Source organism: Cydia fagiglandana, chromosome 4 (assembly GCF_963556715.1).
Source record: "Cydia fagiglandana chromosome 4, ilCydFagi1.1, whole genome shotgun sequence".
NCBI lineage: Eukaryota > Metazoa > Arthropoda > Insecta > Lepidoptera > Tortricidae > Cydia > Cydia fagiglandana.
In genome coordinates, this window is record NC_085935.1 from 11434483 (window position 1) to 11578661 (window position 144179).

At 37.0% G+C, this 144179-nt stretch overlaps 7 protein-coding genes across 10 annotated transcripts; 2 read left to right on the forward strand and 5 right to left on the reverse strand.

The window, feature by feature from the left end:
* Positions 1-7351: 7351 nt before the first annotated feature.
* LOC134663357 (uncharacterized) lies at positions 7352-9665 on the reverse strand. Its single transcript, XM_063519719.1, has 3 exons — positions 9291-9665; positions 8181-8352; positions 7352-7584 (listed from the first exon to the last, which is right to left on the reverse strand). Exons 1-3 carry the CDS (start codon positions 9534-9536, stop codon positions 7352-7354), a joined length of 651 nt encoding a protein of 216 aa, XP_063375789.1. The 5' UTR covers positions 9537-9665.
* A 7778-nt stretch (positions 9666-17443) lies between these two features.
* On the forward strand, positions 17444-52932 carry LOC134663737 (homocysteine S-methyltransferase-like). Its single transcript, XM_063520202.1, has 7 exons — positions 17444-17592; positions 34087-34285; positions 38826-38996; positions 39811-39911; positions 41709-41870; positions 50585-50799; positions 51920-52932. Exons 2-7 carry the CDS (start codon positions 34105-34107, stop codon positions 52116-52118), a joined length of 1029 nt encoding a protein of 342 aa, XP_063376272.1. The 5' UTR covers positions 17444-17592; positions 34087-34104; the 3' UTR covers positions 52119-52932.
* Positions 52933-58362: 5430 nt separating this feature from the next.
* Positions 58363-79546, reverse strand: LOC134663734 (rho guanine nucleotide exchange factor 7). Of its 4 annotated transcripts, XM_063520197.1 has the most exons (12): positions 79246-79546; positions 78850-79067; positions 78498-78660; positions 71264-71482; positions 70802-71000; positions 69861-70082; positions 69002-69214; positions 65391-65658; positions 65105-65305; positions 64652-64723; positions 63421-63898; positions 58678-58695 (listed from the first exon to the last, which is right to left on the reverse strand). In XM_063520197.1, the coding sequence occupies exons 2-11, from the start codon at positions 79031-79033 to the stop codon at positions 63426-63428; spliced, it is 2214 nt and encodes a 737-aa protein (XP_063376267.1). In that variant the 5' UTR covers positions 79034-79067; positions 79246-79546; the 3' UTR covers positions 58678-58695; positions 63421-63425. The 4 variants fall into 4 exon arrangements, with proteins under 4 accessions (XP_063376269.1, XP_063376267.1, XP_063376268.1 ...); XM_063520199.1 differs by lacking the exons at positions 63421-63898; positions 64652-64723 and having other exon boundaries at positions 58363-58695; positions 79246-79544; XM_063520198.1 differs by lacking the exons at positions 58678-58695; positions 64652-64723 and having other exon boundaries at positions 79246-79545.
* A 298-nt stretch (positions 79547-79844) lies between these two features.
* LOC134663722 (ankyrin-2) lies at positions 79845-88426 on the forward strand. The gene is made up of 9 exons (XM_063520181.1): positions 79845-80238; positions 80405-80876; positions 81112-81269; positions 82036-82211; positions 83121-83271; positions 83882-84006; positions 85919-86048; positions 86390-86573; positions 87486-88426. Exons 1-9 carry the CDS (start codon positions 80157-80159, stop codon positions 87844-87846), a joined length of 1839 nt encoding a protein of 612 aa, XP_063376251.1. The 5' UTR covers positions 79845-80156; the 3' UTR covers positions 87847-88426.
* LOC134663723 (ankyrin repeat domain-containing protein 39) lies at positions 88417-93858 on the reverse strand. Its single transcript, XM_063520182.1, has 3 exons — positions 93617-93858; positions 90947-91165; positions 88417-90458 (listed from the first exon to the last, which is right to left on the reverse strand). Exons 1-3 carry the CDS (start codon positions 93717-93719, stop codon positions 90259-90261), a joined length of 522 nt encoding a protein of 173 aa, XP_063376252.1. The 5' UTR covers positions 93720-93858; the 3' UTR covers positions 88417-90258.
* Positions 93637-94081, reverse strand: LOC134663725 (uncharacterized). The gene has a single exon (XM_063520184.1). It carries the CDS (start codon positions 94079-94081, stop codon positions 93773-93775), a length of 309 nt encoding a protein of 102 aa, XP_063376254.1. The 3' UTR covers positions 93637-93772.
* Positions 94082-94124: 43 nt separating this feature from the next.
* LOC134663724 (uncharacterized) lies at positions 94125-95450 on the reverse strand. The gene is made up of 3 exons (XM_063520183.1): positions 95261-95450; positions 94961-95064; positions 94125-94322 (listed from the first exon to the last, which is right to left on the reverse strand). The coding sequence occupies exons 1-3, from the start codon at positions 95340-95342 to the stop codon at positions 94125-94127; spliced, it is 384 nt and encodes a 127-aa protein (XP_063376253.1). The 5' UTR covers positions 95343-95450.
* Positions 95451-144179: the final 48729 nt, after the last annotated feature.

The window sequence follows — 144179 nt, forward strand, 5'->3', positions numbered from 1 at the left end:
TAAAAAGAAACAGGGCCCGACTTATTTTTCCACACCGTATATGTTCTATTAAATAATTTTACTATTTAGTCAATTCTGAGACTGTGAAAGTGTTTGTCATGTTTTCTCTTCGGAATTTCCAAAATAAAAGAATTACTCTCGGCACACTTTTTTCAGACGAGTCCCTAGTTATGTTAATAGGCACTTACATGACATTGATCCTTTTCACTCTTCCTTGTCTAGTCTCAAAATTGAACTTAAGCGTAAATTGTTTTAGTTTTAAGTATTAAAAATCGTTTTAAATGACAAAATGTATAAATGTAACTTTCAGATTGTCCTACCTACCAACTAGTAAAATAAATTGATGACAACTTATCCGATAATACTAAAATAGATATTGATCTTGAACTTATTTACCAATTTTCTACTTACCTACCCTACTATAATCTAAAACAATATTGATTTTGTTTGGAAGACTGGTAAATACAGTTTAAGTAGATATGGCTCATAATTACAATTTTATTTTTTCTTTCTGCGGTTATTATGTATGTTAACATTATATACCTACTCATAAATGAACCTCCAGGTCTGTTTCTTAAGTATGTTACGTACACTACATTGTACTAAAAATCCATTTGTATTATGTGACTGTTTGTGTTCTAAATAAATCAAAAAAAAAAAAAACGTAAATTGCATGTCCAATTACTGAGTAACGATGACGCAATGACGGGCTGTTGGTCGCATATGGCGGCATTTATTTTTGGGGTCCTGCAAAAGCGGAGTTTGAAAATCAAATTAGACTCTCAATTAATGTTTCAGTATAGAAATTGATTTATCCTTTTGACCGCTCAGCACATTTGTGTGGCGTGGCGAGACCGAGAAACGCTTATTAGATTATTTAAATATCACATTTTGTCAATATTTTGTGCCGTCATTGCCGCATTAAATACCTACATGTAAATGTAAAAATAAAATATCTTCCGAATTATAAAAATATTAGTCGAGCAAGCTCTATTGAACAGTTAACTTATGAAACACTACTTACTTATGTACACCCAGCTAAAAAAGTGCAAGGCCACTTTATGAATAAATTCTATTTCAAATGTGTCCATTCAATAATTGTTCTATACTTACCTATACTTATGTATTATCTTCTTATAAACTTTCAAGACGGACACAATGTTAAGCAATGGACAAACCCACTAGAACTAGTATATCGGGGCCGCACTGCTCAGCCTCCGTATTTCCTACTTGTATATGTATTGTTGGGTAAGATATCATCAAATATGGATTAGTCAATTTACCACTTTGTGTGGAGTAATGTAAGAAATCAGTCTAAAAATACATTACAACTTAAATACTAAAGATTTGGTGCAATACTGTAAATTATTGATAGATTATTCCCTTTCCACAATAATCTGTGCTATTGAGTCGAGAGTATAAGTCGGTCGCCCAGTTTAAAGCGGTGAGATATCATATCAGATAGTCTGAAAACTCCCTAACAGATTGAAGTTGTCTGAATGTTAGGTAGGTTATACGGAAAGTTTACCCGTTGCTACCCTATAGGTACGTAGCATTGGATATGTAGAGTAATGGTCGTAAAAGACAGGACATGCCCATGTCCCTTACGCATATATTTTATATGTATAGGGTCTGTTACAACGGGTTTCACGGGTACTGTCCGTTTAGGACCACAGAAACAAAAATTAAATGTTACAAACTGGATGTATTTTTTTTTAATGCAATTTTGACTAATTGGATTGTAAAAGAATTGGTTGGAACCACGGCTCGCGCTCCCGGTACAAACAGCAACACTCTTAACTGTCAATCGGTAGACATTATGCCGTTTATAATATGGTCCTCCGATGGATAGTTAACAGTGTGGGCGATGATACCTATTTTTTTTAAAATTATGAATGGCCTTACTCGTGGCCACAGACTAGCCGAGGCGTAGACGTGGCCTACTACGATGGAGCGAGCTTGCCCAGAAGGTGCCTGTTCACTCTTGATTTGACCTATGTAGTGCAATCGTGTGAATATACGCACATAATAAGATGAGTTGGTATTTAATTCCAAGTTTGTACAGTTCATACTAAGCCGAGTCGGTTTCTATTCTAACGCAATTACAATTTTTGAATTATTGTAGGTAAATAGACCTCGGGTTTAAATTCGCTCGTAGCAGGAAATTGTATCCTCCGTTTCTTTAATTCGAAAAGGATTTAGATTAGATTTATACACTGGTCGTCTTAATGTTAGCTAAGGATTACAGAGGACGAATTCAAAAACAAACGATTTAAATATTTTATAGTAGTTTTATTGATTCATTTAATCTTCATTGCACAAAAGAAAACTTAATGAACAAAAGGCGAACTTAATGCCAATTAAAAAAAAATGACTACCGCAAGTCTGATGGGAAAATATTTAAGGTTTTCTTGTAAATATACATAATTTATTTCATGATTAAAGTATCTGTATATACATATATTTTTAGATTTATTGGGGAGCAGCTATAATTTGACTGATTATGTAGGTACTCACGAGTTTAATGCAGTTGTGCAAGGGGTTGAAATTTCAGTACAACTCACATGAGACGAAAGCTACTAATCAAATTGTAAGTTAAGTCGTAGCACGACCCAGAAGTTAATTTTCTAACGAAAATTGATCTTATTGGTATGAGATTAGATCTATTTTCGCTAACTAACTATATGCGAGCGTGATGCCCTGATAATTGAATTGAGTTGAATTATTATTGGATTACATTTAGATTAAACAAAATTCGGAATTGGTATGTTTGCAAACAACAGTGTTAGTGCTGGAGTGGAGACCACGGACTAGCAAGCGGAGCGTAGGACGTCCACCCACAAGATGGACGGACGACCTTGTTAAGGTCGCCGGAAGACGCTGGATGCGGGTCGCTTCCAACAGTTCCAACCGGCACGTATGGAGATCCAAGGGGGAGGTCTATGTTCAGCAGTGGACGTCTTATGGCTGAGATGATGATGATGATGATGATGTTTGCAAACAAGCCAGCTTTGACTTTACAAGTTTTACGTAGAATCGCTGAGGTCATGATGTAGGTATACAATCATACATGCTTTGACAAGTTTTTTTTGTTCACTTCATTGCAAATTATTAGAAGTTATACATATCGTCCCAAGCCGACTCCATATTATTTTACACTAATTTATCAAAATAATTATTTAATCATTTTAATTTAAATGTACTTATTCAAGATAAATCTCTAAAAAATATTTTATTCAAGTAGGGAAACAACAAGAACTTTGGATCTTCATTTAATACAAATATCATCTTAAGCTAAACTTATCAGTGTATTGTTTTAATGGAATTATTAATAGGTACCTATTATTAAAAATATTGAATTGTTATAGAGATGTCAAACTTCATAAAAAGATTTTTACATTAAGATCACAAGCAATAAAATAAATGTATAAAAAAACTTACCTACATACATAGACAATCTCCTCAAAAAATCTGTATTCATTACTTATGTCAAAATGAAAACGTAACAAAAGTAATACATAAATTATACAATAGAGATAAGTAGCTAATTATATACATATTATGATTTTCTTCATTATTACAATATAATTAATAATTAATTAATTCAAGTCACATTAATCCAACGTAGTCATTAATGTATCTCTAGTCTTGTGTGTAAAATTGGAGAGTAAGCTGGTGTAGTCCTGCATAAGCAAAACGGCTTAATCAAATACATATAATTACAGCGTAAGCCTTAATCACTTCGGTAGCTTCAATGCAGGTTACATCGAACAGCAATAACAATAAAGTTAGCTACGTTAGCTTTTATAGCCTTCTCCGGAGTTTTGTTTTGGGCGACTGAGAAAACATTCATTTAACACAAACTTTTTATGGTTCCGTCAGACAGAAAACAACCTTCACTAATAGGAATTCCTTCGTAACACTGCAAATGGAGGGACGTGCTGCGAAGAGGGTGTTATCCGAATCATATTTTCATTTCGGACTCAATGGATTTAGTCGGAAACCTGTCCTATATCTATTTCAGAAAATGAGCTGGTATTATAAGGAAAATAAAACACATATTACTCGGAAATACTATATCAGTATTATATTTATCATTACATAGGTACCACATAAAGTAAAACATTGTCATTAATCTTTAAAATGGCCAGTGTGAAATTTTAAGCCTCGCACATGAATTGTATTGTAGTAGGTTTATAAAATACCTATTTAGATAGAAAATTTGATTCACTCTGTATATTCCATAAAACAAGGCTGCCACTATAAATCTCCCTCGGTACTTCGCATTCAGATCCCTGGGGGAAACAGACCTACAAAATAACTACATAATCGAAATCTACGGGCTATCGATCAAAATAAAACACTAAAAGGTCTCTTCTGAATCTCAACCTTTGCGCAATATGTAAAGAATGAGTAAAACCTCTTTATTAAATAAAAGTCCTTATTTGTTGACGTCTAGTATGCTTCCGAGGAAAATAAATTTGTTCTGGTGGATATGGGTAGACTCCGAGCACTCGCCAACAATATCATATTGAACCTATATAACTATCTATACTCACTCGCCTACGTAGTTATTGCTATAGCTATTGTTTGCTTGGTCTAACGTCTCGGCGTGCTTACTTCATACTTAACCATAAAACAAGTAAAGTTGTTATTAGGAAATGCCAACAGAAAATAGGATTCGCCAAAGGGGAATAAATTCGGATTGCAAATTAGCTAGGGGTTATTGATTGTAGAACTGAAAGAGGGTCCAATTTTATTAGTCAACTTTCTTATTACCTGCTGCCGGACTTAAAAGGGGTAAGTAGGGATTGAAGAATCCTGCAACGAAATCCCTGATGAGACTGTAACAGCCCGTTTTAGACCCCAGGCCAGGAACCAAACTCGTTAGACATAGGCTTTTCCCCCAGGCTCCCCTCGTATAGTGTTAATGGGAATTAATTAGGTACCTACACAAAAAGTTTATTATTATATTGATGTTCTGCTGCTATGATAGGTACAATAACTAGGTAATTATATAGACTAGAACGACAGAACTATAATAAAAACTACTTTAAAAATTCTGAAGTGACCACGTCAAAAAACGCATCGTAAGCGGGAAAGCGTACCTAATTTCCTTGAAACAATGTATAAAAATAAGTTTGAAGTATGTATTAGAGTCCAAAGTATGTAGTTATTACGCGTGAAATCGTATCAAGTGGATTATACTGTGCTTTAATTATTCTATAAATTTTAAAAAGATTTTTTTTATCTACATATTTAATAATAGTACATTACTATAGAGGCCGGGACGAAAGGGGTTGCCGGCCGAAGACATATAGACGGCCGAGCGAAGCGAGGCCGGATAGGTCTGAGCGCGGGCAACCCCATTTCCCGCCGAGGTATGTATAGTGCTTTTCTCAAACATGCAATGAAATAAATAAAATAAAAAATCCACGAAACCCAAGTTTTATTTATAGAAAAAACTAAAAGTAAACTACACCCAAAATATAACCAACACGTACCTATATCATTATCACGCGTATGTTTTACACGAGTCGTGTATTTTTACTACCCGTATATTTTCATGTATCTTTGATTTTTTCGCCTTGTATCCGTCTGACTGTCGTTTTCGTCACATAAGTTTACATAGTCTTTCATGTTGATATCATGTTTCACATACATCGTTGCTTTATGCATGGAGTAAATAAGTATAATTTCCACAGTGTTGACGAATTTGTAGTTACATTCATTTAAAATATGCCACAAAATTGTTTCTAATAAACTGTAAGCCATTTTTCTTAGTTTCTCAAATAATAAAATTGCCATAAGCAACCATATACATACTTCGTCGTCTTTGACTTGGTTCCAACACCTACGATTACAATTAATATTAATTTCATTATTTCGTCAAGATTTCGTCGGAACTCATATTAAAGTCAAAAAATTAACAACGCACCATAAATCCAATAAAACAGAATGAATATTTTTCAACTTTACCTCCATAGCAATTTAAAAAATATAACTACGCGTGTTTGAGTAGACCTTTTTACCGCGAACGTTTAGATGAAATATTTTAAATGTTTTTATTTGTGTAGTTAAAATTATAATTTAAAATTATAAAATTATAGAATGTATTATTTATTAAGTTCATGTTGATTTTATACAAATAAAACTGCAAATTATAGCAAACATTGTTTTTTGTTTTTTTTTTATAGGCGTAGTGGCAGAGTGTCATTACGAACCATAAAGCAAATACTGCCTCTAGTTTTTTTTAATGGATGAATGCCACGATGCTGTGTCACAAATATCTGTGAAATGAAAATTAAAAAAGAGGACTTTACCGGCCTAGCCCTGCAAGATGTGTATGAAATTCCATTAACGACCTTTTGTCCTAGCCGCACCTGAAACGTCATACTTCGCAGCCTATTATAAGGAACATAACATCAATATTTCATTGCATGTTTGAGAAAATACCTATTTACTACGTTCATTAGTAGCAGGTATATAGCTAGGTAAGTAGGTACAAATTAATACACCAGTTCTCTCAGATTGATTAAAATTTGGAGCTACTCTGCTTGTTCAAAGACCGAGAGGACAGAAATACTTTAAGTCGTCGGATTACTCCGCCGCGCCGACTCCAACGTGCGCATATTATTATAAATGTTTAATTGCACTGCAAGTCGTTCTTAAATAAATTTAACAAGTTGGTACTAAACATTTAACTATTACCTAACTTTGGTTGGAACCTGCAGATAATTTAACTGGCAGGTAATGTATTCAGGAGGGTGGATAAGTAATTTTGCCCCATTTAATGCTCGCAGCGAGAACTATTTTGTGATTCACAGAGACGCTACGATTCATGAGCACAATCATCTGTTAAAACATTTAAGCTGTTTAAACATTTACCTTCGCGCTGGGAATTAAATATAGAAATCCTCACGGAGAGAGTAGCATGCCTTGTTGATCATTGATTTATTGGCAGATCGGGGCTTTGAGATATCCCGACTCGCACATTATTCACTAAAAACATCATAAAGCCACTACGGGTGCCCGGGAAGGAAATGGGAGTATATGTATCACTGCAGAACATATCTGTTAGGTTTATGGATTTATCAATTACTTGGGAACACACCAATTTATTCCTTCACTATGTAGTTGTTGGCATTAATAGTATTGAGTAAGACTTTAACGCTTTTTCTTAGAATTGAAATCATATCAATTTTATTTTTCATTAGTTCGATCACACACTGTCCCAGCTTGAGCAGCATTATGTTTCCACCATCATGCACCACTAAAAGGGTAGGTACACTAGGTATCGGAATTTCTTCACGAATACCCAGTGTAGTAATCATTTACTAACTCTTTGTACCTAAAGTTCTCGTTTAATCATGCGATGTACTTGAAGGTACGAGTGTCCCCCGGGGCCCCGGTACCCGAGCGTGTTGGCCCGCACCACGCAGTCGGCCTCCGTGACCGGCATCTCGTGCTGCCGAGCCAGCGCATACGCGGTCAGCTCCTCGCAGGACATCATGCCCATGATACGGCCCACCAGTTTCATGCGCACATCCGCCATGTGTAGGATTGGTCTCGGGTTTGGGCGAGCTGGAAAATAATGGAAAGTTTAGTTAAAGTGGGGGTAGTTAGAAGGACTTTATTGGGAATTATCGAATGAAAAATATCCACCAGTCCTCCTTAATCCTCATTAATCGAACTTCGTACACCGTTTGCTGTGTTGTCTATTGTTATTAACGTAGAGCGGCTAAAACCGCACAGCGTAGAAATATTAAACCAGAGTTAAACGAAACCAAATTATTTGCTCCAGAAAATCTTATTGGCCTATTAATAAAAAATGTAAAACTAGTCCATAGCACCACTATTAAATTTACTTACATTTAATAACGGACGGATGGACGGTCTATCCGAAATATACATTAAAATCCTTTCGGGTATTTCTCCAATTTGATTTATTTTTATACATGATTTCTAATTATTATAAAATGTGTTATAAATACAAGTACCTATACAAAATCCTTTCAATTTGTAAACCTGTTACCGTCGTTAGCAAAATGAAGAGATGTTTTAACAAAATGTGGTCTATTTATTATCATTATGAGGCAAGACGGGCGAGGAAAGTTAAGAGCGGAAATGGCGCACGGTGGGCAAGTTTTGTGGTCGGGCCGGGAGCACTTTGTGGGTACCTTTATGGCGTTGCTCGGCGATGATGAGGGCGCGGTATGCACCCGGAGTCCCTTGGCGCAGCATCAGAATCTGTAAACCATCTCGAGGCTCCATTAGAAACTCGGCATCCAACCAGGGTATCCCCAAACCTGGATCTATCGAGTCTACTACAGCTTTTATTCTTTTTAAGCGCTGAAACCACAATACACATAAATTATTTTAGTTGAAAACAATGCGAGCTGACAAAAACAAAAGTTAGAAGTTTTCTACTGGACTGGAAAAATAGAGCCGAATTCGTCAGATTTTTTTGTATTAATAGTAGGTAGGTATGCAACAATTTTTAGGTTAAAAAAGTACAGCCGCAGAACATTAATGCCAATAAATAGAAATAGTTTATAAATCAGGGTTTAGTATTTAAATCTTTAGCTTATGATGTTCATAACACTGCAAAATTGACGATTGAACCGATCATGAAATATTCTGGTATTGTAGGTACCTAATAATTAATTTCAATACTTAAAAATCTGCATGCAATATTTTAATGTAGGGATATTACGTCGCAAAATATATTTGGAAAGCTTTTAATAACAACTCCACAGATTGATTACGTTTTGTTAGTCGTAAGTCGTAATAAAATCACCTTGTATAACTTTTAAACTATGTGGTAGTTAAACGCTTATAATTTTAGTCACAAATGAATGTTCATAAAAGTCTATTTTAGAGTGACATTCCATTTCCAACTGCAGCTGCAATACTGTTCATTTTACTATGGAAATTGACAGTGACAGCGACGCGTTTCCATAGTAAAATGAACAGTATTGCAGCTGCAGTTGGAAATGGAATGTCACTTTGTCTAACCATTTGAGAACGGTTTGTCCGGTTAGATTCACAAAATCAAAGAAATATACCTACTCTCGTGGACGGAATAGTCCCTAAGACGGAATTAGCCACATTAACCTTACACTAAAGTAAAGATTTGAACAATTAATTATTTATCGAAGTATTTTAAAATTGTAAAATTAGTACCGAGGATACTATGAAGATGAAAAGACGTTATGCATAAGTGAACATATTTAGTTCAACACAATAAAACTGAATAACATATTTTAGCGTTAATCATTCAATCTTACCTTAGCTGATAATAACGAGAACACAATGAGTGACAACTCAGTGGTGTCAGCCCATGAGTAAAATATTTTCCACATGGCATCGATTACTTCTGTCGGCTCGAAGTGCGCGTCTCGTTCGAATTCCTCGCAAGATGTAGCGTTCTTCCCCCACCTGGTTCCCGGGGGTTCCAAGACTTGTGGCAATACAGCTACACCGTGGAAAACAATTTCAAATATCCAGATCCACGTAAACATTCTTGTTGCCATTCGGTCGGCAATTTCGCTCCCTTGTTTACCAATGCGAGGTTATATAGCCCGTTGCAGCACAGATTCGATATCCGCGCAGATAATCCAAGGATTAAGTTACTCGTATAGAAATGACTAATGGTGGTGTTATATGTACAGGTTCTATATGTCATAGGTATTAAGCAGCGTTCAACAACGAAGGTGTGTGTCTACACACACCTTCGTTGTAAGTTTACGAGTGTAAGATTTGTCACAGGTACGGGTGTGGAATATAGCAGTGGCCTGGTAAAATAAGGAATTAATTATGATAAATAAAAATTAAAATAAATATCATAAAAAATTACTAACTAAGATCAAAGATAAAGTGCTTGTGTTGTACGAATAAATATGAAGGCAATAAAAAAAACATTAAATAAAGTGTGTGTGTCAGCTTCGATGCACAACTGGAGTTTACTCTTTACTTATTCAATGTCAACAACAACTGTACATTTTTCGCAGTTTGAATCTTATATTTTATTTTGAATTTTATAGTCGTTTGAAGGGTAAACTCCATAGTCGTGTGTCGGAGCTTTTTATTTACATAAACATGATCTCTTTTCTAGTATAAAATATGTCGGTTGGAGCCCCAACACTTGGTGGGTTGTCAGTCACCCTAAATTTCTTCTAATATTCACGATTTAATAAATATTAAATAGTTAGATACCTTCTCTTATATAAAATCATCACAGTTAATATATTTTTAATTGTGTAGTCTTTGACGCATATTGTTTTTGATTGTCATACTCGACAAATATTCTTTATTTTGACAACAAGCACCTCGAATTACATATTTGTACGATTTAATTAGTCAACATCTGAACCACTGAAGCTACGTACAGTTTAAGAATAAATTATAAAAAAAAAAACAGAATGAGCACTAACAAAAACATGGTGCTAGTGCAGTCTGCAGAGTGGAGGTAGACGGGTTAGGTAGGGCACCGTCATTGAGACCGAAGAAATGTTGGATGGGTTTGAATTTGTGCGGTGTCCCACGGGTACACATGCTGGTGGCTCGGATTATCGAAATTATAATTAAGAATACTTGATGCTCAATTAACTACATTCATTTTCTATGTCGTCATAATAATCATAAAGTCTACAAAATATTTTACTGGGCGTTACTTAAATGAATACTGCTTTTTTTAAATATAAATAAGTAGGTACCTAAATAAAAACAAAATGGTATATTTCGTTCGACACCCTCAAGATACTTAATCAAAATTTATAGAGTAGGTACTTCCTGTTGATCTAGAACTATGACAGGTAAGTAATATCGTCTTACACTACATACAATAAAAAAATGAAAACTATGAATTATTAAATGTAACTCTCGGTGGGCGACACGCTTATGTCCAGTTTTTAGGGTTCCGTATTCAACTAGAAACCCTTATTTATGTAGATTCGCCAAGTCCATTCAAATACATACAAATCGTATGTTACCTATTAAGTATAACTCTTTTCATTGTTATATTGTATACACACTTGAATCACAAGATTTGTAACGTTCCAAGAAATGGGGTTCCGTCCTAAACAAACAGGCCAATTCGAGTTTTAGATGTTCAATCTGTTTCCGATATGGTACTGATCTGTCATTGTCAAAAGTGGCATTTCTTTAACCAAATAAGTACGTTACGGGGATCTTTCTCTTTTACTCCAATGAAGGCGTAATTAGAGTGACAGAGAAAAATGCCCGCAATTTGCGAACTTCGATGTTCGCGGTTATAGGCCTGATCGAATAACTAAAACTCGAATTGACGTAAAAGTCTGGAGCGCCGTTCGAACTTTAATAATCTGTCATTGATTTGTTATTGATATGTTATTTGTTACCTCACTTATTACTTCAAGCGCATTTCGCTCGCATCAGTACCTTTCGCACCTTTATAAGTACGATCGAGGTGCACGGGCGATTGATGTCAAAATTAGTTCAAATTGAAAAGTCAAATCGGTCTTATCTACCTACTGATACAATGAGAAGTTGTTAACAGCTTGCAACAGAAAAAAATGTCGTTACCAGGGGTCGTACAAAAAGTGCGGATGACGTCAAACCACTTATAGGATGATTTCAAATAGTATTTTTGATTTTCATAAACAATTATCACTTATCATTTATCAACCTCTTTATTAAACGATATCGCCACTTGAAATGAGTAAGTACGTTTTTGACTGACACAATGTCAATCAGATGAACAATAAATTGACTTCGTTATTGTTTAGCTATTGTATCTTCACGATTATATTTAGCTAAAATTTATATTTACTAATGTATAAGAAAACGCTCTAAATGTCATCTTTACTCGAATACTGTGGCAATTTTCCGTTTTTGGAGGTACGTGACACGGAAGTTTAAATACAAACTCAAACATCATCCTGTGTGTAAGATTACGTCATTTTTACGTCATCCGCACTTTTTGTCCGACCCCTGGTCGTTACCATTTTTCTCACTGTGCATGTATTATTTATGATTTTATTTATTTATTTAATCTTTATTGCACAAAAGAAAACTCTTATAGTACAAAAGGCGGACTTAATGCCATAAGGCATTCTCTACCAGTCAACCTTAAGGCTAAGCAGAGAGATTGTGAGCGGTGTTATAATTACAACAGCAAAAACGATCAATAAATACATAATAATAATATATTGATTTTATAGGAAAGACATGTCTATCTCTTGATGGAATGCGCTCTCAGACACGCGATCTTTAAGCTCGCCATTCTTACAAGTTTTAATTCAATTTTGTTAAGGTAAGCAAAAGTTGCGCACCTATAAATTTTCATTATCATTATAAAAGTAGCACCGTCTGGCGTGTAAGGAGCCTCAAATAATGTTGGAAGATTTTATTCCTTTCCGAAAAATATTTATCACCACTGCAACTGGTGCAGTTCGCGCTGGATACGCTGAGCGAGCTCAGAGTCGTAAACCACGTCTCCCAGTAGGACTCTCCTAGTATCCTATATGTAAGTTCTTCAGAAAGATATACGTTTTCAGGTTTTATTTTATAATTAAATAACAAAGGTTAATAATAAATTGTATAAATAGGTACATTCTTAAGAATTGATCAATTACCTACTTATATTACTTAAGAATATTAATACTTGCTTATACATACTATAAATTAATTAGTTTAATTACCAAGTAATATGAAAATTCTACAGTGATAATAGATAAACAAAACAAAAGCAAGACTTTTGGCTCAAACCTGACGTCTATGTAAGTAGTTAGTAGTAAAAAATACTGATATAATATACAGTTAATGCAACATATTATATACCTGATGTACCTACCTTATAGTTTTAGTAATGTTTCAAATGGTGCCTGCAATGTGCGCAGCGGCGGGGGATTACATAACCACCAGTCATCATCTTAAATAATGTATGTATAAGCATAATTCAATATCTTCACGTAGCGTAGGGACTGGCGCAGCGCTGGCCTTACTCGGTTTCCATATTGTTCCACATTTTCAGAATGGATTTTTACAGCGCTTTCTCAATATTCAATTTCATTGTTTAAACAACGAAATTGGATTGTCGGAAGAAATTCTTATGGCCGTATAAAGTGTACTCAGCATTGCGGTGAATCAGCTTTTCAGGTCATCGCTTAAAAGTTTAAAGTGGATGTATGTATGTAGATAGGTATGTGCAGAATATCTGGGAACTTCGAGCGGTAGAGGAGAGGGGCGGAGGGGGATAATTACGCCTACGACATCTGAATTTCTATTAAGAGCAAACAAGATTGCTAACAAGCTTGTGGGGTATTTGGTTTCTGGGGAACAAATAATCTTATTTCTGTGGTAACCATACAACGGCTCGTGCTACTGATAAATGAGTTGATACCACATGTGATAATCTGATAACAGTCGCAGTTAGTAACTACACTATAGAACGATTTAATAAAGTACCTTTGATACTACCTATATCTATGTTATCTTATAATGGTTTAGTTTGATCTGATATGAGCGTCTGGCATTTCACGTTATATCCCGCTGCCTAAAAGTCTAGCTTAACTTCCAACTGTACAGGGAACGTAACAATTGGATTTTAATTCAATTTTAACTCACCATGAGATAATGATGTTAAACAGTCCAAACTGTTTCTCGCTCGAACTTAAATCATATTGTATCAGCAGATAACTAACCAGACAACGGATAGACGTAATTGACTTGCATGAGGCAGCTATTGTGATTTTAGTTCTGTTTCTAATCCCAGACAAAATTCATAACAAACTATAGCATGTAGCATATCATAGTAAAGAGAATTTAAAAAAATGCTTAAGATGAGAGGCTGGTAATAAATAATATACTAAGACAGTTTAAGACGTTTGAGGTCCGGGGTTTGAATCCCGGTACGGCATTATTATTTGTGCGATGTTCTTGTATCATGGATGTTTTCTATGTCAGCAAAGTAATTAGCTTAGCACCCCTGCGTACAAATATGTATGCAAGGGTGCTAAGCTAATAGTACCTATTTAAGAATTCTAATACTAAATACAAACGTTATAAAATCGTATTATCAGAGGGACGTTTTAAGTTTGAACGTAAAAAACACCGACGGAGAAAAAAAACTAGGATGAAATTAACAGTTACCTATTTACATAGTTGGTAAAAAAAATCACGTATCAAATAACGAACAGTAGTTATATTTTTATTTCATTTAGCTGTTAATTTTTGAGTAAAATGCGCTATTATAAGTACAGTAGATAAGTGGGGTAATAAAATATATAGGTACGTATTTCATACGAAAGTAAGCATTGAATACGTGCCAAGTTATATTATTACGAATTTACGTCCCACATGATTACTATACAAGTCGTGGCTACACACCAGTGAAACACGCGCGGTGAATGACCTCTCAACGACCGATAGCGATTTGACACTGGTTTTAAGAGTCCACGACAAGACTACTATGGGCTTGTGCACAAATCACGCGAGGTTCGATGGGGGGAGGGGCGTTCAAAAAATAGCCGAAATACCTCGCGAGATTTGTGCACAACCCCTATAGCGTGGCAGTTTAGCATTGTGATATTGATCTTTCCAATGAGTTTCGTGAAACTGTTGTTAAAAGAGAATTTTTGAATCCCCTTTTTAGGGTTCCGTTGTCAACCAGCAAACCTATTATGGATCGCTTTATCCACATTTATCCACGTGATAAAACAACTGTCACTTTTTAACTCTGCGGGATAGAAAGAAACGGACAACGTTTTATCACGCTGTCACGTAGACAAATACGACCATCATATCCGTACAGGAACCCTTATAGTTATCGCTTATCGCTATAGGTATGTCCGTCCGAGGCTTTGCTCCGTTATCCTAAGTGCTAACTAGAAAGCTGCAATTTGGTATGGGTATATATGTATGTACCGGGTCCATATTGGGTCGCATAATAACTGATTGTCCTAATGTAATGTTACGCTACGTCTTACGTAGGCGAACAACGCGCGAACGCGGCGCGGCGCGGCGCGGCGAAATCAATCCTTTGATGCCCATAGAAGTGTCCTACGTAAGCGATCTCGTTGCGAACGCGGTGCGGCGCGATTTGCACGCGAATGTCAGGCGGCGCGGCGCGGCGCGGCGCGGCGGCGGCCGCTTTCGCCGCGCCGCGTTCGCGCGTTGTTCGCCTACGTAAGACGTAGCGTTACGCATAAAACTCATTTCGCATAATTGTTATTGTGCTGGAAATATTAAAATTTCTGAAAAATTATAACACAAACCTAACCTAACCTACCCTATTCTACACAACCTATGCAAAATATTTTCGAAAATACTTTCTGTTTCAGCTGGAGAAAAATTATGGGTAAAGAGATTTATGCGTAACATTACATTATGACAATCAATTATTATGCGATGAGATAGGATCCCGTATGTACCTAAATCAATCATGCCGACAAAGTGGTAATGTATAGATAAAATTTTTAATGGCAACGGCATGAGCATCGGACCCTTAAACTGTCAGATACCAGTGATGGACACTTTGTTCTTTTACTGTGTAAAACAACATCGTGGCCCTTAGTTTATATAACATACTTAATGTTCATTACCCTTTACTATTAATCTGACGTCACCCTGCCAGTTTTAAAGTAAGTTTCAACACTAATTTATTTAGATTTATTCTACTATTTAAATCAGATCCTAGCAACACACTTCACCCTATCTGCCGATTTAATCGTGATCGAAAGTTACCCAAACGTTATTGCGCAAACACTGGGCTGAGTGTGTTTAGGGCATGATAAGATGTGTCTGACTAGGTACCTGATTAGATAGAGATCGTATTTTAAATTTAGCACGGTAATACTGACGAAATTGTTAAGTATTTTTAATTGTTGATGATACGAACTGTGTGTTGACGGCATGAGCTTGCATTTATTCCTGCTGTCAGCAGGGCAGAAAGTTATTTGTTTAAAGACAACATATAATTGTCTACCTTCGCTTTTTAGCGATAGACCGCCTGTTGTTTACCTCTGCTTGTATTTCTGTTTTCTTTTGTATTGTCTACTTTTATTGAGGGGTGCAATAAAGAGTATTTGTATTGTTTGTACCTATTGTATTGTATAATTGCATGACCTGAACGAAATAAATAAATAAATATTATAGGACATTTTTACACAAATTGACTAAGCCCCACGGTAAGCTCAAGAAGGCTTGTGTTGTGGGTGCTCAGACAATGATATATATATAATATATAAATACTTAAATACATAGAAAACAACTCAGGAACAAATATCTGTATCATTATACAAATTAATGCCCGTACCAGGATTCGAATCCGGGATCATCGTCTCCATCGGCAGTGTCACTACTCCCTAGGCCAGACCCGTCGTCACCATGGATAACGATGGCTTAATAATATACATGTCTCCAGGGTATCAAACTTTCCTTATCAAATATCTATACTTAAAATTAAGTTAGACGAACTTTTAGTACCTATCAGCATAATGAAAATTGAGTAATTTAACTAAAAATGATAATTCAACTGTTGTCGTCGGAAAGCCACAGAGTATTATTTTCATTTATCGTGTGGTAGGTATTTTGGCCACCCAACAGTGTGTTGCTCTGCTGATAACTCTATTAATACCTATCTATCTCCTCTCGCACGAACTTCCATCGCAGTGTATTGCGCCCAGTGGTAACAGTTACAGTTTTATTGGGAAAAAAATATAAGAGGGGAGAATATATAGAAGTTAGAAACGACGGTTTATTGAAGGTTAAAAAAAAAACTTTTTGAGTCAAAAAATAATTTATAAATATTTTTTTCTACCTAAAGTCATAATCTTTTTGTACGATTATAAATGGTTGTGAATTGTGAAAGTGCAGGTACTGTATTTACTGTAATAGCCCTTCGACTAACCTAAAAAGTCAGAGAACGGTTAAATTTAAGATGTTACGAAGATTTGATCACTGAATCTTATAATATAACACAGTAAAAAAATTGAGATTTTGTTTTAGTGAAAGCGGTGCCTAACCTAAATTATAGACAGGTAGAGTCAGACCAAAAAAAGTCTGCAACGGATTTGATAGCCCACACAGTGCAAATGTTATTTTAAACGTCAAACTTCTATGAAATTATGACGTAGAAATAACACTTGCACTGCGTGGGCTATCAAGTCCGCTGCAGACTTTTCTTGGTCCGACTCTATCATACAGAAAACTAAACAAGCGAAACGTTTTTCATGTCGTTAGGCTGGTTGGTATTATGAGCTGTCGTTAAGCTTGTTGACTTGACTCAGCCTTGTTAAATAATTATTTATTCATTATGTTAATATTGTTGTTGCTCCGTTAACGTTTCATTTTCAATCATTTACCGATCTTCGAACCGAGTGGTCTCAAGTAGCCTAAACTATTGTTATGTGTTTAAACTAATGTATTTTGTCCAGAAATAAACGCAGATTAACCTTGTGCGCGGAGTCGCCGGTACAAACGTGCGATACGCGTGTGTTTGCGATAGTGTTTGTCTGCGCCTCGCGTCGCCTTGTTGACTCTCTATTAAACATAGACTCATTTAAATATTCCATTCGAATATTCGCTTAGAAAAAAGGTTCTGATTTGTACGTGAGTAATCTATTTTTGATTTTTTAGATGTAGGTATTTGGATAATTTTTGTCAAGTATACCTCAAAATAAAACTGAGAAGTCGTTACAACGATTTAGTTATTAAATATTGTTGTAGCTCACATTGTTATTCGAAGTTTGATATCATTTTGAACAAGATTATAAATTATTGTTTTCTTAAAATTAATTTGGAAAATAATCTACCGATACCGGTTGCATATACATAGATAAGTATCCTATCAATACATTTTGATTTATTTTGTGGTTTTTCAATCATTATTATTTGTGTGCTTTTTTCTAGAATAACAAACTTTATTTATGTATTAACTAGGTATATTTTTAGTTGCCTGCGTGTTTTTCTGTGCGTATATACAGATATATGTATTGATTATTTATGAGCCGGCTTCACATACCTATTTAACTTAGTGATATAGATAGTTTACTCAGTGGTTGTGTAATTTATTCACGGGTTAACATATTTAGTTGCCAACCAAAACCAAGTATTTGCTTATTGGCGAGTATGTTCGTAGTTTGCACGTGTTAATAACATTTCTGAATTAATCTATAATTTATTGCTCGCTTTCACAAATGAGTTGGTAACCAAACGTGTGACAAGCAGATTATTTAAATTAAATTCATTTTGAATTTTAAACACCATATTTAATATACCTAACCAATTTTTACGGCCTCCTAGCCTAGTCAGTAGTTACCCTGCTACGAAGCACAAGGTCATGGGTTCGAATACTTGTAAGGACATATATTTGTGTGTTTATCACACATAGTTGTTCCTGAGTTATTGATGTTTCTATATACATATATACGTATTTATACAATATAACTTCGTACTAGTGGCTCTGTGAACTGTAGACCTCGTAAACCACCAAGGCCGCCATTTTGAAAAAATAAAAGCTATTTAATCATCAAACCTGCTCACAAAATTTAACGTGAATTGGTTGACGACCAGTTCCGGACTTAAGGTACGAATTCATTTTTGGAAAAGCTGAAATGGTTTACTGAGCTTACTGTGGGACTAGGTCGATCAGTGTAAAATTATTACGTATTAATTTACTTTTACATCGCGCGACACTCTTGTTTTAAGCGCGACCATCATACGCCGACAGTATTAACAAACTCTAGTGTAGAGACCGTCTAAATAATTTCATATTGTATTGAAAATATAATAATTGTTTCTAAAATTAAATAGCATGCCTTACAAATATAATATAATAAAAAGTAATCGTCCATTAATTCATTATTGATTTGGTACTTGGACCAGGATCGGGTTTTGTAACTAAAATCCCCCTAACTCCTTTTATAATAACAACATCTTAAGACAACTGCTTACCTATAGTATATATACTCGTATATTTTATCAACTGTTGCTTATTTATATTTTAACGAGAAAAATAAAGTGAATATGTTTATAAAAAAATTAATCATATCATTATTAATATCACTGTTTATACGGCACTGTCACTAGATTAAAACGTGAAGAATCTAATTATATAAAACTCGCAATGATGTTAAGGTGAACGACCGGATTTTTAGCGATAGAGGAATGGCACTCGGTATTAATTTCTCGGGTAATAAAATTCTTAAATTCGTTGATCGTCCTAAATTTTATAATATATATATATACAACTATTTTTATTTGGGCATTTAAGGCGTACAAATGAGTATAAGGTCAGTGAGTCGTATCAGAATTTTTTGAATTGTTTGTACTTATGACTAAAATTTTGTCTATCATAACTTTTTCCTTCTAAATTTATAAGAAATTTAAAGATGGTAAGTACTTACCGCCTCTTTGATTATATCGTTACTTCGTAAATAGAAGGTATATGAATGTTGTGACTATTCCGTCTTTATCGGCGTATTTTTATTCCCGGTGGGTAATGATATGAATAGGACTGCCAATCCCGTATTCTATATTCAATCTCAGTGTCTGCGGAAAGAAATATTTTCAGTCCCGTGAGATCCCGATATTTCAATAATTCCACATAGGAATTAACGCTATTTATACAAGGCATAGAGCTTTTACAAATATTCTTATCAATTCAAATTAAGTCACCCAGTGTTCGTTGATGTTTGTATGGTTAGGTAGAGTCTGGTTACTGAAATTTTACTTAAATGTTTGGCGGGACATTCAAAAAATCTTGGGCTGGTCACACTTTGTGTAGTAGGAATTATAGTTTTGATACTAGAAAATATTATTGATTTTCTATGCACACGCAAGATACCTAAGGATATAAGTTAAATATACGTTGACATGCACTCAAAGTCAGCTCACATCATTTTCACCACTATGTAAAGTACAGTCAACGATAAACACATATGTTAACACTTTCTCACCATATACCATTGTAACAAGGCGAAAAATGAAATGTAGTGTAAATAAGACCATGCTCGATAATACCGTAATATTAATCCATTACCAAAAAAATACATAATTTCTATGCCAAATATGCTAAATGCTAAGTATCAAAATATTTATAGAGCACCAACCTCATAATTTGTTTACATTTGTTGAGGAATTGTAAACATTGCAGTTTTTCGTTATATAACGCTACACGTCGACTTCGCACATTGTCGTAATTATTTACGAGCTTAAATTAGTATTTTATACAATCGTGATATAATAGAGAGCTTTTCAGTCGAGTACCGTGTTTAGGCAACGAAGCTTGCTGAGTTGCCTAAGTCAGGTACGAGATTGAAAAGCTTGATTATATCACTATTGTATACAATACTTTTTCTACGAGCCAACAAAAATAATACTTTTAACTAGTAGAATCATACAAACAAACCAAACCAAAAGTATACACAGCTAAGATACGCAAGCAGCCGCGATACCTTCATACTGGCACGCGCCCCGACCGCCGCGCCCGGCGCGTTCGTCAACGACACCTTCTCGTAACTCATGAGGCCCTGGTACTTGCTCCGCGCTAAATAAAATTTTTAGACAGCTGTTTTCTCGATTTTGGCCACCCTAGCCTATGGAGACTAACAAGCAACACTAAGTGGTTTTCGTAGTCTATGGATGTTGCTATTTTAAGGGTGTCACATGCGCGTTTCTGACTTATGAACCAATTGTTTCTACTATACAACCTAAAATAAATAATTAATTTGAGCTTTGGTTTTGTTTCGTCCTGTTGATCGCGGAGAGCTGTGATTGGTCAATTTCATTATAGTTGACTAAACTGTATCATAATGAATATTATACTTGAGTTAGGAGCCCATACATTAAAAATACCCAATTGAAGTTTGGTATAAGAAATTTTAATTCAAGAATTATAGTCGACGAGTAGGAAAAATAGTTTGCGAACCTCAATCAGTATAGATATTATTAATATTATTTAAAATATATCCCTTATAAACGGAAAACAATTTGAATGAATTACATAAATTGACAACTGACTTTTAGCTTTTTTTTTAATCATAGACAATTGGTGATACAACAACGAAATATCTGTCAACAATTTTTGGCTAGCCAGACTCTACTAGTTTTATTATGTGTATAAATAATTTAAAAAGTAACGAACATTAGAATGACCGATGATACGCTTGAATTTGTTTTTTTTTTGATCTTCATTATACATGCCATACTGAAAGTTTCTGGATTCTGATATATGAGAAGACTTATTTTTTCTAGGTGGCCAGTCCAGAAATTTTCAATATGCCCTAAGTATTTAGTACTTACCGCTACATTTATTATAACCAAAACTTTACACAGAATGTCGGAAGCATCAATTTTTTTTAAATCTTTTTAGCAACTGCCTCGGAATCCCACGCTTGTAATCACGTATTTTGTTGTCAACGTTCGAATCGGCCTCCTCTAGTCATTCTATAAACTTATGGACAAGAAGCGTGAAAACATGTTCATATACTTATAGCCTTATATTGTTATAGTTGCGTATGGGAGTCATTGTTTTCGGGTTTCGGTCTCGTGCCGACGGTAATTCATTTTAACACCCTCGCACCCAGGTGGGATGTCGAGACGCTTAAAATATCGTTATCAACGAAAACAATATTTCTTAAGCAGTAAAAATGCCTCGACGGCTTTGCCGAGCTGCTGAGTTTTTCCTGTAGTGATTTATGTTTAATTAGAGTGTCCTTCACATTTTTGTGTCATTCGCCATTCCGAATTTAAGAAGTCCCCAAGAGCTGCAAAGGCTGATAATTATTCTGGTGAATAGGAAACAATTACCAGCTATTAATGACATTTGGGGGTCATTCGTAAATGATGTCACAGGTTAAGGGGTTGGGAGGGGGTCATGAACATGTGACATGCTGTGAAAAGGGGGAGAAGAGTCACTTTGTCACTGAAATTCTTGACGTCACTTTAACTTCTTCCGTAACCGAAAACAGTTATGATATTTTTATATTCGCGGTACAGTATTTAAATAATATAAACAAACACTTGTTGCAATGATAATCGTTATTACTTACTTATCTTATTACTATTCCTAATCGGTTTAGTGTTATGGCATTTCTAATATTGCTATTATCAAAATATTTTTTATAAAAATAAAAAAACCCTTCTCAAATTGCCGATTTCAATAAAAATATAATTGCCAAATATGTGACGTTACACCAGGGGGGAGGGGTTTGCCAAATGTGACTAGTGTAACAAGGAACAGGCAAGAGGTCAAAAAACGTATACTTTATGGATAAGGGGTCATCCATCCGTCTAGAATAAATATTGTAATTATAAGTTGCAGAATTGTTTTGAACGTTTGGAATAATAAAAGGTACATGGTTATCCAGAACTAGATTGAGTATTAATTAAGTACGTCAGGTGTGAGGTGAGAACCAAAATTCGCGAATTGCAAAAATATAACTACCTAAACAAATTTTAACCTTATTCTGGTACTCGCACGGTTCACCATGGCTCTTAACTCGTGTTAGTAATTAGTGAGTTTTGGTTGTCATCTGACGATAATTTATTATGATTTGAAATTACTTACTTCTATTAACATTTTTCTGTGTATATTTTACGTTAACATATTTTTTGTAATTGTTGTCAATTTAGCTTCAGATGGCTTTAGGTAGTTATTCTTCAATAGGTACTACAATTACTCATTCTTGCCTTTTTACGATACATTGTGACATAATTTATCAAATATATTAATATGTGCAATTTTCTATGTTGCAGATAAGAAACCTTAAAATTAAGATTTAAAAAGGTGAATGGTACAATACCCACGTTAGTATAGAAACATAGTCGAAAACCGCTACCAATTTACTTGGTGGGTACATACCGCTCTAATAATGACATAAACATCCATTTCGGTAAACAATAACTAATTTATTAGGGTTCCGTACCCAAAGGGTAAAACGGGACTCTATTACTAAGACTTCGCTGTCCGTCCGTCCGTCCGTCTGTCACCAGGCTGTATCTCACGAACCGTGGTAGCTAGACAGTTGAAATTTTCACAGATGATGTATTTCTGTTGCCGCTATAACAACAAATACTAATAAAAACTTTTTACAAAAAAAAGAAAACCGACTTCAAAAAGGATGAAATAAAATATTATCCTTTTTAAGTCTATGCGTTACCAACTGATATGTTTGAAGTCGGTGCCAAGCCAAGTAGTAACAATACCCGTCAAAAATAATCAGCTTTATGACTATAAATCCCATTAGAACTGTACTTAATAACTATTATAAATGTGCAAGTAATTTTGTCTGCCTCTTTGTCGCCTTTTCATGGCTAAACAGCTGAACCGCTTTAGGTGAAATTTGGCAACAAATCCTTGAATTGTTTTATATTTTGAGCGCGACGCATGAATGAAAAACAACATCATGATTAACACTAAATTCGTGGACCTACTTTAATCAATATGTAATCAGGAATTTTCTCGAGTCCGTCTGGGAAATTATAATTCCTGTCACTACACTAAATCCATCCTCCGCCCCGCCACTGACCCAATCCCTCAACCCCCCCGATCACTCTACCTCACAGCGCATCAACCCCTGATCCATGTACCCCTCGGCCCTGAACCAACAGCCCTTCAACCACCATTACCCGACCCCTTAACTCCTAACCCTAACCCCCGATCAGTACCTATCCTTACCAGCTTACCAAGAGTTTGACATTGATTTATTCGCTAGCGTGTGTGTAACTTACCTACTTTCTTTGCATCTCGCTCGTACTGGCATATTAGTGCGAGCGAGATGCATAAAAAGTAAGTTACGAAAGCGTTAGCGTCGCTAACTTAGCGAATATGTCAATGTCAAACTCGTGGTAAGGCTACACGTGCACTACATCAAATTGGCGGTGTTCGGAAGCAAATGCTCAAGTTACTTTAGAAAACACCGAAATCACTTTACATGTGCCTTTAAAAATTGAGGAGTTCCCTCAATTCCTTATGGATTCCATCATCAGACCAGAACCAAAAATAATACGGAAACACCTTGGAGGCAACTCCTTCCAAACAAAAAAAGAATTACTCAAATCGGATCACAGGTGCCGAAGTAATCGCTGAACATACTACATTTAAAAAATCATCATCATTATCATCAAAACAATCATCATCATCAGGTCTATTTCGTCAAAGTGGTGGTTTTCGGGAGAAAATGCTCGACTTGCTTAAGAAAACACCCAAATCACCATGCATGTGCCTTTAAAAATTGAGGAGTTCCCTCAATTCCTCATGGATCCCATCATCAGAACAGAACCAAATTAAAATGGGACCAACTCGGAGGTAGCTCCTATCAAACAAAAAAAGAATTACTCAAATCGGACTACGGATGTCGGAGTAATCGGTGAATGTACATAGAAAAAAAAAATAGCCACAACCGAATACAGAACCTCCTCCTTCTACGAAATGGAAGTCGGTTAAAAAACAGAATAAAATAAAGATATAATGGGGCTCCCATACAACAAACGTGATTTTTGACCAAAGTTAAGCAACGTCGGGAGTGGTCAGTACTTGGATGGGTGACCGTTTTTTTTTGTTTTTTTTTTGCATTATAGTACGGAACCCTTCGTGCGCGAGTCCGACTCGCACTTGCCCGGTTTTTTATTTAATTTAAAGCCTCTAAAGCCCCCTCCAGACTATGCGCGTGAATCGCGCGCGAAGCCGCGAATGCGAGTGTGGATTCGATTTTCGCAGACAGCGAAATCGACTCCACACTCGCGTTCGCGGCTTCGCCCGCGATTCACGCGCATAGTCTGGAGGGGGCTTTAGAAATTCTACATGATTTGCATTCGAAGAGGTTCCGTAACCCCCTGAAACCTTATTAATAATAGTCTAGATTCAATCACGTAGGTACCTGTTTATTACCATAACGGCGTTTCACACGTGTTATGGGCGTTTCGAAATTAAAACCGGTTAAGTCTCGTCCCGTTTAATTAAAACGGCGTGTGAAAATCGGTAGTCCCTAACTACCTAAACATAAAACCGACGATGCCAGGTAAGTGAGGTAAGTAAGTATACACGGTGTAACGCTCCTTTCTTTCGGGTTGTGATTAATAACCGGTTGAATTATCATTCGCATTCAGGGCCGCAGTCCTTATCATCCAGTGCCTATTATTCGTTTTTGTTTACTTCGTTAAAAGGTTAAAAGTGTGTTCTTCTTATATAGTTTGGTGTATTCGTTTCTGTTTACTTGGTGGTGTCATATATCTTCATCCTGCCGGCCTAGCCAAGGTTACAATCGCTATCGCTTCGACAACGAAAAGCATTATGTCTCTCTATCACTCTTCCATATAAGTGCGACAGTGACAGTTGCGTTTCGATCGCTACGGAGCGTAAGCGATCGGCATCTTGGCTACGCGGCCTGTACTGTTATTATTAAATAAATCGGCACTTTGTGTTCGATTAGTATTTAAATGCGAAAACAACTCTTTATTTCTTTATTACACAATATGCTAGGACGAGAAAATTAAACCTCTAGTGCATGTCATAAAAATATTTGCATTAATTTGAACTTAATGCACTAGAGGCTTAAGTATGTACCTATATGATGTATGTATTGACGCGCGTTAAAATGTTATCAGGTCGTTACATTGAAAGTACATTACCTATACTATGTAGTCTTATTTGTATTATATAGTATTATAATGATAAGAACACCCTCACAGATCTTTACTCTGACCCCACTCTCGTTGTCAAGTCACGTTTCTGATAGGTAGGTCAGAAAGATTTATCATTTACTTACTTAAATAGCGTTCGTCTTCTGTAGGCAATCATAAAGTATATAACCAATACCTAGAAGAACTTTGATAATGCTGTGATAATATTAACAATAGATATTGTGTTTAATTATAATAGTTAATCATTAGTTAATCACTTTGTTGTTGTTCGACTTGTGTAGGTAGGTACCTATGTACACCGAGTAGGTGCTCAGTATACATTTGCACATAATGCTGCCGTGTATACATGAAAGTTGTTCGAATGGGCTTTATCAATATGTTCCAATAAGCATTGATACATGGCAATGCCAGCCGATGCACGGCAGCCGATGTAAATGTCCTATTAGTGGTTTCTCAGAACAGTTGCCAAGAAAACGGATATCAATGTTTCGTATCTACTATCTACTAAGTTCTCCCTGTTTCCATTAGGTAGATATTTCACCTTCATTTTTATATGAAGTACCTACCTACACTACCTAGGTATAACCATTCAAAGGCGTGGTGTTAAACACAAATATCAAAACAGTGGAGGCTGACTTGAATCATCTTGATGAAGTATTCAATGAGCCGAAAGATGATTAGAAAATTAATTTATGTGCTTCCATCTTAAGGCCCCTTGGGACCCGTGGGTTCAGGTTTTTCTCACTCTCACTGAGCGTATGGGTGAGCGAGACGGCTGTGCGTGTCCGGGATCGCGGATATCATATTATATTTTTGAACTTTTTTTGTAAGTTTTAACAAAAAAAGTAACCGATATTTTCGCTCAAAAATAAAATATTGTTGATGTTCGTGATTTTTATCTATAAGTAAAGTCAAAAGTAAGGTTTCGAATCGATTAAGTTACTAAAGAAAGGCCTCAAGATTGCTAATTAAATTTGGCAACCGGGCTACTAATGGATTACCGAAATTTTTTTGCCAGATTTTCATATCCCAAACAATCTATCCCAAAAATATAAAAGCCAACTAATCATTTCCCAACTAAACAAGACGCATATAAATATTTTCCAAGAGAACGATATGCAAAAAAATATTTTGACATTTCCTTACTTTGGCAACATTTAGTTTACCAAATTTTAATTACTCGAAATTATTAGTTGCCAAAGAATACAAAAACCATAACAAAACATGACAAATGTTACAGTTATCAAAACAGAAATTGCCAATTTTTATTTGAACAAATTTTAATTACTCCTAATGAGTACTTACCAAAGAAAACAAAAACCAAAACAAAACTCATGGGTCCATATTGGCTCATATACAATTCATTATTCGAATATTTCTAATAATACCGCTTTGTAGTCATAATCATCGTTTCTCCGAAAATTATTACTCATATATTTTTTTAATAGTTTTTTGTGCTACTACCTACATTATTCATAACGATACATACATAATAATCCGATACATACTCATAATATTGTCACTGAGAATGTATCTGTGCCCATAATGTTATTTGTAAGAATTTCTCGAAGACTAAGGCGAGCATTTGCTCTCGCTACGCTCGCTCACTGTGAGGGTCACAGGATTTCGGTTCTGTGAGGTTCTTACCTAACCTAACCCACCATTATGACAGCATTTCGGTTCTGTGAGGGTCGCAGTTCTAACCTAACCTAACCCACCTTTCCGGCAGCATTTCGGTTCTGTGAGGGTCGCAGTTCTAACCTAACCTAACCCACCATTCTGGCAGCATTTCGGTTCTGTGAGGGTCGCAGTTCTAACCTAACCTAACCCACCTTTCTGGCAGCATTTCGGTTCTGTGGGGGTCGCAGTTCTAACCTAACCTAACCCACCATTCTGGCAGCATTTCGGTTCTGTGAGGGTCGCAGTTCTAACCTAACCCACCTGTCTGGCAGCATTTCGGTTCTGTGGGGGTCACAGTTCTAACCTAACCTAACCCACCTTTCTGGCAGCATTTCGGTTCTGTGAGGGTCGCAGTTCTAACCTAACCTAACCCACCTGTCAGAAAGGTGTTTCTGGCAGCATTTCGGTTCTGTGGGGGTCGCAGTTCTAACCTAACCTAACCCACCATTCTGGCAGCATTTCGGTTCTGTGAGGGTCGCAGTTCTAACCTAACCCACCTGTCTGGCAGCATTTCGGTTCTGTGGGGGTCACAGTTCTAACCTAACCTAACCCACCTTTCTGGCAGCATTTCGGTTCTGTGAGGGTCGCAGTTCTAACCTAACCTAACCCACCTGTCTGGCAGCATTTCGGTTCTATGAGGGTTACAGTTCTAACCTAACCTAACCCACCTTTCTGGCAGCAGTTCGATTCTGTGAGGGTCGCAGTTCTAACCTAACCCACCTTTCTGGCAGGATTTTAACCTGACTTGACCTACAGGTGCATGCTGTTATAAATAAAATCAAATATGTCAAAATCGACATGTCGAGTAATAATATATGTTTAAATTTTAGTAATAGAGATATTTATGTAGAATGACATTATGAATATAATAAATTCGAAGTTCCAATGAGTACTTATTGTTTAAAATGAAAATGTACAATGATCATTAGGATGTAAAATTATATGAGATACATTTTCGGAGTTTCAATAATCGAATTTGCAATTTTATATGAATTGTGCGCACCCGGTTTAGACTACCGCAACATATTCAAAAGTATGGCTTAATTGATAAAAAAACGATTGTGGCAGATAACAATCACTTTTTTTAAAGCAAGGGAGTCGGCAACCGCTCTATTTTGTAAAGTAGTGGATTGCTATACATTTATTTGAACAAACATTTTATAAGTAAAGATATTTTTGGACAAAATAATTTTGTCCAGAGATTTATTTGACGAAAATAAATTTGAGCGAACATTTTATAGTCTAAGTAAAACATTTGAGAAAAAAACAGTTGGTCTTATAAAAGTTGCAAAGTAATAGTTTGGGAAATGATCATTTGTCGGAATTTAAGTTTGTTAAATGTTCATATGGGAAAGATTGAGTTGACAAACGTGCAGTTGGTAAAATTTGGTTGGGAAACGAAATTTGGTCAAAAAAGTTTCGGTATATTAAAAGGATCCCTTGGCAACCATATTGTGTTCTAAAAAAGCTAAGAATTTTCAAAAACTTTGCTGTCTGGACCTACGGCACCTTAAGGTATCTTTTTAATAAAGCGTTATCGGTTACGTTTCTGCTCTTGTATCTACTTGATGCAATAACTGTGGAGGTGTTAGCTATGTATCCTACGAGCACAGATTATATAATAGTTCACTACAAGTAACGGTCGGGCATTACAAGTCGTAAATAAAAATCTGTTTTATTATTAAATCTATATTATATTATTGAATATGTTTCAATTAATTTAATTACTAAGTTGTTTTAATCCGCTTTTTTAAACGAACATAGTCTAAATATAATAATTAGGTAGGTATTACCCTCGTATTACCTACTATCGTTAATATATACCAACCTATTTAGAATGGAGATAATCATTTGCTTAATTTTATCGTGATTATTCATTAGTCCAGCATTTTAGCTCAAGTGTAGGTAAGTACAGTCACCTGCAATAATATGTTACACAACGAAGGCCGCAAAAATATGTGACACGCTCTTATTGCTCTACAAATAAGATCGTGTCACATATTTTTGCGGCCTTCGAAGAGTGACATATTATTGCAGGTGACTGTACTACAGTTCCATCTGGAAGAAAGTACACGATCATATGAAATATAATTTTATTATAAATTGGTTGCTTATGCAGTAATTGGATATGATGATGTCGTCGTTGTCTATGTGACAGCGTGATAAAACCGTGTCCGTCACTCTCTATCCCACGGTGTTAAAAAGTGACAGTTATTTTATCACCATCCATAATCACCACCAGATAAAGCCATCCATAATACGCCGGCAGGTATATGAAAATATATGTGCAGTGTGCAAACAACTCGTCAAGTTGTTGTACCTAATATTCTCTCACATTTACGTTCCAATTTTAAATTTTTCATGGTTTTAGAAAAAAAAAGCTGTTGAAGTTACAATAAAACTGCTACGATTGTAAAAAGGTTGTTACTATACTGGCACATGAGATTTCAGATGATTTGACAATAAACGTCAGTCAGCTATAAACCGGCTTTTAATTATTACATTGGCGACAGGATTTCGGATTTTATTTGTATTTTCAGTTAATTTATCGGGCTATTTAGTATTTAAAAATGCCTTTCGGGAAGTTGGAACCGTTTGACTTGACATCTAAACAGTGGCCGGCATATATCCGCAGAGTGGAACAGTACATGGTATTAAATGAAGTGAAGACCGAACTGAAGGTGCCTCTGCTGATAACAGTTGTCGGGCATGCCACGTATACTCTTATGTGCGATTTGTGTTCACCGACACTTCCTGAGGCCAAAACATTTGAAGAGCTGGTAAAATTATTAACTGATCATTTGGAACCGCAGCGATCCGAGATTGCCGAGCGGCACGTCTTTAGGCTGCGCCGACAGCGAGTTGGCGAGCCGCTCGCAGAATATTTGCAGAACTTAAAGCATTTAGCGAGCACTTGCAGTTTCGGCACCAAGCTCGAGGAGAATCTGCGCGACCAGTTCGTGTCGGGACTGGCAAACGAGGCGATGCGATCTCGGATATTCGCTGAAAAAAATATTCAGTATAAAGAAGCGGTGGAGCTGGCTCTCGCCCTAGAGGCCGCGGAGAAGCACGCGGAGGTGAGCGGCGCAGTGGTGGCGCCGGCGAGCACCTCGGGCTGCGACGGCGGCGGCGGCGATATTGGCGAAGGTTTGCATCACGCGAGTGCTCGGCGCGATAGGCGCGGGCCCGGAGCCGGCGGCGGCGCGGCCGCGGCCCGGGGCGGCACGGCGCGCGGCAACCAGGCGCAGTGCTGGCGGTGCGGGAAGGCGCACCGGCCGGACAAGTGTAAATATATGCATTACAACTGTGATGAATGCAACACGCGCGGTCACTTGAAGGTGATGTGCGGTCAAGGACGCGAAGAGGCTCGTCGACAGTTCGAACGGCAAAATTACATGGACGAAGAATCTGAATGAGGATTTATTTACTACGTAAGTTTCACCGCAAGGTAACAAACCTTATTTTATAACATTGAATGTTGACGGACAAGATGTTGTTTGTGAGATCGATACGGGTAGTCGTATTTCTGCTATTAATGAGGACTTTTATAAGCAGAAGTTTGCTCATAAAATAATTAAACCTAATGATAGTTTCTTTCGCGCCTACTCTGGGTCACCAATCGAAGCCCTTGGATACTTATGAGTTGACGTTGCGCTAAACGGTATCAGGAGTAACTAACTTGCCATTGTACGTCATTCAAAACGGAGGGCGGCCCCTTTTGGGTCGTGAATGGATACGTGCTCTTAAGGTCAAACAGTTATAAATGAGATAGTGGAGGGGGACAGACTGGTGACCCAGCTGTGTAGTAAGTTCCCAGAGGTGTTCACGGATAAATTAGGTACTTGTAAAAAAGGCATTCAATTACAGCTCACAGACCACAACCCTGTTTATGTTCGTGCGAGGCCGGTACCGCTCGCGTTGCGCGAACGGATTGAACGCGGACTTACACGACTGGAGCGCAACGGAATCCTGTGCCGCGTTGATCATTCTGACTATCGAGCCCCAATAGTACCGGTAGTTAAACAAAATGGAGAATTGCGCATTTGTGGTGATTACAAGGTGACGGTAAATCCTAAGCTTAAGCGTGATTCCTTACCTCGCACAGAGGAGCTGTTCGCTAATCTTAGCGGGTGGGAGCAGTACATTACACTGGATTTACGTCACGCTTACGAACAGTGTCTGTTGACGGAGGACTCGCAGCCGTGCACTGCAATCACCACTCATGTGGGTACATTTGTGTACCGTCGCATACCGTATGGGCTTTCGGACATTCCGGAGAGGTTCCAAAGGCTTATGGAGGAAACTATGCGCAGGATTCCTAATTGTGTTGTTTTCCTGGATGACATTTGCGTGACCGGGTCTAATAAACAGCCGCACAAACTAAACTTGCGCGCTGTACTTGAACGCTTCGCACCATGGGAATGACCTTATTAACAAAGATGGTTAACGACCAGATCCGATTAAGCTAGACGCCATTTCCAATGCTCCAGAACCGAAAGATGTATCGCAACTTAAAAGTTTTCTCGGGCTGTTGAATTATTACGGAAAGTTTATACCAAATGTAAGCCCTTTGTTGCTTCCGTTGCATGCGTTGTTAAGAACCATAGTTTGGAAATGGGTTTCCGCTTGTATGCAGGTCTTTTTAGAGGCGAAACAATTTTTTGTTAGGTAAACTGTTGATAGCAGCGCCTATAACCTCGGAGACTGTAAGCTATGTTAAATTAGTTGAAGGCGGATTCCGTTTTAAATAGAATTTATGGTTATGTTCTGTTTGAGTGGCCGTCTGTCGCGAGCTGTGAGGATGAGAAACATGGACGCTCGTACAACTATCCTTACGTTCCGATCCGTAGGTATTTGCGCGGTTTGGCTTTCCTGAGCAGCTCGTGACCGACAATGGTTCGCCATTCTTATCTAATGAGTTTAAGAAGTTTTTTGTAGAATATTATATTAAGCACGTTACGTCAGCCCCATACAGGTCATAAGGCAACGGTGCCGCTGAAAATGCGATAAAAACAAAGAAGCTATGAAAAGAGCTCTGTACGAAGGCGCGGACGTACCTACCGCTCGCTCCTAATACGTTTATTTTCCAATACCTATCTTAACTGTGTTCGTAAGAGGGGAGAAGTGGTCGTAAGGTAGGGTGAAGTCGCAAACTGGTCCAGTTTCGTATACGGTTGATATGGGTCAGGGAATCGAATGGCGAAGGTATGTAGATCAAGGGTGTGGGTGCTGACGAAGCGTTTGAGGATGCATCGGACGGTGAAGTTCAGGCAGCACCAGAGCAGCCTTTGACGCAGCACGTTTCCGCTAGCGCGGGTGTCCTTACGCCACCGGTGGATGCTCTGGCCGCGCCACCGCCCGATGCTTCCGCCCGTGCGTTGCGCGCTTGGATGCGGGCTAGTCTAGCTAAGTAAGTGTAGTGTTAGTCAGTAAATAGTACTAGTTGTGTTTATGTCTCTGGTTGTGTTTTATTATGGTAAATCGTTTAAACGTTTAGTTAAAACTTTATTTTACTATACCGGGTAACTAACTTAAGAGGGAGAGATGCTACGATTGTAAAAAGGTTGTTACTATACTGGCACATGAGATTTCAGATGATTTGACAATAAACGTCAGTCAGCTATAAACCGGCTTTTAATTATTACAAAAACTACCAAAGTGCAATACCACAAGCCCATTGTAATTATACTTAGATTTAGATATTAGGTAGCCTACCTGTAGCGGCTGTACCAAGTTAGCTGCACTTACCTGCCTTTAACAAAACAGCGAAAGTGCTTTTTTGTAATCCTTTACCCTTTGTTTGATCAACAGAGCTCTGAGATTTCAATAAGTAAAAGGGTATCTCGGATACCTATACCCCCGTTACTTAGTACATTAAATTATTCGCAACCGTTGTCAATAACGACTGGCGTTTTCCTTCTTCCTTTACGTTTCCCAGGCCTAATGATATTGTGCGCATTATGCTTTCAGGGAAAAGGTAGGCACGTTTATTTCATCAGAAACTACCTATTTAATGACAAATCGCCTAAAAGATACAATACAAAGGACAATGGCCCTGCATTGGTTGCTCGAACAAGAATGATAACCGATATTTGTTAGGGTTCAATATATCATTTATATTCCGTTGTTCGATACAACAAGCAAATGACCGGCGAGGGACATTATCGGGTTATTTTATCGTTTCGTGTAATTATTTTCTTCTGAAAACTATACCCTTTTGAAACTACTAGTTATTTCCAGGCAGAGTTATAAGTTATATGAACGTTTCAGCCCGTGCTTTAAAGACGTCTGAAAAATTACTTTCCGTTTGTCATGTTCCTACTAGCCGTGGCGAATTGTTAGAACCTAGAATTTCATTTCGCAATTGCATTGTTCGTTTTAGAAATGAGCTAAGCAAGCGGGATATTTTTTTCGTAATTAAACTATCATTTAAAACTTCACATCTATTGTAGGTACCAACTTAACCTATACATAGGTAAATGTAATAGACGTTTGATTTATGTTCCGTATTGAGAGTTAAATACCTTTTGCTACCACGACTGTTATTCATCTATTGTACAGACTAAAGCCCGCGTTCGCTCTCACCGGAAGCGTGGAACTATAAAAACGTTTTTTTATGTTAATTTTGAACAGTAATATAGGTACTTACTCACTGCAAAGTTTAGCTTTACCAGTGAGCGATAACTTTTAGAGATTTTCATGCCCTCTATGACCTTTGATCTGTAATATATAGGCTGCTTGGATTTGTTAAAAATGACCATAGCCTATTGTTTGTGACAGTTGTATCTGACGCGAGTGATGACTCCAACGAACGGCGAGGCGGTGGAGCCTCCGGAGGTGGTTGTGCTGGACGGGGGCTTCTCGTCGCAGCTGTCGTGCCACGTGGGCCACGTCATCGACGGCGACCCGCTCTGGAGCGCCCGCTTCCTCCACACCAACCCCGAAGAAGTCGTCAACGCGCATTTGGACTTTTTGAGAGGTAATGTCTAATTTAAAAGTGGAAAAATTACTGGATTGGGTGAGACTTGAACTTACGGCCTCTGGATCGATACTCCAGCGCTCTGCCAACTGAGCTACCAAGACCTCATCTATAACCAGCGAATCTTTACACCATATGGGTCTAGGGGTCTAGCGACATCATGGTGCAAATTGGCCTTAAAGATGTCGATCAAACATCGTTTCGACAAAACAAAATTGATTTTAGCCAGCCCTATATTTACTTATAACAAATACGGTGTACGTAATCACTAATCAAACATGTAAAAAACCGGGCAAGTGCGAGTCGGACTCGCGCACGAAGGGTTCCGTACCATAATGCAAAAAAAAAACAAAAAAAAGCAAAAAGAAAACGGTCACCCATCCAAGTACTGACCCCTCCCGACGTTGCTTAACTTTGGTCAAAAATCACGTTTGTTGTATGGGAGCCCCATTTAAATCTTTATTTTATTCTGTTTTTAGTATTTGTTGTTATAGCGGCAACAGAAATACATCATCTGTGAAAATTTCAACTGTCTAGCTATCACGGTTCGTGAGATACAGCCTGGTGACAGACGGACGGATGGACGGACGGACGGACGGACGGACAGCAAAGTCTTAGTAATAGGGTCCCGTTTTACCCTTTGGGTACGGAACCCTAAAAACAAATGCGAGCAGAAGCATGCCAAACAACGATACTAGGTTTACGCTGCCCGTATTTAATTTTAAAAACCGTGATTCTGTTCAATTAAACACCAACAAATAGTTCTTGGCATTTCTTGTTTACTTTGGCTTCCCTTTGCCGTAGCCAAGTTGGAGATTTCAGTTGTTAACGCATGACGTGAACCCCTGCGTAGTTAGGTACCGTAGGTACCTGATCAAATTCTTATACTGGCATGCTTCGTTTGAAAATGAAATAAACTCTTGTTTACGCTACATGTAGTATGTATAACAAGCTCGCAATCACAGAAATAAGCTTTCTGACATTATACACATATATCTTACGCCCTCAACATAAACCCTCTACGGTGCGTTCAAAAACCGCAAATTACGGTCACATAAAGATAAACCGTTTTGTTAGAACTAATTTCTTATGCGTTAAAATGTTTATGCGTTTTGTTATTTCGTTATAACATAGTTGATATTAATATAATTTATTTAATAATGACATTTTCTGAAAAACAAATTAAAACTTTTCTGAAAAATAAATTAAAGGAATGATATAATGCCTTTCATTATGTGACATTCACTTAAATTACGATTAGCTTATTGTACCTACATAAGATTACAATAACATTAAAACTAAAATATGTACCTAATTATTAATTGTTTTTATTACTATTTATTAAAAGTTCTACATACATGACAAAAAACATACAACTAAGGCTTACAAATAAAAATTAAAACTATAAATTTAAGAAAACAAACCGCTCCCTGCCGTTCCCGGTGCAAAGGTGCCCATGATGCTCGCAGCATTTCCACGTGTTTTTTATTCAGCTACAAACATTACTAAGATAAGTCAAAAACTTTCCTCTTTAGCCAAGTTTTAATAAAACTTTGTAAATCCATGTTACAAACTCAATCTAGACAGAAACACGGTGGGAACACGTATCTGAATGTCGATTGGGAACAAAAGACTTCAAAGTACAAAGGCCCAAATTGCAGAATACCTACGTAGGTAGTATTCGCACCGATCTCGTCAAGCCCGATGACATCACGTATCAATACCTGAACGTGACACTGCCACGCACAACTAACCCCTTTGAACTGGAAAGTAATTGCGTTGTTCTACATTCCAAGGCAAAGTTTGAATGAATTTCTGCGCCGCACACAGCCAGCAAACAAGTAAGCTTTCACGTACATATGCGTGTTTTGACGAATTACACGTTAGGTCGCTTTTAGCTCGTCATTTCTTGTATCCAACAGCAAGAGTGCGACCTCGCGTCGTGTCATCGTCCTCTGAAAGCGCTTTTCTTCGCCACAAAACGGACCGTTTCTTTTCATAAGGAAAAGCTGAAAAGTGTCTCCATGCAAATAACTCCCCAGAGGGAGACAGCCTACTGCCTCGCTTTGCTGCCTGCTATGGTAGTGATCATTATGAAAAAAGACATGAAATGGGCCCTTATTTTGTGAAATTTAAAGTTTTTATGCCAGAATTTTCATTTCAACATTTTATGTAGGTGTATTTTAAATGTTTACCGACATACCTATATCGACGTTTAGGAGTTCTGTAATGTTTTAAAAGAACCTATTAATTTACCTAATTATAAATTCAAGTGTTAAAATATGCGAAAAAAAGCGCAGCACTGTTATTTGGCTACGGCTTTCTTATAGCTCACTTTGCGTTGTAATATCCAGCTGTTTCCAAATGATTATTATGATTGACGCTGGTTACAGTTGCCAAGATTTGCCGCTGTTTCTCCCACATTCGCTAACTGCCCCGCATTTGCATAGTGTAGAGTAGACAGGAGGGAAAAGGCAAGAGGCCAAACTTAGCTATAAGTAGGCGCAACACAGCCCGCAGCCGCGGCTCGCAGTGAGCCCGGCTACAGGCCGTAGCTGCCATTAATCACCTTGTCTGTCTAATACGTTTTCATTCGCAAGCCGTGCGCCGTCTTCTATTTACATAATTATTTTCTAGTAGGCATGAGTTCCTTTTGCCGATAAGTTCCTTATTGCTCAACTACTGAGCCTCTTGAAGCGTTACTAAGTTTTAATAATATTAACTTAACTGTTTACGTCTTTTAGCCGCACCCTGCTCACATTTAATACTAACAGTTCGCAGAAGTTTAATATTTATCGAGTTAGTTTACTAATATAAACTTATACGGTATGATTATTTTAGACAGGAGGCTTGTGTATTCGCACAAGATTAATATCGGGTTTCATTTGTTTTAATTAAGATAAGATAAGAACATTTATGATATATGGTATTTAAGTAAACTACACTTAATACATTGAAAATTGTTCACTTTATAAGGATAATTTGTTTGACAGCGATCCGTTTTAATTTTTTAGTGTTGTTCAGAACCATATCCAGAATAAGAGTAGGTTTAGGGCTGAACTGTATCATCACCCATTTAGCCTGAGGTCAATGGGAATTGATCTCTGTCACATGAGACATGCGAGATTTTTCCAATCGGGCCTTAGAAAATAATATGTGAAAACGAGAGAGAGGCATCAATCTTGTTGGCAGTTGAAAATGTAGTAAATAAAGTTGTTCTGTTAGTGTATTAAGTAATCAGTAATATTTGAATTTATTGCCTGAGAATATCAATGAGACTAAAAATAGTGATTAAAATAATGTATTACATATTTGAGTTTTCCATAGGTACCTACTAACTTACAAATATCTACACAACACATTTTGAGTACTCAGTGCTATCGAAAATGGGTATTACTGAAGTATTATTTTATCAGTAATAGGTATTCATTCTCCCAATTACTTGTACGTATCTTTCCACATATTTTTTTGTTTACAAGCTCTGCTACAAACTTAAAATGATAGTCCGACGTACGATAAACACAATAGGTATATATTTTACTAAACCATCATAACAAAAATATAACACAACATTAACAGATATTACGTAATGACACCTAACATCGAATTCAAGTAAATAAAAATAATTAACCTGTCAATATAAATCTATCAATGGCGCAATGCCTTCGTAGAATCCAATTCCAACAATCTTGCCTAAAAGGCCTTCTAAATTAAAACTTGTCAGGCTGCGGCTTCAGTGGCGAGCGTTCTTTTTTTTTTTATTATGAATGGGCTTACTCATGGCCACAGACTAGCCGAGGCGTAGACGTGGCCTACGATGGAGCGAGCTCGCCCAGAAGGTGCCTGTTCACTCTTGATTTGAAGGTTGCCGGGTTATAAGAACACGGAAATATAGACGCCGGCAAGGAATTCCATTCCTTGGCAGTGCGCATAAGGAAAGTAGAAGCAAAGCGCTTCGTGCGAATTGGTGGAATATCTACCAAGTAAGGATGGAAACCGGCCGTGCGTCTAAAAGTCCGATGGTAGAATGGGGACGGTGGAATAAGCTCGTGTAGCTCTTGGGCACACTCCCCGAAGTGCAACCTGTAGAATACCGACAGGCTGGCGACTTTCCGCCGATGGGCCAAAGACTGAAGCTTAGCCGTTAGCTTCTTGTCGCCAATCATCCTCCTGGCTCTGCGCTCCACTGAGTCCAAAGCGGCGAGTTGGTATTTAGCTGAGCCATCCCACAGGTGGCTGCAATACTCCATACACGACCGGACTTGAGCTTTGTAAAGTGTTAGAAGCTGTCCAGGTGTGAAGTATCGCTTCACCTTATTTAGGACGCCCAGCTTTCTGGCCGCAGTTTGTGCTTTAGACTCAATGAAGCTGCCGAATCTGAGGACTGAACTCAGCTCCATGCCGAGGAGTTCCAGGCTGTCGGCAATAGGTACAGATGCATGCAGATGCGTTTTGCGGAAAATAGACACGTTCTGCGGCGCGTGCAGCATAGCGTCCAGTGTTCACTGAGTTCAAATGTTTGTATTTCATTTCTTTTCAGCTGGAGCGGATCTGATCATCACAAATACGTACCAAGCGTCAATAGGCGGTTTCGTGGAGCATTTGGGCGTTAACGAGGAACAGGCGTACGCGCTAATAGAGCGCGCCGTTGAGCTCGCTAAACGCGCCCGCGCAATCTACCTCGAGGAATTCCAAAACTTCTTGCAAAATGGTAAGAACAATATTGTCGCCATATAATTGAGCATACCTTGCTTTCGTAAACACGTCCCACTTATATTAGGTTTCTTTTATTATAATCCCTATCAGTGCGTACACATCATGGCATCTGCTGCGCCATTAGCATAAATGAAACGTAGAATCTTGAGCCGTTTACTGAAAGGCGCATTATGAGAACTGAAAGTACATATTAGGGTAGTAGATAGGTAACTACCTACCTATACATATTTATAGAAACAACAAGGAAAAGAGCCATCGTAAAAATGGGATCCATGAATGAAAGGAAAAATGTTTAACCTGAGAAATAAAGTAAACAAAGTAACAACGAGCAATTTGTAATTGTTTTATGAGTTGTAATTAGGTACCTACGAAGGAAAATACGGCGCTAGAAATGATTTATTATTCCCGACATTCCCGTGTCTGTCACAAAAACATGGCAATTTAATTGCAAGAGTTTTACTCAAAACAAAGGTTTTATGAGACAAACTTCCATAAAGGACGGATGCAAAAGCATGCCTTAATTACAGTTTGCAGAGGGTCATGGGATTAGGGTAGTGCCAAGTTTACGTGTATTCTATTCGCTTACTGAATGCTGTCGAACTTTCACCTTAGGTATCCAGTAAATCGGAATCCTTAACTCCTATGCGCAATCGGATATCATACATACTGGTCGTCTTAGATGAACGTTCGCCTGAGTTCGGTCTGAAATCGGAATAACAGCTCTTTGCGATGAAATAGAGCGAGCTGTTGACACTTATTGCGCTTTGTTAATGCTATGTCATGCCGTTAATGAGTACTTGTTGATTTAGATCACGTGCCGCTGGTAGTGGGGTCCGTCGGTCCTTACGGGGCCCATTTACACGACGGCTCCGAGTACGACGGCAGCTACGCGGATACAACATCAGTGGAGGTAAAAATAACCTAGCCCCGATATTGCTACGCTATCAGGTCAACTATAAATATTAGACGAATTTCACCGCAACAGTAGCTCATTAGTGCATCGCCATTTTCAGCTTCTACTGCGTCATAGAATGCTTTTAGGGCGGCAGAAATCGGAAATGGCTTTTGAATTAAATGTTAAATGCAACGCTCGCAGACTAAGTTGTAAACTCTAAATGAGTATTTTTATTGTAGTAGTTAAGTTACGAAGTAAAATTTCAGGATTCAACATGAATAATTACGACGTAATATTAAATTTATGAACAAGGTTCGCGCCTGTGGATTGGAGCGAAGCGCATTGTAAGAAATATCAAATCATACTTTGTTTTAAAAGTTCAAATGCCGCTCAGTCTTAATGGTACAAGTACGTAGGTACATATGTAGGTATATTATATAGTACTAAAGCCACGACAGGAATTCCTTTGTTCTGTGGATGGAGGCATAGTTATGATTCATATGATATACATCTGTACGGAGCATAATCGTAACATTATTTTTATCTGCGCAAAACTACTTTTTATTCCATAGACATTCCGAATAATCCGGGACAAGCTTAAATTTTATTGTCAACTAAAGTGGAGATTCTTGAGATCGTACCTACTCTACTGAACCCCCCTAGCCATGAATGCATAGCCTAATAAAGGTTGAAAGCGTCAGCTAAATCGTAAAGAGGGCCGTAAAGTTGCTGACAAATTAAAATTTACATCGGCAATATGAAAAAGTCCCATTCTCTTTTCTCTTTTTTTGAACCGGACCGGCATTTGACTGGGGCGGACAGTTAATTAACGATAGGTACCAAGATAGAACAAATGAACATCAGTAACAAACATGATGTAGCGAAAGTATTTACAACTTTAATTTATTTTTATGTCCCATTAAAGTTTCAGGCATGTTTCATTTTAAAAAATGTTGTGTCTAACCAGTCACCAACCATAACCAAACGAATCACGAACGAAACAAAATTGATAGCATTTTTACCCGACTGCGCGACGCAAGGGAGGGTAATGTGTTTATTGGATAGGGTGGACAGTATATCACTCTCGTTAATATAGGTATGCAATTATTAAGTAACCAGTTTTTTGTGTCTACTTTATATTGGTTATTTTAACTAATGCGCGATGGCACAAAATGACGAAGTTATGCTGTAGCATAATATTGCACGATGACTACGATGAGTGCGAAAATAATACGCCTAAAGCTGTAGTGCTGTTGCGCCAAGTGACGGCTTATAATATTTATCATTTATTAAATTTAGTGTAATTTAGTGTACTTTAAAAAAGACACGCACACACACACACACGCACACACACACACACACACACACACACACACACACACACACACACACACACACACACACACACACACACACACACACACACACACACACTCATTTTGGAGCTCTTGAAAAAACTTATTTAATAATTCTTTTTGCTATCTTTATAGATAACTTCTAACGTAATATTTCCTCATTGTTATAGATTTTGTATAACTTTCTTAACAGTATTTAGTTAATTATAAATAATACTCGCCTGTACAATATACATGAAAAGTACATAGAGACAAATGGAAGGTAGCTGGTACTTATAGCACAGGTTTATACCTAATTTAAGTACCAACGAAAGATCTTAGACAGATATACCTATGTAACATAACTTATAAAATTATGTATAGAATGTAACCTTTTGAGCTTAATAAACTTTATCTTATCTTATCTTATCAATATTTTGAGCTTTTAACTCTCTACACATTTATTTGTATTTAACAGACAATGCGCGAATGGCACCGACCACGCATTCAGGCGCTCGTGGACGCAGGAGTCGATCTGCTTGCGCTTGAGACTATCCCGTGCCAAGAGGAGGCTGAAATGCTTTGCGAGCTGCTCCGAGAATACCCCCACATGAAAGCTTGGCTGGCCTTCAGTTGCAAGGTACCTTTTGTTTGCAAGTTACCTACATGTATGTGTTTTTAGCGAAAAGACCGCCTGGTGTTGTTTAGCTCGTTATGTTAATTAGAATGAATTTAATATTGTTTTAATCGTGCACAAATGAATAGGTATTACTACTACTGCATGTTCGACATGAAACTAAGGTAATATAAGCAAAATTCTTTGCTACGATACACGATAAAAGTAGCTGGATTGGAAAACTAGTTATTAATATACTTAGATTTTAATAGTCAGGGTGCCTACCCATACAACCATTTCCAGTCGCCGTTACGACGCGGTGTAGACACATCTTGTGTCGACACCGTCTGTTTCGGTCACAATTCCAGTCGCAGAGTCGTCGCCGTGTCGACACAGTTACCAGAAATGGGGAAGGGTCGACACATGACACAAAGTGACATAAAGTGTGGTCGCCGTGTGCACACATTGTTTCGGGTTTGCGACTACTTTATGCCAAAATCATTCGTTCATTCGTTCATTTCGTTCCTGTCAAATGGAAACTGTCAGATGGAAAAATAGTTAAATAAAAATAAGTGACATTAATACGCCATCTCTAAAACGGATTACAAGACGTAAATTATATATTGTTTGCATTTATATTACAATAGGACTTAAATTATTATGGGGAATTAAACTGCTCGAGTGATTTGATAAACTAAGTGTAATATAATCAACGCGCCGCCACATTGTTTTAGTTTAGCCGGAAATGAAATTCTTTACTTCTCAGTGCTTGTGTTCATAAATATATTATTTGATGCATTTTTAGTACTTCGATGCGTATACTATACTTAAATAACAGGAATAACGCTTTACATACCAGTGTTGGGCGTAATTAATTACTCGTGTAATTTAATTACTAATTGAATTACATGTAATTGAATTACAATGTAATTGAATTACATAAAATTTAATTACATGTAATTAAATTTTCTGTGTAATTTGCAATTGTAATTACATTAATTAGTAATTAAATTACTCAATTACTTTTCATTTACCTTTTTAATAATATGCAAATATGAACAAATTTACTTGGAGTAATTATAAAGAAAAACTTTTATGAATTCCATAAATTCCATTATACGCTGGATAACGTTATAACATATTTTTTATCCCTGGAATCATACCTTTACAGGGTACTATGTGACAAACCACGTTGAATATGGCGGTTGGCGCTTACGTCGCGTAGCACCGCATTAGTATTGGGGCGCCGCTAATAATGACGTAAGCGCCGACCTAAGGTGCCTTTCGGGTTGGACTGTAGCAAAGGGGGGGCTGGGACTTAGAATTTTTTTTGACAAAGTGGTGTCATTATGACCCTATTTTTAAATGATTGTAATGTGTAGATCACGTCAAAATAAGCATCTTATACTGAAAAAACTTTTCTCTAAAATAAAAAAATGGCTGAGTTAGACGCCTCCAAAGATTGATGTTTTTAAAGGGAGCTGGGACTTAGAAAATTTTCATCGCGAGTGGTGTCATTATGACATATATTTTAAATGATTGTTATAGAACACGTCAAAATAAGCTACTTTTACTTGAAAAACTGTTTTCTAAAACTTTATTATTAACTGTTTTAAAACCCCTGTTTTTTTCATTAACTCAAAAAAAATTCTAAGTGCCAGAAACGGCCCCCTTTGATACAGTCCGCTATTTTCAATTTTAGAAAAAAAAAATCAAGTAAAAGCAGCCTATTTTAACGTGTTCTATACGTTACAATCATTTAAAATATATGTCATAATGACACCACTCGCGATGAAAATTTTCTAAGTCCCAGCTCCCTTTAAAACATCAATCTTTGGAGGCGTCTAACTCAGCCATTTTTTTATTTTAGAGAAAAGTTTTTCCAGTAACAGATGCTTATTTTGACGTGATCTACACATTACAATCATTTAAAAATAGTATAGCCAGTCCAACCAAATCAACCAAAGTTAACATTGACAATGTTGCTTAGTCAAATTTAAAACCATTCAAAATGTTCATCTGATTTTGGAAATAAAGATGATCAAAAACTTGCATTCTATAAAAGTAATTGTAATTCAAAAAAGTAATTAAATTACAAATTTCAATTACAAAATGTAATTAATAATTTAATTACTAATTACATTTTGCAATTGTAATTAGTAATTAAAATTTTAATTACTTTCCACATGTAATGGAAATTATTTGTTGGAATTACATTTTGTAATTGCAATTGTTAATTAGTAATTCAATTACTTTTTGCCCAACACTGTTACATACTACGAAACTTGTTAATTATGATGTATAAATATGGTTTAAGGCTGAGAAATATTGCAGTCACAAAGTAGTCGCAAATGTTTCGACTTTGTGTCGACTCTGTGTAGACACATGACACGCGCTGTCAAAAGTAATAACAAAGTTACTGGATTTGCAAAATGGCTCCTTGTGTTCATTTGTTTTCAGATATTCTCAAAGTGTAAAAATGACGTGGTCAGAGATGGGACTTAATAGATTAACTGTTTATTCGACTAATTAATGGAATAAAAAAAGTTAATCCTCAAATTTTAATCACGATTAGTTTAGTCGACCTAACATAGATTGAAATTGAATTAATCTGAACATTAATCGAATAAATTATCGATTAAATCTCGGTTGGAAGTTGACAGGGGGCCATTTTTGTACGTAAAAATAATAGAAATGTCTTGCATGCAGATGGTAGCCAAACACTTTTTCATGAAAGTCGAGATGGGTGTCGATTTATAGGTTTTAGGCAGTGCCGATTTCGAAACTGATGACCATTTTGGAATCCAAAATGGCGGCCATGCACTGTGTCATAAAAGTCGTCATGGATGTCGTTTTATACGTTTTAGGGGGCCCCAATTTTGAAAATGATGACCATTTTGGAATCCAAAATGGCGGCCATGCACTATGCCATAAAAGTCGTCAGGGGTGTCGTTTTATAGGTTTTAGGCGCAGATTTCAAAAATGATGACCATTTTGGATTCCAAGATGGCGGCCATGCACTATGTCATAAAAGTCGTCATGGATGTCGTTTTATAGGTTTTAGGGGGCCCCGATTTAGAAAATGATGACCATTTTGAAATCCAAAATGGCGGCCATGCACTATGTAATGAAAGTCGTCATGGGTGTCGTTTTATAGGTTTTGGGGGGCGCAGATTTCGAAAACGATAACCATTTTCGATTCCAAAATGGCGGCCATGCACTATGTCATAAAAGTCGTCATGGATGTCGTTTTATAGGTTTTGGGGGGCGCAGATTTAGAAAATGATGACCATTTTGGATTCCAAAATGGTGGCCATGCACTATGTCATAAAAGTCGTCATGGGTGTCGTTTTATAGGTTTTAAGGGGCGCAGATTTCGAAAACGATGACCAATTTGGATTCCAAGATGGCGGCCATGCACTATGTCATAAAAGTCGTCATGGATGTCGTTTTATAGGTTTTAGGGGGCCCCGCTTTCGAAAATAATAACTATTTTGGAATCGAAGATGGCGGCCATGCACTATGTTAAAAGTCGACATGGATGTTGTTTTGTTGGTCATGGTCATCATTTTCGAAATCTGCTCTTCCTAACACCTATAAATCAACATCTATGACGGCTTATATGACAAAGTGCACGGCAGACATCTTGGAATCCAAAATTATCATCATTTTCGAATTCTGCACTCCCTAAAACCTATAAAACGATATCCATGACGACTTTTATGACAAAGTGCACGGCACACATCTTGGATTCCAAACTGGTCATCATTTTCGAAATCGGCACTTCCTAAAACCTATAAAACGATATTCATGACGACTTTTATGACAAAATACGTAGCGGCCATCTTGGATTATAAAATGATCATCGTTTTCGAATTCTGCACTCCCTAAAACCTATAAATCGACATCCGTGACGACGCAAGTTATCTTTATTTTCAGATCTAACAAATTGCTACAGAATACAAAGGACAAAAAAAGAAGCGAGGAGGTAATGAAACAAGCAAAAATACAGATGATTCCTCGACGCAATTGGATGCTTCTTTAATTGTGTCCAGATTTTTTTGTCATAAAAGTTTTTATTTTTCACGTATTACTCTCACAAGTTCCGTGACATTTCGACCTTGTAATTTTTTAAGTAAATGTTTTTGTTTAGCTGTGAGGATCTCACTAGAATAATATAATCAAGGTATGTTTATATTTGATGATTGAAATAGTAACGCAAAAAAAAATATATATATTTGTGTCTTATATTCCTGCCGAAGACTTTTATTTTTCCTTTTCCTTCTACACAAGTTTGGTCAAGTAATAAGAATTTAGGGCTCTCAATTTTATTTTGACTTCTACAACAGTAAAGCTACGAGGCCATGTTTGGTATCGTTTTCGTATAAATTCGCAGTACCAAATTTAGTTATGGTATCACATTGACACCATTCCAAAGTAAAAACATATAAACTTACTTTCTTTTAAACTCCTCTTCACGCTTAAACTGCTGAACAGTTTTAATTTAAATTTAGTACACATATATTTTGAGTCCCGAGACAGGACATAATAAGTTATCTCAAAAATCATCCTTCAAAGGTGTGAAATGAGGTGTAGGGGGGAATTCAGAATTGACTTCTTGAAGTTAATACTGTTTAAGTTTAGGTTTGAAGTCATGTTTTTTTTATCATTTTTAACTAAATCAAAGATGTAGACCATCCCAAATTTAATATAATTCGGTTCAGCGGTTACTGATTTCCCGTACAAATTTCCACGCCACTTTTCACACCTTCAAAAGATGATTTTGGTTATAAGATCTATCCTATGTCCTGTTCCGGGACGCAAACTATTTCTATACCAAATTTCAACGAAATCGGTTCAGCGGTTAAGCGTCAAGAGGAGTTTAAAAAAAACCGACCAAGTGCGAGTCGGACTCGCGTATTAAGGGTTCCGTACATTAAGTCCGACTCGCGCTTGACTGCACATTTCTAATAGGTTTTCCTGTCATCTATAAAGAACTATTTTGTGTATTCAGACAGACAGACATACAGACGCACGAGTGATCCTATAAGGATTCCGTTTTTTGCTTTTGAGGTACGGAACCCTAAAAAGATTTTTTTAATTTTGTGGAATGGTGTCAATGTGATACCTTAAATGGATTCAGCAACCCAGATTTATACGAAAACGATACCATACACGGCCTAGCACCTTCACTGATGTAGATATATCAAGATAAAATTGAGAGCCCTAAATAAACTTTCAAGAGCGGATATCTCAAAAACTATTCAACATATCGAAAAAATTGACGGAATAAACTTGTAACAAATTAAATTAACTTTCATTTTGTATAAGTGGCCATGTCGCTAAGATGCATAGTTTCCGAGATATAATCGAAAAACCGGAAAATGGGACCTTCAAAGCCCCCTCTCTTCCCCCCGCTCAAGGGCTACGGCCGGGGACTTTTGATATGTTCACCTCCTAACTTGTCCAAACCAAGTTACAGAGTCAAAAATTGTGTTCCGAGCATTTCCCTCTACAACTTTTTTGAGCATTCGTTGGCTGACCTAAGTAGCTTATTGCATTTCTTTAAAAACATTTCTGTAAAAGGTTGACGGGTGTTGGGTGTTTATATGGTTTTGGTCGATTATTATCATTTGCATCGCCCATGATGACTTACTAGAATTAATTACGAGCACACGAGACACTAATAGTAGTTTGACAAACCTTGGTTTTCAAGAGGTATTTTATATTGACATTTGCTGTCACAAATTTGCTGTCAGATTTAGTCGCAAACCGCACGCAAAGTGCACACAAATGTGTCGACACCTTGTTACGGAAAAGTGTACACACGGCGACGACACTTTGTTTCGAAACAATTCTAGACACATTGTGTGGACTCTGTTACGACACATCTGACATTTAGTTACCACTTTGATGATTCTGCGACTGGAATGGTTATATGGGTAGCCAACATGCCCATCGTTTAAACCTGTAGCGGACGATACGACAATGTTTCTGTCACTCTAATATGGAAGGGTGATAGAGAGATGATTACGCTACGCGACGGAGCGTTAACGATTGACATGTTGGGTAAGCACCCAGGTTTTTGTTCCCAATTTTTGTTTGACAATTAATATTTTTTTTGTATTTTACTCGTAGATAGGACTCGCGCGTTTTAATTGCGTATAGCTTTCTTACTGATCCAACGTTAGTCCGTATGTTTTCATTACCTTTAAATTCAGTTCACGATTTATCCGTTTGTCATTTTAACGATTCGTCAAATTATTTTTAAGTGCTGCTTTTCACGAGTATTTCGGGAAGGCACGAATGGAACCTCGGTTTATTGAAGGTACCTTTTAAATAAATTCTTATTCGGGTGAGCTTTATCTCTTAAACCACTTGTATTTATTATTCCTATGGTTGTATATACACTTCCTTGTATATAAGTTTTATAAAAGTACACCCCTTTGCGGATATGTATCTATAAATATAAATAAGCACGTTTTATTCACTAAAAAAGATATGTTTATGTCAAATAAAACAAAGCTAAAGCAGTATGCAACCACAACACAAAATAAACTTAATTTAACCACAGGATAAACTTAAATAGCAAAAGTTATAGCGAGATAAAGTATGTTCTTGTGAAGAGAGAGAGTGTAACAAAATGAACGTTAGTTAGTGGTTAGTTAGCAGGTTGTAACCTTACATGATTGCTGAAGATATCAATGTTAACGAACTGTTAATTAATATCACTTGATAACTATGCCTACTTGGTTATAAAAAAACTGGTAGGTAGACCAGCGTTATTAATTTTCATACTAGATTTTAATGCTTCACTTACAATATAGAAAGAACATGCATATTGAATAATTATTACATAGGTAATTTAACACGCTCCTTTTTTGCATTTTAATCAGAAAATTATTTGCTCTATCAGGCGTAAGCGAGACTAGTAAGTGAGGTAAGCAGTGTCACCCAATGTATGGGACGTGCAAATTTTGGTATCGGATGAATTCACTTGGCACAGATGTAGTATACGTAAAGCTAAGCCAATCCAGCCCGGTAGCCAAACGCCACCCCCTGGTGGGTTAGCAGGGGGGCATCCAAAGTTACACGCTACATATCGGCTTCTATTTACCTACCACCTCGAGTTTGGTATCATTTCCAGATAAATCGGGCATAAGGAATTCATTTTTGAGACATTTAATGTACAGTTTAATAGAAAAAAACAAAAATATTGACGAACAAATCAAAATCGGTTTGCAATTTTTTATTCAATTATTAATATTATCAGCCGAAACTACAATTGCTAGAAAGTTGAAATTTGCACACCAGGTTACATTTATAATGTGTACAAGAGATAAGAAGCGATTTTGAAAAATTCAACCCCTAAGGGGGTTAAAAAGGGGACGAATGTTTATATGGAGTTCATGTTTTATTTTAAGCTAGGAATTTCAAACTTCGTTATAAGATATATTATTAAAATACAAGAAAACTAATTTCAGCGTTTTTGAAAATGTATCCCCTAAGGTGGTGAAATAGGGGTTGAAAATTTGTATGGAGATCAATATTTTTTTCGACTGTGGGGCTTGAAACTTTTTATATGCGCATATTATTAGAATACAAGAAAAGTAATTTCAGCGTTTTTAAAAATTCATCCTCTAAGGGGGTTAAAAAGGAGTTCAAAGCTTGAATCCATATAAAATTAATTTGACTGCCCCCCCTGCCTACCTGCCAGGGGGTATGGCGGATGTATACCGGGCTCAATTAGCTTAGCTTTACGTATATTACATCTGTGCTAAGTGAATTCATCCGATACCAAAATTAGCACCTTATGACACTAGAGCTATCCCAGGCTATAGTCATGTTTTTTTTTAATATGCCAAGAAAAGGATAAAATACCATTTCAGCAATTTCAGCATTACCAGGTTGTACGGCCACAACTTTGCATCAATGTTTGGCAATTGACTCGAGAAAGTTGTCAACCTGCTTTATTTGAAACGCTATCGCAGCTTTGGCCTAGTTTAAATCTTGCTCGCTTCGGTTGTTGTTTGTAACAAATTTCAAGACAAGCTATTAAAACGGCAGACGATTGGAAATTCTGCGAAACAACATAATATATTTTATTCTCAGCCCTTACCTTTAGTACGAACTACCCTACTAGCTATCAATAGGTACCTATGGTTCCCTCTTACATTAAAATATTAAATAAAATATTATATTATAGGACATTCTTACACAGATTGACTAAGTCCCACAGTAAGCTCAAGAAGGCTTGTGTTGTGGGTACTCAGACAACGATATATATGTATAATATACAAATACTTAAATACATAATAAACACCCATGACTCAGGAACAAATATCTGTATCATCATACAAATAAATGCCCTTACTGGGTACATTAATACCTTAAATGCTTATTCAGAGCTAACGAAGCAATTTTATATTTAACCTCGAAATCACAAAAAAAATTGCCTGTTTCATGGCTCCTCTACATATTGCTATCTCATTCTACCACATGGGTGTGTCCCTTGGAGTGGCCGGCGCTGGCCCATCGTGTAGAGGAGCTATCATACATTTGGGTTGGTCCAATGTTGATATTTTCTATGAGAGAGTTAATTTTTTTTCGCGATTTCGCGGTTTGATGAGATCGCTATCGATGACTGAATTAGAAAAATTGGTTCCTGATCACTAAAAATCATCGTATATATCTGTGTTTAGTACCTATAGTATTAAGTATTTTTTATTAACTTACAGGATAACCAAAGCATAGCTCACGGCGAAAGTTTCCAAAAAGTGGCAAAGAAGTGTTGGGAAGCGAACCCTGACCAGCTGGTGGCCGTGGGGGTGAACTGCTGCGCGCCTTCCTACGTGAAAAATCTCCTGAAAGGCTTCAACGACGACCGACCACACGCGCCGATTCCACTTATCGTTTACCCCAATTCAGGCGAAAAATACAACCCCGAAATCGGGTAAGATTTCGCAGTTTGATAAAACTAACTATTACTCTCGGTCTCAAACATCGGCCATTTGACCTTATACGAGCAAAGTGTACGGATAGGAACTATTGTTAAGATTCCATTGACTTTTTATCTTCCGTAATAAGCGTTATCTTATCTCAATAGTGTTAGCGGTAGGTACACCCCGAAAATTCAGTAAAATGCTGCAAATGTGTTAAAGCTAGGTATGAAAATCGCTACGATTGATCTTTAGACCATTTGAATAAAATTGACCCGAAGCACCAAAAAATAATAAAAAAATAAAGGAATTATGACGTCATCTTTTTTTTTGTATGGAAAAATTTTTTTTGGTTCGGGAACCTATATTTATACAGCATACTTTGGCTGTGTAAAACAAAGATCCATTATAAAAGCGACTAGGTACTCCTTATCAACTGAGCGAACGTCTTAGTAGTGATAGATCACGTTTCAAGATGACTGGGAACCTATTCCATTCAAGTGCTCAACACTTACGTATTAAAGTTGGTGCCTACATGCACTGTAGCTTTTTATAACGCTTATGGCTGGTTTAACTGTAATATATAATCTAAGTCTAAGTCATACATTCTACATCTACGTTAATGTACATCATCATCATCATCATCTCAGCCATATGACGTCCACTGCTGAACATAGGCCTCCCCCTTATGGGGGGTGAATGCCATAATCGCCACGCTTGGCAGGCGGGTTGGCGATCGCAGTCGAGTACACCGAATTTGAGGGACGCTGCTGCCCGTCCACCGGTGGTATTGGACGTAGTTTAAGGACATACCCGGGTCCATGTTAATGTACATATCAACTATTAATTAATAGTTATTGAATTGAACTTCACATATACTTACTAAATAAAGATAATCTAATTACTAATTACAAATTCCTAATGATTATTGGGGAGTATGGAAAATAAAGTACCAATAAACATTATGCTATCTGTCTATGTATCTACTTGTTAATTTCTAATAATTACAAAAAAAAACAGTTACTTACAGGCCGCACTTGTTTTGCATCTATATGTATACATATCTATGCCTGACTGTCTACTTGTCAAATTAAAAAACGGTATTGTATCATGTTACCCCCTTTTTTCCCGCAGTTGGATCGACCGCGACAAATGCGAAGCCGTGGAAGTGTTCATCCAAGACTGGCTGGACCTCGGCGCGCGGTACGTCGGCGGCTGCTGCCGCACGTACGCGGCAGACGTCACCCGGATCCGCAACCAGGTCGGCAAGTGGCGCGAGCGGTTCCGCTTCCAGAACTTTAACGCGGAAACCGCCAGCCAACACGTCTCCTAAATACCGACATTACGCTTCTTTATGACCCTAGTCGAACAAGACAAATGACCGAATTTATTAATGTTCCGAGACTTTGAGTTACCTAATTAGCTTCCTGGCCTATTTAAATGGCCGTAAGTTTTATAAGTGTGTAAATGTTAAGATGTTTAGAAATATTGATTAATACTGTTCATTGTTGTAAGTTTCAGTACTTACGTACGTACTTTGATTACGTAGATTCGTACTTTGATTCGTGGGGTAAAATCGATCAACGATTTTGAAGCTTTAATGATGTCGGTTATTGAACGTGACCTTAAAAATCTATTGATGTCAATTGAGACATTCTTAACAGAAATACGTTACATTATGAACGCACTCAATCATTTTTCATCAATGTAAAAAAATCCATGAATGAAAGTATGTAGTCTACTGTGTTATACTTACACGGTGTAACATGAGGAAACCGAATAATTTTAACAGCGTATTCCTGATCATATTTAGAGACAAAAATGTCCTATAAACTTTTTTGAAATTCGCCTAGTTCCAGAGATGATATTAATTTAAAAAAAAGACAAGTTTTTATAGTTACATAGTGTAAAAGGCCTTTTTGATAAAAAAATACACAAAAAAAATTGAAAAACCAAACAATACAAAAATTTCTTTTTGGCTAAATTGACCTAAACTCATATTAAATTTTTTCCTTCTTTTGACCTCAGAAATGCGTGGTTAAAATTATTCGGTTTCCTCATATTACACCGTGTATATTGTCAGTCAGAAATGAGCAGCAATTTATAATACCAAAATAAACGTATTTTTGAGAAATACGAAAATCAAATCTTTGTATTATTGCCTCTTTTTGGGGCGGTTACTCCTTGCTTTGCATCAGAAGAGAAGAAGAGCTAAACTACGTTGGTACAGATCAAAACAATTTTTTTGGAAGCTTACGTTCATAAATGTTCGAAGTTCGATGTTTGGTCAGATGCCTCTCCGTTAGGGGTCGTCCAGAAATCATGTGATCATATTTGGAGCTTTTATTATTAGTGTTTTAAAGTTGGTGCGATAAATGTTTTTTACTGGGTAAATACGCGTATAAAATCGAGCGGATTACTTGATCTGATTAAATTTTTGAGTAATATTGTTGTTTTCGGCTTTCCGGCTTTGAAAAAAAATACACGTGATATCTTCTCTGACGCCCCCTCCCCCGTCGTGATCATTCTTGACATTTTTCTTACCCCCACCCGCCCTCTAAACGATCACATGATTTCTGGACGATTCCTTATATGTATTGTGGTTCATAGCGCTACGCCATAGCCCGTAGCATTTTAAATTCCATGGTAGGCAATCGTAGATTTTGATGCAAGTGTGCAAAATATGTAATTTGGTACGAGCTCAAAGATATCCTAATGAGGAAAGCCTCACACGCGTATATTGGGAAACGAGATAATCACAAGATCTAGAGACGATATAGAGATCAACTAGATTTACATACATTAGATATCGACTAGATGTGACTTGGATATCTAAGTCATTACTTGTCGAAATCGTGCAAGAGGACCTCCAGAATCGCGTAAACGTCAAAAAAATATCTTTAAATTATCCATATCGTAACTTGTTGAGGTCTAGTAGAGATCTAATTCATTTTCCGAATCGAGCCGTCAGGCGAGTTAATTGTAATTTATGAACCTGCGCTGAATTTGACTTTTTATTTTTACGTTTACGTCAACCAAGGTGACAATGGATCATTAGGTCCTTAATCCTATTCAGCCAATTAAACCAATTTTTTTAATGTTGAATTTTATTTTTTTACTTTTAATTATTAAGTAATGGTAACGAGTCAACCCGGATTTCGCGGGTTCAAATTCTGGCTCACACTAACAATGAGATTATTTAAAATATTGCTTTGCCGCCCGAGAGATTATGTATTTAATGTTGACGAAATAATATATAAAGTGAGCCGACCTTGTTCAAACTTGTTCGAGTCACTTTATATTTCGTCAAACTTAGCTGCAGACTATACGTTTATCCTAAAAATTGGCTTTATTTACGTGATAGTGTAGGTCATTTTGATCATTACGAGAATGATGGTGTAATTATAATCAATAATACAGTTTTCCGACTAGGTATTTTTTAAGTGGCGTGCTCTTATGTTGGAGGCCAAGACTCATTTTGGGTCACCGCGCCAACCAAGTAAGTAATAGTATGTAGTAGTACATTTAGTTTTATGGTCAAAATAAAAACGAAGTATGTATTAAATATATAAACGACATATATTAACGATATATATTAAGTATAGTAACTTATTTAGTAAGACATATTTAAATAAGTGAGTATATGTAGATACGTTAATATTCCTTTAGGTATTGTCTTTTTAATTATTTAGCGCGCTATAATGTCTTATTTTATTTGCAGAAATCATAGATATCCATTTTCTGTGAATTTAATTGTTTTTCCGTGTTAGCTAGAGTAGAATGGATTTAGCGCGCTCACCGCTCAATCTGAATTCAGATTTTGTATTTAAATTTAAGTATTTTCCTCTCGAATTCGTGAGATGTTTTTTTTTGCTTGGCAGCTGAGCAAAGGTTGATTGCCTCTTGTGACTGAAAAAAAAATTTTTAACCACCAACGCTCGTGCTTTAATTTGGATTATTTTAGCTTTCAATATCATCCTCAAGCGAGAATTAAATACTATTACATATTATGTTCTTGTTTTATGTTTGTCATTAGAATTAATTTGTATTTAGTAGCCGACACAAAAAATCTCATTAATTATGTTAAATTTGCGGCTGACAATTACCTACTGAAGTTTAGCCTAAAATATTATTGAAAATAGGAAGCGACAAAAAATATAAAACGTAATATTGCCACCGAATATATATTGCGGTTAAATGCCACTGATTGCTTAATGTGAACGTGCCTTTAACGCGATTAACACTGAAATCTCTGAATTAATTAATATTCGATCGATTTTAACGCACACGATAAATCAAAATGAACGTCACCCATTACTGCTATTAATTAGCAAGGAACCGTTAAACGGAAGATCATTGAAGATCATCGTGGTATTCTGTGGATTTAATCAAAATTAAATTAGTCCTTTTTAAAGCCTCACTCGTTAAGCACCCGGCTAAAGACCATTTTGGCTGTTTTATTAAATTTATCCGACACCCGCTTTAATAAAAACGAAGACGGCGCGGCGTGTCGGTGTTATGCAAATGTGAAATTAGCGCAGATTCCAGAAACTTCGATACTAAATGTATTAGTATTAGATAGGCTGCTCTAATCCAGTCGATTACAATACATATAGGGTAACATCAACTAGGTATATTTCGTTAATTAACTTCGAGTGATATTCGGCTCGATTCGGGAAATGAATTAGACATTCACTAGATCTGAAATAGTAAAGATATATATGATGTCCCACGGGTAAAGGTACCTTATGGCGGTTGGCGATTATTAACGCCGCTCCAATATTATGCGCTATGCGACGTAAGCGCCAGCCGCCATAACATAATTAGTGAAAATGTAAACGCCACATATCTTTCTTTACTATTTCATATCTAGTGAATCTCTTCATTTCCCGAATCGCGCCGATTGAACCATCTCAACTTGATTTCAACGCTTCGGATGTCTGAAGTGAAATCTGATAGTATCCTTTACGGTTACGGCAGATACAAGGGCTAGAACTGTGGGTATGTAAAGGTAGGTATAGCGTATAAGTATGTATAAACTCAAGACGATCGCATTCAAGACTTTTGCAATAAGTGTGCAAACTAATCAGCATTGATGATAGCCAGTACCTATATAATCTTATCATACAGTAGCTATAATCTATTACATCAATTTTATGGGATAATCTTACACAAATACACCTATTTCACCATGCGAAATTAACATTCGGAAATATTTGAAATCAGTCCATCTACAAATAAGTACAAGCATTTGTATTATTCTCCATTTCCATTACCTCCAAATCCTACAATAATATTGTGAATTTCTTAAACATCTTTTGTAGAGTACATATATCCATGTAGAAATATATTTTTGGCTGGCGGCATAACTGGCACAGGTAAGCCAGCGATCTATTGTGGCATTTATGGCTATTGTATGTTCTTCCTAGGTACCTACCCGTCGAGGTATTTGGAAGCGGGTCTTAGTAACTACCTCTACCTAGGCATAGGGTGTATTCATAAATTGGTTTCTACTCGGCTGGGAGCTCATCCCTAGTACCTGCGATTTAATCCTGTACCAACGTTATACGTTATAGTTCAGTGTTATTACCTACTGCGGTCCGCCTTCACGGATAACATAGAGAAATACTAGATTAAGATACCTATAGGTATAAATAAAAACTGATATCTAGTCTAGCATTTGATTTTCTTCTGTTTTATTGCTTAATTTTTTTACTTAAATACTTCTACGTGTAAGTTTAAAAAGGGGAAAATATTTTAACCTTGCCCTTTATATTATGTCAACTCTCTATATTTACCAGTCAAGGGAACAGTTTCCCTTTATATTTCCCCTCCAAGTTTATAATAGCCTGCAGTGACCCGTAGAAGATGAGCGTTAAAAATCTACAGGCGTTAGCGTTAGTTGACCAGTCAATGCTGCTTCGCCCCTTGCTTGCATTTCAGTGGGGAATGGCGATGGCGTTTCGCCTGGATAGGCACCCACTGAACCGAGCCGGCCATCACAACCCGCCATAACAGTTCAGAATAGTTTCAGTTATATATTGCATGACCCTGGCGTTAGAAATTAACGTAAAGAGCCTTTCATTAAGAGCGAAGTTGTTTATTGGGATGTTTATCGCGCAGCTGCGTGGCGAAACCTTTGTTTAGTTTCGGCAAATGGGTCAATGTCGCAAAAACGACTTGCGGGTAAGATCGAACTGCAAAGCTAAAAAGTACGAGCTACCTACCCGGGTTAGGTTAGGTTAGGTTAGTTACCTACTTTGACATTTGATGAGTAACTTTGATCTGTATATATTTTTACTACAAAAACTTTTGCGACGTAAGCATTGATCATCCGTGAAAATTACAAAATACCCGATAAGTTATTTTCAATGCTTTTTACAAATAATTATAATATACAAAGTTACATGAAAAATATTTGAATATGAGAAATGAAAATTATATAGCGCATAGAGCAGCACAAGTAGCGTGAAATTCAAGAGCCCTTAGGAATGGATGGGTGGGCTTATTTGATTGAGGTGTTTGACACACCATTGTTAATCACATTATTATTAATGCGTTTATACCTACCTACGCATGTAGTATTATTATTTGACTGTGTACCTACTTATGTATATATTCTAGATGTTTTCCAAGAATGAAGAGATCCGCAAGTCGTACTTGCTATACAAAATGTTTAAAGTGACAGTGGGCGGTCGGTGCTCGTAAATACGGTGGCTACTGAGAAAGAATGGTTCTTGAAGGGCGTCCATGTACCCGAAGCACGTACCGAAGAAAGGCCTCTATAAAATTAACTTGAGTGTGATTCAGAGTTAGAATGGATACCTACTTTGACAGCAGTAAAAGTATATACAAACAAGTAAAATTATGAAAGTATTAGGCTGCATGACTTAACGACGAAAATAAATTTATTCACTAAATCGTCTATCATGCTCTCGCCCTACTTTTACATTAGACTGATCTGTATGCGATTTATGACTTATTTAGGAAATAACAGAATACCTAACGAGGTTCCTTTTTCCCAACACATGGGGTTCTCTTATTTCTTTTAAATTACCGAACCCTAAAAGCTTGATGAAAGCGGCCCTAATTTAGAAAGCTCGATCAATGAAAACGGTTTGTGAAATGGAAGGGTCCGGTGTGAACACGTGCAAATGACATTCAAACAAATGAAGATTTTCTTGCCGTATACCCACAAAGCCCGACAGCATGAAAATTAGATGTAAGTTTATCGGTTTCTAGCACGTTACTTCAGATAAATTCGATTTGAGACTATAAATGCGATACCTAGTCTAATTCTGGCAAAGATATTTTTTTAGAAATATTCTATCTGGTAGAGCTTTGTGCATACCGCTTATTTTGATACTACTTATATTGAATATTTTGAACATACCTCTATTTTATATACATTTTATTTTTGCTGTCATTAAGAAAATATACTACAATTTGAAATTTCACCAATATGATTCTCGAGAGCTTGAGTATCAATAGAGACTCAGTCTCATTGAATTGTTACTTTCTTCAATTTTCTTAATTTGGCATTCGGCAAATGCAGTGATCAAATGAAAAGTATGAAATATAAGATAATACAATTTATTGTTAATATAATACTCATTACAGGTATATTAAGCAGTCATTGGATTAATTAATTAATTAACATTTACTCTCCTTAACATCTTTTAAAATATTGTTAGATTGTAAAGCAGCAATGGCAAGATTTCTTTCTTGTTTCTCCTCATTCAGTTGCAACTGCAAGTTCTTAACGTCCAATTTGAGCGTTTTTATTTCGTTTTGTAATCGCATAACAACGGCCCACAAGCTCGGCGACCCGTGCGCCGCAGTCGGGTGTGCAGGCAGGGACGGCGACCTCACTAGAGCTTCAATCGTCAATGGGCTCTCGTCGTCGCATTCTGGAAACAAAATTGAAACGTAACGGAATACAGGCTTTCATCTTGTTGCTTATTGTCTAAGCGCCACTTGCACCATTCCACTAACCCGGGGTTAACCTGGAGTTACCATGGTTACCAGTACAATTTGATACTGATTTAACGGGGTTTACCCGGGTTAGTGGGACGGTGCAAGTGTCGCTAAGTAATCATTGAATACCCACCTTGCAGCAGCGTGTGAGTTCGTGGCAGAAAGGCAGTAAAATTAAGTGTCCTAAACCATCTGTGATTTATTATTAGAGAATGGAATGAACATAGGTAGTAGTATAGAAAGTGCCCGAGCGTGAAATTTGTGTTCATCACCATCAGTTTTGTGTGGTGTTAATACACTGTGTAAACCGCCGTTACCTCGATGTACACGTGCTTTTTTTAATTATAATTTCAAAGTAATCTTTTTTGTAGAGAAAATAATATCAGTTATATCAAGTCATATGGATTAAATATATCCAGCAATAAAACTGCTGTTAGTGTCAGCACAGGTAAGTAGAACAGTGCAGAATTTGGCTGGTGTATTTGACAGTTTTAATACAGTAAAATTATACATTTTGCGTTTGCGTCAAATCCGGTAGTTCTGATTTTTTGCAGGCTTGTTTATGATGTTGGCCCAATGAATAATCCAAGTTTGTGACCTCGAGCGCCGAACGCAACTTTGTCAAAAATCGAATAAACCGCAATTTTTTTTAGATTTGGGCGATTATAACCCTAAAGTACTAGTTTTTGACAGTAACTTCCTAGGGCGCTTTTAAAGTAGACTAAATTTGCTACAATAAGACACTGGAATTGTCTCTGTACATCTAATATTTTCCGAGATAAAGCCTTTCAAAATTTTATAATTTTATATCAGTTCTTAGCTATAATATAAGGGTTAGGTAGGTAATTTATATGGAATTCATCACCGGCACGTTCTACAAAATATTTATTTTCCATAAAAAAATGTATGAGTGCCTATTCTGAAAAAATATTAAAAAATATAAAAATTTAAATATAAAATTTTGAAAGGCTTTATCTCGGAAAGTATTAGATGTACAGAGACAATTCTAGTCTTATTGTAGCAAATTTAGTCTACTTTAAAAACGCCCTAGGAAGTTACTACCAAAAACTAGTACTTTAGGGTTATCATCGCCCAAATCTAAAAAAAATTGCGGTTTATTCGATTTTCGACAAACTTGCGTTCGGCGCTCGAAGTCACAAACTTGGATTATTCATTGGGCCAACATCATAAACAAGTCTGCAAAAAATCAGAACTACCGGATTTGACGCAAAAGAGCCAGGTTACAAAATTCGACAAATTTACTGGATTATTTGACGTAGTGATGTAGTTATCTACTAAATTATTGAATAACGACGTGTAAGGTGTTGAGGTACTAAGTATTATAATGTTAAGATACAAAAGTTTTAGGTTTATATTTTCTAAAAGTTTATTTCATATAATTTGCTCAAAAAATAAATTATAAACTAGGTAGTTGCCTACTATAATACATATACATATATTATGCATAATTGTTGTAAGATAAACATTTACTTTAATGCAACACTGTATACATATGTATTTACGATAGGTATTTAATAGAATCTTAATAGTTATAAATACTTACTGCAGTTTTTAAAACTGCCTAAAACATTAGTTGACAAGAACAGTTATATAATTAATACACATAAATAAAACAATTACACAGGACGAGAAATACATAACATAAAATAGTTAGATTTGGCGGATTCTTTTATCATACCATCTAATGGCTTCAGGAGGTACATAAATATTGTTTTAAATAAAATGCTATAAATAGCTAATCAACAAAACCAATAAGAACAGTTTTGCACTGTATCTAAGTAGGTATGTCATTTTGCACCAAATTTGTAAGGCACCGCTACAATTAAAATACCTACAAGGTGTGCATTTTATTTAAAACGTATTAATTAAATTAGTACACCAATTACAAAACAATACAGCTAAACACCTACGAGTATGACGATTACATTTTCCAAATGTCTTGGATATTTGAATCCAATATGTTATTCTCATCCATGTTATGTCATTTCAAACATCATACATTTTATACCATTTTCGGTGCAGCGGAGTGATGTTAACAGAAGTGGTATTAAGCAATTTCAACCCTAATGATTAATTAGCGTTAATTACTTTAATATAACCTTAATTTACCATTTAAGTTGGAATTATCTATACCGATTCCGTTAACACCACTCCGCTGCTCCAAAAATGATATAAAATTTATGATGTCTGGTCATTATATCCATGTTAGAAACACAATTACCATACTCGTGCTGTGACGGCGAAAGGAAATAAATAATTCAAGTATTCCTGACTCCAATTTAAAGACAACACAACGTCCTTATTCGCACTATTTGAGATTACATTACAGAGAGAAATCAAGAAATTTATTGAAATTCCATTTTGTAAGTTACAAAACTCATAATTATACCTTATCTGAAGGCTTATCTATAATTTAACCGACCAATGCGCAAGCAAAATGATGTTACAGAAATCTCAATTGTTATTAATTTATTTGGATACACTTAACAACTAGCAGATATATCACGAGTAGCATCTATGAGCCTACAGTGCAACGATTTGTTATGTGATAAAGAAAATATTTAGTAAGTTCGTTTTACGGCACTATTTGACATACGTTGACTAATTTAATTATAAGGTGTCACGGTCCGGTTAGTCCAAAATATCTAGGTAAAATTACAAAAAAGTTAAAAATATTTACAAGCCCAAGATTTATTTTTGCTCTCTATCCCTGTATTAACACGAAAAAAAAAGATCAAAAATGTAACAAACATGTTTGACCTTTTTATCCGGACATGTTAGAAACCAAATATTTTTGCACATCTATGCTAGGTACTGACTAAAAGATAGTTAAAGTAGTAGTCTGCGGCCCAAGTAAAATAAAGTGGAGGGAGATGTTATATCAGGCTGCAAAGTTTATAGAAAGGAGTTACCTATTTATATAAGTTTGTAAGTTTTTTTTTTAATACATATATATATATATATATGAACAAATCAGCATTCATTCTATAAATGAATTGTTAAGATTAATATAATAAATAATGTTTGAATAAAATAAACAAGCATTATACATAGATGAATATTGAATTCGTTAATCTGCTATAACCACCGTAAAACATTATTTTCATACTTTCACCTCAGATTTAACATCACATGTAGCATATTTATAGCGATAAATTTAAAATAAATTTCTAACTCTATTTATAAAAAGCGTCAATCCATATCTACGCGCTATGCCCGTTAACTACACTGGAACAAATTCGGGCATAATAAAGAACGATCAACAGAGTTGGGTATTTTGCAACATTGCAGTTGGCACTGCTGTAGTCTAGTGGCCGCGTATTTACATACACTTTGCACGGTTGCAGTGGCGCGTTTGCGTTCAATATTTAACGAATAACACGCCGCGCCGCCCGCCGGTGCTCTGATTACCCACTGCAACACCTAATGTTTACTCATGTTTCTATTAGGAACCTACTCACGTATACTAAGGTCAATTATACATTTTATAAAGTACAATAGGAATTTATTTATTATTTACGATGGTGGCGGATCTAATGTTTTAAGGCATACTCTACCAGTCAACCAATACCATACCAAGGATTACTTGGATTTAATAATAAAATATGCGTACCTATCGTTAGCATTCTCCGATACATTTTGAACATGCACAATTTTATAATATTTATGTACCTATACTAATTAGGTCTAAAAAGTTCTTTGGTATTTAATACGACGTGCGAATGGGATGCAGTGTGCTAAGTGTCTAACGGGCGTTAAGTATCTAAGGGCGAGGTTTATATAGTTAGACGGTTTTGGTTTTCACGTAAACAGATTCACTTTCTAGTGAGGAACGTTACACATCACGAAAGGGTCATTATAGCACTAAACCATTAATATAGTAACGGCGGGCGGCTGCCACTGCTCCCAAAATAGTATCACCTGAGAAATGAAACTGCGGGCAGTTTTGGATACTGACGCAATTTTCATAAAGCACCTACCATGTCACACCTTCAAACCGGCACTACCGACTAGTTACTCTCAACATATTAGTATAAATAATGTTCTACACAATTCAAGGCATGCATTTTCTATTGTTACATCCAATATGCACCATAAATTTTATTATATATATAATACAATCAAAAAGCAAACCTATAAAATTAATGATTTACAAATCATCTAACCTAATATGTATATTAATAATACTGCACTCGCTATGGTAATATATACGCGTGTTACGGCGATATATAACAAGCTGCAAAAGAAAATAAGACGATAACCTTTCAAAAATATACTTTTCTGACTAGAAAATGTAGTATCTTTTACTATGCTAAATTACAACCCGGTAGGGTTCGTCCCGTCTTATTTCCAATTTGAATCGTGGTTGAACTAAAACTTAAGCACATTTTTAATATCGCTTTCGTTAAATCGTTACAGAGCCACATCCATTAAAAATAATGATACGATTAGAATCGATATCTTTCTAAATAAATATAATTTCATTAGTATGAGTCATCGTTTAGTAATAATATTAAAAATGGGTCAATGTTCACGCACATTAATGTAGGTAACTTTTAATAAATGATGGATTAATTAAATGAGAGACGCCTTTCGAGGACCACGGTCAAAACGACCGAAAAAGAGAGAATGACTACTTGTGTCAGTCAAAGTGGTGAGATTTGGTGAGTTGTTTGACGAATGATCCGCAGCACCAAGTGGAGGAACGCGCCGAGCGAGCGGCGCGGGGAGCGACGAGCGGGGCGGGCGCGGGCGCGGAGGCGGGAGCGACCGCGCGCAGCGCCGCCGCGAGGCTCGGGTGCGACCCGCTGCGCCGTTCCCGACCCTCGCACAGCTTCTGCCTGCGCTCCTCTGAACATTCCCATAGATTCGGGTTAGAACGGTTCATCTGGAACTTGCGTTCCGAGAGCAGCCTCCTCGTCTCGGGGCCGCGGTACAGGTAAGTGTCGGCAGCTGAGCTTTTGTTACGCTTCACTTTCGAAGACTTGCTGCATCCTACGTGGTCGGGGGTCTCACTTCTTTGGACTATAGGAAATTTAGTGTAGTTATAGTGAAAAATGTTAGAAGCGGGTGCGTGATATTGTACTTTACCAAGAGACAAGTGACCGCAGTCCACTGCAGGTGCGATATAAAGGCAGCCGCATGTAACAAAATAGAAAGTTTCAGACTACCGTGGCACATAAATACACCTGGGTTAATACATGTAGGTACTTAGATACTGTGTGCACATCATAGCACAGTTGAAACCAGATTCACCGTTTGCATATCAACGTGCTCGTTAGTTACGTCAGTTAGGTTACAAAATGCATTAATAATATAATCATTTCTACTTATACCTATTACTGTATTTAGTGTCCAATGGTAAGAAGAGAAAAATGCGATGAGTTGCTTACTAGTACGAGTATTTACTAAATAGTTTTATTATGAGATTCATAATAAGAGTATCTTTTATTTCTAACTAGACTAGAAAGCCGTTTTGTACTGGATTTTAGCATTAACGGAATTTTCTAAATAGGTACACCGTACAAATTAAAAATAAAATATTCCTTTAACAATACTTACTTTTTACGAGTAGGTAACAGTAAATCACTAGAGTAGTAAGAAAAGTTAGTAAAGCATGCTGCAACCTCATGCACTATAAAAAGTCTGTGCTCACTTAGGATAAATAACACGTATGTATATTGAGTATAGATTATAGTGAGTGTTTACGTACGTAAATAAATAAATAAATAAATACGATTATTACAATCGTTAACAACACCAACAACAAAATGTCGAACAAGTATAAAAGTACAAGCGCTACTTTTTATGACTAGCGTTATATTTGGTTTAGGGTGTTGATTATTACACATCATTCTAAAAACCAACTGATAATACGGTTTCTTGACTTGGCATGTCTCCTCCTTGTAGCCTCGAATATCTCCAGTGGTATATTGGGTACTGCATAATAAAATATACAGCAATGTTAGTAAAACCCTTTACTAGTATTAGATATTAGGAAACGGGTAGCATAACAGTTATTGTTTAAATTGTCAAACGTTTGTCCAAATTTAAGTTTTGTTTTAGTCATACAAATTTCAGGACATTATTAATTAGTGCAACGCGCATACTCGCGACAAACACAAAAGGTACTTGGAGACTTCATTAGGTAGGAAATCGCAAGGCAATCGGGAATAACTCGAACAACACGCACTCCAGTCAGACCATTAGTCATAAAATTTGAAAACTACAGAATCTATTTTTTAGTATCACAGACGCAACACACCTAATATAACGTGTTTTTTTCTGTCCAATATGATATGAATGAAACGAGATACTCACCAGAACTTACAGCATTTCTACAGCGCGCCGAAGTACAATAGGCTTCGATGACCTTAAGAATAAGAGCGTCTTCTTCATAGGAATTTGACTTTCGTTGGTGTGGTGCATACGGATGCGTCGGACCTATGTTCTCGTCGGAGCCCACCGTGAAGGATTGCGGCCGCAGGGGCGGCGCGGGGCGCAAACATGTTATACTCCATCCTAAAATAGAAAATTTATATCAGTTCAAACTTCAAACAAATAACTTCTTTATACAAGTAAATCCAGTCATTCTACATTCACCTACCTTTATTGCTGTAGTTCGATCCCGCCGTGTCGATGAAATCAACGGAAGAGAATTTTTTACCGATAGCATTTTTATTTGGTTTGGCAGGCGACTGATCAATAGAGTCGCAAGAATTTAAAAGCCAGCGGGCCGACTGATTTTTTTGTTTATGTTTTGACGTTTGCTGGGTATGCTGCGAATAGCTTTGATGGTTGTTGAATGAGTGTGATCTTTTGTGGCTTGTTAGACCTGACGATAAATCAGCGTTATTGCCGTCTGTCATGGCCATCTACAAAAAAATAATAATATACATAAGTTTTTCAGTCCAGACTAAACATACATATTTTAAAAATACCACACAACGTATATATATGACATGTACTTTAACAAATCTAATTTAGGTAATCAGGTTAAGTGAGCATTGCTTTAAAAGCGAAACATTTCACTCTATTCTGTTTCGCTTTTAAAGCAATGCTCACTTAACCTGATTACCTAAATTAGATTTGTTAAATGACAGTTTATGTCAGAAATCGTACTTGTTTATTTTGATCGGAATATTGTAATGTCTCGACAGTTCCATTATCGTTTACAGAGTATTCATCAACAACATCTATTTAAAGCACACTTTACAGCCCACATTTGTGACCCGGCTCCATCTCAGCTGGAATCTCAGTGCCTAATACGTATTTATATTTTTATTACGGTACTCAACCGTTACATTTTATACGATCGCTTTTTAATTTTCTTAATATTTTATGGACCCGGGTTAAAATGAATTTCAAACGATCGCATTCACTTTGTAGGTACATTCACATAGTACTTTATACATGTGTACCTCCAGTGATATAGGCACAAGTAGTAGAAGCATATCCATGCACTTTTCTTAAATTGTTAGTAAATGAGGTATCTAGTTGCAGTGGCAGGTTTTTTTTCAGTTAGTAAGATGAATAAACACAGGCAAGGATGATCAAGTAAAGCACTGCAACACTGGGGTAACTAATGACAGCATTAATGGTTACAAAACTTCAAGGCAGTAAGTATTATTATCTTCAAACCAGTGATGTACAAACAGTATCTCTTTACAAAAGTATTATCCTTGCCTGAGTCGGTGACCACTGTTATGGGTAACTTTGCTTTCATCCACCAATGCGCATACAAGTCCGAACGATACACCATGAAGCCACTCTTTGCTTCAGTTAATCCCTTTTGGAATTTAGATAAGTCCTCGCTGCGAGATCTAGTTTTACGAGTTGCCATACTTTCTCCTCTTTTTGCTTGGACCTTTTCTTGATCAAAAACATCACAATTCCGACGTTGATTCTCACGAGACGGTCTATCAGTTTTCATATCGTCACCTTCTGGCTTCTCCCTGAATATACGCATGTGGTAGTGTAGGCTGGGTTTTGTGCGCTCCGTTATATTCAAGGTACTCCACTGACAGGGTACAGGCTGTCGAACATTCTTTGGAATCTCTAAATGGGTACTGGGCTTGCGGTAGATACGTGGTGGAACTTCGGGTTTTAGTTTGATTTCCGGCACATATCGTTCGATGTTATGACGAATGGACGTCCTTTTAATTTGTGGCGACGACACCGGCGGGGTGGCTGCATACGTAGAAGTCGTGTGGATATTTGACGAATCCATCACGTCAAGACTGGTTTCCGACGTTACACTCGTAACGCAAGAAGTTCTAGCCGTAGAACCGAAAGGAGATGTGCATCTACACTGATCTTCGAAATTAGCTGCCTCTATTTCGGACAGTGTTAAATTTTTACGGCGCTCATCGAAAGTTCCCTGTGACAAATTGTCTACTATTTTTTCATGTCCATCAGAGTCATTTCCAGTGCTTCCGCCAGCATATTCATGCAAGTTCAACTCGGGAGACGCTAAGTTGCAGCTTCCGACCACTCCCGAGTCCGAAGATCTCGGGCTAGGGCATAAAGACCTGTTACAGCATTCACACTTCTTGCATAACTTGTTTCCGTCAGACTGTGAACTCATCCTTTGAAGTGTGGATTCATTATTTTTGCAGAAGCTTTCAGTTTCCACCATTGACTTCGACATTGAACGCCTGATTCTTTTATCAGAATTAAGAGAATGCTTACGAAAAGGAATATCGGTATTAAGGTTCATGTTAATTACTTTAACGTCATCTTCTTCGTTTCTAAACATTGGAGGCGGATCAATGACTGGATGATCAGGGTAAATAAAATCGTTACAGAGTTTTGGGGATGGTGGTGCGATTTCTTGCAATATGTCTGTTATTGGATTTTCTTCTACCATATCTTGAGAATATGTTTCCTCTGTTGATTTCCATAGCTTTGGGACAGAATCCTTTTTAGCATTAATGGGAAAGCTTTGCCTCGTAGGAACAAAATCAGAATTTTCATATCCCATCATATTCATTTGAATATCCTGATCAATGTTTACCAAATCTTCACATGCCATGTAAGGTCTCACTTCAAAAGAAGAGTTTTCTGTACTTTCTGAATATTGTGCAAGTAGATGTCTGTCACAATTCTGCACACGTTGGGATTTTTGTAAAGGAGTCTCTTCAGGGCTATTCACGGCTTGAAAAATATTCGAGTGGGATGGAATTGACAAAAATATATTTTTCGTACAATCCCCCCTAATTAATTCGGACTCCTCGAGGTTTAGATTATTTGTGCTATCCATGTAGCGCATGTAGCCATAGTTACTCCCCCAACTACTAACAGAGGAACCAGTTCTAGGGCTGGTAATATCCTGAGCATTTTGCCTCAGCATTCTAGGGCAGGGCAGATCATCTATATCGGCGCAACTGGAGCTCGTATATGACTCAGTAGTGTCCGATTCCCTTTCACTATCGCTATCCGACCCATCTGTTTCGGTGCCAACAGTCCCGTCATTTTCTATTCTTAGCCTTATATGGTTCTTATGTTTTCTCAATACGGGTATTCCCGTTAATTCAAAGGCTTTTGCCCATGTTCGCTCATGTAACAATTTACGCAACATTTGTCTAGTGATTACCTTTTTCTTAACTAGTCTCGCAAAATATTTGGTAAGTGAATAGTAAGGTGATGCAGAGGGGTAACTGGGCGGTGGCAAAGTCACGTGATAAAGGCTTCGGCGGCTAGAATTGATGCTAGACAGCGCCCCTTCAGAAGGGGAACGGGTCAGCTGTGTAAAACATCATAAAAATACCTTAATATTGCAACTATTTCAACAACACTAATTAAGTCTTCACAGTCATCCGTAACAGTAGCAAAGTAGCCAAAACACATACTGATCCGGTCAGGCGCTATTATAGTCCTAAGACTAATTGAGCTCTCTCAAATAATTATGTAATGCAAACCTTAAATCACTGATCTTAAAATCATTTTCTTTTATATGTCGCTTTTTGGTTTACGAGGGCGGTATACAGGCTACACCAAGGACAGTTCCGCGGCTGTGAATGTATATAATCTGGACGAGGGACTTAAAAGATGTTCGCAGTCACAAAATAAATTAGGTGGTCAAACTGGGATTTTACATACATACATCGATCCTTTTTTAGACATTATCTTGCTTGCTTACGAAATATAGAATGTATCTTAGCTACTTTTAAGGAACTTGGCTAGATAATCAAATAACATCTTAATGAATATACTTACATGTGGCAGTGATTGCGGCTGACCAGGTTCATGTGCAGGACTGCTGGTGTTCGAATGTTTTTGCAACAAACTGACCCAGTTGTCGGCCTCCGCTCGCGTCTGACACACCGCTACTATGGTGTCTATCATTGGACCACTAATTTCAAATGCATTCTTCCTTGTTTCTGAGTCGTCCAGTTTGCAGACTGTTATGCCGGTCAGTGGCAGACAACCCTAAAATGGAATTAGGTTATTAAAATGACTCAGTAAACATGATGAAAACTAATATTTAACAAAGAGAATGGTAGGTAACATCTGCTACCAAGATATCAGTGCTCGACTTTTAAGTCAACAAGAGTGAGAGGATCCTGTATGTTTTGGAGTATAAGGGCCCCCCCACATCTAGCGTCTTTCGAGCGTCGGCGTCTGGTCAGCGCTATGGAAAATGGCGTCGCTGCGCAGTAGCGTCGACGTTGCGTCGAGCAGCGGCCATAGAGTTGTAGACGCCGACGCTCGAAAGACGCTAGATGTGGGGCCCTAAACTATAACATATCTTTGTCGTCACGAGCAAGTAGAAAGCGCCTCCTTTAAGCTGCTTTTTCTATCACTCTAGCAATTTTTTTTACTAAAATGACAGATAGGTAATTTTAACAAATTGCAGAATACAATATGTCATTTAAGTAGGTATCCGGAATATAATAACAAAGATGACCTAAACCTCTCTTAAACTTAATTAAACTTAAAACTCTGACATATGACAACAACCTCGCTCCGTAAGCCTGTTAATGTACTCGTGAGACACACTTGACGGATATTTGTGCAACAATAAAAAAAACCGGCTTTGGTTTACATCTGAATTATCGTTTAATATTTAACTTACCTCATAAACAAAAGCCGACACCCTCTTACTAACAGATAGCAAAAGCAGCGCCGAAGGGAAAAGCACGAGGTACCGGTCTTGGTGCGAAGGTCCCACTGCTACACTGCCCATGTGCAAGACATCGCCTAGGGCCGCTAGCTCGCCACCGGGCCATCCGCGCACTTCTCCTGTTACTACTTGGAGCTCTAGCTCTTTTTGCCGCCGTAATGCTGCGCAGCCACTCTAGAGGGAATAAATAAAAATATTGGAACTTTCAAAGGCGAAAATGTACCTATTGGTAAAAATAAATTTTGCCATTAGGTACATTTTTGAGCGTCTGAGCTTTGGATTCTTATTACGTAAGTAAAACAAGTAAAAACGTGATATTTTTGCAACCTTTCATTTAACTCCACAATTTCACATGTGCGTTTGTTTATATTATATGCCGCGTCAGAGGCCCCTCTCGGCATTTGGAGTTATCGCAAATGGTGGATTTTAGGCCGATTAAACTTCGTGATTTGTTATTGTGTTGCGTCGCTGCGTCACTTTCGTTTGACATATTGAAAAAAAGAGAAGCTACAACATGATTGCATAGTAACCATTCAGAATAGGATGGGTAGGTATACAGAATTACCTACAGACTTTGAGTAAGCTTGGGTAAACATTTGAGGGCGTGTACCTATTTAATCAGATTACCTCGACATGATACAAATCTTGCAAGTTTTATGCATAAAAGCACTTAGCATTTATTTTCATGGTTCCCTCATCTCTCGAAGCATCCAAGCGGGGAAAGTTACCCAGTAACTTGGTTAGTTCAACACTAATAAACAATTGTAGTACAATGTGTGTTGCCCCTGTCCGGATGTGTTTTGTGAACATGTCGTGCCAGCTCTTGCCATCCCAGGGTACTTGCTAAGCCGACAGAATGGCTAGGATAGGCCCACAGTCACATTAATACTTACAGCTATATCTTTGTAAACAACTGAAGCGCGATGTGTGTCGCCCCTGTCTGGATGCGCTTCATGAACATGTCGCGCAAGCTCTTGCAGCATCGCCGGGTACTTGCTGAGTCGACGAAATGGCTTGGATAGTCCTGCTGTTAGTACTAACACTCCAGGGCATACAGCACCGGCATTCTCCATCCATGTGTTAAGTTCCTCCCTAAAAATTTAGGGGATTAAAGTATTTGTCTCTTTAATGCATTGTTCAACCAGTGGATATATCTAAATAGCGATTTTTTAAATGTTTCAGCTCCTGATTAAAATAATTTATTTAAATATAAAACAAAGCTTTAAGCGATATAGTACTAGGTTGAATGTTCAATTCAAATAAAAGCATAGCATTTGCATCAATACTTTTATCAAAATGCCATATTTTGTACTCAAAAAGATAAAAGCCACTATCCTTTAAAATAATTGACTTACTTGTATTTGTCGAGGATGCACACTGCTTTAGGATGACCAGCACAGTATGTTTGATGCACTGATTTTATCTTTGGAGCCCATTGCAAGAATAGGCCACCCACCCGCTGGTCTGGGCCTGTTTTGGTTGCACATTCTTCTAACAGGGAAAGGAACTGTTCATGAGTTTGTAGCACCTCAGTTATATTGCCTGTCAATTGCTTGAATTCATCTCTTGTTAGCCTAAAAACAATTATATGCTTTGGATTTTGTCATGATTGCTACTTACTACTAATTTTAATACTAATTTTAGTTAAACATGCATGCCAGATGATGATGATGAGATGATGAGATGCATGCATGCAAGAGCTGGGTGTATTGGGGATGGGGTGGGAGGAGGCTACCCAAGCTGCCCAGGACCGGAGTCAGTGGAAGAAAAAGATTCGAACCCTACACCCCAGCAGGGGGTAACAGGATGGAAAGAAGAAGAAACATGCATGCCTAATAAATATAGTTAAAACATGTTTACTGTTAACTTACTACTGCTTATTGCTTTGTTATTAACAGATTTTATATTTTTAAATTTATACAATAAACAAAGTTCATAGAACCAAATGTTACCAAATAACTAGAGGTACAAAAGTATGGTGGCAAGCAATAATATGTTGTACTAAAAAGCTGCAAAAATATCTGCCATGATCTTATTTGTAGCACAATAACCTATTTAGGTGTCCGTGCCTTCGCTTGAACCACATTATGAGATAACACCCTTGTAACTCAGCCCTAATCAAGCGAATTCATCAACTAGTAGCGCCATCTATCGCGCCACTCAAGTACTAATGTCGCCCGGTTGCCAGCGCTCGGCTGCTTTCTCTTCAGTACGCTTTTGTAACTCAGCCGAGCAACACGTTTACAAAGCAAGTTTAAAAAGATCGAGAAATTTAAATCGAAAAAATATTTTGTAAATCTCCGACTTCGTGACATTCCGCTCGGTGCCCATGGCCCAGCGACGAGACGCAGTGACCTTCCTACAGGCACCGTCATAAAAAGTACACGGGTACTTACGCCTCATGGCCTTGTCCTGTGGGACAACAAGCGTCGTCCCGTGAGACGACAGGGCGTCGTCCCGTGAGACGACATGGCAACGTCCCGTGAGACGACAAGCGTCGTCTCGTGTCTCGTGAGACGACAAGGCATCGTCCCGTGAGACGACATGGCGTCGTCCCGTGAGACGACATGGCGTCGTCTCGTGAGACGACAAGGCGTCGTCCCGCGAGACTACAAGGCGTCGTCCCGCGAGACGACATGGCGTCGTCCCGTGATCGTCCTGACAGATGACATGGCAGCGTCTTGTAAGACAACGAGCATCGACTCGTTAAAAGACCTTGTGACATTTCGCTCAGTGCCCGTGGACCAGCGATGAGACTAAGTGAGCTCCTATGGCCATCATCATTGAACAGAATACGGGTATAAATGGCACATGGCGTCGTCTCGTTGGACGACAAGCGTCGTTGCGTGAGACGCCATAGCGTAGTCCCGTGAGATGACATGACATCGCCCTGTGGGACATCAAGCGTCGTCCTGTAAACAATAAGGCGTCATCCTGTGATACGACAGGCATCGCGATGAATTACGTCATCATGTGAGAAGACATTGCGCCATCTTGTGGTATCGTCCCGTAAGAGGATATTGCGTCCCAAGGGACTACATTGCGTTGTTCCATAAGACTACATTTTGTCGTATCGTGAGACATTAATGCGTCGTCCTATGAGACGATATCGCATCGTCCTCTGAAATGACGTTATCTTGTTAAACAAAAACCGTTGTCTCATCAGTCTCATGGCCTACCACTAACACAGTAGTGGACGACTTATTGGTCGCTTTATCGATCGATGTCTGCACGGCCGGACTCGCATTTAAAATCTGCATGGTCATGAACCAATGTGCGACCCAGTCATTGTAGCCGACCAAATGGTGTGTCTTTTAGAACCTTTTAGAACGACGAGCAGCAGAATTTCTATTGGCGGGTTTGGCGCGAAATTGATAACGAAATGTAGTTACAGTAATTGTTTCAACCTGCCGGGAAAAAAAAAAAAAAAAAAAAAAAAAAAAAAAAAAAAAAAAAAAAAAAAAAAAAAAAAAAAAAAAAAGGGACGGTTTCCGTCTTGGTCGTGTACAAATGTTGGTCTTGGTCGATAACTGCCATCTCAATTGCCGTGAGATACCAAACAAACCAAAAATATACATTCTGAGGATCCTAAACTGAATGACTAACTGGCCATGGAAAATAGCAGTTAAGAAACTGTGAAAAGGGAAGAGTACAAAGTGAAAAACCGTGTGTTATACTTTGCCCAACTAGATCCTATACCAAAAAGAGAGAGGGGGAGGCAAGAAAAAATTGACGTTAGCTTTAAAGAAGGAAAGAAGACTAAAACTCTCTCTTCTAAATAGGAATACCAATACACGTATAATGCCAATTCATTAACGGCTCTGTCATAGGCTAACAAAAGATATCTCTTTATTGCGGCTCTAAACCTGAAAATAAATAAAGAGTTAATGATATATATGAGTGTATAATCATCGCACTAAATCCCTCTCTTAAATGATGAATGACTATGAGACTTAATAGTGTCTTTGGGAATACTGAAGCATCTCTAAATATTGACCATTAGCTAAAAAATTGCGACCTGTCACAGATAAATCTTTTACTTAGGTTAAATCGTCTACTATGTAGCTGTGAAACTGAGACCACTGAACTAAGAGTAATATCTTGAAAACACAGGGGCAGGATCGCATTCCGTCCAAGAGACCGAACTGACAAAGGCATTTTTAATGCTCTAAGCAACAAGCTCCACTTCGGAAGAGTATCTAAGCAGCGGGTTGTGAATCAACCTGCGCCGTCGGTATAACAATCATGCATCATAAAACGTTGACCGTAAACGTTACATAGTTCAATTTCAAAGGAAATGAACTACTACTGGTGATATAACTATCGGAAATAGACGGCATTTGTAGGAGGTGCTTTTACATAATGTCTAAAAGGACCCTATATAGTACAATTTTAATTTAGTATGGCAATCCGCATAGTTACCCATGATTGTTCAATAGGAGGTGAAACATCGGCTTCTTTAGTGGTAATTGTTATGCCTATGTAGACGATGAAGCGCCCCTTCAAATTACTTATGTAAATAAATAAAGAATTTATGAAAAGATTTTTCGTAAGAGTTAGAGTGGAGTTACTGATTCTGTTTCGAAAAATCGCGTATTGAATTAGAGGTGAAGGCCGACTAAGGGACTAAACTGTCGAACCAACAGCCACGGTCCACGGCTTTACCTTCATCTAAATTATGATTGTTTAATTTTTCCAAATAGATAAATTAAAATGAAGTCACTTCAGAAACTTTGAAACCAAGTGGACTGCGGAGCAAGCCAATATACATACAAATGTACAACGTACGTAAACGTACATACTATCCGTAATATGTAGAAAATATTTGCAGGCAGTCACCGATAGCAGATACCGGATTCTGAAAGAACACGGATCAGAAATATCCTTCTTTCGATTTCCAGATGAGAGGCTTCCTTGGCAGATAAGGAAGTACTCACATGATTTTATAAAGAATAACAACATACGGTGGTTCAGGCAAAATGCAAGATCTAACCGAAATGTGATCCTGGTAGTGAATCATGACTACAAATATGTTCGCCGATTAAATAGAGCCTGCAATTTACTCTAAAAATCAACACTAGTTCTGCTGACATTGCAGCATTGCCAGATCTAAGTACTACAAGCTTAGCTGAAAGGTAGTAGTCCAGGGACTCCAGGGTTTACAGCATACTGTTGTAACAAGTCTAGTAGGGCATGTAATTGGAAACATCATCGTCAATGCAATTAATTAGAGTTCCAGGTGTAGTACCCTACAAAATCATCGTATCTTGGTTATAGGGCAGATGTGCTGCTAATAGAATTACAGCATTAGTTGTGAAGACAACTACAATTCATATATTCATATATTCATGATAATATGCTTACATCATTGAATATAAGATATCTGTAGACATATATCAGTGTTACGTCAGGCGTAGCTCACTCCGCGATTTTGTCGCGTCGCTCCAAGTACATGCGGCCCACACCAATTTTGGTGTCTAGCACTAGTAGTTGCCGCGCACCGCTATGTAACGGACACCTGCTCGCGTTTGCGCCACCTTGCGGTCATAATCTGTCGTAATAGACGCGTTTTGTTAGAGAGTGAACCTTCTGTACCTACAGTACATACTATTATTTATTCTATGATTACGTCAAGGTAGTGACATAAATATAATATGTCGCAGAAAGGCCAAGATCATCAAATAATTGTTTATTTGTGGGCATCATGATGCCTAATTAACCCTAGGGTTCCCTCACGACAATAAAAACAGTCTAAAATCAATTGATACACAACTTAATTGCACGAAAGCCAATAAACAACATACAACGTCCTTGTATTGCTAAATTTCTAACCAAAGTACCTACAAATTATTAATAATAATAATTCAGCCTATATACGTCCCACTACGGGGCACAGGCCTCTTTTCACTCGCGAGAGGGCTTGGGCTAGGGTCCCCATGCTGGCCTAATGCGGATTGGGGCTTCAAAGTACAAATTAAGTAATCAAATTAATATTTGGTAATGAATGCGTATACACATGTTAAGGTTTGACAGGAATTGTGTCACAGCATCGCCCGCGCGCGCCGGTGCTGGCGCTGCACTTGAGATTAGATGATATCATGAGACACCCGTGGTTTGTGCAACTACAATGCTATAATGCCAAGAACTTATTGGTTCTCACCATATACAAATAATAATAATGTTTTAATTTGTCTGGGTGTTACGAAAGTTTCGCAATTGGTTTGTAAAGGTTGCACTACAATTTAAAGTGGATAGGTCCACCTCCTCTTTTCTTAGTCAAAGAGTCTTCCATCATCAGTCAAGGGGTTTTTACACTCTTATAGAATATTGTATGTATACAAAAGCATTAAAAACTCACAAATCGTGCTAAGTCTAACAATAAAGCATCGTACAATCCATTACCAGCGCGCGAACCATAAAATCTTCAGTTTGGGAATCAGCTTGCCACCAGAAAGAGTGAACTTTAAACAACCTACAATTACAAGCCTATGTTATAATTAGCCTAAAAATTATAGGTGAAGGCATTGGAATTATTCAAAGATTAAAAAATCTTCTAAAATATTCTACTTGGTAGACGGATCTTCAGTCTACGCACAATATCATGGAGAGATGTCATCCACAACAACTGGAGTTGTCAGCATCACTTTAAATTCATAATCATCGCCTTCATACGATTGTCACCTGCGTGTCAGTGATTTTGTTCATTCGTTAAATACATGACTGACAAGCATATAATATAAAAGCTTGGTTGACCCGGCACCAGCTTAATTGGCATGTTTCCAGTTATCTGTGATTCATAATTGACACTTGAAATAGGTAGGAGGACTAGGAGGCCTTTTCATATAAGAATTAATATCTATTCATGAATTACTATTAATATGGTTGTTTTTAAAGCAACCCTCGCCTAAAACTAATCAGTAAGGTAGGATGTATTATCGGCTCAGTTGAAACTACTGCTGAGAGTTGTTACTAGTTAGTAACGCATACATTAAATCATGAAGTGTTGTATTTTCTTCTTCACTTTCTGACGCTACTTTCAGGCAGAGGAGTACTCGATTCGAAATAAATCTCAATGGCTTCCACAAATAAGTACATCATGTTTATAATTTTTTGGTTTTACTCATTTGTTTACGGAATATGTTGTCCTTATGTAATGATAGCCCATTAACAAATAAACCTGGTATACCTAGTCAATAACTATTTATATCTAAATAATGACAATGACGTATTCTAGTGGGTACCTATACTTACGAACATTTGGTTATTTGTCCACATAGACGTATATAACATTACATCTGGCCTATCATATGATGCAACTTACCAATTTATATTAAATTGTTGGAAAATACGATAAATCAGAGATCAGAGAGGACCCAAGCTTTTCCAATTAGTTACAAATTTTAAACAGTTGATGGGCCGACAGTGCTATTTTTGTGGTAAGCAGTAGATAAGTAGTAGTAATATCATGTAATGATATTACTACAAAACTCATACAACAAAACCTTTTTATCACCTAGTGGGCTATTGTAAGGAAAGCATCAGAGGTAGTTTGGACGGGTTTAATGTAAAACTCACTCGATGTGGTTCACGTTACATGCATCAGAGCTACTACTACAGATAGTGGTTACACTTAAAAATTGTACGACCTACAAGTACCTTCTTATATCTTTAATTATGACTTTAGGGACAGTTTTTCAACTAATAATTACACAGTTTTGTTTTATATAAAAAGTTAAGTAATTTTATAGTCGCAACGGATAACTTATGTTGCCAGTCAGTGCTAACAATTGTCTCATCTATCGGTAATTTCAAATAAGGAAAATCTAGTTTGACGCAAACAATCCTTTAGTATATCTATATGGAATAAATTTCAAGACCACGTTCTTATTATGTGATTTTTGCATAAATAATAAATATTATCAGTCACAGTACGCCCGGACCAGCGCCGGCAGAGGTTTAAACACGTCTCATAATGTGGTTCAAGCGAAGGCACGGACACCTAAATAGAACCGTTTTTCCCCCGAAGGGTAAAAAACGGATATTTAGGTTCCTGCCGAAGCTTGAACCACACCTAAGGGCCTTGCCGGCTTATGTGGTACTGAAGAGAAAGCAGCCGAGCGCTGGCAACCGGGCGACATTAGTACTTGAGTGGCGCGATAGATGGCGCTACTAGTTGATGAATTCGCTTGATTAGGGCTGAGTTACAAGGGTGTTATCTCATAATGTGGTTCAAGCTTCGGCAGGAACCTAAATATCCGTTTTTTACCCTTCGGGGGAAAAACGGTTCTATTTTTGCAGTCTTTTTTGTGTACGATATTATTGCAGATGACTGTACACCGTGTAGGTCGATGTGGCGCGTGCACAGCTCTTGTGAGCAAGGACCCGCTACGGATACGGGCGAGCCTTGCTCATATGCATATCTGTCGCCAGTTTTCCCTTAGTCCCCTTATACGACACCCACGGGACGAGATGGGGTGGTGCTATTCTTTTCTGATGCCGGCTCTACACGGCACACACCGTGTAGGTACTCTTGTTCGGTTTTATGCTCTCTTAGTTAAAATAATGGAATGAATATATTTGCTTGCTTACATGTCACTATTCTCCAGGGGTTGAAGGAAGTTACTGGCCAGCCCCTGCATCTCGGCCACATGTGCCTTTTCTGAATCAATGATGTCTTTGAGGACAACATTTCTAAATGCTTGAATTTCAGATGCTGCTCTAATAGGAGATGTAGTTAAAGATCCAGCTTGATCTAAAATAAATATAATGTTAATTGTTGAGTATTAAAGTCCAACAGAACCATTATATAAAGTATTTACAGGCATCTACCAACTGTAAAATAAAATGCAAAATGAGGACATTAGGATTTCATTTTGTTACCACAACAGACTAATTTCATGATTAAAATTGCAATGAAGTTCTGCAGAATAAAAAACATTACCTTTACATTCTGTAACATAATTACTAGGGAACCATCCTGTGGTTTCCCCTAAGGTTCCCTCCCACCAGCCCCCTTCCTCCTTCTGAGTGACTGTGATAATATCACCCTTTTTGAAACACAGTTCGTCATTATTCTTGCCTTTGAATGAGTAGATTGCTTTTACTAAGCAACTTTCAGTTGACATTGTGTAGAAACTCTAGCACCATGTTATAAATTTGCTGTAAAACAAACAACATCTAAAAACAGAGTTAAGACAGAAATGGTAATAGAAGGTATAACTATTTTAAAGACCTTTTAATCAAAAATAAATTCAAGGTAGCATTCACGCTACTAAACCAAGTAGGTATTACAATGTGCAGACTGTTGGAAAGTTAATATTCCGCTCTTGTTACTTACTGATTTTAAAATGTCCTCTTTGCTTTTGGTAGCATAAAACACGTAATTACGACAGGATGTCAAACAATTTCCGGAATTTGCGAGATGACTGAAGGGACCAAAATGACTTATGGATTCTTGTTCATAATTACACTGACTGGGAATATATCATATATTTAAACATAACACTTATTACTTCTAATTTAAAATAATGGGTAACTGAAGAGGACACTGATATAATTGATACAAAAAGACAAAAAATATTTTATCACACAAACTACTCTCTACTACACTGACTTGACTTCCAAAAATAAATACCATAGACTAGACTAGACTTTACCAAACCTAGACAAGGGATGCGACAGATAAGGGCCTCTACAAACTTTATCGATAATCGCTTTTGATTTGCATTATGATTTATGAGGTATTTGATCGATCGATTGAATTCGTTGCATCTAGCGCTTATCCGGCAATTACTTAAAATTGCATTACCTTTGTTAGCTCCATAGAACTTATAATAATATCAAGAAAATCGGAAAGTTCTCTGAACGCGCTTCAATACCACAGATTCCACAGAATATATATATCTTGTCCTCCAGTCGCTGTCAAGTGTCAACTAAATAAAATGTAATTGACTGACACAGTCAATTTGTTATTGATAAAAATTAAAAATTGATAATGCTCCCTACTTAAAGAATTTAGTTTGCTTCCAATTTTTATTCTGGCTTGGAGTATGGTCACGTACAATAAAATGTGAAATATTGGGCGTGTATGTAAATGGTTATATACAAGGTTGAAATGGTGAAAGTGATCAATCCACAAAAAAACAATACTCCAAACATTACTTGAGCTAAATAATGAGTTGCGTTACTATCTAGATTGGTTATTATTTTTGAACTGCGTAGTCTTATTCGTTACACACATAAGGAGCAATGGAAAGTTCATTAGAGGATAATTTATACAAAGCTGTACAATCTGCAGACCAAGAATCGATTGTGTGCCTTCTAGACAGAGGTAAATAATGAATATTTACGTTGTTATATATCTGTGCCCTTAAATTTTACACGTAGGATGTATACTGTTAATGATACTACATCAATAAGGATTGCCTAGGTACTTGAATTATGCAGACATTGTAGTTGAGTAGGTAATTATTTACAAACCTTTTTCTTAATTTCAGGCGCAAACCCAAATAAGATAGCAAAAAATGGTAAAACTTCATTAGGTGAAGCATGCAATGTAGGAAATTTAAGTATAGTGAAATTGCTGGTTGATACCACAAGATCTAGACAAACTACACATTCAAGTAGAAAGCGCCATTTAAAAACGCACAAGCGCAAGATAAAAAACGATGGATCTCAAGAAGAAACAATTACTAAATACAAGAACCCTAGTGATAGAAAATGTATGGGTTTGCAACTTGAAAATATAGGCCCAAGTCAGGATTCCAAAAGAGGTGTCAACCGTGGATACTTTGTGTTTATACACAGTGATGGCTCAAGTAGTGACGAGAGTAGAATCACCAGTTTACTGTCTCCTTTGAGTCCAGTATCGTTGACACCCTCACCACAGGATGACTTGGAATGGGACGAAGAGATTGGCAATGTGGCTCCTACCACCAGTGAAGATGAGACTTGGACTTCAATGTATAAGTGAGTAGCATTAAATTAGTCATTAATCATAATAGAGTCTGTTTTGAAAGAGAAGAGTCATGGAATGTTTTGGGCCCGATACTTGGGACTCTAATATAATACTGTTGAAAACTTTTACTGCTACATATGGCAAATTATTTGTTGATTAAAGATAATTTTTAGGATTCCGTGCCAAGATATACATAAGGAACCCTTTTATTCTTAATAAATTTTTTTTTCATTTTTCCACTTCCAGATGGTATGCTTCAATATTAGAATGCACCGGTGCAGCAATTGCATCACAATCAATAGAGATTTATGGAATTGATCAGCAAGATGCCTTTATGAGAACTGCATTACACTATGCAGCTGAGCGGGGACATGCAGAGGTTGTGAGATTGTTGTTAGATGCAGGTAAAAGTGCCAGCTTTTAGAAAATTTTAATACAGCTAATAATAATTCTTATCAGGAAGTCCTACTGAACAATTTTTACACTTGCTATACTCTGTGGGGTTAATATGTAATAGGTCATACTGAATTTTTTTTACTTTGGAGCCAACACCAAAATACCGAAAATGAAATATCACCTGTTTCATTAGGAAACATTGACATATTTATATTATGATAATGATTCGCCTAAATGTATGAAACTATTTATATTTTTCCGCATTTGTCGTTGTTGGCCCTTTAAACATCTCTCAAAGTATGGTCAGACATAACATAATAAAATCACCTCTTAAAAAAAAGGGGAGTGCCCATTGGCAGTAGCACGTAACAGTATCAGTATCATACCAGAAAAAAAAATATATATTCGTTGAGGTGTTTTACCATTTTATTTTTTGAAGTATGCATTAACATTATACATCTCTAAGGATAACTTGATAAACTATATAATCTTATAGTTCTGACACCTAGAGACATTTACACCTCTAAATATTATAGATTTTTTGTGTGTGTTTTTTTATCTGTATTTTGTATGTAATTCGACATTAAGAGACCATATACATCTCTTAGTAATTGTAATACGTTAGATTGAATTGTTAGTTTTAATTTATAAAATTGTTGATGTTATTATTTTTGCTTTTATGTAAATTCAATGTTGACGTGTAAAAGTGCCCTTGTGGCCTATTTGCTGAATAAATGTTGATATTTGAACGAGTTTTCTACCTATCCATCTTAGGAAGCAAAGTGGAAGTGATGGCCGGCGATGGTTCCACTCCCCTACACGTCGCGGTAATTAAGGATCACCCGGAGATTGTGAAAATGCTGTTGTTGGCAGGCTGCCATGTCAACAACAAGACACATGAGAAAATGACGCCGTTACACTACGCAGCTTCTAATGGATTTATAGATTTGGTAATTCAATAACCTACATGTTATGTATTATTTATTTTAAACTTTATCGCACATAGAAAAGGTACAAAATGCGAATTTAACGGCTCAAGGCATTCAATTCATTACCACCCAACATTTATTATTATTCTTTATTTATTTACTATTTATTATTTTCTCAGACAAAAATGATGCGTGTAATCACAAGCTACTGGCCGATATTTTTTTGCCCTTTTGCCCAAAAAATTAATTATTGTTAAGTAAGTCATGTTTGATTATAAAAAATATTATTAGAAATGATCATGATCACTCTATATGACTTTTGAGTTATAACGTGTACAGTATCGTTGGCTTTAACCGATAGTAAATGCATAGGTAGTTAACTAAACAACAAAAAAAAAACCGGACAAGTGCGAGTCGGACTCGCCCATCGAGGGTTCCGTACTTTTTAGTATTTGTTGTTATAGCGGCAACAGAAATACATCATCTGTGAAAATTTCAACTGTCTAACTATCACGGTTCGTGAGATACTGCCTGGTGACAGACGGACGGACGGACGGACAGCGAAGTCTTAGTAATAGGGTCCCGTTTTACCCTAAAAAACAACCAGTGATAATGATCTAAATTTCCAAGGCATAGGGTTGTTTTTTGCTCTTCTTCTGGAATGCTTATGCCCGTTCAAAGTTTAACGGTATTCTTTGGATCTAATGGTGGTCCCACACTGGCTTTTATATAACATCGTGTGACAGGGACAACCTAACAGTATAGTGTTTATGTTATATGTATAACATAATAGTATTGAATTATTGATAGAACATTTAAACAGTCAGTGTGGGACCACCAATAAACAAGCGATGCTAGTTAGTAGTAGTACCCAACGTAGTAATAGTAATAACGTAGGAACAAGTTAAACAATTGCATAATTTATTTCAGGTAAAAATCCTAGTAAACAATGGTGCTAACTTGGAGGCCAGGGACACCAGTGAGCGCACAGCTCTGTTCTTAGCAGCCGGCAGAGGGCATGTTGATGTGGTCAAATACCTCATATCAGTTGGAGCTAATGTTAATGGCGAAGAAATTCATGGTACATACCAATATAAGGTCAATGTGGCTAATTCCGTCATAGGGGCTCTCCCGTCCACTAGCGTTTTTCTCGAACAACAAACAACATGTGATAATTTCGTCGACAAAGCAGCGAAAATATCTGGGACACCGAGTTTTGCTCGGAAAACATATAAAAACTCAAAAATGCGCATTTTCCCAGAGATAAGACATAGCTAGATCGATTTATCGCCCCCAAAAACCCCCATTTAGCACATTTCATCGCAATCGTTAGAACCGTTTCCGACACCTCCGAAATATATACTCGTCATCGTCATCATCATCTCAGCCATAAGACGTCCACTGCTTAACATAGGCCTCCCCCTTATGTGAATGCCATAATCGCCACGCTTGGCAGGCGGGTTGGCGATCGCAGTCGAGTACACCGAATTTGAGGGACGCTGCTGCCCGTCCACCGGTGGTCTTGGACGTAGTTTAAGGACATACCCGGGTCCCGGGATATACTCGTACATATAAATAAACCAAAATTGCTCATTTAAATATTATGGATAATATACCTTTTATTTTCAGGCATATACTTTGTATCTACTTTAATTGCAACCATCTTAACATGCCAAATTACTTTATTTCAGGATATACGCCACTTTGTGAGGCAGTGTGGCGCAGATTTCCGGAAGTAGTCGAAGTATTATTATTGTCCAGAGCTCGAATAACACATTCCCACAAACTTTTACATTATGCAATAATACAGAGACAGGTATGTTTAAACTATAATAAAAAATACACCCATGATCTAATAGGTTTGGCAACTGTTAAATGCTAGAGGTTAAATGTTTACGTAGATGGCGCCAGTATAGATCTTCACTGTTTTGTAGTTTAGTCCTATGAGATTTGGCTTAAAGGGCCAGACCAAAAAATAAAAAAACCGGGCAAGTGCGAGTCGGACTCGCACACGAAGGGTTCCGTACCATAATGCAAAAAAAAAAGCAAAAAAAAAAACGGTCACCCATCCAAGTACTGACCACTCCCGACGTTGCTTAACTTTGGTCAAAAATCACGTTTGTTGTATGGGAGCCCCATTTAAATCTTTATTTTATTCTGTTTTTAGTATTTGTTGTTATAGCGGCAACAGAAATACATTATCTGTGAAAATTTCAACTGTCTAGCTATCACGGTTCGTGAGATACAGCCTGGTGACAGACGGACGGGTGCGCCAAAGTTCATATAAAATTGCAAATTCGATTATTGAAACTCCGAAAATGTATCTCATATAATTTTACATCCTAATGATCATTGTACATTTTCATTTTAAACAATACTCATTGGAACTTCGAATTTATTATATTCATAATGCATTCTACATAAATATCTCTATTACTAAAATTTATGCATATATTATTACTCGACATGTCGATTTTGACATATTTGATTTTATTTATAACAGAATGCACCTGTAGGTCAAGTCAGGTTAAAATCCTGCCAGAAAGGTGGGTTAGGTTAGAACTGCGACCCTCACAGAACCGAAATGCTCCCAGAAAGGTGGGTTAGGTTAGGTTAGAACTGCGACCCTCACAGAATCGAAATGCTGCCAGAAAGGTGGGTTAGGTTAGGTTAGAACTGCGACCCTCACAGAACCGAAATGCTGCCAGAAGGGTGGGTTAGGTTAGGTTAGAACTGTAACCCTCACAGAACCGAAATGCTGCCAGACAGGTGGGTTAGGTTAGGTTAGAACTGTGACCCCCACAGAACCGAAATGCTGCCAGACAGGTGGGTTAGGTTAGAACTGCGACCCTCACAGAACCGAAATGCTGCCAGAATGGTGGGTTAGGTTAGGTTAGAATTGCGACCCCCACAGAACCGAAATGCTGCCAGAAAGGTGGGTTAGGTTAGGTTAGAACTGCGACCCCCACAGAACCGAAATGCTGCCAGAATGGTGGGTTAGGTTAGGTTAGAACTGCGACCCTCACAGAACCGAAATGCTGCCGGAAAGGTGGGTTAGGTTAGGTTAGAACTGCGACCCTCACAGAACCGAAATGCTGTCAGAATGGTGGGTTTGGTTAGGTAAGAACCTCACAGAACCGAAATCCCGTGACCCTCACAGTGAGCGAGCGTAGCGAGAGCAAATGCTCGCCTTAGTCTTCGAGAAATTCTTACAAATAACATTATGGGCACAGATACATTCTCAGTGACAATATTATGAGTAAAAAAAAACGGATTATGTATCGTTATGAATAATGTAGGTAGTAGCACAAAAAACTATTAAAAAAATATATGAGTAACAAGTTTCGGAGAAACGATGATTATGACTACAAAGCGGTATTATTAGAAATATTCGAGTAATGCATTGTATATGAGCCAATATGGACCCCAGACGGACGGACAGCGAAGTCTTAGTAATAGGGTCCCGTTTTACCCTTTGGGTACGGAACCCTAAAAAAATAATCAAAAATTTATAGCTTTGCACTACGGGGTAATTCCATACACGAGGCATACCTTTGCGTTGTTGACTTCATCGGTTAGTTTCCGCAGTCGAAGAAAGATGGCGCTCTATGGAAGAAAATTGAAAAATATGCATGGAACTCCCCAGACCGCTTTGGTTTCAATAATATTTATCATATCACTGTAAATATATACACTGTATAATTTTATATTCATGCCTTAATTTTTAGGAGGAGATTGTGAAAATGCTTGCAAATTACGGCGGAGGGTTGAATCTCCACAACGATAATGGCGACACGCCCCTGCTGCTGGCGGTGAGGTTGTCACAGCCTGGGGTTGCCAGAATTTTATTAGAAAAGGGTAAACATCTTTTATATGCTTTATAATGTTGATTAGTCGCCGACGCTCGGCAGACGCTAGTGTGAGGTTTTCTAAATGTCATGCTATCAAGCAAAGTCTTGTACGGTCGCCATCAGATGTATCGGAGCGGCCGAGGTACTCACAAATATATGAACACGCCTCTATTGTCAAGGCGCTAGAGTGCGTATTCAGATATTTTGGAGCACATCGGTCGCTCCAATATATCTGATGGCGTCTGTACCAATGTAATTGGCGTGTGCGTGATTTTTTTGTTAAAAATGACGGTCATATGTTTAATCCAGAATTTAGGAAATGGTATTAATTATATGAATTGTTTACAGGTGCCCACGTTAATTCCTGTAACAGCATAACTGGAGCCACCGCACTCCATATAGCTGTTGAAAGTATAGACTGTCCTGAAATATTTGAGGAATTGCTAATTTGCCTGTTAGAGTATAGGATAGATATGAACGCGATAGCGCTTACCGGCGACACTGCCCTAAACAGAGCGTTACTATTACACAAGTAAGTTATAATAAATATTATTTCCGAACGCTGCCTTTAGACTTACAATAATAATGGTTACCTCTAGTTCGTGACTGACAGGTGGTACATTTTATTATACCTATCTATAGTAGTAATCACAAAGCACACACTACTGGTCAGCGTCTTTAAAATGGCAAGGTAATTTATCTATCCAGTATCTCTTGGCGGATTAAGTACCGCTGCAGTCTAATGTATCATATTAGGTACAACAGTTTGTGGGTACAACAGTCGGTGCAGCGATCCGTGCGGCTCGAGGCAGCATCACTTGCTCCACATGGCTGTCAGTTTTTTCGTGAATCTCTTTAGCCCTGTATAGCGCACAATAAGATGTTATAAGAAAAAAATACCCTATAACATAGTTTGTATTTTTTCCTTAAAATGAATTTTTAGGACTATAAGGGCCACCTTGAAATGAGGCTTGAATTGACAATTTCTTAGAAACTGGTCCGTTAAGCACATTAAGCGTTAAGTTACATTATAGTTTTATAAGTCAGTACATGCGTATTATTTTATCACAGCGCTCAAAACAAGTACATATACAGCCTATCAGAACGAAAGGCAAAGAAAGAGACCCATTAATGTTTAGGTCACACTGAGCAACTTTGCTATGAAACCAACCCCAAACCCAAAAACGCGGAAAGAAATTGGATGTTTCATACATTTTGCTGGTCTGATGTTGAAATTTCCTATGGGAGAGTCAATTTTTTTTTTCGCGATTTCTGGCTTAGTCCCATAATAAAAGTTGCTCAGTATGACCTAAACATTAATGGGTCTCTTTCTTTGCCTTTCGTTCTGATACATACTGTATATTATCATAATCACAATGTAACAAGCAACAACGCCACCACTCACGCACACAGCAACGCTCATAACTGATTCATTGTTTTACAGAGATCACGCGGCGGTGTTGCAAATTCGCTACGGAGCCAACGTCAATGCCTGTGATTTGCATTCCTGCGGTTTAGACAACTTATCAATAGCAAGTAGGCGACGTTCGAATAATCTAGCTCGTATGCTAATAAAGGCAGGCCACCATATAACTACACCTGATCCTACTGCAGCGGTCCCTAAACAAGCCACAACAGCCTACTGGCTATATCATGCTAGCAGACAACCACATAGCCTATCGGACATTTGTAGAATGCAAATAAGATCTATGGCTAAGAAAAAAATACTATTTCAATATATATCAACATTGCCTTTACCTACGAGCTTAAAAAGATTCCTAATGATGGAAGATGAAGGTCTATAGTTGCTAATGACTAGTGAATTGTTATTATTACTGAATTATTTTTAAATCATTGTTTATAATGTTGTCTTTATGATCAATATAAATATTTATAGGTTATAACTGTTATAAGCAAGTCAAGTAGGAGATAGGTCTACCTATACTTCCTACCCAACACTCTTTCATATCGTATTTATGTATTAATACTTTATGATTTGTTGGTTTAACATTTTCTAGTCACGTTTGAATGTTTTACTTACATAGACTGATTTCAAAAATATCAGAAAAATTACAGGTGGATCGCAATATAATAACATTGAATGATCTTTTGTAGACTAGGTAACTCATAACAATATGTTACAAGCGAGGCAATAATATATTATATTTCTAAACTTCCCTTATACAAACTTCAGTTTTGGAAATCACAAATCAGTTATTCTATTGTTTTATTTTTATGATAACACTATCTTCTTGATTATTAATTATTCGTTACTATAACTTTTGTCTCTCGCGCAATGTTCGATAGATCCACCCATATTGTGTCTTAATTGTACCAAATGGAATTGTACATGTACAGTAATAAATTAAAAACACTTTACATTCATGCGTTTTATTATTACTAAAACATTGTTAGTACAAAGGTGTAAGTGGAAAATATAAAATTGATTATGTTTCTACTAATGCGATAACCGCTACAAAAATTACCAAATTACGAAATAAATGCTTTGTTTACACATGACGATATTTTAGATAAAACTTAAGATTAACCCTCTTGGAATGGACATAAAACTGCAAAACACACATGCAGGTATAATTCAAAACACGCGTTGTGGTTCTTATAATTAACAACTAAGTATTTGCAAGTATACGATAATTAAACAAACACATTGCACCACAACGACAATAACTTTAATTGAGAATCCGTCAGGTGTAAACTAGGCATAGGACTAAGAAATAGTACTTTCAAAAAGACTCAACAACCAATCTCAAAATCACTTCACAATCCCATACTTGGAAATAGACATGAAGATGAACTTTATGCCGATAGCATAGAGTTCACTACTATTTGTGATTGTATAAAGCAAATAGACCAAGAAAACTCTGCAGCGATTTTGATAGCCCACGCAGTGCAAGTGTCATTTATACGTCATAATTTGATAGAAGATTGACGTTTATAATGACGCTTGCACTGCGTGGGCTATCAAAATCGATGCAGACTTTTCGTCTAACTCTATCGGTTACTAAATAAAAGTAACCCTATCTTATGTGAAGAATCTTCGATAGTGGTTGTCAAGGGATGCCATGAGCAATAAAGGTGACTACAGATGGCTTATTATTATATTGTGATGAAATGTCATTATTAATCTTAACCTATACATAAAATAGAATAGCAAAATGTATAGAGATATTTTTGTTTAAAAATGTTCCTAACATATTTAACATCACTTTATTTTATAAATTAAAACGGTATCTTTAAAATGGCATTTTGGTCAAAAATATCCTTCTATTATATTTATACTACTACTTATAAATTAAAACCTTTGTGATTTTTCAAGTGCCATATAACTTTATAAGCATCAAAATAAGTTTTATATTATAATATTGGGCGAATCACAGAATCATAATAACATATATAAACATATCGCAACACCCTGGAAATGTAAATAACACTGTAACAGGGCTGCAAGATGTATAAATGACTCTATATATAAAAAAATATAAACAACTTAACATAAAACACAGCATTAACTTCGAAACTTCCAACTAATTAAATTATATCAAACAAGTAAACAATATTCGATGTCAATAAAATAATTATGGCTTTCTAATCTATATAAAATAATATAATATAAACAATACAGGGACCATTTCATACTTATTCACCATGTTAATCTTAAGTTTCCAATGACCCTATCCCTATATCATTATAGGGAACGTGGCCATTAGCCATAACAATATTATTTTCATATAAAAGCAATGCACACTGGTACAGTCACGTTTCGTGATTGTTGCGTCATTTAGGGTTCTAGCTGAATTGGACATTCCATAGCCTAAGTATTGAATAACCAATTTAGCTAGAACTAGAATCCTAATTGGCTCAACAATCACAGAGCCTCTAGTCTCCAGCACAGCAGAAGTAACATAGTAATAATTTTTATAATTTACAATCTCAAAGGTGTGACATCAAAATAACTTAAATACTTAATAAAATTATAGAAATCATGAAAAAATAAAATTTCTGACAAATTGAACTTGTTTCAATTCAATAGACCAGTATTTTTCATGACGCGAATCCCATCTCATATACAAAATATTTCACTTAGGTATGTATTGCTTTATGGCTGGCAGAGGCTTCGCGTCCCCGCAGGGGGTCGCGACCCACAGATTGAAAGACAATGAAATACACTATAGAGTAATCTCTAATAATCAAATTATTCAGTTCTGTGAAAGTTCGGTTGCAACACGACCTCTCTTGTCTTTAACATTAGCAAGTTCAGGACATGCTTCTAGTAAAATGTTGATCAGGTCGGTACGTTTATTAGCTATGGCCTTGTGAAGAGCAGTCTCGCCATCCGTATCTTGCATTAACACATTTGCTCCACACTGAATAAGGAATTTCACGGTAGCTGCTTTACCTGAAATGGAAAATAATTTAGAGGTATGTTTATGATAATTTTGCTTTTATATAATCTAAAGAGGCTGAATTATGTAGAACATTGGTTACGTTAAGTTCAAAGTAATCTACATATATCTAGAACACTGGGGGACAAAATTTTTAATACTAAAATACAAGGTCTCTGGAGACACCACGTAAGAGAATTTATGGTCCACACATATGCGCTTGTTTACCAATTTAGTATGGAAGCGCAAGCACCTACTTCAGGTGAGTCTACGTTTCTGAACTGTATATTCATAATGCAGTGTTTGTTTAGTCTGTTAAAAAAAAAATATCTTTATTTGCTAGAATATGGTATATAAAAATAACGTAACGGATTTCGATAAAATTTGGCAGGTAGTATACCGGAATTCAATCCTAACGCCAATATAGTATGAGGTTGGTTACACTAGGTAGTAAGGGGAAGGATTTGAAGGGGTTAACAATTTTTTTCTACAAATCTTTTACCTGCAGCAGCAGCCTTATGAAGTGGTGTAGCCAATCCACTAGTCTGAGCGTCAACACATGCTCCAGCCCCCACCAGTGTTCTACATATGTCTACATGACCATTACGTGCGGCGTAGTGCAGTGCGGTGTACCCAGAATTGTCTGGCTTATTCACAAATTCCTTAGCATTGTTTGCTTTATTTATTAACTTGTCCACTTTTTCTTTGTCACCATTAAAAGCTGAAACAAGATTGGCTGTGTTATTAAGGAATAGTAATTTTAAAATCCAGTTAGGTGTAATACACAAACAAGGTTGCGGCACATGAGTAGTTAAGACAGGTGTCACATCTGCCATAATTTAATTTCGGTGTAATAGTATGATTTCATTTTTTTCATTTCATCATCATTTATTTATTGACAACTTACATTAACAGGTATACCAAACATGTAAGTTATAAACATAACAAATTATTGTATTACTATATAATATATACATGAATAATACCTAATACTAAACTATGACGGTATAGTCGTGGGTGTGGAGATCGACTCCAAATACCGAGTTGCGGTGGCTAGGAGTCTCGGTTCCTTTTGTGAGAATATGTCCGTCAGGGGGTCGAATAGAAGAATATTATTTATGTGATTCAGTGCTACATACAGAGGGCTAGTGACTAAAGTTACTGTGTTGGTGTTGGGAATTGTAAAAGAGGTGTGGGGCGGGGTCGAAGAGTAGTTCTCACAAATGGCGTAGGTACTTTAAAAGTCACATATTGCAGTAACCACGGATTTGTGATTGAGCCACGTATTAATCTAATGAAGTATTTTATGACTGCAAGTTGTCTCCGTATCTCAAGACTTTGATGACCGACCATTCCTAACACAAACTGCGTAGGATACATGTAGGGATAGTAACCATACTGTTTCCAGTACAAGTATCTATCAAACGATTTCTTGCAACGATTGTATTGTTATAGGGGCAGGTTTTTGCAACTCAATGGCTAGCGCCTATTTTGCGTCAGGTTTATCTAATAGATTAGAATTGAAAAAATTAACTTACTTACATTTGGATTTACAATACAATACAATACTCTTTATTGCATACCTCACATACACGTAGTTTGAATAAATGGACAATAACATAAACAAAGACAATAGAGGTAACAACAGGCGGTCTTATCGCTTAAGAGCGATCTCTTCTAGACAACCTTTGGGTATCGGAGACATAAGAATTAGAATATATGGTAGGATTTATAGACAATGTTTAAATGTATTGATACAAGTTTTGTGCTTATTATTTCAACACTTCTTCTTCCTTGTCGTATCCTCATGGCTGAGGGACGTGACGAATGTGGACACTTTTCACCAGCGCTCTCCAAGCCACTCTGTCTTGGGCCCAGTGCATGCTAGCCTGCAATGTGGCGTTTGTCTCTGACGTTATTCTGTCCGCCCAACGCGTGGCCATACGTCCACCCCTACGCTTCCTTGCCATACGGCCAGTAATAAGGAGCTTTTCCAGGCTATCTGGCCCTGCCCTGCTCAGATGGCCGAAGAAACTAAGTACACGTTGGGAGCAAACAGTGGAGAGCCTCGTTGTAATGTTAAGTTCGTCGAGAATTGATGCATTTGTACGGCGTTCAGTCCATGAGATCCGGAGCATTCTCCGCCAGCACCACATCTCGAACGCATCTATCCTGCGACGGGTTTCGGTTTTGATGGTCCAGGTCTCGGACGCGTATAAGAAGATCGAGAAAACAAGGGTCCGCATTAGTCTGATCTTTGTTTTGCGGTTTATGCTTCTGTTATCCCATATTTTCTCGAGTCTTTTCACCGCAGCTTTGGCCATCTGTGCTCTTCTAACTACCTCTGAGCCGCATTCCCCATCGTCACTTATTTGAGATCCCAGGTACACAAACTTGTGAACCACCTCCAGATCGTGCAACTCGTATGTTCTCTGCGCTTTACCAGGGCGGTCAATAAACATCAACTTCGTCTTACTTCTGTTGATTTTAAGACCATACTCATTGCTGACGAGCTCAATCCTTCGCAGCAACAGTGCAAGTTCGTTTTCAGAGGCACCTATTATAGTCGTGTCATCTGCAAAACGGAGGTTACTGATTTTTTGGCCACCAACCTGGATACCCCCCTCCCAGCCTTCCAATACCCTTCTCATTATGTGTTCACCGATGAGATTGAACAGCTGCGGTGACAGGATACAACCTTGCCGCACTCCTCGTTCAGCTCTAAAGGGTTGTGACACAGTGTCCTCTATCCGCACTCTAGACTCGCTGCTCAAGTATAGGTTTTGCACAAGAAAGATTAGGTGCTGCGGTATCCCCATTTCGCCCATTACTCTGAACATTTTACCCCAGTTGATGCAATCAAAAGCCTTTGCGTAGTCAATGAAGCACATAGCCATAAAGACGTCGTGCCCTCTGCATTTCTCAATCAATTGCCTCACGTTGAGTATTTGCTCCCGAGTACCTCTACCCCTTACAAATCCTGCCTGCTCCCTGGGTATTTGCCTGGCAATATAGTTCTCTAGCCGCTTGTTCAGGATTTCAACACACACATCCAATAACTTAAATAAAAATGATTAAGAAAAAAGTAAACTTCACAGGCTTTGAAAGGTTGACCTTATCAGTCATCAGGTTGTTAAGATTAGTAGAAATAAAGTAATACTAGAACACTTACCAGCATTCCATATTCCTCTCTCCCATTCCATTTCCGATAGTGTCTGACAAACCGATTGGTTTGCAGTTGTGCAGTGAGTGTGATCACAATTGACATGATCCATTTCTAAACATATAAAGACAGCAAAGACATAGAAAGAAATATATCTGTTAACATTTATAGCTCACGCTGAAGAGTCCAGGTGATCTCATTTTCTCCGGTGCTTGAGATTATTTTATAGCCAAGTTGCGACAACGAGTTTATAGCATGTAACACATTAGTTTTAATGCCGACTCCATTTACAACAACTCCAGATCCGGGGTATTTTTTAGTCAGTGCTCTTATTTCATCATCGCCTAATCCAAAGACGGAACAATCAGATGCATGTAGGGAGCCCTTAATGGCAATGTATACAACTCCTTCTTCAGTCAAGGGGATAGTGTTCAGATTGGCAGAGGAAGTATCTTGGCTACCTTTGGTATCCATAATAGTTAAAAAAAGGATAGTAAAAAATATAGTGTTTCACAAATTACACTTCGTCGTCTTTTGCTGGCTGCTGATAGTTACCAAAGTGCATAGCCTCTTTGCTAAAATTTGTGATGTTGTCCTGCTCTACAATCACTGATGGTTCCGGTTCTGAAAACTCCTTTCTCATAGTCCACATGTATTCATTATAGTCTTGTTTGACTGCTGTAGAACTTGATGCAACCACTTTGTAACCCAATACCTGTAAAAATTAACATATTTAAAAATAGAGGTGATAATGTCAGGCTTTTAGCAGAGAACTTGCATAATTAGCATACAGAAATGAATATAATATGCTATATTTCACTTTGCAAATATTACAATAAGAACTTAAATTTAAATCCACACCATTAAGGTTTAGGGCTATTTGATTTGTCTGAATGTTACTTGTGCCATTTTAATATCTTCTAAATTATCATGTGCCAATTGAAGCTCTCATGGCCAGTTTCAATTTACTAAAGTAATGGGTCAATTTTAGATTGGTGTCAATTTAAAAATTCACCCAAAAGCACTTTCATGTAAAGATTTAAACATTTAAGGTTTTTATGTTGCTAGTACAGTCTCTTTGTGAAATTGAGAACTGTAGTACTTATTTGCAAGACTCGCAAAATCATATTCTAGATACATAACATTCACTGCCAGCGACCTGCTAGGTGGGTTGTTAGTAGACGTTTTTCGTTACAAACGGGAAAATCTGTGTTATGGGCTACATCGTAGCCCGTTCCGAGCGCTGGCAGTGAAAGTCTTAATAAGATTTGAAAACGGCATGACTCATTTCTTACTAACGACGTAGAAATATAGGAACACGCCCCAACAGATCAGATAACATTTACAACTTACCTCTAATGCGCTCAGTATTACACAGGGGTGCTGCAAGTAGACAATCGTAGAATCATCACAGTACCCGCCACACGCAAATCTTTTTAACTGCTCAATGTCACCAGCTGAATAAAATACAATTTCACTTGTTAATTGAGTCACCGTCAGTGAGGATAAGGATTCTTTGTGCTAATGGAATATGCTTATCATGACTATATACATCCATGTTTGTTAATAAAGTCAACAAATGTAAAATTCAAATAGAATATCAAGATAATAAGAGTTGATCTCTTTGCAGTCAATATAAAATAATATAGGTACCTTTTAAGCCGGATACTAAAACACGCCAAGGGTTTTTATGGCCATAAGATGCGAGGTTACCTCTGATCAAAATGTAGGGCATTGATTACGGATAAGTAGAAGCTTTAAATAAACGTTTTATTTATTTAGATGTCCAACTACGAAATACAAATAATCAAATCCAATGCAATAGTCAAATCGAATAAACAAAGTGATTGTTTTTTTTTATGTCACCATAAAGTATACAAAGTTATGCAGTATTCTATTTTTTACAAAATAAAAGCTCTAACAGACTGGCGTACCGGACCGAGACCTTGGTCCAACTTGGTCCAAACTAAAGGCCAAACCAAGTCCAAACTCTTCTTGGTGTCGTGAAGGACAGAACAAATGCAATTCGCTTAAATATATATATAGTTGGTCTAACCAAATTTATCAGTAAATAAGAACAAAAAAAACTATACTTATACTTTTCTTTTGTACTAGTTACTAGAGTCTGGCTACTGAAATTTTACCTACATTTTTGGCGGGAAATTCAAAAAATCTTGGGCTGGTCACACTTTGTGTAGTAGGAATTATTGTTTTGATACTAGACAATATTTTTAATATTCTGTGCACAAGTAAGGTACCTAAGGAAATAAGTTAAATAAACGTTTACGTGCACTCAAAGTCAGCTCACATAATTTCTACCACTATTTAAAGTACAGTGATATTTTTCAGAACTTTTAGTTTATCCGTTTCTTTATACACTTGTCATATTTATGAGATTCAGGCATTAATAAATTCACGTACTTAATCAAAGTAATAGGCAAATGTTAGAACTAGTACTTAAAGTATCAAAATATTTATAGAGCACCAACCTCCTAATTTGTTTACATTTGGTTAGGAGTTGTAAACATTGCAGTTTTTCGTTATACAACGCTACACGTCGACTTCGCACATTGTCGTAATTATTTACGAGCTTGAATAATAGTTTGCGAACCTCACTCAGTATAGAAATTATTAATATTATTTAAAATAAACCCCTTATAAACCGCAAACAATTTGAATGAATGACATAAATTGACAACTGACTTTTAGCTTTTTTTTTAAATCATAGACAATTGGTGATACAACAACGAAATATCTGTCAACAAATTTTGGCTAGCCAGACTCTAACTAGTGTAAGAAAAAGATAGTATAGGTAAACCAGAACTTTGGGAGTATTGTCAAGAGGGCGCTCGTTTTGAATTTTATATAGCAACAATTTGTATAGTGGGGACAATGGAAATTGGCAGATGATTTTTGTTTTATTCCGACAACTTTAATAAGTGCGAAGTTTGATAAGTGCGAAGTTTGGATTTTGGATATTTCTTCGGTTTTTACGCTTAAATGGCTGACTCGATTTAGATAAAATGAATAGCGTAAAGTCAATAAGTAAGCAAGAGTTATAAGTAAGAATTTATATTGATAATTTTACAAATTAAATTATTTAACGTACCAAATATGTTCTAAATCAAATTATTACAAGACATCCACCAAATCGTGACGACCTGACTATAGTGACATTTGTCCATAAGTTTGAAACTTACCCGTCAATTCAGATGCTAATTTCGTTATGTTTTCTAATGGAAGAAATTCCTCTGCCGCACGTTTTTTTTTCCAATAAATAACTATATACACTATTTACAACTTTTTCTCTGTAAAATCTAAAACTTTCGGCATAATTATTGCAGTCTAATAATAATTCACACGAAACTAGACAAAGCAATGTTTACATTGTCAATATTGACAACTATCATAGAGGGTAGATGTTGTCTATTATTAAAATTGTTGCCATTGCTAGAAATTAGTACCAACAAATTTCCGTAACATGGCGCACCCTCAATAGATCCTGGTTCACCTTATATAATTCTCTCTTTCTACGTTTGAAATGAGACAGTCCTTTGACAAACTATAGTTGCGTCTGTAACGGTTTTTCATTTTGTTTTTTATACGGACGAAGTTATGCCTCTCTTTCTAATAAATTAAGTTTTAGCCTTAACACACTGCCGCACCGCACCGCAACCTTGGAGCGGTGCAATAGTGTGTTATGGGTTTAAGATTTATTTATAAGTATATAGCCGGTCATACAGCTTTGTCAGTAGAAAAAGGCCCAAAATTTAAATTTACGCCGCGTACATACAATACGCTGGGGTCAATATATGTAAGGGCATTTTGTCATGTATTGTAGTGACTTGATATAGGTATATAGATGGTCAAGCAAATCTTGTCAGTAGAAAAAGGCGCGAAATTCAAATTTTATATGAGACGATATCTGTTCGCGTCCAAATTTTTCAAATTTGCCGCCTTTTTCTACTGACAAGATTTGCTTGACCAACTTTACATACGCCGTCTCATGTGTCCTTGTGTTGGCGGCAAAGTCGTAAAAAAGTAACTATCACTGTCTATGGTACGATGGCCGCGAGCCATAAAGCCCCCTCCAGACTATGCGCGTGAATCGCGGGCGAAGCCTCGAACGCAAGTGTGGAGTCGATTTCGCTGTCTGCGAAAATCGACGCCACACTCGCGTTCGCGGCTTCGCGCCGCGATTCGCGCACGAGTGTGGAGGAGGCTTAAGACTGTTTGTCGTTGTGGAAGTGAAGTTATATTGTGTTTACGAGCGCATTGCCGAGCCGGTGTTTATGTTTAGGTGTTACATAGTTACATAATTAGTATAATTACTAATTTAACCATAGAGGTACAATAATATAGAGAAGACACAGGGGAGGGGCCAAATGACCGAACGAGATACACTTATAGAACTTTCAGTAGGAGTAGCAGAGAAAGCGGTACTATTGCTTGTCCTTGTCACAGTCTCACATTTTGTTTGTTCCCCACCTTTTTGTTAGTATGGGCTATGGTGGGCAACAAATAACCCGACCGAATTACGAAGATTGTTTTTGGTATATTGTCAGGAATGTCAAAACGTGTTTTTAATATTGTCGCATTGCGTATGTTTTGTCCCTCACGGAGGCACGCGCACACCACTTCTATAGGATGCTACTTCTATGAATTTAACAAACACTAAAATTTCCGTCATATCCGTACACGGCGGGAAGAAGTTGATATCTGGCGGGAAAAATTGAAGAAATTTGAACCTTAAGTAGTTTTATGTTAAGTTCAAATTTCTTCGGTAGAATATCTCGAGTTATCAACTTCTTCCCGCCGTGTACGCATATGTACATATATGAACCAGGGACGCCCTAGCGACATCTACCCGACTCCGGTATCCGTTTAAGAAGTTTAGCATAGATAGTCTAATAAAACATGGTCTTCTCTTCTCTTCCCAGAGTGACATAGGCCTACGTCACAATAACATGGCCGCTATATATAGCGCTATCGCATATTATCATATAGCGCTGTCGCATGATGACGAAGGCTTGTGTCAGTCAGGTGACCTAGAAAAGACCGGAAGAGAGTACCAGGCGGAGTATATTTTTATACCATGAAGTTTAGTATCTTACGGACCTTACGGAGATGACGGGTCGTGGGTTCAAGTCCCACGCAAGACAAGAATATTTCCACTTTTAATATTTGTTTCCTAATCATTTATTTCTAACCTTAATAGCATCGTTCGCAGACGTTTCTGCTGGTTTCTGCTTGATACAAAATTAATTTAATGTATTTTATCAGATACTTGCGATCATCACGGCAACACAATTTTAGTGTACCCACCTTACCTAGGTAGAATGTACTTAAATCTATTAGTCATGTCTTATCTTTCGCACCCAGCGTGACCCAGCTGATGTCTTTAATTTAACAGTAGTACGGCAGTACTATTATTTATTCTGTGACAGTAGGTAAATGCGGGTTTGGCAATTTGGCAAGGCCGCAATGGTGGTACCTAAAGTTCATATTATTTATTCATATACATATGTATACATAGACCTAACGTGTCAATTGAATAGTGATACAAGAACGAATTTATTATTAGATTGATTCTAATCCTACTATAATTTCTATTATAGGTAAGTATGTATATAAATATTTAAACAATCATCAATCAGTAGCCATAGTGGTCGGGCCAGGATAATAAATAATGTCACCCACACCCAGTAGGAGCAGGAGATTTCTCCATTTTAATAATAGTGCTATTTTGTGCCATTAATCTAACAAAATTGTGATTTACAGTATCATAATGATACCATTTCGTTCTTAAACCTCCATGAAATCGGAATTCCGCCTAAACTTACTCAGTATCCTTACGCTACGTCTTACGTAGGCGAACAACGCGCGAACGCGGCGCGGCGCGGCGCGGCGAAAGCGGCCGCCGCCGCGCCGCGCCGCGCCGCGCCGCCTGACATTCGCGTGCAAATCGCGCCGCACCGCGTTCGCAACGAGATCGCTTACGTAGGACACTTCTATGGGCATCAAAGGATTGATTTCGCCGCGCCGCGCCGCGCCGCGTTCGCGCGTTGTTCGCCTACGTAAGACGTAGCGTTAGGTATTTAAATAAAAGTAATTATATTATTATTTATAAACAAACAGTTTATACATTTTTGGATAGTTATAACATTTATTGGTAAACCGACCAAATACAAAACCGCCTGGATCCGTCTCCGAACGACTTGACTTTGACCTTCATTATTTGATCCTGTAGGTAATGTTGTCATGGTATAGTCGCGAACGGTCTAGAACGAAAAATGACCACATATTCTTTAGGTTCCTTTAGGTTCGTTACTACCTTGGGTTCTTACTTAGGTTCGTTAGTTATCTTCAAATGGCCGAAGGCCAAACCGCACAGAACCGTCGACATCGCTAACGAAAAATGACGAAAATAAAATAAAACGACGGAAAATGATGTAGGCATTTTGCGTTCTGGACTGTTCGCGATGTAGACTAAAAGCGATATAGGCAAAATGTTACACTAGCCATTTTGCGTTCTAGACCGTCCGCGGATAACCGTTGTCATCTACCCTCAACTGGCTTAAGGATTCATTTGAGGGTAAACTTTGTTTACTTTTGTTTAAATACCTAAAGATAGGTACAGAGTATAGGTACTTATAACTCTGCGTATATTTAATAAAATGAAAATGAGCCGTAAACGTCATATTTTTATAGAAAATTACGGGTAGTAGGTGTGAAGGCGAATAACAGAATGAAATGAAAATGACGAAATTAAAATAAACTGTGAGGTAAGTAGGATTTGGCCTCCTTGCCAAGTTATACCTCCTTCGTAGAGGCGCAGCTTCGCTACGAAGTGCTTGCTACATCGTAGCGCGTAGCGAGCTTCTCCATAATAAGTTAGGTCCTACGAAGCATAAATATTACTATCGGCTTGATTCGAACATTCATTATTTAAAAAGTATAGCTTCAGTCCAGTGGGACAATTTCGCCAGTATCAAGGTATTAGGAGCTAAATAGGACGACTAAAATGATTAGTAATGAAAATACACTGAAAATGTTTACGAAAATACACTGAAAATAATAAGGTCGAGCATGTTTTGGTCTTTCTATATTTTTCATTCTGCATAAAAAAATCATGTAGATTGCTGAGGTGGGCTGGTCTAAGGGCTGACAATACTTGACAAAGTGGAAAATTAATACTTTACATTACAAAGTTTCACCAATCACTGACAAAGTCACAGAAAGTACCTAAGCTTCGTTGTTATTGCCACATTGGCATTACCGAACAAGGAAGGGAGCGGGAACACCAAAGACAGATGAACCAAAAGCTATAAGGCAGGCGGTGGACAGGTGCCTCTGCCTCTCATTTGGAAGCTAAACTTAAATTAGAACCCCAAGAAAAAGAAGATAAGGAATAAGATTAACATTTTTATTTGATGGATAAACAAGAATAATCATAATAAATAAATATTAAAACTAGAAATAAAATAAAAATACCTACAAAAATCAAACCAATTACAAAAATAACACCCCGTCTAACAGGTCAGACTGCGGCATAGACCCCATGAGGAATAATAACTCGTATTTAAAAGTGCTGTGATGAATTGTCATAGGTTGCATAACATCATACTAACTTCGACTTAGGGCCCGATTCGGATTATGAAATAGACATCTATTAGACATCTTTTAGACATCACCAAGATTACGATAACGACATGTTTAAAATCTAATCTGTCAAATTTGACATTTGCGCGATTCTGGAGATACTCTTGAACGATTTCCACAGGATATGACTTAGAGATCCAATTCACATCTAATAGACTATATCTTACTCTATCTAACGTAAAAGTGACATTGGTTGTCCGAATTGCGCTGCAAAAGAGACCTAGTTGATATCTAAACTATAACGTATCTAGAATGGATCTAATATGTGTCGTCTCTTGTGAATATCTTGAAGTTCGAATACGGCAGTTATACTCATGATTTCTCATAGGAAATGTTTTGACGTTTCTGCGGATCGGTTCCGGTTCATTATTGGTTAGGGATAAGCTTATTGAGTAAAGTACTTACGATATTGGTGATATTATTTCCTTGCCGAAATTGTAAGCATCTGTCCGAGAAAGGACCACGAAAGGTTTGCCCTGGTACGGGACAGTGATTGATTATTCCACTTACACACAGCTGAGGTTTTATTCATTTGAGGTCCTACGGAATAAAGAGACTCAATTGAGAAAGATTAGCGAGGCTTAGTAAAATAAACCTTTCAGACTGAAAGTAAATTTAGCCGAGTGGCAAATATAGCGACGTTGGCTGACGCTTTGTGCTATGTAGGTACCTACTCAGCCGCGTTTGGCCGCGTGGACTTTTGTGAGGTTTCTTGATGTGGTTGTTGTTTGGGGAAAGTTTTATGAAGTTACTGGCCAGGTGTAGCATTATCTAACGAGCTCTCCAGGTATACACATGCATTTTCCTATCCCTTAAATTAGGAGCGAACAAATACAGTCCACTTTAATCGCAAAATTTATTATAATTATTGCAAAATTTATTAAAAAATTTAAAGTGCATTTTTTCGACTTATGTTCATAATTTTTTATATCGAGAAAAAGTCAAAAACAAATTCGAAACGCGAAGGTAGGTATATAAGTAAAACAAGAATAAGTTTTTGCAATAATTTTATTTTTGGTTCAAGCTTTTATCGCTGACTGTACTTTTCTTTCCACAGGCAACTTAATACTCATCGAGACAATTCTAAAAACCCCAAACACAATTAGGTTTCTTTGCTTTATCACAGAGTTCCTATGGCCACCTCCGGTTTCCATCATCAGATCAGCTCTGTCATAATAATATTATTGCATTGTCATCCGATTTATACATGCTTGCAAAATTTCAGCTCAATAGGAAACCGAGAAGTGGATCAAATTTAACTTGCAAGATTTGATTACAGACCGACAGACAGACAACGGGACAGGTGAAAGTAAATAAAAACTTGTAAAATATATAAAACTTTATACAGCACTTAAGCAGATATTTAATTATTTGTTACCTATGCAAATAAATGAGCAATCTCACAAGAAACTAAGAAACTTTAGTGCACTATGTAGGTTTTTATACACACAACGACACAACATTTCCGCTTTGAAATGAGACCGTGGAATTAGGGTTGCCTCGAATGAAATTTTTTCTCCTAAACCAAGTCATACTTTGTTGTTTAAAGGACGACTCACGCTAGACCGGGCCAGGCCCGGGCCGAGGCGATCGACACGTCAATTTCTATGACAGCTGATCGGCTATCACGTGGGGCTATAAAATGATGGTAGGATTTTTATCGCCTGTCACTATGCATGTCACTTTTGCACTTACACACCTTTACACTTACATACCGTTAAGTTGACAGTCCATTTTCAACGACAGCTGCATTACTGTTCATTTTACTATGGAAATTGACAATAACAGCGACGCGTTCAGTACCGGGAGTGCAGCTGCGGTTAGAAATGGAATGTTACCATTAGAATGCACGAAACTATTCCGCAACCCAAAACCCCGGGGTATTAACAGCATGACGATTAGTCAAAACGTTGAAGCTTTCAACAACCCTTCCTGAGCTCATGTAAGCTTTTATTGTAAGCGGTGAATGTTTTACCTTAAACGTGGTGTGATTAAAATAATTGCGTGTAACATATGTTACTTGCGGCTTCAAATGGTAGGTAGCTTTTCAGTGGCGGCGCGTCAAACATATCCATAGGCAAGCCGGGATTAATTTGGCTTACATAATTCCTTTACAACTCTGCTCAAACGTCCAAAAACAGGCAAGCCGGTGGGAATCGGCTTTTATGGAGGCGCCGCCAACTAGCTTACCGAGTAGGTATACTTGAAGTAATTGGTCCAGCAGTTTCCGAGAAAATAGGCTCTGACAGACAAACGGACGAGTGATACTACTTATAATAAGGGTTCCGTTTTTTCCTTTTGAGGTACGGAACCCTAAAAAAATATTCTAGATCGGAATACCTATTATTTTATCTTAGTAGTTTATCAAAATATACCGGGTGTGGCCTGTAACACAAGCAAATAATTAAAACATAGATTGTACTCCACAAACGGTGCCACTTTTGTTCAAGAACTTTTAAAAATTATGAAGTATTTAGACTCCCTATTTTTCATGCAAAATAAATATTATCTTCAATGGACGCCATCGCCACGCCATATCATTGTGATTGACGTTGCTTGTCACGTCTTAAACATAACAAAATTCGCAATACATTGCGTCTTAGAATAAACTTTAAAGTGTATTAAAAATCAAACCACAAGTTGTTTTTAAAAGTTGCTGAACAAATGTTGGTCAGTATGAGGAGTACAGCCTAAAGTTTAATTTTTTGCTCATATTACAGGCCACACCCGGTATAACATGAAAAATACACTAGATTTTAATCAGATACCTACCTACTTTTAATAACAAATATACATTTCTATTACAAAAGATTTTTTAATAACAGTTATGTAGATTGCTTTTATTATTCTTGGCGAAGTCTAATCAACATTTTCGAAGGACAGAATTAAAGTTTTTAATTAAGTACCTAATCGGAGCAAGAGCTATTCTAAATTTTTTAAACAATATTATTTAAACCATACTGAAATAATTTTTTTGGGTTAAATTGGTGCTGTCCGTAGAGTAGAAATGAAATTATAAGTGTATAATGTCGAGGAAGCTTTTATTATTTGTGCAGCTGGAGAAACGAAAAGGAAGCAAGAGTCGCTAGAAAGCGCTCATTAATTAGTCATATTAGGAGGAATAAATCTCAAACTGTATTCAAGGCATATTTATTTATCATTAATAGATACTTTATTTACAAAGCATGGAACAAAATTCATTTTGCCTAATAGTTAATTCGAATAGATTGACCAAGACCTAAGGAGAGAGTAGGAGTGAATGTGTGCCGACATAATATGTGATGATTTACTTAATATCTTTATGTATTCCTATAATGGCTAAAATATGTTAGTAGTGCTTACTATTATTGTTTGTATGTCTTTTCCATATCTCGGGACCATGGGGTCCCGGACCTTTGGGAGGCGTACGTGGGGCCGAAGCCAACAGCGCAGAGGCCCTTTAAGACACTTTAATCTAAAAGCAAGGGATACACGTGGCGGATACCATCCCCGAACGCACAATGTGATACATCCGGAGATGGTCCCCGCCAGGTGCAAAGACTATTGCAGTGCAGCACTTTTGTGCTGCGATGGGAACTAAGGTCATGGGCTATAGATTTGAAAGTTGGATGGACTGGATAATGGGCTATGGGAGAGACTAGCGGACACCTGCCGTGACAATCAGTCTCAAAATTGTATCAGACAGGTGGTGACTCGCCAACTCATTGAGTGGGCCCCGCAATGGCCGCACGCACAGTGCGACAACAGGGCAACACTTTGGAGTGGATGTGAGGTTGTCGAGAGGTGAGTCTGCGGTAGCCAGATCCCGGTAATCCGTTCAGCAGGCCGCCGGCGTTATGACATTTTACACTTCCAACCTGGAGCATAATAGGTCCCGCTCTTGCGACTCCACTCTGGCCGGCCAATCAAGGCAAGCACAGAGGCGAGGGCCAAATGACAGGGCCCTCTGGAATAGGGGTCCGCGGTGTCGCCACTCACCGTCAGCTCGCCACAAGCTGCCCCCGCGGGGCTATTATTGTTATTATTATTTTCAAATGTTGTTTATTTTATTGTATTTTATTGTAATTGTATTTAATGTGCATTTCAAACACAATCTTGTATTGTTGATGAATAAATATGATATGATATGATATGATATGATATTATGTAATTATAGTACGAACTTTGTTTAGCTACTGAATCGTCTAAACAGTTTAAATAATAAGTAGGTACTTATTAGGAAATGTCGCTAGTCTAGAACTTTATACCTATTGTGAAATATCAAACACTTTATCGATTATAATACAGATTTTTTAGAAGTTTTTCATTATTCGGAACCCACGCCTAAGGAACGAACCGATTGACGTCTCATTCACTAAAACTAGTCCAGCCGGCCTAGCACATGATTGGCGCGACAGTATCTCGCGGCGAGATAAACTACCCGTCCCTTTTTAATAAATATAGTTAGAAAAAGACTGGTAATCTATCTCGCGGCGAGATACTGTCGCACCAATCATGTGGTTGGCCTACAGTATTTTTAACTTTACTATGTTAGACACATCAATATACTTCATAAACTAAAATTATAACGCTTTCTGTACTAGGGTAAAATTGAGGGTTTCCGCGATCGAGATTTTCACTAGATGGCAGCACCGTGACGAGAGGTCTTTTTGACAGCTGCTGTCAAAATCCACCAATAAAAAAAAACGGCCAAGTGCGAGTCGGACTCGCGTTTCTAGGGTTCCGTACATAAGTCCGACTCACGCTTGACTGCACATTAAATTTCGAATAAGTAGGTTTTCCTGTCATCTATAGGTAAAGAACTATTATGTGTATTTTTTTTCAAAATTTTAGACCCAGTAGTTTCGGAGATAAAGGGAGGGAATGGTCATTTTTTGGCTACTTTCTTAAATAACTTCGAACCTATGTATATTAAAATTATCCATTTCCATCTTTGGGTCACTAATTTACATATGTGTACCAAATTTCAACTTAATTGGTCAAGTAGTTTCCAAGAAAATAGGCTGTGATAGACGGACAGACAGACAGACGCACTAGTGATCCTATAGGGCAGTGTTTTTCAAACTTTATGGTGTCACGGCCCTTTATGACCACGACATTTTTTTCGCGACCCCCAAACCCCATTTCTACGTTTTTATATCTATATAGAGTCTGTGCGGAAAGAGAACACGGGGCCGATTTTTGAAATTCGACCGCTCGATTTCGTGTATTTCGCGCAATAATATTTCCACTACTAGGCATTTAAATTCTACTAATAGAATTGAAAAAGAGTGGCCAATACCACTAGATTCCCAATTTCTATCGCTCATATTTTAAAAATTATATAATTATTATTTCGCCGTTTTCCATGAAATTCAAAAATCGATGAAATGAAATGTATGGGGTCCCATACATTCCACGACCTCTTTTCTCACAGTCCATCAATGTTCGATATCAAAATAAAAAAACCGGCCAAGTGCGAGTCGAACTGACAAAAAAATCAAAATTCTTCATCTGCGAAAATCATCTATCACGGTTCATGAGATCCAAAAAAGCGTTTTGTGAAATTAATTCCCAGCAAGCTCCACATCATTTTAATACTCGTACCTTCATTTGGTCTTAAATGTGAATAATCTGAGTTTGCTCCATCCCAGGAGGTGTGGATAAATTTTGAAAGCCTTGACATTTTACCTTGGATTGACAAAACCACTCGAAATAGAGCAGTGGTTCTTAACCTTTTCAGTCCGGTCACCCCTATGACTAACTAGGGAACCTGATTTTACCCCTCCTCCCAATAGTAATAAAAATTAAAACGTGTACGTTTGTTGTATTGTTATATTAGGTTAGCTTATTACCCCCGTAAAATACCAGTTTTACCCCCACGGGGGTAATTACCCCTAGGTTAAGAACCACTGAAATAGAGGAACCCACCGTCAAAATTAATCCCATATAACCATTCCAGTCGCAGAATCATCAAAGTAGTAACTAAATGTCAGATGTGTCGTAACAGAGTCCACACAATGTGTCTAGAATTGTTTCGAAACAAAGTGTCGTCGCCGTGTGTACACTTTTCCGTAACAAGGTGTCGACACATTTGTGTGCACTTTGCGTGCGGTTTGCGACTAAATCTGACAGCAAATTTGTGACAGCAAATGTCAATATAAAATACCTCTTGAAAACCAAGGTTTGTCAAACTACTATTAGTGTCTCGTGTGCTCGTAAGTAATTCTAGTAAGTCATCATGGGCGATGCAAATGATAATAATCGACCATAAAACCATATTTATAAACACCCAACACCCGTCAACCTTTTACAGAAAAGTTTTTAAAGAAATGCAATAAGCTACTTAGGTCAGCCAACGAATGCTCCAAAAAGTGGTAGAGGGAAATGCTCGGAACACAATTTTTGACTCTGTAACTTGGTTTGGGCAAGTTAGGAGGTGAACATATCAAAAGTCCCCGGCCGTAGCCCTTGAGCGGGGGGAAGAGAGGGGGCTTTGTTTGAAGGTCCCATTTTCCGGTTTTTCGATTATATCTCGGAAACTATGCATCTTAGCGACATGGCCATTTATACAAAATGAAAGTTAATTTAATTTGTTAAAAGTTTATTCAGTAAATTTTTTCGATTATCAATCAATCTTTGGGTAATATGGCTCCATCGATACTGTCGATGATTTCGCCAACGTCAAAGTGGATCCCACGTGGGATCGAATTAATATTATTTGTAATAAATAAACTTTAGCCAGTGTACGGTATAAAACTATCAAATTATGGCCTCTAGGGCTCTAGCCAGCCACGGTTAGAGGTAGAAATACCAAATGCTCGTAGAGCACGACGTTGTTCGGTATTAGGGTTATGAGCTCTTGTAAGGTGATAGCTGGACTTTACAAGGACCCTCGTGGGCTACCCGGCGTTGACGCCAGAATGGTGGTTAAACGCGTTTCATGATTAATTTTTCATTATCTGCACACTTCCACATTAATTTACTGCCTAATACGCTATCAATATTACACTTTAAACAACATTAATGAGCAAAAACAAAGAAATGAATCACGAGGCGATGTTACCAATATGGCGGTCGACGAATAACCCCCTTTTTCGATTATGTTGAATAGTTTTTGAGATATCCGCTCTTGAAAGTTTATTTAGGGCTCTCAATTTTATCTTGATATATCTACATCAGTGAAGGTGCTAGGCCGTGTATGGTATCGTTTCGTATAAATCTGGGTTGCTGAATCCATTTAAGGTATCACATTGACACCATTCCACAAAATTAAAAAAAATCTTTTTAGGGTTCCGTACCTCAAAAGCAAAAAACGGAATCCTTATAGGATCACTCGTGCGTCTGTATGTCTGTCCGTCTGAATACACAAAATAGTTCTTTACCTATAGATGACAGGAAAACCTATTAGAAATGTGCAGTCAAGCGCGAGTCGGACTTAATGTACGGAACCCTTAATACGCGGGTCCGACTCGCACTTGGCCGGTTTTTTTTAAACTCCTCTTGACGCTTAACCGCTGAACCGATTTCGTTGAAAATTGGTATAGAAAATAGTTTGCGTCCCGGAACAGGACATAGGATAGATCTTATAACCAAAATCATCTTTTGAAGGTGTGAAAAGTGGCGTGGAAATTCATACGGGAAATTAATAACCGCTGAACCGATTTATATGAAATTTGGGATGGTCTACATCTTTGATTTAGTTAAAAATGATAAAAAAAAACATGACTTCAAACCTAAACTTAAACAGTATTAACTTCAAGAAGTCAATTCTGAATTCCCCCCTACACCTCATTTCACACCTTTAAAGGATGATTTTTGAGATAACTTATTATGTCCTGTCTCGGGAGTCAAAATATATGTGTACTAAATTTAAATTAAAACTGTTCAGCAGTTTAAGCGTGAAGAGGAGTTTAAAAGAAAGTATTTTAATAAGTTTATATGTTTTTACTTTCGAATGGTGTCAATGTGATACCATAACTAAATTTGGTACTGCGAATTTTTACGAAAACGATACCAAACATGGCCTCGTAGCTTTACTGTTGTAGAAGTCAAAATAAAATTGAGAGCCCTAAATTCTTATTACTTGGCCAAACTTGTGTAGAAGGAAAAGGAAAAATAAAAGTCTTCGGCAGGAATATAAGACACAAATATATTTTTTTTTGCGTTACTATTTCAATCATCAGATATAAACATACCTTGATTATATTATTCTAGGAGATTCTCATAGATAAACAAAAACATTTACTTAAAAAATTACAAGGTCGAAATGTCACGTAACTTGTCACTCATTGTTTTTTGACTTGTTTTTGTACCATATATATGAATAACATAATAAATAATATTGGTAAACTTGTCACTTGTGAGGGTAATATGAATATGTGAAAAATAAAAACTTTTATGATAAAAAAATCTGGACACAATTTAAGAAGCATCCAATTGCGTCGAGGAATCATCTGTATTTTTGCTTGTTTCATTGCCTCCTCGCTTCTTTTTTTGTCCTTTGTATTCTGTAGCAATTTGTTAGATCTGAAAATAAAGATAACTTGCGTCGTCACGGATGTCGATTTATAGGTTTTAGGGAGTGTAGAATTCGAAAACGATGATCATTTTATAATCCAAGATGGCGGCTACGTATTTTATCATAAAAGTCGTCATGAATATCGTTTTATAGGTTTTAGGAAGTGCCGATTTCTAAAATGATGACCAGTTTGGAATCCAAGATGTGTGCCGTGCACTTTGTCATAAAAGTCGTCATGGATATCGTTTTATAGGTTTTAGGGAGTGCAGAATTCGAAAATGATGACCATTTTGGATTCCAAGATGTCTGCCGTGCACTTTGTCATATAAGCAGTCATAGATGTTGATTTATAGGTGTTAGGAAGAGCAGATTTCATGTCGACTTTTAACATAGTGCATGGCCGCCATCTTGGATCCCAAAATCGTTATTATTTTCGAAATCTGCGCTCCCTAAAACCTATAAAACGACAGCCATGACGACTTTTATGACATAGTGCATGGCCGCCATCTTGGATTCCAAAATGGTCATCATTTTCGAAATAAGGGCCCCCTAAAACCTATAAAACGACACCCATGACACCTTTTATGACATAGTGCATGGCCGCCATTTTGGAGTCCAAAATGGCCATCATTTTCAAAATCTGCGTCCCCTAAAACCTCTAAAACGACATCCATGACGAATTTTATGACATAGTGCATGGCCGCCATTTTGGAATCCAAAATGGTCATCATTTTCTAAATCTGCGCCCCCCCAAAACCTATAAAACGACACCCATGACGACTTTTATGACATAGTGCATGGCCGCTATTTTGGATTTCAAAATGGTCATCATTTTCTAAATCGGGGCCCCCTAAAACCTATAAAATGACGTCCATGACGACTTTTATGGCATAGTGCATGGCCGCCATCTTGGAATCCAAAATGGTCATAGTTTTCGAAATCTGCGCCCCCTAAAACATATAAAACGACACCCATGACGACTTTTATGACATATTGCATGGCCGCCATCTTGGAATCCAAAATGGTCATCATTTTCTAAATCTGCGCCCCCCAAAACCTATAAAACGACATCCATGACGACTCTTATGACATAGTGCATGGCCGCCATTTTGGAATCGAAAATGGTTATCATTTTCGAAATCTGTGCCCCCTAAAACCTATAAAACGACACCCATGACGACTTTTATGACATAGTGCATGGCCGCCATTCTGGATTACAAAATGGTCATCATTTTCGAAAGCGGGGCCCCCTTAAACCTATAAAACGACATCCATGACGACTTTTATGACATAGTGCATGGCCGCCATTTTGGATTTCAAAATGGTCATCATTTTCTAAATCGGGGCCCCCTAAAACCTATAAAACGACATCCATGACGACTTTTATGACATAGTGCATGGCCACCATTTTGGAATCCAAAATGGTCATCATTTTCTTAATCTGCGCCCCCCAAAACCTATAAAACGACACCCATGACGACTTTTATGACAGTGCATGGCCGCCATCTTGGAATCCAAAATGGTCATCGTTTTCGAAATCTGCGCCCCCTAAAACCTATAAAATGACACCCATGACGACTTTTATGACATAGTGCATGGCCACCATTTTGGAATCCAAAATGCTCATCATTTTCTAAATCAGCGCCCCCCAAAACCTATAAAACGATACCCATGACGACTTTTATGACATAGTGCATGACCACCATTTTGGAATCCAAAATGGTCATCATGTTCTAAATCAGCGCCCCCCAAAACCTATAAAACGATACCCATGACGACTTTTATGACAAAGTGTTTGGCTACCATCTGCATTTCTATTATTTTTACGTACAAAAATGACCCCCTGTCAACTTCCAACCGAGATTTAATCGATAATTTATTCGATTAATATTCTGATTAATTCAATTTCAACCTATGTTAGGTCGACTAAACTAATCGCGATTAAAATTTGAGGATTAACTTTTGTTATTCCATTAATTAGTCGAATAAACAGTTAATCTATTAAGTCCCATCTCTGACCACGGCATTTTTACACTTTGAGAATATCTGAAAACAAATGAACACAAGGAGCCATTTTGTAAATCCAGTAACTTTGTTATTACTTTTGACAGCGCGTGTCATGTGTCTACACAGAGTCGACACAAAGTCGAAACATTTGCGACTACTTTGTGACTGCAATATTTCTCAGCCTTAAACCATATTTATACATCATAATTAACAATTTTCGTAGTATGTAAAGCGTTATTTTTGTTATTTAAGTATAGTATACGCATCGAAGTACTAAAAATGCATCAAATAATATAGTTATGAACACAGGCACTGAGAAGTAAACAATTTCATTTCCGGCTAAATTAAAACAATGTGGTGGCGCGTTGATTATATTACACTTAGTTTATCAAATCACTCGAGCAGTTTAATTCCCCATTATAATTTAAGTCCTATTGTAACATAAATGCAAACAATATATAATTACGTCTTGTAATCCGTTTTAGAGATGGCGTATTAATGTCACTTATTTTTATTTAACTATTTTTCCATCTGACAGTTTCCATTTGACAGGAACAAAATGAACGAATGAACGAATGATTTTGGCATAAAGTAGTCGCAAACCCGAAACAATGTGTGCACACGGCGACCACACTTTATGTCACTTTGTGTCATGTGTCGACCCTTCCCCATTTCTGGTAACTGTGTCGACACGGCGACGACTCTGCGACTGGAATTGTGACCGAAACAGACGGTGTCGACACAAGATGTGTCTACACCGCGTCGTAACGGCGACTGGAAATGGTTGTATGGGATGTCACTAACAGCAAACTAACAGCAAGGTTGTTGGGGATCAGACACTGGTAAAATATTTCGGATTTAATAAGATTTTACCAAAAAAAAAAAACAAATTCAAAGTGGAAACCACTTTTTACAATGTTTGACTAGTTACTAATTCACGATTTCAGATATCGATTTTTACCATAATTAGAGCCAATTTTCCGTCGTACGTACCATTTTTGAACTACAAGCAAAAAACTGAAAAAGAGCAGAAATTTCTCCGCAACTCCTGGAATGGAGCAAACTTGGATTACACTAATTTAGAACCAAATAAAGGTATTTAGACGATTTCCAGCTTGCTGGTAATTAATTCCTGGAAAAAATCTAATTTGACTGGTCTAACAGATCTTAACTTATTTAACTGTTTAAAAAATACAGTTTACCTATCTAATAATGTTTTGTTTTATTGATACGTTAACGACCGTTAAATTTTAAAGGATTGGATTATTTTTAAGTTAAAAAAATGAAATCTGCTTTCCATAAGTTTCTTTCAGGACTGAGTTTCGCGACCCCCCTGGACATGTGCCGCGACCCCCCTGGGGGTCGCGACCCACACTTTGAAAAACACTGCTATAGGGGTTCCGTTTTTACCTTTTGAGGTACGGAACTTTAAAAACATGGTTAAAGATGATTGGTGGATTTCACAGCTAGACCTCTCGCCACGGTGCTGTCATCTAGTGAAAAACTCGATCGCGCAATCCCTCATTGACAGAAAATTCAAACATACGAGTAGGTGCGATATTGTATATAAGATACCACGGGTGACCCTAGGGCTGGCTCATTCCTAGGCCAAAGAATAGGCATAGCTATTCAGCGTGGGAATGTAGCCAGCCTTATGGGCACCCTTCCGCAGGGGACAGATCTGGGGGACCTGAGGTAGGTGGGTAAGTTTTATTTATTTATTTTATTAGTTTTAATTTATTTAGTTTTTCATTCTTAAAAGTAAAAAAGACAAGGTTTTAAGATACCGTTACATTATAAAATTTATAAAAATTCCCGCCCTTAGCAGCTTCCACTGATGCCCCGGGCATTGTTCCCGGGTGCCACCCGCATTACCTGTCAAATATAAGCTCAGCTTTAAGCATCTTCTCTTCGATCCAATAAATTACCATAGTATTTTTAGATAAAAAAAATATTATTCGTGTTAGATAATATTAAGGGGCTACCCGAGGTTTTCATCGATTTTTGAGAAGTTTTGAATCGTATCTCCTTTTTTTGCACTATAGATAAAATTATAAGGCAAACGGTTATAGGTTCTTCAACCTTTTATCTCCGGTTTTGTCTACCGGATTTTGAAAGAAATGAATACTTATTTTTTATGAATTTTTTAAACATTGTCTAAAAAAACACTTTTTTCGTATCTTGCTGTGAAGGATCTTACATGTACGAAATCTACTGTAACTAGACGCACTAGCTGATCTAGTTAACATAAATAATGATTGACACAGCTGATCAATCGATCTATATTATTTTCATAAACTTTAAAACCTCAATTATTATATACAAATGTTAATTAAAATAAATACATGTAAGTAACTATAATATATGCATTCAGTAAATTAATTTTAAATAACAGCAAAACATTCTCACGAGAAATTCGAAACAACAAACAAAAACTTAACTGAGTCAAGTTTGTAGTGGGCCATTAATCAGAAAAACTGATTCGCTGAATCCAAAGAGAATGGAATGTGTATAGAGAATTACTGTCGGTGAATTTTGTAGTCACGAAGATTATGCTGCCATCTGTTGACGCAGTATTGAAACTAAAGATGAAAATGTATAAAAATATCAATAAAACATATATATTTACATATAGACATAAATGATTTTTATTAATTTTGGAACGCCATGTGTTTTGATCCATGTTTTTTACATTGATGTGCATTAGAATTGTTGAATATCAAGAGAGTGGCGCCATCTGTTAGAGAGTGGCTTTGTCTTGATTTCCGAGGCAAGGGGTTTCTTTTGACTTTGCTTGTCTTATGGGATTCACATCTCTTTGCTAAAACTACTCAAGATTGGAACTTGAGTTTAAAGGAAATAAATAACAAAGTTTTTATTTTGAAGTGCGCCTAACGCGTCAAATGCGCCTAACGCGTTTCGTTAATGTCTTTTATGGTTATAAATACCCCCACGCCAAGCTGGGAACGTTTTATTCTATTTTTGTCCGTCGGATTGTCACGATCTCTGGCTCGCCCGTAGACGTTAAAACAAAGGTGTTATTTTTACGGTTGAATGTTTGACATTACGTAGCTACTATGTTGCTTTTTGTCAGACTGTTCAATTGCTAGTTCAGTGTAAATACTTACGTGTGTTTTGGTGTTTTTGTGTTTTAGAGCCAGATTAGTGTCTGATTGCACGGTCAATCAACCGAAAACGCCTAACCTAGCGGTGATAAGCAGGCTTTTCCGGGAATCCAGTAGAGTGTTAGGTCCAGGTCGCGAGAGGGGCCTGGCGTCAACCTTTTTACCTACACAGGTGACGATTATACCTCTTACGTTATCTTCAAGGTCTGACAGAGGGATGTGAGGATCTCACGTGTGGATCATTAAGAGTAATCTTTACTCACTGAAATCTGTTGGTAATTGAAGAAGCGTGGTCTTGTTATATATATTTATATATTCTCATTTTATATTTGGAATAGGGCGCCTTATTCGTCAGTACCCTTGGCTACGGCCTATACTGCGGAGGGAGGCAAATTACACAGACACTAGGGTTTGCAATACCTCGGTTTTGTCGGCCGAACGTTTACAGCTTAAATTAGGGTCCCTCTCACACACTTCCCCCCCCCTGTAATACTAGAGGTTCGCTTCTAGTCTTACACATTAGAATAGGTGAAATTGGGGTAGAGTTAGGGTAGAGTCATTATTTGGGTGTTAGGGTTAATTATTATTTCTTTCTTTATTATTATTTATTATTTCACATGTATTTTGGTTACATACAGTGTTAAAATCATTAGAGAGTTAATTGTTTTAAAATACAGAATAAATTAAAGTCTAGTTTTAGTAGCATATGGATGGGTTACTGAGGCTCGTTTATTAAATATGATTTAAAGGTAATACATTTTTATATTTGGTGAGATAGGGGAACAAAGTTATTTGAGGACATACTAAATAATTTTGTTATAGGGAGCTAGTGACAGGCGAAGCAGTTCACTAGTGACAATTTGAGCTTTTCTATATTGGGTATCTAAGGGTTAAAAAGTCATGTTTATTAGACGATCGCTTCAGTATTCCATACATTTATAGTATATTCAGATAAGTTTCTTGGCGTTTCTTCTTGTCTGAAAATAGGTTCCGAAACGCAGATAAAAGTAAATATTACATAGTGTTTAGGAATACCTATTAAAAACAAAACAAAATAAAATAGGTATTATTTAGTTTAGAGACCCGACTTCATCCGAGGCGTGACAGTAGATAAAGTATGTTTGTACGTATTAATTTTTGCAACATTTACATATATATATTTTCCTTTAGCTAGCTAGATTAGCGAATGGATATAAAAGGAAAATATAATTACAAACAACAAGGGCTTACACTACTGTTCATGGTAACTGGTCACGGTAGGGCTCGGTAGAAGATAAATTCTAAAAAAATATAATTTAGTATTTAATTTTTTTCATATGATAGTGTTATAATATAGAAATACAGTAGAAATATTTACAATTACATAGGGTATTTTAGGGGTAGTATTTTAAATCCAAATCTAATCAGTCTGCACATAAAAGACGAAGGGTACTAAGGTTCACAACGTATTAATTTCACTAGACGATCACATGGCCAAATTTATTTATTTTTATTTATTTATAATTAATTCTGGATGAGTTTTATTAAAGTAGATTAACTAATAGTGGGTTAAGGTACACTACATATTTCGGTTCGTCTTTGACGTCTCGGAAAACGTGTCTATAGGTAGGGTTTTAATTTTAAACTAATTAATAACACAAAAGTTATGGCCAGAAAACCAGTTATTAGCCTAAAATTGTTCAACTTTGATGCCAAATATCTCGTGAAATTAGAAGTAAATACGGGATACTATATTGCTTCAAGCCGTTGCTGTTAATATAATCCCATCAAAAACACTACATGTAAAAAGGTGCAAGTCTCGCAACGCTTCTTCTACAAAAAATATCTTCTACTACAAAAGATAATTTGTAATAAGTACATAAGTATAATGACCTGGCCATCGCACGGCTGCATTAATGACTTATGGATCATCGTCACCTATTAAAAAGAATTCTAATTGAACATAACGCTAGCGCTCATTGCAGTTTGAGTATTACACATTATTACGAGTACGGTACGAGTAAAGCATTATATGCAATATGTGTATACAATATTAAATTTGTAACTATGTCAAATCGTGTACATGTAAATACGACACGTTACGAACGACATAAAGCGGGCAGATATGAATGGGTAGCGAACTCTTGTTCCTTTTAAACTCTTTATCTTGTTGGGTTTGTACTAGAATTCAATGCATTTTTGAAGTAAAATGTTTAAACAACGTAAATCAGTGTTACGGGTAGAAGTGCCGTAGACGCTACCGTTCGGCTCGGTACCAAACAACAACAAATAAAACTGTAACCGTCCGACTCGATATTGGTTACTCGGCCCGGGCTGTAACAAAATAAATTCAAAAACAAGCGCACAGGCCAATTTGTTCACTTTGCCTGATGAAAAGATATAGCTCACATAAAATAAAGACAAGATTTTATAGCAGCTAGTTCAATGTTTAATTCTAGATTTCCACATAGTTAAGGGTAATGGTGAAAATTTATCTAGCACGGTTAATCAGTTGTGGTGATGGACAAACGTGAAAAACGTTGTATACGTAAAGTGTGCCAGAGCTCGGAAAAACTTGCGATAAGCTGGCGCGCCTTCACTGCACATTTAAATAGAGGCACTTTATTATTAGTTGGTTTCTGTGAACATGTTTTTCTTCTCTAGCGTGTCGTAAATATGCTATGCTAAACACTGGCTGCATTATTTATACTAAGGAACTATGTTGCCCGGAAAGTTCTTTTGCCGCATTACGTGTTTGTTTATAACTGTAGGTAGGTAATTGCTCTATAAAACTATTTTTACTTTTGATCATAGCACAGTTGCTTGGGATTTCAGAGTAACATACAAAATAATACCGTATAACTTATTGTTGTTATTTTATTTTACAGACAAAAATAAAATTCACCAAATACCCTGCGAGGTTTCGGCAAAACAAGTTGCACGGCAGTACAAGAAGACTTTGAAATAGAGAAAAGTTGTTGTTTACCTCTCGTGCTGAAATTCGCTTAAGCAGGCCACTGACGAGCTTTCCGAATGGATGCCGTTACAATTGATTCATCCAAATGGACGGCATCCTAATATTAAACATTGTTCGTTTTTGACATTCACGGACCGATTTTGGATTGCAGCCACGCTATTTGGACTGTTGGAAGGCTCGTCAGTGGCCAACTTTAGAGTTTGTCAAGCTAACACGAAGAAACAACTCAGAATCAAATCACTTTGCACTAGCTAGAGGTGAGCTAGAGGGTATCATCATTTTATCGAGTTTTAGGAGTGGGTTCAAAAAAGTTAAAAATATGAGGTGTTGTGAATCTAGGTATGTCTAAAGTAGTTGTATTATGCTTTCATTGTACTTTTGTGCCTGTAAGAGCGGTCAGGCAAGGCGTTTCCAAGTTGTAAAGAAATAGCAAAAATAAAACAGTTTTTGTATGACAATGCACGCGGAGTTGTATGGAAGTTCATACTCTACATTAATTTACTACTCTACTCTAATAGTACTGAAGTATAAGAAGCTTATTCAATTAATAACTTTAAAAAATATTAGCATAATATCGTAATTATGGTTTTATACATATATTATGGACATATTTCAGAAAGTACATACGCCTAACTTATGTTCCTTAAACATTAGGTATGTACATGATTTGGTCTCGTGAATATCCATATCTTGCAAAGCAATTTGGATCTGACTACAAAAAATCTCTACTAAACAAAGAACGAGCGGGAGATAACCACGCAGCTAAATTAATACCTAGATAACTTTTGCTTTTAAATAGGCAAGCGAACTACTTGATGATTATGACGGTTTTTTTTAACAGAACACAGATTAGAGCAAAATTTTCGTTAGCTGTGACATATTAACGCCGAAAATGCTTGAATTTTTCCTTACAATCGTCATGTCTGATAATTACGATATTTGCATCATTTTTCAAGAGCATATGTCAAAGATAATTGGTTGGCAGTGGAATAGCGTGATGTAACGGAGTGTTGGTCGGCGAAGGCTCGACTCGACGCGCCCTAGAGCGGCTGAAGGGCTCCGCCGCCGTCTTCAGTGCTCGTATCGACAAGCTGAGGCGCGGACGCCACCCGCCAAATTTGGCCCGTGTACTGCTATACCACGTGTCGACGAGGCTCTATACGAGTTTGTGAAATATAAAGTGGTACAAAGTGATCGTTATAATTAATTCTCTCAAATATTAAAAAGGAAACTTTCTTGGAAAAGTTTTGTTGAAGTTTCTGTGAAATAAAAGTTCATAGGTGAGTTTGAACTTTTTTAAATATAAAATTATGTTTGTGCCGGCTATGAAAATTTTGTTTTCCTAATTTGAATTTATTTACTAAGGAATATTTAATGCATAATAATAAGTTTAATAATCGGCCAAGAGCATGTCGGGCTATGCTCAGTGTAGGGTGTAATTGGCCAAACGGGGGCTATAAGAGAGTTTGAGCTATGAGTGAGACCTTTGCAGCGCTTTGTACTTACGTCTTTTTACTAAGAAAATATTTTTTGCAATAACTCAAAAATGACTAGACCGATCATGTGCGCTATAGTTTTCATCTAAAGTATTTATTAAGTTCTTGTTTCACGATTTTTTTTCCTATTTTTTGAAGCCGTGGTTCAAAAGTTGGAGGGGGGGGGGGGAGGGAACATATTTTTTTTTTCTTTCAGAGCGCATATTTCCGATAATATTAACTATATCAAAAATAGTTTCACGAAACCCTAATTAATGTTGGAAGACCTATCCAACGAACGATACCCCACATTATTTAAAAAAAATCATAAAGACACTTTTTATATGGGAGTACCCTCAAAAAACTTTTTTTATACGTTTTATTCTACTGTTCTGTCGGAATGTATGATTTTTGAGTAGGTAGGTAGATGACTATCGGTACTTATATGTAAAGAACAGCGATAGCGGCGATAAATATATAAGTGTGTAGGTATACAAATAAAAAGTAAAACCCGATATTTTTTTTTATTATATAAAATGCTTGTCTCGATACACTTCTTGTTTATATTCGTTTCTATTAAACCTTTAAAACAACACAATTACCTACCTGCCTATTACAGTCATCGAAGCTATTATAATAAGCTCAAATTCAATGAGATTGCTTTATCCCGGATCACACAGTAACACACCCGAAAACAACGTGTATACCGATAGCGCCGCGTTTTCGGAAACATAACACTGGACAGGGTGGAGGGTTTTAGTCCGTAGGCAGCTGGAGCAATCCCAGCTGCTCGGCTGGCTACCTTCAGTCTCCATCACCAGGTATCAATCAACATTGAATATGAATTAATGAGATCAGAGTAACGGCGCGATTCGGGAAATGAATTGAGATTCACTAGATATTATTATGAAAGTAAAGATATGTGACGTTCCGCGAAAAAGGTACCATTGCCCCGACTGAATTTTGGAGCGGCGTTAATAATAGTGTAAGGGCCAGCCGCCATAAGGTACCTTTTCCGTGGAACGTCACATATCTTTACTATTTCATAAACTAGTGAATCTCTAATTCATTTCCCGAATCGCGTCGTGAGTGCCAGTTGCACCAACCGGCCTTGACAGACTGACGCGGCGGTTTACTATGCAACTTTCCATACAAGAAAATTTTCCGAAATCTTTAACAAAGGCAAACTGCCGTATTCGAACTTCAAGATATTTATTCACAAGAGACGACACGTACTAGATCCATTCTAGACACGTTATAGTTTAGATATCAACTAGTTCTCGTTTGCAGCGCAATTCGGGCAACCAATGTCACTTTTATGTTAGATAGAGTAAGATATCTATTAGATGTGAATTGGATCTCTAAGTCATATCCTGTGGAAATCGTTCAAGAGTATCTACAGAATCGATCTTAAGCATATCGTTATCGTATCTTGGTGATGTCTAAAAGATATCTAATAGATATCTATTTCAAAATCCGAATCGGGCCCATACAGTTAATTTGGTGCAACCGACCAAGTATTTTATTGCCACTAGCCATACAGTAGTCTTGCAAAAATATATACATACGACATAGGTGTGGCAAATTTCAGCCAAATCATACATCAAAAACTGTACAAGTGCGAATAGGACTCGCCCACCGAGGGTTCCGTACTTTTTAGTATTTGTTATAGATAATAAATACATCTGTGAAAATTTTAACTGTCTAGCTAGCTATCACGGTTCATGAGATACAGCCTGGTTACAGACAGACGTACAGACGGACAGTGGAGTCTTAGTAATAGGGTCCCGTTTTTACACTTTGGGTACGGAACCCTAATAAAACAAAGCCCTCTTTCGCGTCTGTCTGTTTGTGTGTTTGTATGTTTGCGATAAACTTTTCATAAAAGAGAGATTCTTGAGGAGGGTCAGGAAGGTTTAAATGTATAATTATTAATTAGTTGAGGTTTACACGTGTGAAGCCGGGGCGGGTCGCTAGTTTAGATAAAATTTAGAGATCAAAGTGTAACGGCGCGATTCGGGCCAATGAATTAGAGATTAACTAAATACGATATAGTAAAGATATGTGACGTCCTACGGTTAAAGGTACCTTATGGCGGTTGGCGCTTACGCTATTATTAACGCCGCTCCAATATCATTGCAGCGCTATGCGACGTAAGCGCCGGCCGCCATAAGGTACCCTTTTCCGTGGAACGTCACATTCACTATTTCATATCTAATGAATCTCTAATTAATTTCCCGAATTGCGGCGCCAGTCGTGATAAGGTACCTTTTGCAGTGGAACGTCACATATCTTTACTATTTAATATCTAGTGAGTATCTAATTAATTTCCCGAATCGAGCCGTAAGTTTACATGGGCCTACGTGTTCTCATTTATTTATTCATCAAAAATGTAAAATTATAAAAAAAAACAGAATGCGCAACAACATGATTGATTCACACAGCTCCAGGCCAACAATAAGTCATTACCTAATGCAAATAAGTTCAATCAGTAGTATTTTGTCACTTAAATATTTTAAGGGCTGTAAATACATCACAAAGGGTTGCTTGAGTTGCTTCCGTGACGGAGCAACGGAAGTTCGTTTCGGTTCGGACGCACGGCTATAATTGGGTAATTTTCGGTTGTCAAATAAAATTGTTTCGAATTAACAATGAACCGAAATTAAAGCGTAAATGCACTGAAAACCAATATTACTCTATATTTTGTAAAGCGCAAGTTTACACTTAATTTCAGAAAATATCAGTGGCGGCGCACAATAAAAGTCGATGCCCACCGGCTTGCCTGTTTTTGGACTTTTGAGCAGAGTTGCAAAGGAAATATGTAAGCCTAATTAGCCCCGGCTTGCCTATGGATATGTTTGACGCGCCGCCACTGGAAAATATTATCTGGTCCTCTTAACCATAAAGGATGACTCATGTTAGACCGGGCCGTGCCCGGGCCGAGGCGTCAGATATGTCATTATCTATGAAAACGAAGCACCGGAAGCTCCGGCTTAGTCTAGCGTGAGTCATCTTTAAATTGTCTTTGTTTTACCTGACTTACATAAAAGGAAGCCATTTTAATGATTTTCGTGTGCATGATAGTTTCACGCTTCCTACAATTTTAAATATCTGAGGTGTCAGAATCGTCTCACTTACATACTCGTAATACACATCGGTAACTCGTGGCACTTAGGCAGCACTTGACAGTTTCTAACAGACTAGTGATGTGACAATGTTCTTCTTATACGAGTCGAGAAAAAGAAAGCACGAAAAAAAGGAATTTTAATCATTTCATATGACATTCGTGATAAACAATTAATATTTGTTCTAAATTTTCACTAGTCAGCCTACGGCTTCTACTTGAGAAAATCCACTTTGTGTAAGAAAACGATCTTTCAACCTCCACTGACGTAATGGGTAAAAAAAGCATTTTTTTGTAAAGTTGTAGCGTATTTTTATTGATATTCTCATTGATTTCAACTTCTTTATTTTGTAATAAGTTATTGATATTTTTTGTTGTAAGATATCCTGGATTTTTTGATAACACTATTTTCAGCTTTCGATAAACAAGTTTACCTTTGTGGTGCAGTCTCAGTAATGAAAGTGGCTTTTCAATTTTACCTATAAATACGATCTCCATAGACTCTTTTAGAAAACGTGTCTCATCACTAATCTTTTAAGTGCTACCTAAATGGCACGAGTTACCGATGTTTACTCGTACGAGTAAGTATCAATTAGTTACTTTTGATTTAGTTATTTTTCTCCCTATTCCAAAACACCGGTGTTATAATTATTAGGTATATAGGTACCTACTTATCTACTCGTATTGCTCATATTATTGTCAATATATTTTAGAGGTTCGGTTATCATAATCATAATATCGTTTATTGCACCATGGTAAGCAGTTGTTACAAAAAATGCCAAGTATAAAAGTTTCTCATGGACCCCAGAAGGGTGTTGCAAACGTTTCCTTTAGCTAAGTATCAACCAAATTACTTAGGAACACCAACAAGCCTTAAAATTTAATGCATATTATTCTTTATTCATCATTTTTCTTAGGCTAGGGTTTTTATAATATGAATATAAAAGTAAAATATAAAAACACTTACAAAACAATAAAAAATACATATAAACATAAATGTATATTATTATTGATATTAATTTACTTAAGAAAACTATCATTAAGGAATTCTGTGACAATTCTGCTTTTTCTGTAAACAAACAAAAGACAATCTCGGTAATCTCATAAGACCTTCGAGCAACACGGAAGGGAGGCGGCATTCGCACTATTTCCCCTCTGCCGAGGTACAAGATTAGCGCGTCAATAAAATCTAGCGCGGGTAATAAAACTAGTTGCACTTGGATTTTTCACTAGACTGAGTCCAGACGCGCGCGTGAACACTGCTGCACAAAAATGCCTGTTTGCTCGGTTTTTTGTTATAAAAAGAGGTCGGGGACATCAAATTTACAAAAAGAAAGTTTTTTTACATATCATACGTTTAATTACATTTAAATACAATTATTATATTTTAGTCTCAAGTAATTGTTGGATTTATCGATTTTACTCGCTCAGTACAAATTGCGGATCGGTCGAGCGACAAATCCGACTTCTCATCTCTCAGAATACAATGACATACTTCAAAGAAAACGTGTTAGTGTACGTGTTGTGACACTAGTCACTCGTCCGTACACAAAAAGAGATCGAGGTTTGCAAGATTTGTCTTTGACGTGTGTCATTTTCTATGTATTTGTGTCGTCATTACAGAGGGCCTACCGCAAACCACGTTCGACGTGTTGCCTCCCTGTCACACTTACGTATGAATTTACAAGTGCCATAGAGAGGCAACACGTCGAACGTGGTTCGCGGTAGGGCCTTTGATTGGATTTTGTATGTAAGTGTGTGAGAAGTGCGACTGTGTGCACCTTCCCCCCGCGAAAAATGGCAGAATGATTTGTACGGTGAGATATCGCTTGGGCCCCTCCCTTCCGACGTGTCGGAAGCCGGTGTTGCTCGAAGCATAAGACAATTCTACAACAACAAAAGACAACCTCGGTAGGTTAATAAATGTGGCACATTCCTAGTGCACACTTGTTAAAATCTATTTAAGAAAATAATAAGTTCAAGTCGGTGCCAAGCCAAATCTTATAAACATCAACACACTGTCGAACCGAACAGTGGCGTAGCGTGAACTATCTAGCCGTGGGCGAAGTCGCATCTGCGAGGCTTTTCTTTCAAGGTGCCCGACCGAAGGGATCTCACGCGAGACCCCTCAAGAGACCGTGGGCGACGGCCCACTTTGTCCACGCCTCTACGTCACTGGAACCGAATGCCGACCCTGCCGGTCTAGCCAAGGTTACAATCGATATCGCTTCGACAACGAAAAGCATTATGTCTCTCTATCACTCTTCCATATAAGTGTGACAGTGACAGGTGCGTTTCGATCGCTACGGAGCGTAAGCGATTGGCATCTTGGCTACGCGGCCTGGTGCGATAAGAAAAACATAAAGCTGTCCTAATGGATACTAATGTTTCGGGGTAGGTACTCGTATTATTTGGCGCATATTATCCTAAAAGGTTTTTTTTTATCATCATTCTGCAGGACTCGTTCGTTAAAAAGTTTCGCGCTTAGGGTAAGTTTCGAATTTCAAGGCCTGGAGTTCAATTTAATTACAGATTCCGGATTACCGGTGCATACACAGTAGAATAAAACAAGTTTTTGTAACGTACCTATAGGCTTAATCACTTAGCTTTAAGACTTACTTTCTAAAATTGCATGTAATTTAGGGAAGATTATCTAATCTTCAATAATCTGTCAAAAAAAAATTAACTTTTATGAATTATATATATCAACTTCATTCGTTGAGGTAAGTCTTGGGTTACTTACCGCGAAAGTTAGAGTCAGGCCAAGATACTTTCAGGTCGAGACGTTTAAAATAACACTTGCACATTTGTGCTGTAAAAATTGCTGCAAAGTTATTTGGTCTGACTATGGAAACTGATTGTTGAATTTAAACTACATCCCGACCCGACGTTTAGAACCCTTTACCTACAGGGTTCGTGGTCAACGGGTGACCGTACTTGAATATCAACAAAGAGAATTTGAAACACTCTATTCTCTTTGATGTTACAGATAAATAATAAAACAATACATATGTTGTAAAAACAGAGAAAGGAAATGTTATTAACTGAAATAGGAGGTATTTAATACAAAACAAGTCTGATGTAAAAATCAATAGCAGTAGTGATTATTACTAATTAATATTAATATTATAATAATTAATGATTATTATAATAATTAACTAAATGTTGATATTTAGTTAATTATTATAATAATAATTATTTTTTTACGTTTAGAACCCTTTACCTACAGGGTTCGTGGTCAACGGGTGACCGTACTTGAATATCAACAAAGAGAATTTGAAACACTCTATTCTCTTTGATGTTACAGATAAATAATAAAACAATACATATGTTGTAAAAACAGAGAAAGGAAATGTAATTAACTAAAATAGGAGGTATTTAATACAAAACAAGTCTGATGTAAAAATCAATAGCAGTAGTGAATATTACTAATTAATATTAATATTATAATAATTAATGATTATTATAATAATTAACTAAATGTTGATATTTAGTTAATTATTATAATAATAATTATTTTTTTTACGTTTAGAACCCTTTACCTACAGGGTTCGTGGTCAACGGGTGACCGTACTTGAATATCAACAAAGAGAATTTGAAACACTCTATTCTCTTTGATGTTACAGATAAATAATAAAACAAAACATATGTTGTAAAAACAGAGAAAGGAAATGTAATTAACTAAAATAGGAGGTATTTAATACAAAACAAGTCTGATGTAAAAATCAATAGCAGTAGTGAATATTACTAATTAATATCAATATTATAATAATTAATAATTATTATAATAATTAACTAAATATGCTGCTGGCGGCATCCTAGGTTAGGTTTTTTATAATGTGTTTATACTTATTGTTGTTTTTTATGTGTTTTTGTATTTTACTTTTATATTCATGTTATAAATGACCTAGCCTAAGAAGAAAAATAAATAAATGAAAAAACTAAATATCAACATCGTATGTACAGCCTGGCAAAAAAGAGTAGAAATCAAAAAGTAGCAACGTCTTAGTAACGTCGTGATTGTGTCAACACATTTTTTTTTATTTACATCAGTGGTGGGCAAAGAACGGACCGCGGGCCACCTGCGGCCCGCGAATGGATTTCATCCGGCCCGCTGCCGGTCGTATGAAATAATTAGAATATGGGCTATATGGCATTGGCCCACGATTATCACAAATCAAAATAAATTTTGGCTACAATTCTGGCCCACCACTTGAATTTCCTACACTTTCTGGCCCCCCCATGAAGAAAGTTTGCCCACCACTGATTTACATCATAGTTTATGTGAAAAGCAGCATGTGTCACACGGTATCAAAATTATTTCGTCTCCTTCTACGTCCAGGATTCTATTGTAGAATCCATGGCTTCATTCAGGATTTAATGTAGGCCCTTGACGGAAATATATCATTTTGATCCCGTGTAACTTGTAACACAAACTACTATAGTCACTTTAAGGATATTATGTAGAATTAATAATGAAAATCTCAGTACCCTGGTCGACCGAAATTTAAGAATTTGCGTAGTTAGGAATCAGAATTTTATACCTATAATTTCAATATTAGGTATTATATTTTTGCCTATGAAATGAATATCATGGGAGTGAGTGTTCAGCATGAGTTATCTTATCATAGGTAGTAGTTTATTGTTTTGTGGGCATATAACGGTCCGTGGAGTTCGTGGAATTAATTATTATCTCACCTTGTAAATTAATCTATAATAATATATCGCAACTTATTGAGCTCACATATTCTTTACTGAACCTACCTACTCTTATTGATTTTGGTTTTTCGATACAAAATACATCACCTTCCACTTTGATGGTTTTGTAACACTCCGTAATTACACAAACGTGGTCACGGAAAGGCACCACAGCTGGTGCAACTCAGCCGAAGCGTCGGAATTTAAGGTAAAAACAATGAAATTATATCGCGGTAGACCCGTTTGTGTAATTAAATATTCCTGAATTAAATAATCAATTCATTATTTCGTAGACGTCTAGGTATTTTAATTGATTTTAAAAGAGATTATGTTTCTGAAATAAATCGTAGAAAACACTAATAACTTTTTGGGAAAATTTCACTTCACAGAGTTAGCAGGGAATGCCTCGGGGCCCGATTCGGATTTTGAAATAGATATCTATTAGATCTCTTTTAGACATCACGAAGATACGATAACGATATGTTTAAGATCTAACCTGACAAATTTGATATTTGCGCGATTCTGGAGATACCCTTGAACGATTTTCACAGGATATGATATGACTTAGAGGTCCAATTCACATCTAATAGATATCTTACTCTATCTAACGTAAAAGTGACATTGGTTGCCTGAATTGCGCTGCAAAAGAGAACTAGTTGATATCTAAACTATAACGTATCTAGAATGGATCTAGTACGTGTCGTCTCTTGTGAATATCTTGAAGTTCGAATACGGCAGTCGGTCACGGACGGCTTGAAGGTTTTACAACCTTTTCAGCCGTAAGTTAGCTGTGATTAGACTATTAATCAGCTTTGATGTAGGTACTTATTACATTTAACTTCGTTTGGAATGTTGATAAATTTAGCCATTCAAGTAAATTGCTATTCGCGTTTAGGCTCTCGTTTTTAAAAGGAATATAACCTGGACCTAAATGAGTTTTATAGAAAGAGGCCCAGGCCGGGATTACAGATCTTTATAAAACACGACCCAGGCCACTCACGGTGCGATTCGGGAAATTAATTAGAGATTAACTAGATACGATATAGTAAAGATATATTATCCTTACCATTTTATATCTAGTGAATCTCTGATTCATTTCCCGAATCGCGGCCCCAGCCGCCATAAGGTACCTTTTGCCGTGGATCGTCACATATCTCTACTATATCGTATCTAGTTAATCTCTAATTCATTTCCTGAATCGAGCCGTCAGAAACATTTGCGAATAAAATATTTTATAAAATAATACATGTTAGATGGTTACAATTTATTTTTAAATTGCCTACAAAGACATTTCTAAATTAAATTGCTTTAACATTTTCTGACTAGGTTGAAATGTTTTACTGGCTTGGAAATATTTTCCCTCATGACATTAACATTCCAAATAGGTAATATTTATTTTCAAGCAACTCAGGCCCATAGACACATACCTAACGGACTAATTTATTAACCTACAATACCTATATAAAAAAGAAAACTAAACACTACAACTAAAGTTAGTTGCACTTGTTTAGCCGCTCAGGGTGACAGTTTTTATAGTGACGAATCTATTTTTTGTTAACTATATTGAAGTGTGATTCCAACTTTACCTATTGTCAGCTGTCAATAGTGACATTTCTGGCTAAAAACTGGTACCTACCTATGCCAATTTATGGGATTCGTTACCAAGCGGACCCTAGGCTCCCATGAGCTGTGACTAAATGCCGGGACAACGCGAGGAAGATGGTGATCTGCTCTTTGTAAAGAGTGTTATTTATACGTCATAATTCCATAGAAGTATGACAGTTAAAATAACACTTGCACTGCGTGTGCTATCAAAATAGTTGAAGACTAATATTGGTCTAAATCCATCAAGTAAAATCTTTGAAATTAAAATTAATGCAATGACTGTGCCAATGCTACAGCACTTTTATTTTTCGTCAAGATTTCTTCTTATCTGTAATGTAATAAAATCTCAGTCAAGAAGAAATTACTTTTATTCCTGTCGACGGAGCAATTGGCTTACATGAAGCTTCATTTTACTAACGCAAAATTGTAGGTTTTATATTTACTCATTGTTTGCGCCACATATATAATATTTTTCAAACTAGAAGGGTAGGATGACAGGTGTCATTTCTATATAATTTACTAGATGACCCGGAGAACTTCGTTTCATCTATACCTACCTTAGAGGATATAACCAATGGAGACGCCATGTCTAAAATTTTCGGTACAAAATAGTCTGCCGTTTTTTGCGGGGGAGGGGCACATCAAATGTATAGGTACGTCATGTCAGATAAACGTCAGTCCATACATATGGTTGACATGTGGTTGACCATTGGCCGCCTATTTTCGACAGAGGGGAACGCCTGTTAATGGCGGCTCCTTTGTTAATTACTCCGAGATACCTACCTATCAAGTTTTTTTTCATTAGAACCTTCTCCTGACAATAACAAACACAACAAAAAAAAAAGAACTAGCGGAATTGGTCCACTAGTTCACGCGTGATGCCATGACCAAGTGAAATAGGGATTGATTTTTTATATGTATATGTAGATAACCTACATCCGCCAAAGCTCGTAATAATGTATTGAATTGAATTGACAGCTGTCATCCTACCCGTCGAATATTATATAAATAATATAACCTTTTTTATCATCCTTCTCGTCGGGTTTTCAATTATACGGCAAGGCGGAAAAAGAAGTGTATCGGTAGCGGTGACATGACACATGTCAATAAAGAAAATATTCGCCACTCACATGATTGATATTTTTCAGTGACCTCTATTATTATTATAAAATAAGGGTGAAAGCTGGCAAGTACCTTTGCTAAAAGCATGTGAAATTATTTTAATTGAGTACAAGTGACTAAAATGTAATAATGTGATATATTTTTAGAACCGGCTCCGACTGTCCTTTCATTTAATACCACACACAATTAGTTTCTGAACAAACAATATTTCTTTTCCATATAAAAAAAGATGACGTCATAACTCCTTTAAGTTTTTTTTATTCTTTGGTGCTCCTGGGTCAAATTGATTCAAATGGCCTAAAGATTAATCGTGCCTATTTTCATACCTCTAACACCATTTGCAGCTAATTCCCGAATTTCAGGGTGTACTGCTATCACTAATAAGGATAAACCAGAACCAGTAAAATATTGTGGTAAGTTTTTCCGCATCCCTACCCGTTCTATAACGCCATGGAACACACACGTCAAGAATGCAAAATAATATTTAATATTTGCAAGGGTTAGACTAATTAAAACCTTAAAGTTGGTTTGATATAATAAAATAACGAAGTCACCGGGACCATAGCGCTTACTTGTCCCTCGCCCAACGGATCGGCATAGCCATCCAAAGGGGGAACACAGCCTGTCTTTATGGGGACCCTTCCATAGGAATCGTAAATGCATTTCATAGGAATCGGACCTGGGTCACACCCCGGACACTGGCGATCAAATGTATGAAACAAACGCGTTCCTATATGCGCACAGCTAAGCTCGTGTAGGTGAACGCGTACTATGCTTGTGTGAGTGAGATAAGACGTGCGAGGGTTCTCGCCATTTTGTTGTCAAGTTCGATGACCTCAGTGACTCAAAACTCATTGCACGAATTAAGAATAAATAAGAATCGTATTATGCTGTAAGGTGGGTATCTAAGCTCGATTTATACAATAGTTTCCTATTTTGAATCAGTATAAACGAAGTAACAAAATTTTTGTAAGGAAATCAGGCCACCAAAATATTACGTATGTTGAAAACATGATTTTTTGTTCATATAGATATTGTGTTGTTTTCAGTGTGATCTGATAGGTTTTGTAAATATTTGTTTAATATTTGAATATTTTACGTGGCCTCCGCTCTGCGCACCGCGTCGTCGCGTCCTTGCCAGCCGGTAACTGTGAGGTAACCGAGAGCGGGTGGGCGGCACTTTCAACGGGAGGCAGGGAGTGTCCATACTGTACGTTAGTACTCTTTATTATACTGTGCCTGGGTGATCTAGCCTAACAAATAAAACCCGCTCGATGTCCAAATCTAACGTCACGAGTTTCGCGCAGGGCTTCATAATGTTTTACTGCTTTCGAATTTCCCAGCTTTACGCCTCCTCTTAACCACTTTACTAGACTTGCGGCGCGATTCGGGAAATGAATTAGAGATTAACTAGAAACGATATAGTAAAGATATGTGACGTCCCACGGGTAAAGGTGCCTTATGGCGGTTGGCGCTTACGCTATTATTAACGTCGCTCCAAGTAAGCGCCGGCCGCCATAAGGTATCTACCTTTTTCTGTGGAACGTCACATATCTTCACTATTTAATATCTAGTGAATATCTAATTCATTTCCCGAATCACGGCGCCAGCCACCATAAGGTACCTTTTGCAATGGAACGTCACATATCTTTACTATTTCATATCTAGTGAGTCTCTAATTCATTTCCCGAATCGAGCTGTTGGTCATAAAAATCTGTTGTCGGCTTACGATCCACTATTGATTCCCCCTAACCACAGAATAAGTAATAGTATTATCATACAGAACGGACACGCACCGCCCCGCCCCGACTCGGATTACCTCGCCCCGCGACTGAGTTCTGACGGACTCCTGACGTACGCTCAGTTCGGCTAGCGACGCCGCGACGCGATGACGCAACGTTCAAAATGCCGGTGTATTGTGCGATGTACGGGTAGTACGGATACCTACTTATTGTAGAAATGAATAATAATATAGTTTTCCAAAGAGACGAAATATGTATCAGTAAATAAGGCTATACTTTTGCGTAAAAATAATAATATCACATGAATTAAAACCCGTTCATTGAATTTGTGAATGTTAAGCCAACATTTAATATTTAAAGTACCTAAGGTAACTAGACCTTCTACACAGATATTCCTCGTAAATGTTTTATTTTTAGTTTAACATTCTTTTCACAAAAAAGAACTTGTTGGTCGCGGGACATTCGCGTTTGATTTTTAATTTAATTTTAAGAATTTAAGAAATAATTATGTAAGTATGTTATATAAAATAATCAATAGGCATCAACAATAAGGTACATTTAATAATGGCGTGTTGAAAGTCCAAGTACGTGCAGGACTATAAACTGACAAAGCCAATTCAACAATTGGAGCGAAATAAAACATAAACCTATATTTTGTTAAACATAAGCCTATATTTTGTTTTTTACGTATTTCGGTCGAATTATGCATATGCAACGCAGCGGGCCGCTCGTCGTGTCCTTCGGCCGGCCTCGGCAAACCTCGGCTTCGCCTTCGCCGCCGCGCGCCGCACGAGTCAGCCCTAAGCCACTTACTCACACAATGACGCGTGTACAGACGTGCCGTGCACACATATAAACGCAAATGATTTTCGATGTATGGCGTGTCCGCCCTGGCCCTAACTACAATCCTGGGAAGGGTATCCGTATATTTCGTATTAAATCGTCATTATTGCCCTCAATAAAAGTGCTTACTATAGGACTACCAGTTGGCTGATTTGTGTAACGTTATCATGTTTATCAATGCAAGCCAGTCATTTGGACTCCAATTTTGTAACTTGAAATGGTTAATTGTTAATTCAAATTAAATATTTAAGTAACTGTGTTCGCTTACGTATTCTAAATTTGTGGGTGTGCTAATAAAATAAATTAAATCATATTTGATAACTTTCTGTTGGTTTATGGTTCGTTTCTGTGGTTCAATTATAAAATTATAATTGAGTTTAATTTTAAATAAGATTAAAATTTTATTAATTAATATACCTATTCAATCCGTTAATTAATATATCAAATCAGTTCTGAAGATGGGATTCATGAGGAATCGAGGGAACTCCTCAAATCTTAAAGGCATACATATAGTGATTATTGTGTTTTTATCAACAAATCAAGCATATATTGGCTAGCCACCAAAATTGGTGTGGAATGAATGTACTTGCGACGAAATCGCGTAGTGAGCCACGCTTGCTGTTAGTGAAACACGAAGACCTTAATTATCGCCAACCTAAACTCACGCTACAAAGACGTTCATCCCCGCCAGTACCTACAGTACACCTAATAGTCTCATTAGGTTTATGTTAACTGATTAGGGTCATAATTATGCTCCCGTATAAATTATGCAGGTAGCTACGCTGTGGTAAAACCTTCATTAACGCCCTGAAGGGCTAATTTGCCAATTATAAGACAATTGGCCAATTAGCTTAGCAAATCGCATGGGTTCGAAGGATTATCACCTCAATGTATACCAGACACACAAAAAACATTGTGATTCTTGTGAGTGAAGTCATGAAGCTACGATGGCCAATTAAAGGATAACTCACGCTAGAACAGCCCGGGTCTGGGCCGAGGCAACCAACACTTCATTTTTATGATAGGTGCTCACGTGATGCTTTGTATAGAAAACGAAGTGTCGGATACTTTGGCTCGTACCCGGGCCGTTCTAACGTGAGTGATCCTTAATATCTGGGAGACCGAAATTTGCTCGGAATACATATAAAAACTCAAAAATTTCCCAGAGATAAGACCTAGCTAGATCGATTTATCGCCTCCGAAAATCCCCATATGGGTAATTTCTTCGAAATCGTTAGAGCCGTTTCCGAGATCCCCGATCCCCGAATTATACATATACAAATAAATATACAATAAATAATAAACAAAAAAAACCGGGCAAGTGCGAGTCGGACTCGCGCACGAAGGGTTCCGTACCATAATGCAAAAAAATAAACAAAAAAAGCAAAAAATAGCGGTCACCCATCCAAGTACTGACCACTCCCGACGTTGCTTAACTTCAAAAATCACGTTTGTTGTATGGGAGCCCCATTTAAATCTTTATTTTATTCTGTTTTTAGTATTTGTTGTTATAGCGGCAACAGAAATACATCATCTGTGAAAATTTCAACTGTCTAGCTATCACGGTTCGTGAGATACAGCCTGGTGACAGACGGACGGACGGACGGACGGACGGACGGACAGCGAAGTCTTAGTAATAGGGTCCCGTTTTACCCTTTGGGTACGGAACCCTAAAAATTGCTCGTTTAAAGTTATTAGATTTATATTATTATGATATGGCATTGGATAGTCAATATAGGGTTTTTTGGATTGCGTAGTCAATTAAAAACGCTTACAGTTTCTCCATGTTCTTTTGTCTCTCTGTCTGTTCGTCACCGGCTTAACTCAGTGACCGAGTTAAATAGTACTAAAAAAGTGGCTGTGACATACGGATAGACAGACAGACAGACAGACTGACAGACATGACGGATAAGGGTATATAATATAAGGGTTCCGTTTTTTGCCATTTGGCTACGGAACCCTAAAAGTAAATAGCTAAATCCTCATGTACCTGTTTTAAAATACGTTGAACGTCGGAAAGAAATATTTTGAATCGGTAGAGCGCTTCATGCCGTTAGTGCCTTGAAAATAAGCCCTTTTTTGCACAGTGATTTGTAGAGGAAACCCTCTAAACTGGTACGTAACTACAATCAACAGGGTGTTACTTTAGATTTTACCAAGATTGTTTTTACCGTACATTTACAAAAAAAAATGCTCCATAATTTAGCCAATTATTTTTGTGTCTCAAAATTTATTGGTATGAAATAAGTCGATAGGTATGATAAAATCACCCAATACCATTAAGGGTTAAATAGGATGGTATTATATTTTTTCAAACTTTGACAGTTTTTAAATTAAAAATCTAATGGTTGGTGATATTTATCATATATCATGAAGTTGAATGGTTTTACAGTACGTTAGGTTGTTTAAACAGCGAGAACAGATTGTACAAAAAGTTAATTTAGTCAAATAACCGTCTGTTGACTTTTTGTTAGAATTTTATAATTAAAAATTAAATGCTTTGCAACATGTTATTTTATGAAAAAAAAACCCCAATTGGTAAAAAAAATAGCAAATATATGTTTGAAGCATGAAATACTGAGAACAATAAACACCTTTTTCACTTCTCATGCTTAAAAAGTGCACCTTTATGTCGTGCGTAGACGACATAAAATCGCATTTTATGCTCTAGAGCATAGAGCATAAAATGCTAGAGCATAAAAGTAAAATTTTCTTCTAAGACTAAGGTAATCGGTCTCAACAGCCAAACAGTTAAAACATATTGCACAATTTTACTGAGCAATAAAATTGTGTAGATGACAAAACTTGTTATATTATTTTATTTTTGCTACAATTTATTAGAAATCCGTATTTTCTGTCATTGAATTTATAAATAAAATAGGAGTCGATTATCGTTCAAAAATGCTCCGAAATGTTTGACTTGGCAGAAAGCTAAGCGTCTGATACTCTGATCACATGTTAAAAAAAAAAAGTTAATTGGGGGTTGGTTATGTATTATGTTCTTTCGCTTTACGACAATTTCGTGGTGTAAATTGCCGTGAAATATGTCCATAAATGTCCATTTTTACCCTCGTCTACTATTTTGGTCTTCGCTTCGTTCAGACCAAAAAATTGCCTCGGGTAAAAGTGGGTCACTTTATGCCCTTGTTGTACAATCTACTATTTTAAGTATATTGGATTTGGTACTTAGACTTAATTTGGAATTTTTATAATTCTACTGGAGATGATTAAGCATCACTGCATCATCCAGCAATTTAGTGTTCGCGTAGGCACTGACTCTTTTTGAAATATGTACTACTTAAATCAACTTTCTATGCTTCAGCAGTACAATACAATACGACTGAACTTCGTTTTCGTGCCAGCTTAAATCTATTTTTTCTTTCCGTAGACTAAAATGACATTTCATACTATGGAATGTTATTTTATGTTCATACTAGGAAATGCCATTTTAGTCTACCGAATAAAAGAATAGACTTTACAAGTATTTTCACAACAGCAAAGATATAGGGGGCGTTCGCTGTTTCAGAATGGTTTCGCAAATTAAACGAAACGAACTTTAGTAGCATATTAATTGTTTTTATTTCTGCAAACGGTAGCACAAATATTGATTTCAATCACTTAGCGCTTCGATATTTCAAGCATCGTTTAAATTCGCTGGCGAAGGCAAAATTTACCATTTAATCACACCGCCTACCTAATATAAGCATTGCCGTGGCAATTACATAGGTATCATTTTGTATGGGGACAATTAAGTACACACTTGTTAACTGGTGGAAATGTTAGCTAAAGAACGAAACATGTAGGTACCTATCGAATATTACGAGATTATTATGTTAGTATTTACTAATAAGGTTTCTACATTAGGTAACAATCTAACAATCCTTTAGACTTTTAGTACCTAAAACGATATTCCTTTGTAGGCCTTAATTACAGTAAAATTGCACGAATTTTACAGAAAAAATATTTAAATTTGCCTCTTTCATTTTCCGCTAATGTCGAAACATTCGAAATGTTTTCAAGTTTAGTTTTTATTCACGCTTAACATTTTTAATTAGGCCAATTCTTTTTCTTACTCGTTGTCATTGTAACGTTTTTTGGGCATCGTAAAAATAAATTTAAAACTCGTTAAAGTTTGTTCGGAAAGAGAAATACATTCCACGACTCTTCTCTTTCTGCACAGACTCTACATAGTTTCAAATCGGTATTCAGGGATTTTATCAAATCAGTAAACAAGCCTGGTAAAATGACAAAGCTAGTTGACTTTTTGGACGATTTTCTCAAAGGAATTAGACCACCTGGAGGCCGATTTTTGAAATTCGACCACTCGATTTCGTGTATTTCGTTAAATAATATCTCCAATACTAGGCACTTAAATTCTACTAATAGAATTGAAATCGAGTGGTTAATAGCACTAGATTCTAAATTTCGATTGCTCGTATTTAAAAAATTAGCATTTCTCCGTTTTCCACCGACTTTCGAGTGACGAAATCGTGCGATCGAAATTCAAAAATCGGCCCCCTGACTGAATTTTTCTAGACAAATAAATGATAAAATGGATTCGCTATTAAAAGATCTTTCGTGACGTGATCATATTATTTTATTTGACACTTTTAGACCTAGCCCGCTCCTAGTACCTAAAATAAATAGAAGAAGGTTACACGTATGAGTAGGAGTGTAAAGGGCCAATCTAATCTATAAATATAACGATTCCATAATTTCGACGAGTCGGCCAAAAAAGTTTAACAGCACTTAGATAAGGTTCGAATATGTAAGCCACTTTTAAAAGTCGATACGACTCGACAACGGCTCAGTCGTAAAAATAGAAGTCCATTTACGAGTATTTTAGGATTTTTAGGGCACAATCATATTTCAACACGCACTTCCATGACCTTTGCTACGATACCCGACCGGTCGAACGTTGGTCGAAGGTGTCTATGTCTACAGTAAAAAACCGGCCAAGTGCGAGTCGGACTCGCGCACGAAAGGTTCCGTACAATTACGCAAAAAAACAGCAATAAATCACTTTTGTTGTATGGGAGCCCCCCATTAATATTTATTATATTGTTTTTAGTAGGTATTTGTGGTCAAATCCTAGAAAGGGTCTGGTTTTTCTCGCTTTTACTTAGCGAAACTCCTATAAAGGGGTCCACTGATTACCAGTTCGCCGGGCGATATCAGCCTGTCAGTTAAACGCAAAATCGTCGGGCGAACTGGTAATCTGTGGGCCCCTTTATAATTCTAACTGGAATTTCAACATTTTCTAGGTATCTGATTGAAATGAAATTTCGTGCTCTTCCGTAATTCCTAATTGTCTGAAGGTGGCCAAAGCAACTATGCAAAGAAAATGCTGTTCAGTCATCAATAAAACGGGATAGCAAAATAGTTATTTGTTTTACAAGGGGGCAAATTTGTTGTTTAACCGCTCGTGCTAATATTGATACCCGAGCAGGCGAAAGATTCCATAATTGAAACACGAGCGTAGCGAGTGGTTCGAGAAATGGAATCTTGAGCGTTGCGAGGGTTTCAAAGCACGAGGGTTAATCAAAATTTGCCCCCGAGTGAAACACAAAATTTTTCACCACACCAACCCGAAGCAAATATTAAAGCAAATGTAAAATATCAAACACAATCAAACCAAATCAAATCCAAATGAATGTTATTAAATATTTATCATCCCAAATCATCATTTAAAAGTCAATTCAACCAGGAAACATAAGATAACAACTCAAAATTTGCATTTGATTACTTTGCCTCACATGTGAATAAAATGCAACTTTGCTATCAGTTTTTGAAGCGCAAAGTAGGTAAGCCTTTCCGAGCTGGTGTGGTGAAAAATATGTTATGTTACCAGTGTTTTTACTGTATAGGTAAGTTTGTGGACAGAGTACCCTTTACTGCACGGTAGATAGATAGGGCTAAAATTATGATAATAATATTTTTGCTTTTTAATAGACGGGCAACATAGTCATTATACATATAATGGTTAGGTACTTTTTTAATTTCAGGTACGGAAGCCTAATAAGATGAAATATTGTCTCAATTAATATTTCATGTATACTCGCACAAGTTGTATTGACATTTTATTGGCAGTAGGATTTAGTATTCATTAACTTTATTTCATTTCGATAGCAATAGCAACAGATGTGGATGACAGTATTGTTGTGCTGTTAACAATCGCATAGATACTTAGGTATTTACAAGTTACAGCCCCTAATTCATCCGTTTTCTATGTTTTATGTGGGTTTTACGGACGTCAGGCAGTTAATATTCCTCATTTTAAAGCTGTCTGCACCCTGAAGGAGCGAAACCCTTACTACTACTTTAAAAACCTAATCCCAAACATTTCCGCAAACAGAAGTATTAACGAAAGTGACTGCCATTTGACCTTACAATCCAAAAGGGAAACCAGGCGTCATTTTGAATAATCCGATTTCCTTACGATGTTTTTCTTCACCAAACTCGTAAATAATAAAGACAAGGAGCTTTTATTTGTGTAAGTCGCAAGCCTTACCGCATAAGTAATCGTCTCCTAGGTTAATAACGTTCAAGTCACGCTATATTATGACTGTGCAATCCATTTAACCAAAACTTCCGTAACGATAACTTTAACCATACCATAACACAAGCCTTACCTGTGGGAGTAACTAAAATTATAACCCCAAATTTATTATGACTTTGCCGAAGTTTGTATGTTAACTATTATATAAGTTATTTTACTGCCCAACTATAGATAACAAGGTACCCCGTGTTACATTACTTACATTAGATAACTCATAATAAAATTGTTTGTCGTATTGTCCCGCTATTAATAGAAGTTCTAATTATTTTCCAATGTGACATGCGTCATTAACATGGTAAATAATTTAGGTAGTAACTAAACTGGGCTAGCGTGGGACTTGTAACCCAAACCGAGTGGGTCGAATAAAGCTTGTGCCATGGCCACAGGGCGGACGGCGGACACGCCATACATCGAAAATCATTTGCGTTTACATGTGTGCACGGCACGTCTGTACACGCGTCATTGTGTGAGTAAGTGGCTTAGGGCTGACTCGTGCGGCGCGGCGCGCGGGGAAGGCGAAGCCGAGGTTTGCCGAGGCCGGCCGAAGGACACGACGAGCGGCCCGCTGCGTTGCATAATTCGACCGAAATACGTAAAAAACAGAATATAGGTTTATGTTTTATTTCGCTCCAATTGTTGAATTGGCTTTGTCAGTTTATAGTCCTGCACGTACTTGGACTTTCAACACGCCATTATTAAATGTACCTTATTGTTGATGCCTATTGATTATTTTATCTATATATATAAATGCAAGTGTCCTGACTGACTGACTGACTGACTGACTGATTCATCAACGCAGAGCCGAAACTACAAAAGCCAGAAAGTTGAAATTTGCACACCAGATTGCATTTATAAAGTGTACAAGAGATAAGAAGCGATTTTGAGAAATTCAACCCCTAAGGGGGTTAAAAAGGGGATGAAAGTTTGTATGGGGTTAAAGTTTTCTTTTAAGCTAGGAATTTGAAACTTCGTAAAAAGATATATTATTAAAATACAAGAAAACTCATTTCAGCGTTTTTGAAAATTCATCCCCTAAGGTGGTGAAAAAGGGGTTGAAAGTTTGTATGGATATCAAAAAAAAATTCAAGTGGTGGACTTGAATCTTTGTATTTAGGAATATTATTAGAAGACAGGAAAAGTAATTTCAGCGTTTTGTAAAATTCATCCTCTAACAGGGTTAAAAAGGGGTTGAAAATTTTAACACATTACAAATGCTTTGAAACATCGTAGAAAGGCATAATAGCCGATTACAAAAAAAAGTAATTGCAACGTTTTTGGAAATTCAACCCCTAAGGGGGTTAAAAAGGGGATGAAGGTTCGTCTCCAGGTGCAAATTTTATTTTAAGCTAGGAACTTGAAACTTTGTAAAAAAGTATCAAATTCAAATACAAGAAAACTAATTTCAGCGTTTTAGAAAATTCATCCCCCAAGGTGGTGAAAAAGGGGTTGAAAGTTTGTATGGATATCAAAATTTTTTTCGAGCGCGAGGCTTGAATCTTTGTATTTAGGGATATTATTAGAAGACAATAAAAGTAATTTCAGCGATTTGTAAAATTCATCCCCTTACAGGGTTAAAATGGGGTTCAAAGTTTGAATCCATTACAAATGCTTTGAAACTTCTTAGAAAGACATAATAGCCGATTACAAAAAAAAGTAATTGCAACGATTTTGGAAATTCAATCCCTAAGGGGGCTAAAAAGGGGATGAAAATTCGTCTTGGGGTGTAAATTTAATTTTAAGCTAGGAACTTTAACTTTTTGGAAAAAAAGGTAATAAATTAAAAAACATGAAAACTAATTCAAGCATTTTTGAAAATCATCCCCCAAGGTGGTGAGAAAGGGGTTGAAAGTTTGTATGGAGATCAGATATTTTGTGAATGCGGAATGCGGAACTTGAATCTTTGTATAAGGGCATGCCTTATAGGTACAAAGATGCAAGCTGCAAGGGGGTACCTAAGAGAATACAAGAAAATTAATTTCAGCAACCAACATCAAAATCCACTTGACTTAAAACTTCATACAACTTGCTAAAAAAGAAAAGTACTTAATTTCAACATTGCTTGGATATGAAAATTATAGGTACTAAAGATGTAAAATGTTGAAGATAAGATTCCACGCGGACGAAGTCGCGGGCAACAGCTAGTATAACATACTTACATAATTATTTCTTAAATTCTTAAAATTAAATTAAAAATCAAACGCGAATGTCCCGCGACCAACAAGTTCTTTTTTGTGAAAAGAGTGTTAAACTAAAAATAAAACATTTACGAGGAATATCTGTGTAGAAGGTCTAGTTACCTTAGGTACTTTAAATATTAAATGTTTAACATTCACAAATTCAACGAACGGGTTTTAAAGCCCTTTATTCGGTTAAGGACAGATTCTGGTTTGGGCAGATTCTGGTAACGGCAGATTCTTTTTATGGCAGATTCGTGTTTGGGCAGAAATTGGGCAGTCGCGACCAAAAACTTTAAAAGTCGATCAGAACAATCACATTATGCAATTTTTTTTTTCATTTTCGTACAAATTGTATGGGGAAAGTTTTCTTCAATTTGTGGATTTTCTAACCGGAAATTTTTTTTTGGTATCATACTAGCTTTTGATCCTGGATGGAAATAGGATCGAATGGCATAAAAAAAGTTTGTCACAAATTATGTTTTTCTCGCACCCTGTATGTTTTTTCCAAAATCTGTAAACGCCAATCTTCATTAATTTGAAATCGGTCGATGGTCTCCTGAGACCATTTTCGCGTAGCAACACGGGATCTAGTAGCTGCCCTCACTGACCCATTTGGATTTTCCACCCTGTATACTGAAAATTAATTAATGCTAGTGACCCGAAACTTTTGCTATCGGGTATATGTATGTCGCTATGACGCTTAGTTACTATGACCATACTGTGACATTATTGTTTTTTTATTACATTGCTAAATTCAATGGTAATGATAATGACTAAAGAGGATTGCAATATCTTAGAGTACCTAAATGATTACTGGCCACTTGACAGTAATGAATAAAACGATGAAACATATTCCTTGTCTTTCAATGTCTGCCTGATTTAAACGTAGCTGATTTTAATTTGCGACAATTTATTATTTCTAACCGTGAATTGAGTAAAATGGACATACCTGGACCAAGTGGTGCCTATGATGTAAAAATAATAAGCAGTAAAAAAGGTAAGCCTGTAGCTCTTCATGGAGGGCATCGCTATAACTTTGTAAAAAAGAACAAATCAGGAAGTACCAACTGGCGGTGTTTTAATAAAAAGGAATGCAATACATCTATAACTTTAAATGCCCAGAATAAAATAATTAAAGAATCAAAACATACTTGTGCCCCAGATTTTGTCAGTAACAAAGTAGACGAGTTGATGGTTGGTTGTAAGAAACAGGTCTGTATCAATCTAGAACCGATACCTACGATATACGAAAATTACTTCAATAGCTGCGGTCTAAATTATGAACACATACCATTATTTAATACAAAAAAAGATTCCCTGTACAAAGCAAGACGGGATTATTTAAATCTTGACAGAACATGTTGCAGGAACCAGCGAGAACTGAAATTACCCAATAAACTGGTTGAGCATATTTTTTTATATGATGATGCCCAAAACGATGATGATAGAATTTTATTCTTCGGCACTGATTTGGCCAAGCAGTACTTTGAAAAATTCAAAACATTTAGTGGAGATGGTACATTCAGGGTAACTCCTAGACCATTTTATCAACTGTTTACTTTGCATGTTAATTTCTCTAGCGGAGATCATACTGTGAATTTTATACCGTTGGTATATGTTTTACTTCCAAAGAAATGTCAACAGACATACAAAAGAATGTTCAAGGTTTTACGAGATCAATTTAAAATGCAGATAACACATTATAAATGCGACTATGAAATTGCACAAATACCAGGCTTAAGAGAAATATTTCCTGAAGTTAAAATAACTGGCTGTTTTTACCATTTTTGTAATGCTGTGTGGAGAAACAGCAAAAAACTTGGATATTCAACAACAGCTGATGGTTATAAAATAACACGTCTGTATACCATGCTGGCATTATTAAATTCAAAATTCATACCTGAGAGCTATTTGGCCATTCACGAAGAAGCGAAAGATTGCGATGCCTTCTTAAACTTTGACAAGTATTTTGTTGGGGAATGGATGAAAAAAATTACGTGTGAAACTTTTAGCTGTTATCGAGAAAATATAAGAACCACAAACTCAATCGAAGGTTGGCATCGAAGAATAAATAGTAGATTTCCAAAAAAACCAACTTTATATTACTTTATTCAGTTACTAAAAAAAGAAGCTGCAATTCAGGATAAAAAAATAATACAGACTGAATTTACTTCAAAATTGAGCTGCGGTCAAAAAAGATTGAAGAAATTAATAGAAAAAAACGTTTTAATTAATGAAATAATAACAAATGTTGAAGCTAATGATATCACACCATTGAGAGGCTTAAAAAAACTTTCAACCTTAAAAATATTTAAAAATAAATAATAGACAAACAAGTACCTATCTAAGTACATATGAAATAAAGCTACTGAAGGAGTGACACAAAGTAACTGTTGTATTTTCTTTTTTCTGTATTGCATTTATGCTCTAACCAGGATCTGTTGTTATTTTCTTTCTTATATTTATGTAGACGTACGATTTATTCATAAGTTGCACCAATTGTATGTAAACGGTTATATGTTATATGTAAATATAAGGTCTTCACATACAATTTTTTTTCATTAAAAAAAAATCTCGATTCCGAGCTCTCGCTGATTTATTTATACCTATGTGTGCTTACCATGACTTGTATTCGATTGCGACTCTGGCAATCGAAAATATGTCCGTCTCGCTCCTACCACTACTTTGGCACACTGGTGGGAGCAAGACGAGCATACTTTCGATTGCCAGAGTCATAATCGAATACAACTCATGGTAAGCTCACTATACACATGAAATAACAATACACTCCTTTTTTTGGGCAGTCCTGTAAAAAGTTAGGGTTCTAGACACTTTTTTCGATGATTGTATTTCTGCCCAAACACGAATCTGCCATAAAAAGAATCTGCCGTTACCAGAATCTGCCCAAACCAGAATCTGTCCTTAACCGAACCGAACCGTTGCAATCACTTTTTTTTGTAATCGGCTATTATGCCTT

Bases quoted from the DNA above. Each gene is read 5' to 3' on its own strand.
- LOC134663357 (XM_063519719.1), bottom strand. From the start codon at position 9,536: ATGGCAACAAGAATGTTTACGTGGATCTGGATATTTGAAATTGTTTTC. The intron at 8,353-9,290 runs GTAAGATTGAAT...TTGTGGTTTCAG, and splicing joins TCTCGTTATTATCAGCTAAG to CGCTTAAAAAGAATAAAAGC. The intron at 7,585-8,180 runs GTACCCACAAAG...ATTATTTTCCAG, and splicing joins CGCCGAGCAACGCCATAAAG to CTCGCCCAAACCCGAGACCA.
- LOC134663737 (XM_063520202.1), top strand. From the start codon at position 34,105: ATGACTCCAACGAACGGCGAGGCGGTGGAGCCTCCGGAGGTGGTTGTG. The intron at 41,871-50,584 runs GTACCTTTTGTT...ATTAACTTACAG, and splicing joins GGCTGGCCTTCAGTTGCAAG to GATAACCAAAGCATAGCTCA. The intron at 50,800-51,919 runs GTAAGATTTCGC...TTTTTCCCGCAG, and splicing joins AAATACAACCCCGAAATCGG to TTGGATCGACCGCGACAAAT.
- LOC134663734 (XM_063520197.1), bottom strand. From the start codon at position 79,033: ATGTCAACTGAAAGTTGCTTAGTAAAAGCAATCTACTCATTCAAAGGC. The intron at 78,661-78,849 runs GTAATGTTTTTT...TATTTATTTTAG, and splicing joins TTATGTTACAGAATGTAAAG to ATCAAGCTGGATCTTTAACT. The intron at 71,001-71,263 runs GTAAGTCAATTA...CTAAATTTTTAG, and splicing joins TGCATCCTCGACAAATACAA to GGAGGAACTTAACACATGGA.
- LOC134663722 (XM_063520181.1), top strand. From the start codon at position 80,157: ATGGAAAGTTCATTAGAGGATAATTTATACAAAGCTGTACAATCTGCA. The intron at 82,212-83,120 runs GTAATTCAATAA...AATTTATTTCAG, and splicing joins CTAATGGATTTATAGATTTG to GTAAAAATCCTAGTAAACAA. The intron at 86,574-87,485 runs GTAAGTTATAAT...ATTGTTTTACAG, and splicing joins AGAGCGTTACTATTACACAA to AGATCACGCGGCGGTGTTGC.
- LOC134663723 (XM_063520182.1), bottom strand. From the start codon at position 93,719: ATGGATCATGTCAATTGTGATCACACTCACTGCACAACTGCAAACCAA. The intron at 91,166-93,616 runs GTAAGTGTTCTA...ATCTTGTTTCAG, and splicing joins GAGAGGAATATGGAATGCTG to CTTTTAATGGTGACAAAGAA. The intron at 90,459-90,946 runs GTAAAAGATTTG...TTTCCATTTCAG, and splicing joins TCATAAGGCTGCTGCTGCAG to GTAAAGCAGCTACCGTGAAA.
- LOC134663725 (XM_063520184.1), bottom strand. From the start codon at position 94,081: ATGGATACCAAAGGTAGCCAAGATACTTCCTCTGCCAATCTGAACACT.
- LOC134663724 (XM_063520183.1), bottom strand. From the start codon at position 95,342: ATGCCCTACATTTTGATCAGAGGTAACCTCGCATCTTATGGCCATAAA. The intron at 95,065-95,260 runs GTACCTATATTA...TATTTTATTCAG, and splicing joins TTTAGTATCCGGCTTAAAAG to CTGGTGACATTGAGCAGTTA. The intron at 94,323-94,960 runs GTAAGTTGTAAA...TAATTTTTACAG, and splicing joins TAATACTGAGCGCATTAGAG to GTATTGGGTTACAAAGTGGT.